Source organism: Acomys russatus, chromosome 15 (assembly GCF_903995435.1).
Source record: "Acomys russatus chromosome 15, mAcoRus1.1, whole genome shotgun sequence".
Taxonomy (NCBI): domain Eukaryota; kingdom Metazoa; phylum Chordata; class Mammalia; order Rodentia; family Muridae; genus Acomys; species Acomys russatus.
Genome location: NC_067151.1, coordinates 4,896,235 through 5,040,413, shown reverse-complemented (window position 1 = coordinate 5,040,413; position 144,179 = coordinate 4,896,235). Strand labels below are relative to the sequence as shown.

The 144,179-nt window shown below is 36.8% G+C and overlaps 1 long non-coding RNA gene across 1 annotated transcript; it reads left to right on the top strand.

Annotated features, from left to right (window-relative positions):
- Positions 1-34,702: 34,702 nt before the first annotated feature.
- Positions 34,703-133,437, top strand: LOC127199117 (uncharacterized). Its single transcript, XR_007831909.1, has 3 exons — positions 34,703-34,772; positions 96,233-96,294; positions 133,257-133,437. It is a non-coding gene; the product is annotated as an uncharacterized LOC127199117 (long non-coding RNA).
- Positions 133,438-144,179: the final 10,742 nt, after the last annotated feature.

The following is a 144,179-nucleotide window of genomic DNA, read 5'->3' as shown; positions in this document are numbered from 1 at the left end:
ATTGCCTCTTGTTAAAAGAACAGAATGTAAAAATATTTCTTTTAAGTTGTTTGTCTGCTGAGGGAAGCAGAAGCATGTGCCACATTGTAGATACGAAAGTCAGATGCCTGTCTCTCTCCTTCCACCATGTGCATCTCAAGGACTGGTTGGATCTTCATGTATGGTAAAAACTGTCTTTACCCATAGATCCATATATATGGCCCAAGAATATCTTTCCTTAGTGCCTTTGAATATGCTGGCTTATACGGTCCAAGTAACTCTATATCCTACCACAGCAAATACTTTCTCTGGAATCTTTTGTTGCTTTGGGTTTATTCTCAAAGCTAGCAGTTTTCCATTCAATCTTATTGATTTCTGAGGCAGTATTCTAAACTCAACATATGTCATTTCTCGATGCTCCAGCACACAACAAGAAAATTTGCTCAATAATGTTCATAGCAGCCTTATTCATAATAGCCAGAATATGGAAACAGCCTAAGTGTCCATCAGTAGAAGAATGGATAAAGAAACTGTAGTACATATACACTATGGAATACTACTCAGCTATTAAAAACAAGGAATTCCCGAAATTTGTGGGTAAAGGGATTGAGCTAGAAATGATCATAATGAGTGAGTTAACCCAGAAGCAGAAAGTATCAAATGGTGTATACTCACTTATATCTGCTTATATCACTTATAACCCAAGGGGCATGTCCCACGAAAGCCTTCACTTACCAGAAAACTGGGAAAGAGGGGAGGACATCCTATTGGGACTCTAGATGAGAGAAGCATGGGAGAATAGCAAAGTAGAAGGATCGAGAGGGTCCTAGAAACCTACAAGTAGAACATTATGATAGGCAGATTTGGGCCCAGGGGTCCTGCTCAAACTAAGGCACCAGCCAAGGACAATACAGGCGGTAAACTTTAAGCCCCTACAGAGATCTAGCCAATGGTCAGAACATTCTCCACAGTTGAGTGGAGAGTGGGATATGACTTTCTCACGTACTCTGGTGCCTCACATTTGACCATGTCCCCTGGAGGGGGAGACCTGGTGGCACTCAGAGGAAGGACAGCATGTTGCCAAGAAGAGACTTGATACCCTATGAGCATATACAGGGGGAGGTAATCCCCTCAGGAACAGTCATAGGGGAGGGGAATAATGGGAAAATAGGGGGGAGGGAAGAATGGGAGGATACAAGGGATGGGATAAACATTGAGATGTAACAAGAATAAATTAATTTAAAAAATTAAAATTAAAATTAAACAAAAATATTAAAAAAGAAATAAACATATGTCATTTCTAAAACACAAATAAATTTACAAGTATAGTATTTATCTTTAATAAGCAAGTGAAAGATTTGTCCAGAAGGCCCTAGATTACCAGCCACTAACAAGCTCAATGAACAGTCATATCTCTGAAACAATACGTGTATCTCCTGCCTCTTAGGCCACTGGTCCTAGCAAGGCATCCATAATATTAGTCATTTCATGCTTATCAGTTTCAATTAGCATGATGACATAAATCCAGTGAACCAGTGTATTGTATTGTGATATGCCACATGATTCAGGTCACTGTTGGGCCTAATGTGACAGTGAACATCTGGATCAGTATAGCACAGAGATAAAACATGAATATATCTTATTCTTGATTCAGTAAATCTGCAGTCTCTTTATGTGAGTGGAGAAGGACCCTTTTCATGTGGCTGAATGTACAATAACGTACTGTAGGAAGATACCATGGTTAACATGTTAGTTTGTGTGTGTGCGATACCACAGTTAACATGTCAGATTGAATGTGTGTATGTGCACATACATATGCACACACAGGTATGCACACATCATGCACAGGTAAATTATGTGTGTAACTTCTGCTGCCAGTGTGTGTAAAAATCAAAGGAAATCCTCGGGTTGGTCTTTGACTTGTACCTTGTTGGAAACAAGGACTCTGTTGATCACGGTTGGGGAAACTAATGTATCTGGCTAAAAAACTTTCAGGATGTCTTGGTAAGGCATTTTTTTCTTTCATCAACTGGACATCATCTAGAGTCATCTGGGGAGAAGGTACTCCTATGGAAAAATGCCTCCATCATATTGGTCTATAGGCAAACCTGTGAGGCATTTTCTTGATCAGTAACTGATATGAGAGGATTGGCCCCAGTGTGGGTAGTACCATGTCTACACACGTGTTCCTGGGTTGTATAAGGAAGAAGGCTGGACAAGCCAAGGAGACTCAGCTAGTGAAGCTAGCTCATGAACTAAGTACTTTACCATGGAACCAGCTCCTTAATCATGGCTACTTCTTGGTTACACTGAGCTAGTGTATGGACATCTGTCACAATCTATACGGCTTTTGTAGTCTCTAACTCATAAACTAGATGGGTATTACTGACAATCTCCTACAACCACCATGCTTCAAGTTTAAAGGACCAATATGAAGGACATCTCAACCACCAAGTAACCCTTTACAATTTGTCATCCAGAAACTGAGAAAAAATAATCACCATTTGCACTCACAGAAGCAAATATGGTCTTTAAACACACATTTTGATCCACTAATTAAGAAAACTGTGAAGAACCTCAGACTATTTTACATCAGCATCACCATCAGGTGTTTTAGCAAAAGTACTTGAAATGACCCAATTTGAATGACTGGCTGTTACAAGCATGAATGAAGATACTTATAGTGAATATAGCAAAAGTTATATTTTATTAGGTTGAGGGTCATCACGTGAAGGTCACACTCTAAGTTCCTAAGTACCCAAGGCTGCTCACCTGTGCCTCATAGCTTAACTGAAGGTCAGGTGAAGGCTTTACTAGCAGTAGTCTTTGCAGTATTCAGAGGAGAGCATTTCTCTTGGTCTCTGCTTATGTAATATCCAGTGGGTACCATGGGAGTTCCTGAATGAGCTATTTTTCACATGTCTAAAAGACATTTTTACTGTGCTCATTAAACTGGCCATTAATCACATAGAGAAACTCATGGGAATTACAACTGCATAGATTTGGCCTTTTGTATACCAGGCAGAATTTTTATGTACTAAATGTTTTTAAACAAAGAAACAAAACATCTTATATATCTTTATTGATCGTGTACAGACTTTTCTCTTGTTTTTCCTCTAAAGAATAAAGTTTAGTTATTTACAGAGTATTTACAGTGTACTGGGAATTGCAAGATCAGCTTTTGCTTTTTTCTCCTCTCATTTTCTTCTTTTTATTAAATATGTTTTATTCATTTATTCAAATTACATTTAAATTGTTATCCATCCCTTGCATCCACCCATTCCCCCTTCCCTTCCATTTCCTCTTCCTTCCCTCCCATATGACTGTGACTTAGGGTGACCTCTTTCCCCTGTATATGCTCATAGGGCATAAAGTCTCTTCTTGGTAGCATGCTATCCTACCTCTGAGTGCAGCCAGGCCTCCCCATCCAGGGGATGTGGCCAAATATGGGGCACCAGAGTTCGTGTGAAAGTCAAACCCCACTCTCCACTCAACTGGGGAGGATGTCCTGTCCATTGGCTAGATTTGGGGAGAGGTTAAAAGTGTACTGCATGTATTGTCCTAGGCTGGTGCCATAGTTTGAGCAGGACCCCTGGGTCCAGATCCTCCTGCCATAATGATCTATTTGTAGGTTTCTAGGACCCTGGGGGTCCTTCTATTTCGCCATTCTCCCTTGATTCTCTTACCTACAGCCCCAGTAGGAAGTCTTCCCTTCTGTCACAGTTTCCTGGTAAATGAAGAATTTCTTGGGACATGCGCCTTGGGCTACTTTCCAGATATAAGTGAGTATATAACATTTGAATCTTTCTGCTTCTGGGTTAACTCACTCATTATGATCATTTCTAGTTTAATCCACTTGTCCACAAATTTCGGGAATTCCTTGTTTTTAATAGCTGAGTAGTATTCCATAGTGTAAATGTACCACAATTTCTTTATCCATTCTTCTACTGAAGGACACTTAGGCTGTTTCCATGCTCTGGCTATTATGAATAAGGCTGCTATGACCACGGTTGAGCAATGTTCTTGTTGTATGCTGGAGCATCTTCTGGGTATATTCCAAGGAGTGCCATAGCTGGGTCTTGAGGAAGCCCTATTCCCAGTTTTCTGAGATAGTACCAGATAGATTTCCAAAGTGTTTGTAAATGTTTGCATTCCCACCAGCAATGAACGAGTGTTCCTCTATATATATATCCTCACCAGCGTGTGGTGTCACTTGAGTTTTTGATCTTAACCATTCTGATGGGTGTAAGATGGAATCTCAGAGTTGTTTTGATTTGCATTTCCCTGATGATTAATATTGTTGAGAATTTCTCTAAGTGTTTTTCAGCCATCTGATATTCCTCTGTTGAGAAGTCCCTGTTTAGTTCTAAGGCCCATTTCTCAATTGGGTTGTTTGGTTTGGTGGTGTTTAATTCCTTGAGTTCTTTATATAATTTTGATATTAGAACTTTGTCAGATGTAGGGTTAGTGAAGGTCTTTTCCCAGTCTGTAGGCTGTCACTTTGTTCTGTTGACAGTGTCTCCTGCCTTACAGAAGCTTCTCAGCCTCATGAGGTCACATTTATTTATTGTTGTCCTTAAGGCCAGGGCTGTTGGGGTTCTGTTCAGGAAGTTGTCTCCTGTGCCAATGTGTTCCAGGCTCTTCCCCACTTTTTCTTCTAACTGACTTAGTGTCTCTGGTTTTATGTTGAGGTCTTTAAACCACTTGGAGTTGGTTTTGTGCATGGTGACAAATATGTGTCCAATTGCATTTTTCTACATGTAGACATCCAGTTAGACCAACACCATTTGTTGAAGATGCTATCCTTTCTCCATTGAATAGGTTGGGCTTCGTTGTCAAAAATCAAGTGTCCATATGTGTGTGGATTCATTACTGGGTCTTCAATTCGATTCCATTGATCAACCAGTCTATTGCTGTGCCAGTACCATGCTGTTTTAATTACTGTGGCTCTATATTACAGCTTAAGATCGGGTATGGAAATTCCTCTGGAGGATCTTTTATTTTATAGGATTATTTTTGCTATTCTGGGTTTTTTGTTTTTCCATATGAAATTGAGAATTGATCTTTCAATGTCTTTAAAATATTGTGTAGGTACTTTGATAGGAATTGCATTGAATCTGTAAATTGGTTTTTATAAGATGGCCATTTTTATTATATTAATTCTCCCAATCCATGAACAAGGAAGATCCATACTTCTTCTGATGTCATGTTCAATCTCTTTCTTCAGAGATTTAAAGGTTTTTTTCAAACAGGTCCTTTACTTGCTTGCTTAGAGTTACTCCTAGATATTTTATATTGCTCGTGGCTATCATGAAAGGTGTAGTTTTCTTAATTTCTTCCTCTATATGTTTTTCATCTGCATATAGGAAGGCTACTGACTTTTTTGAGTTAATTTTTATCCAGCCAATTTGCTGAAGGTGTTTATCAGCTGTAGGAGTTCTCTGGTGGAATTTTGGGGGTCGCTTATGTACACTATCATATCATATGCAAATAGGGATAATTTGACTTCCTCGTTTCCCATTTGGATTTCCTTGATCTCCTTTTGATGTCTTATTGCTCTGGTTAGAACTTCAAGAACTATATTGAAGAGATATGGAAAAAGTGGGCAGCCTTGTCTGGTCCCAATTTTAGAAGAATTTCCTTGAGAATCTCTCCATTCAATTTGATGTTGGCTATTGGCTAGAATAAATATAGCCTTTATTATATTTAGGTATGTGCCTTTTATTCCTGCTCTCTCCAAAACTTTAAACATGAATGGGTGTTGGATTTTGTCAAATGCTTTTTCTGCATCTAAGGTGATGATCATGTGTTTTTTTTCTTTCAGTTTGTTTATATGGTGTATTAGATTGATGGATTTCCATATATTCAACCATCCCTGCATGCCTGGAATGAAGTCTATCTGGTCATGGTGAATGATGTCTTTGATATGTTCTTGTATTCGTTTTGCGAGTATTTTATTGAGTATTTTTGCATCAATATTCATAAGAAAAAATGGTCTGAAATTCTCTTTTATTGTTGTGTCCATGTGAGGTTTAGGTATCAACACTACTGTGGCCTCATAGAATGAATTTGGTAATGGTGCATCTGTTTCTATCTTTTGGAGTATCTTGAAGAGTATCGGTATTAGCTCTTCTTTGAAGGTCTGGTAGAATTCTGCACTGAAATCATTTGGCCCTGGGCTTTTTTTGGTTGGGATACTATCAATGATTGTTTCTAACTCTATAGGAAAAATGGGATTATTTAATCTGTTTATCAGATCTTGACTCAGTTTTGGCAAGTGGAGTCAATCAAGGATATTGTCCATTTTCCTAGATTATCAAATTTTGTGTCATATATGCCTTTAAGTAGGATCTTATAATTCTTTGTATTTCTTCCATGTCTGTTGTTATGTCTCCCTTTTTATTTCTGATTTTGTTGATTTGGATAGTATCTCTCTGGCTTTTAGTAAGTTTGGCTAATGATATTTCTATCTTGTTGATTTTCTCAAAGATCCAACTCCTGGTTTTGTTGATTCTTTCAATTGTTCTCTTTGTTTCTAATTTATTGATTTCTTCCCTGAGTTTGATTATTTCCAGACATCTACTCCTCTTGGGTGTTTCTGCTTCTTTTTTTTTTTTTTTATTTGTAGGGCTTCCAGATGTATCTTTAAGTTAGTTATATGGGATGTTTCTACTTTCTTTCTAAAGGCACTTAGTACTATGAATTTTCCTCTTAGCACTGCTTTCAATGTGTCCCACAAATTTGGGTATGTTATTCCTTCATTATCATTGAAAATCTAGAAGTCCTTAATTTCTTTCTTTATTTCTTCCCTGACCCAGGTGTCATTAAGTAGAGAGTTGTTTAGTTTCCATGTATGTGTAGGCTTTTTGTTATTTCTTTTGTTGTTGAAGTCCAGCCTAATCCATGGTGATCTGATAGAATACAAGATATTACTTCAATCTTCTTGTATCTGTTGAGGCTTGCTTTGTGACCTACTATGTGATCAGTTTTGGAGAAGGTTCCATAGGGTGCTGAGAAGAAGGCATAATCCTTTGTGTTTGGGTGAACAGTTCTATAAATATCTGTTAGATCTATTTGATTCATGGTGTTGGTTAATGATGTTATTTCTCAGCATATTTCCTGTTTCAATGACCTATCCTTCAGTGAAAGTGCGGTGTTGAAGTCTCCCAATATTAATGTGTGAGGATCAATGTGTTTTAAGCTGTTTTAATAGTTATTTACAAATATAGGTGCCCTTGTATTTGGAGCATAGATGTTCAGTATTGTTATATCATCTTGGTTGAGTTTACCTTTGATGAGTATGAAGTGTCCTTCCTCCTCCCTTTTGATTAACTTTGGTTGAAAGTCTATTTTATTAGATATTAAAATGGCTATACCAGCTTGTTTCTTCTGACCATTTGCTTGCTATATTTTTCCAGCCTTTTACTTTGAGATAATTTTTGTCCTTGTGGGCCATATGTGTTTCTTGAATGCAGAAGAATGATGGATCTTGTCTATATATCCATTCAGTTAGTCTGTGTCTTTTTATTAGATAGTTGAGACCATTGATTTTGAAAGAAATTAATGACAAGTGACTTTTAAGTCTCTTAATTTTTTATATTTGTTACACTAGAGAGTTTGTGTCACTGTGTTTTTGTGATGCTGTAGTTATTTATTTCCTGTTTAGTTTTGGTTGTGGCTTGCCCCTTTAGGGTGGAGTTTCTATCTAGTAACTTCTATAAAGCTGGATTTGTGGATAGGTACTATTTTAAGTTGTTTTTGTCATGGAATATTTTGTTCTTTCCATCAATGGTTATTGACAGTTTCTCTGGGTACAGTACTCTGCTCTGGCATCTGTGGTGTCTTAGGGTTTGCAGGACATCTGTCCAGGCCCTTTTGGCTTTTATTGTTTCTGCCGAGAAGTCGGGTATAATTCTGATAGGTTTGCTATTGTATGTTTCTTTGCCATTTTCTCTAATGTTTTTAATATTTTTTCTTTTTTCTGTATATTTTGTGCTTTTATTATTATGTGTTGGGAAGCTTTTTTTCTTGGTCTATTCTATTTGGTGTTCTGTAGGTCTCTTATATGTTTATATGCATCTCCTTTAAATTTGGGAAATTTTCTTCTATGAACTTGTTGAAAGTATTTTCTGGACCTTGGAGTCAGGCCTCTTCTCTTTCCTCGATGCCTATTATTCTCAGGTTTCCTCTTTTCATGGTGTCCTTGATTTCTTGGATATTTTGTACCAGAAAATTTTCAGATTTAGCATTGTCTTTCATGGTTGCTTTGAATTCTACAATCATATCTTCTCCTCCCGAGATTTGTTCCTCCAGTTCTTGGATTCTGTTGGAGAAGCTCAACTCTAAGTTGCTTACTTTCTTCTCTAAGGTCTCGTTCCCCTTTTTATTTTGTCTGTGCTTTTATCACTAATTCCATTTTAGTCTTCAGATCTTGGACTGTTTTATTTATTTCCTTCATCTGGTTTTTGGTATTTCCTGAATTTTTTCCAGGCCCTGTCTATATGCTTCTTCTATGACTTCCACATATTTGGCTGCATCTTCCTGCATTTGAATACGGATTTTATTGGTTTCCTCCATTATCATCTTAGTTACTAAGGAATTGAGGTAATTTTCTTGTATTTCGATTGTGTTTGAGTTCTCAGGGTTACTTTTTTTGATATAGCTGTGATCAGGGGATGATGAGTTGTTTTGGTTTTTGTCGTTTGCATTCTTATGCATTTCTTTAGTCATCTTGCTATCTCTGGTGTTGAGTGGTAGCTTCTTTTGTTATTCACTGGTCTTTGAGAGTGGGTAGTTGGTGAATGATCCCTGTGGAGATCAGGGAGTTCTTCTCTGGAACAGGCAGGTGACCTTGTTTCTGTTCCAGGAGACTATGTTCTACACTATAAGCTCCTGACTGGGTCAGCAGAGGTAGGCTTCTACCTGATTCTGTTCACAGAACTGAGAGGAATCATACTAGCTATTATTTGGGGGTCACTGTTTGATTTTCTGTCATGACCCCTCGGGGCAGTCCAGCCTCTCCCAAGCATGTAGGATACTGGGGCTTTATCTGCCCAATTGTCTAGGCCCAGGCTGCCATGGTCCACAGAGAGGTTTTTGCCAGGATCATTCTAGAAAGTGGCCCAGTGTAGATTGTGCACCCTTGGTAGCTCAGTCCCACCAAGTTGCAGTCGCAACTCAGACTCCCCTCCAGACACCAGAGCAGTCCAGTTTCTACCACAAGCATGTGAATCCCTGCAGGGCTGAGGGTCTGTGTCTTTATCTGCCCAATTGTCCAGGCCCTGACCACTGTGGCCCGCAACAGGTTCCTGTCCGTATGAGTCTAGATAGCCGACCAGCCTAGATTGCACAATTTTTGCAGCTCAGTCCCACTGAGCAGTTCCGCAATTCAGACTCCCTTCCCAACCCTCAAGGCAGTCCAGCTTCTCCCACAAGCATAGGAGACCCTGCCAGGCCATGGGGACTCTCATGGCTGGGTTTTATCAGCCCAATTTTGCAGGCTTGGCCTGTTGAGGCTGGCTGCATGGTTCCAGCAGTAACTTTCCAGACTGAGCAGGCTGCTTCTGGGCTGCCTGACTTTGGTCAGACTGCCCAGATCACACATGTTTTTCTGGGTATTGTGGGCTTCTGCATGGCCTCTGGGGCTCCCTGTGGACTGGGATGGGGCGGGTGGAGGTGTCCGAGGACAGCTTCACTTGCTCCCCTGAGACTTTCCCAGGCCAGGGGCTCTGGTGTTTCACCATCACACACACTGCACCTGGGATATATAGGCCAGCTGCAGTTTGCAGGTGGGTTCCATTCCAAAGTCTGTAGAGTACATTTAGGTCCTCTGTGTGCTGTTGTTTGGCCTGGGGCAAAGCCAGGCTGTGGTCTGCACTATGCAGGACTCTGCTCACCTAGCGTTCTGCAGTTCTTTCAGTCTATGGCTCCCAATCCAGTTCCTGGTCTCCATGCAGTAGATCACATGCAGTGTGTGATAGGTACTGCCATCTTGGAACTCTCCTCTCCTTTTCATTTGAATTCATTAAAACAATTAAATAATCATTTCTTTACTGGATTTTGTACTAGGTATATTTTAATCATCTTTGAGTTTTGGTCAATAATTTTTCATTTTTTCCCTTGTATAGCCTCTATTGTATTGCAAGATGCAAAATGTTATATCCTAGCTCCTGTTCCATCAGAGTTCTGAAGTGACTCATGTTCAAATGCGGGAAACTGTTTAAAGTTTTGGAAGGCAGAAAGGAAGCAAAAATCAATTAATTTGTCCTTAGAATCAGTGAGCACATGCAAACATGCAGCCAGCAGTGATCTTAGTAGAGACTCCCCAAATTCCTAATAAAATACGATAAACCAATTCCTCCTTGAAATAACTAGAAGTGTTTAGTGTTTTTCTGATGGAATACTTATTAGACAGCTTCCCTGAAAAGCATTCTGGTTTTCACTTTGATCCTCTGCCTACATTTCACCCTTTAATTTTCAACCTTTCTTCTCCTTCTTCTCAGTATCTATTTCTTCTCTGCAATACTAAAATACTGGTAATTGTGGTGCTTATGTGTTCTCATTCCACATTCTGTCGCCAGTCAGTCTCTATTATCCCCATCATTACACTGTATTCTACAGCTCCAGATGCATGGCAATTAGTAATGACTATTAGTCAGCCTCCCTGGGCTGAAAGATAATTCTGTTACTCTGGTACATTACAAGTGTGTCTGTCACTTATCTTTATGTCAGCTGAGAACCATGACTCAGTTGTGGATCTGGGCCTACTTCTTCATTGCACATATTATGCAGTTCTTCTTGGATGTAACAGATCAAACCCCTGTCACAGGAACAAGCAATGCAAATGGCATGGATATACTCCTTCCATAGACTTTGCCCCAACTCACTTAGAAACTATTAGTGGATATATATATATATATCCATCCTACAGAAATGAAAAAGAGAAAGTCTTACTACTAGCCTCAACAACTATAAATAGTAGTAAAAAGATCTCATTTTTTAAATCTTTGTGATATTCTTTCTCTTCTTTTTTGTTAAAGATTATTTATTTATTTATTTATTTATTTATTTATTTATTTAAATGAGTGCTTTGTATGCATGTGTGCCTGCATGTCAGATGAGGGCAACAGATACCAGTAGTTAAATGGTTTTAAGCAACCATATGGTTGCTGGAAACTGACCTCAGGACCTCTGGATGAGAAGACAGTGCTCTTAACAACTGAGACATCTATCCAGCCCTTTAGAATATTATTTCTTCTAATACATATAACAAATATGAGGAGACACAGTCACTCAACTGCTGCTTTGTTTCAGTTCAAGTCTTAAACTGCAAAACTTTAACCATTAATATGAATAATTCAGTGTTATTTATGATGCCTGAGATCCATAGCTAATAGCTACATTGTCTGTTACTATCCGTTTTCTTTTTCTCATGAAACTAGTTCTAGGAAGCCACACATTTTCCTAGTTAAAAAATTATGGGGTTGGATAGATAACTTCATCATTGTTTTGGCTGCTTTTATGTCACCTTCACACAAATTAGAGTTTTCTGAAAGGAGGGAATTTCAATTGAGAAAATGCTTCCGTACTGGCTCTAGGGTATTTTCTTAATTATTGACTGATAAGAGGAGCGAAACCCTTTCTGAGTGGTGCCAATCCTGGGCTGGCTCAGTAAGCAGCACCCTTCCATAGACTCTATATCAGCCTCCATGTTCCTACCCTGTTTAAGTTCCTGTCCTAACTTCCTTCAGTGATGAACAGTAATGTGGAAGTGTAAGTCAAATAAATCCTTTTCTTCTGCACGACCATGGAACATCTCAGTCAGGTATAGGTCCTTGGGGTCCAGAGTTCTAGAAGCATCAGTGGGCACAGATAGGCTAGGTGACAAACGGACTAACCCAGGGGAGAGTTTGAGTCTGAGTGTATTTTAGAGACAAGCAAGCCAGGTTTACATAGACATTTTAAAACTGGGGCATTCACTCATGGTTACATTATTTTCCCATACAATTTGAAAATACAAGATGCAGTGTAATTATGCTGTCATCAATCTTGAACAATCGTTCATAAGTCATTATATTGGTACCAGTGCATGTACCCCCTTTATCAAAGGTCAATGTTCTCTCATTATGCCAAACATCTGTGAGTCAAGACAGTTTGTTTTCTTAGCTCTTCTGCCACTATCTGAAGTTTGCGCAAATATATTATGTGTAAGTCATAATATGAACTATTCACTGGTGACTAACCCTTAGCCATATTTTTATAATAAGTGGAATGGAACTTAGTGGTAAACTTGGCTGAATGACCCTTAGCTGTAGTTTCAATAAAGGGTTGCCTAGAATCTGAAAAGTTCTTTGATAAGAAAAATAAAAACAAAGACAGAAAGAGAAAACAATCAGAATGTTCCCAAACAATGAGTGATGAGAGAAAAAAGAGGGGGGCTGCAATTAGCTATTCCTGGCTAGAACATCAGATCCATTTCCAGTAGGCTCTCTCTATGTGTAGGGGTCATCCCCTTAGTTCTGTGGTAACGTTTATCACACAGACTCTACTGGAAGGGTCATGAGACTGCACTTTGCTTTTGTCATGGTATTTTATGATATATAACTAAATAAGTCATTAAAGTGTTTTCAATGAAAGAATTCATATCCCCAGAATCCATGTAAATAGTGGTAAGAATGGTAGCACACATGTAATTGTAATCCTCTGAAGGTGAATAGAGATATAACAAGATTCCAGAGCAATATGCCTAACCCCATGAACTATATGAAAAATTTTATATTCAATGAGGGTCTATGCTTCAATAAAATTAGAATTTGACTCAAGAACACTCCCAACAGTTACCCCAGGGCTCTATGTGTATACACGCGCACACTTGCAAACTAATACACATGAAAAAAAAAAAAAAAGAAAAAGAAAGATTATGCCCCCCAAATATATTGCTATTTAGGAAGATCCCATCTCAAATTGTTCTGCTCAAAAGGAAACAACAACAACAACAACAACAAAGAGTACCATAAACTACTTTGAGACTCCTACTGAAGATATATTTGCATAAGTTTATTTTTTGTGTTGGTAGAAGGCAGTCATTAAAGACATTCTTGACTTGCATGTGGGTATCTAAGCCATAAATTGATCCTAAGACTACTGTAAGCCAAAGCTCTAACCTGCTTGTTCTAGAAAGTTACAAGAGCAAAGATTCAACACCTATCTTGTTCAGGATTCTTAGTTCCTTTCCTATAGTAGTCTAGCTTGCAACAGTATATTTCCAGTGGAGTGCACCAGTGTACATCTGAGATTTCCCCCTTCCCTCATTCATTCTCCCTTGATGTTTAGCATTTCTGGAAAAGACCTTGAGAGTTGAGGACTCCAAATCTCTAGTTCCTTGTGAGACTGTTGCTCAGAAATAAGTGGATACATGGGGAAAATACTGATATTCAAATGCTCATGGGTAGCCTCTAAAGTAGTTCCTAAAAACACTATCATTCCCACTGGGCAGTCTTGGCCCATACCTTTGATTCCAGTACTTGGGAGGCCTCAGAGGCAAGTGGATCTCTCTAAGTTTAAGGCCAACCAAGCCTAAAGAGCAACTTTCAGGACAGTCAAGACTACACAAGCAAACCCTGCCTCAAGAAAAAAAAGAAAGGCTCCCTTTCTCATTAATCCTGTTTGTTTTTCATATAACTACACTTATCTGATCAAAAGAATTTTACATTTAGAGTCAAACCAGACCTCAGACTGTGAAAGGATTGCTGAGATATGTGTAACCAATGATGATCTAGAATCCCAAGAGATGTGCTGCTCTGGTGACTTTATTTAGTCATTTATTTATTTATTACTCATCAGATTGGTGTGTAGTGAAATTATCAATATTTTTTTTGATAAATGATTATTGTGGGTAGGTCCAGCACATTGTGGGCAGTGCCATCTGTGGGCAACTGGTGTTGGGTTGTGTAAGAAAGCAAACTTAGCAAGCCTGTATGATGTGCCCATTCTCAGCCTCTGTTTCATTTCTTGTCTTGCTTGACATCCCTTCAGTAGTGACAATAAGTTATAAGCTGAAATAAAATATTTTCTTACTAAGTTTTTTTTTGTCACAGAAGTAGACACCAAACTAACACAGATGCATAATGTAGCTGAGCTTAAACCCAAAGCAGTACAACACAACCACAAAGATGGTCAAGATTGAAGAGAAAAGAAAGATTCTGTTGCCCAATAACAACTGGAGCTAAGAGTCCCTAATCTCAAAGTAAAGACCTCATTATCAATGTAATCATCTTGTGGAATTCCTGCTGTCTGATGACACTCAAATAAAATCCAACCTCTGAAAAAGCCTAACCCAAGTACAGAGCTCCAGTCAGCCTTGCCAATCTGAGCATGATGAATGAAGAAACACCATGGCTATGTGAAAGCATTCTGAGTTAGCTAGTGGAATTTGGATTCTAAAATGCTATTCCAGGTATAACAGGCACTGTTGACACCCGACCCACATTCCTTTGCAGACACTTACCTTACTATTTCTTTCTACAAAATCCTGCCATGTTGAGTTTTCCATGGTTATGGGTTATGGTAATTTTCTTAACTAAGGTACAGGGTATGCTACAAAAACCAGGGGGTAACGATTCAGAATGGTCTTCAACAAATTAAGAGCACTTATAGGTAGAAAGTACTGCAGCTTTCTCACCCCTGTGATAAGTGATATGTACAATCTTCAAAATTTCATAGGCATTTCCTATGGAATTGAGCTCCAATTACCCAATGAATTAACCTCACAAATGTAACTGTGTAGATGTTCTTCTATTTCCTTTCTAACTTCCCTATGCCTTACTGGTTGGAACAAATTTGGGATGCCAGGCTGTGAGGTTTTGCTACTATTTATAATTTTAAACCTTTTCCAATAATATATAAAAACCTATTAATCCAGAAATGCTTTAATCTTAATAACTCTTTTAAAATGTTGAAAAGGAAAATGAGAGTGGTATCTATGCAGTTATTTTTAGAATAATAGATAGCAAAGATTTCCCTTTTACTTGCTTGCAGAGGATGGATCCTGAGGCTCATGCTATCAGAAATTTCAGATTTCTTTTAAAGCTTCCTTCTCCTACTATCCAAAGTAAACAGGTATAAAATAAAATCGATAATGGTTGTACAATGTATTTCAGTGTTCCTAGAGCTGGACTTAAACTATATCTATAAACTTCATCCTTTGATGTCTGAAGTGCCTCTGCCTCTGCATCCATGAATGAGTTTAAGGAGATTACCAGGCCCCAGCCCCTAGGGGAATATTAATGAGGTTCTGACATCAGCATCAGTAAATATAACTAAATGAATTGAGTCATGTTGAATGGCTTTCAGGAACACAAGCATCTGCACAAAGGAGAATGTTTCGTAATGAATGACATCAATAGAAAGTAGGAGGATCTCTTGATACTCCACAACTCAAAATGTATCTAGTTCCTGAGCCTTGGTGGTGGTTGGGGCCAGGGTAGGGTCACTGGTGGTGATGTTATAGTTGCCCCCACTGAGCAATGAGAACTCAGTCTCCTACTTTAAGGATTTTGACCAGTTCTGCATCTCACTTGATTGTTCATCACTTTCAAAAGAAGCTTCTCGGAGCAAGGTTGAGAGCAGCCCAGGTGAATGGCTATAAACATAAACATTTAGAAGTCACTTTGACCAAAAAACATTAACAACACAACAAGGTCAAGTTATATCCAAGGGCCCATGACTTCCCTAGCTATGGGTTTTGACCAGTACTGAAGTACAGGTATGGAATGCAGGCATCCTGTAAAGCAAGCCTAGATACCCCAGAACAGTAATGCCCTCATTGCAGCAGCACCAGCATGTCTTATCTGTCATGGCAGTATGGCAGTATGCAGAGTCCACTACTGAGTAAGAACACTGATAATAGCTCTTCCCCAGACATGTACATAGCATCTTACTATACTGTTGAAGAAAAAGAGGGAGACAGAATGTCAGCATCAGAGAATTGGGAGTACTGCTATGAGATGTTTGTGCTAGATGTGCCATGGCTCTCAACCTAAGGATTAATAGCATCTGTGGCCAACTGCACAAAACCTGCAAAAGACCAGGCTAATGAGAACAGTCACATGGATAGGGTAAATTATAATAAGCGTTCCATATTATTAAGAAGCTATTGACAGCTGGTAATTCTATGGAAGCAGTAGTCTTTATTCTTTGAGGAAATGGCCACCAATATGATTACAGTTTTGTTATTGGTTACCCTACACCAATGCACACAAGGAGGGCAGTAAAATGACTTAGAGGATTGTTTTTTTTAAACATGAACATAAGGGAACATTCATGTTGGTGGGATATGGGAAGAGTTGCAGGGAAAAACTGGGATATATACAATTAAAATTCATACAAAATAGAAAGGGAAAATTATGGAATATGAAAAGGAAAAGGCGATATTCATCATCCTAGCCTAGTTGAATCCTCTGAAAAGGAAGAATAACAACACATTAGTAGCGTTTGTTGGCAACATAGAGATAATATTTTTCACCAATAGCAAGCCCCAAGCTAAGTCCAGAATCTGTATGACCTTGAGTGGGTTTTTTTCCTTTCCCCAGACATTTCTTCTAGTGATCTCAAATAAGACAGTTTGTTTACAATAAAGATGTGGTACCTTCTAGCATCCTTGAGATCCAATCTTTTACCTCATCAACCCTAATCCTGTCATATACTCTTTGGGCACCAATGTCGTATCTCATTACATTTCCTAGCTGCTGTTTGAAGATAATAGCTTCAAACCCATCAGAATGGTGTACGTGACTATTATAGAGACAATGAAGTGGTAATCTGTTGCTGAGCAGCCTATACCCATGTGTTGGGTTATGTCTTACTTTTTGAGTTTAGTCCTCCTCTTATTCCTTGCTTAAAATCAATATTAAAATTTATTGTAATTAGAATCTCAAATCTGGTAATTACTGAGTCACCTTCAAATTCTTTTTTCTTTACATTAACGCCTAAGCCAAACTCCCTAAAAATTCAAGAGAACGTCATAGGCTGTAGTAGACAATAAAGTGAACTGTGTCTCTTTTCCCATCCTCCCTTGATAATACCTCCAATCTGAAGTCATAAATGTTTTTTAGTTTTCATTTGATCCTGTATTTTCTGAAGATCCCGAGTACAAATGTAACAAAGATGACTTGGAGTTGCCATTTCTTGTTATGTATTTATGAAAATTAACACCACCTTTGATTGCCACGTGCATAATCAAAGCACTTTGAAGGAGGAAGATTAAGAGTTCAAAACCAGCCTCAGCTACATACTGATTTTGAGGCCATCCTTCTACTGCATGTGACCCCATAGCAAAACCAATGAACAGATAAAGAAAATATTGTGCTTTTGTTAATAATTGTTTTCTTTTAGTTGCTCTCTTTATTTTTGTGTTTTCTACATTGCATGTAAAAATACTCTCAAATATAACTGGAATGGTAAAATATAAAAAACAAGAAGTTTTGGTAAGTCAATACTTTAATTTCAAGACCTAACTTAATTGAAATATATATATATATATATATATATATATATATATATATATATATATATATATATATATATATTATATGTGAGTGTCATGACTGTGAGAGCAAGTGAATGGACACAGGAGAGGGTAGTACATCGGAGTTCCTTTTCTTGCTTTTCTTGTCTACTGTTCTTCACAGCCTCCCTAGGAGGTGAGGAAGCTTCCTTTTACCAGTGCTAAGCCTGTGGCCTGTGCAAACTCCCTCTCTTCTACCAACTGTGTAAGTATGAAGAATTCTAAGAAACATGTATTCCATGAAGAAAGTTGTAAGAAAAATTATATAATTTAACTTAGTTATTTTATCTTCACCTGTAGTTATTAAATTATTCCACTGCTCCATCAATCATCTTTTTTCCTGCTTTGTGAGTTTCTGTTCATTTTATGTCTTTATTTCTTTTAAAATATTTTTAAATTTTTTACATATACATTTATATTATTACACATATATACAATAAGCTACTTACAGCAAGAAGAACCATGACACAATCAGAAATTATATAAATGTTCCATTCTTAGCATTTTGGCTCTTTGTATTTGAGGAAAACATCTTTCTTATCTTGGTGCATTGAAAATTCTGAATGTAAATCAATATCTATCATATCTCATCATTATCAACTTAAAACATCTATCTATACCTATTATTAATTACTTGTCAATAATTTTATTTCTGTTTCAAAGTAGCCTCTAAATCATACTTTGAAATGCTTTGCTGCAGTTTAACAGCTGTAGGTATTAGAAACAAATGTCATCATAAAAATCCCATGGGCATTCTTATTAAGCTATACATCTAAGACATAGAGTGAGCTTTGACTGCACATAGCATTTTATATTTTCTTTTCCTGATTCATTTGGTATATTGACAACACAGGTAAAGAGAAAAAAAATAAATCTCCTTTCTAGCCTTGTGAGAACTTTTTTTTTTTCCTTTTTTGTGTAAAGTGTCTTCAGAAAGAAAAGTATCATATTTTTAAAACTTTGTAGTAAACATGATTAAAAAGAGTATTGGTAATCATACATTCACCTTGTTAGTAAATAAACCATTTAGAAAAAAAGTTGCATATACTGTGCCTCGCAAGAGAGAGGGAATAGAGTCAAAGAAAGCTTCAATTTTAATCTTTTGAGTAATTATACTTTTGGTGTTGTGTACGATTTTCTAATTAAAAATAAAACATAACTGAATGTTATATAGAAAGCAAAAAATACATTGAGTATTTAAGTTTTATTTTAGTTACTGTTTCCACTATAAAAATTCTAAAGTTACTTTATTACTTCAGATATGAAAAGTCATTTCTGGATGCAGACAGAAAATCAATGGATATAGCATGAACCTATATGTATTTGTTAATATTATATGTTAAAAGGAACAAGAAATACATAGTAACTTTTCCCCCAGCAGTGTCTCATGTAGTCCAGGGTGGTATTGAACTTGCTATGTAGTTAAAGATGACCTTTCTCCTCCTACAGTATTGGGAGACCCATGGCTTATGTCTCCTAATGAAAGGGCCTCGATGGTCCTTAGGCCATATAAATAAAGACAACTTTTAATATTTCAAAGCTTAGGCTTTAGCTGGGCACACTCTCAACTAGGTCATCTAAGTTACCCTGTCCATCTACTCTCATCCAGCCACATTCCTAGCTAGACTTACAGCCCTGTAGTCATTTCTGTCTCCTTTCATGTCTCTGGCCAAAAAGGCCTCCCTCTTTCTTCATAGAGTTTCTTTTTCTTCCAGGAAGTCTTACCTTCCACTTCTTTCTCTTCCCAATTATGGACTGTTAGCAATATTTATTATCCAATCAAGGACATTTGGTTGGTATGAGTCACATAATGTCATCCTGAGTACTTGAGAATCAGCCCATAGGACAACAATAATCCTGGGAGGCTTGAATAGTTAGTAGCTCCAGATGAACCCCAACACAATAGTGTTGGAATTACACCTGTACACACTACACCTAGTGTGTGTGGTGCTAAACATGGATTCTAGGATAGTATACATGATTGGCTAACAGAGCTTTGACTCCAGCCCAATAATAGTTACTTTTACTTCTAATTATTTATAGGGCATCACAATTATTAGTTTACTGATGAAGTAATTTTTCCTGCTTAAAATAGTTCCTAACAAAACTCAACGACCAATGGTTTAATACAATCAACAATTATTTCACTAACAAAAACCAAAGCAGATGTTCTACATTCAGTGGTTCTGCTCATATGGCTCCTTAAGGAGACATTTGAGGCCATAAGATCCAGTCCTTTCATCTAATGCCTGTCCGTCATATGTCTTGACCTCACAAGAATGCATATTTATTCTAAAAAGAGATTTATTCACAGTGTTTTGCTCAGATCAGTTTTCATGATCTTACAGAACACTTTTTTTCTTCATTTGAAGACTTACTCAATATTGTTTTATAGTGAAGTATTGTGGGAAAAGGCATTTACTCATCTTTCCACATATATCTTTGTTGATGGTATTGTGCCATTAATACATGTTTAAATTTAAGATTATATATTTTCAAGGTCTAGAATTTATTGTTGATAGAACCAAGAGGCAGGTGTACAATGTGTCTCTTCTTACTGTCACATTTATTTTTCCATTTAAAAACCTAGCTTTCCACAGCTGAAATGTTTGACTTTACTAATTTAGTGATATTGGTTCTTAAAGACTAAAGGAATATTTCCACTAAGGTTAAAACTTTTGAATCTAAAATGAGACAGCATCATGATCCTTGTGAACATTTCATTATTATTTCATGATATAACTATCACAGAAACTGATGCTGTTTTGATTAGAGATTAATTTAGACCATCACAGAGAAAGCAGGTGTCTGTTACATGGTGAGAACAAGTGGATCATATTTAGAACCCAGTGGAGTCTCTGAATTACCTTTTAGCATGAACATGCTATAGATTTCTATTACAGACAGAATGAATAAATCATTGATTTTCCAGAATAAATGTGTGAGACTTTCTACCTGGTGGATAAGTGTGATATTGGCCTAGGTCAAAGGAAAATTCAATGAGTAATGAGACAAGTTATAAGTAGTTTTCTTTTGAAACCATTCAGAGATAATGGCTCTAGAAACACTTTGCATACATTGTTTTTCACAATATTTGTCTATTACTTTAAACAAGGATTGGAGATGGCGGCCAAGGTTTTTACACAGTTATTCAGTTATAAATAATTAACTACAGCTATAAGGGAGCCAATAGGAACCTAATCTAACCAAGGATTTCAAAAGTTATGGTGATATTCCTCTGTTCCCTTTCCTTGTTTGGTGAGTGTATGGTGATAGCTCTATTTGAAAAAGACATCAAAGTGTGAGATTGTTGCTATAGTTCACATCCATGCAGAGGAATGTGACAGACGCTGCAACCACAGTGGTGAGGACCGTGTGTTTGCTATTTGGCCATGAACTCTGATAGAAATCTACCTTTCCAAAATAATTGTAGTTATGTTAAGCATCTGAAGCTGGATTTACAGCTGCAATACAGGTATGTATTTGAGAGATACCTTTCACTTTTTGCCAACAGTGTCACTTTAGAAGGATGCTAAACATTCTCAACAGGATTTAAGCAGTAATGATAAGATATTGACTTGTTTTCATTTCCTTGCTCTCAGAACCAGCTTTATTTCCTCTCTCAGGAGCACCAGCTACAGCCTAGTGCCTCCTACCAGGTCATATCTCTATCTGGATTCTTTCCTCACAGCTTCTGAGTTGCAAACAGACACTCCATGATGACTTCATTTCTTGATGTTTGACTTCAGAAGTTTTAGCCTTACAATTCCTTCAATTATGGATCTTCACCAAAAGGGCTGATAAGACTGTTCATGTGTCTTTGCCCTGGAAACCAGTGGAAAATACATATCCTGTAAACTGACAATCAGTAAAAAGAAAATATTCTCAAGCCTGCTTCTTACTCCCTATTAAGGCCCTTACACAAAATGGACCGGTGTGTGTCTTTTTCTGTCTATAAGTGCTTCAGCGGATGGAATATGTACATAAATTAAATTCTTCTTGCATGTGGAATGTTATTTATCCTACCTATAATTTGGAGGAAGTTTATCCCACTTTTATGAATGACTGGCCATAAAGCCCTTTCTTATATTATTGATTAATCAAAACCCACAGGGATATTCTCTGGCTTCCTAGGTTTCACTCTACTATTTCCTCCCTTCAGATTTCCTAGTGCAATTGCTATTATTGCTGCAAAATAAATTGCTCAAAGCTTGGAGTGTTAAAAATAATATTGACTATTTCATTTTTCTGATTGTCATAAATGTGACCCCCATTTAGCTTGGTGGTTTTCACTCAAGGTATCTTATGAGGTTGCATTTAAATGTTGGATGACCCTTGTCTCATTTGAAGGCCTGATACCTTCTGTCCAGAAGTATGAAAGGGAGTTAATGGTTGCTGGGGATGGAGAATCTGACCAACCAAAGTGGAGAAAGCTAAATAGATGGTTGAACTCCAGAGCAAAGGGTAAGCTGCTTAAGAGATCAGGGTTGTAGGTCTCTTTGAGCTGGTATCCATGTTGGGTGGGTTTTCTGGTGATGCAGAAGTTTCGAGTCATGCTTGCTGCTTTTCAATAACCATGCACACATAATCCTGTTGTAATCCCAATAAAATTACTCATTGGTTCACCAAACTAGACTCCAGTGCAGTTATTACTTTGATCTGTTAAACCCAATTTCTATTGTAGCTATGGAGACAAAACTAAAGTATACACAGAAGGAAGTGAAAAATAATTTAAATATTTCACTATAGTCAACCAGTCAAACACAAAATAATGTAAATAATGTAGAAAGTAAAATAAATAAATAAATAAATAAATAAAAATGTGTATCTCATTCAGAAACAAAATAGAGAACTTCATTCTTAATATTAATTAAATGTAAGCGGGTTAAATTCCATAACATATATTATCAGAATAGGCTTGCAAAGATATATTAGCTGTTAAAAGTACTGGTTTCTCTTTCAGAGAATTGAATTCTGTTCTCAGTACCCATTGAATGGCTTACAAGTACCTATAACTCTAGTTCCAGTGGTCTGATGGTATGCAAATAGTACATAAATACACATGCAGGTAAAACATCCAATATGTAGCATAAAATAAATAATACATTTTTAAGAAGTTATATATTAGCAAAATTGATAAAAATAAAATTATAAATAATCTACAAATACTCATCTTAGATACAAAGATACAAACATAATTATCTATTGGTAATGATATTTTGTGGAATTATAGATGTCATTCATGGACAATAGTGTTTCTTTAGGTTTATATCACAAAATTATGTCATAGCCCACTTCAGTTTTTATAAATCAACCCTTGATGTTTACCCTCTGTTTTCATAAAATAAATGTTTATGTAAAATAATGAAAACACACATTTAAAAATCTATATATTTGTCATTATCAGTGAATCTTTTCTTTTAAAGATAAAAGTTAGGCAGATATTTCATAACAGCAAGGATGAGTTCTTATAATAATTCCATATAAACAGACTCTAAACAATAAATCAATTAACATCCTATATTAATACGCAAGACAAAATAATAAAAAGCATATACATACATAAATATATCAACGAAAGTCTGTAAAGAATTGTGTAGGTATTTTGACAGGAATTGCATTGAATTTATAAGTTGCATTTGCTAATATACCAATTTTTAGTACATTGATCCTCCCAATCCAGGAACATGGGAGGTGCTTCCATCTTTTCATATCTTCTTCAATTTCTTTCTTTAGAGTCTTGACTTTTTTTCACACAAGTCTTTCCCTTCCTTGGAAGACCTTTTCCCAGCCATTTACCCTGAGGTAATGTCTATCTTTGTGGCTGAAATGTGTTTCTTGAATGTAGCAGAATGTAGGGTCCGGTTTATGCATGCATTATGTTAGTTCGTGTTGTTCTATTGGAAAGTTGAGACCATTGATACTGAGAGAACCTCATGGTGAGAGTTAGGTCCTTTTATTTTTATGTTCTTCCAGTGATTCCTTCATTTCCTCTCTATAGGCCTCTGTCATGGACTCTATGGTCCTCATTATGTTTGGCTGTATCTTCCTGTATTTGTTTATGGATTTTCTTTCCCCCATTATCATTTTCATTATGAAAGATTTGAGGTAATGTTCTTGTGTTTCTGTTGTGTTTGAGTTCCCAAGGCTGATTTCTTTGGGATAAATGGGTTCTGGAGATGTCATATTATTTTGACTTTTGTTGTTTGTATTTTTACTCTGGCCTTTAGTCATCTGGCTGTTTCAGGCCTTAGGTGGTAGTTTCTGGTTTTCTTCACTGGCTGTTGAGAGCAGCTTGTAGGTGAGTGGCTGTGGGTTGAGCCTACTTAGAGGAGATCAGGTAACCTTTCATGTATCAGATGGGTGACCTGGGTTCAGATACGGAACTCTCCGTAGGTTGGTGGGGTAATCTGAGTTCAAATCCACCCATGTTCCACACTGTGGAGTCTCCTCTGGGCTAGAAGGTCCAGACACTGGTGCCTTGCAGCCGACTGCTTGGTCAGAGACAGAGACAGGCCTTGTGGGCCTGCAGGTATGCGGCTAAGATTTGGGGACAGCTTCTGCACCTGCACCTGTGCCTGCTTGGAACTTGGAACTCTCTGTCGATTGGCCTGGTGACTTGAGGTCAGATACACCCTGTTCCACACCTTGGGATATCCCCTGGCCTAGTAGAATCAGACATTGATGCCCTGCAGCCCAAAGTTCAGTCAGAGACAGAGTGGTGGTGCAGCACTCTGGACTAAGTATAGCTGGCTTTGAAGACTGTGTCCTTGCCCACCTAGGCCCAGAAAACTTATGTGGATTGGCTGAGTGAACTGATGTCAGATCTTCCCATGATCCACACCTTGGCTCTGTTCTAAGCAAGAAAATCCAGACGCTGTTACCCTGAAGGCCATAGTTCAGGCCCAGACATGTAGTCTGAGAAGTATAGTGCAGATGCAGTTTTCAGGCAGGTATCTAGACTCTGGGGCCTGAGCATATGCCCACAGGGATACAGGGACTTCTCCACAGACCAGCTGGATGGCCTGAGACCACACCCACCCATGTGGACCCCTCTCACCCAGGGCGCTCGAGCTCTGGTGCTCTGTGGCTACCAACATGGTTTCTCTGCTCTGTCTTGCTGATCAGAGACAGTGCATGATTGGTGCCACCAGTTCGGATTCCCCGATGAAGTAGATTTCAAACAATTAGTCAGAATAGCGAAAAAAGCTAATGCATAATATGAGAACAATTCATCAAGAAGTAGAGTTAAACATTTTTGGAACAAACTCTGCTTCTCACAGCTTCATAAACAATAATGCCCATAGAGGGTGACAGGAATCCCAAAAGAATAAAAGTACATGACTTTAATCTTCTACTCATTTTTTATATATGCCATCTAAGCTAAAATCAATAACAAAGCACACTTCGCAAGTCAAGTAGTTATGGAATGGGCCATCCAAAAGGAAAGAGTACATGTTTTTAATTGTTGTATGTGTATGGGTATTTTTTTTGTATGCATGTTTCTGCACAATCATGTGCTTGGTATCCATGGAAGCCAGAAGAAGGAATCAGATCCCCCAGAATTCAATTTACAGAGCTGCCATGTCAGTGCTGGAATTGAACCCAGGTCCTATGGTAGTACAGACAATGCACTTAACCACTGAGTCGTCTCTCCAGCCCCAGAGAATACATTATTCTTAGCAGCTTATGGAACCTTCTATAAAAGAGATCATATTCCATGTCATAACACAAATATTAACAAAGTATGATAAAAATAATTGATTATATTTTTAGAACACAATGGATTAAAGCTAGAAATCAATACTTCTACAGAGAAACCTAGAAGCTGCACAAATATATTTAAAAAATACTTTTGAGTGATTCATGAATTGCCAAAATCAAATGAAGACAAAAATATAACTGTATTTCAACCGTATTTGTAAACTTCTCCAGTTGCTGGCACTTTGAGGATGGTTATGAATCCCTCAGCAGCTATGACTTTCAGGGAGGAAGCACATGAATAGGGGTAGGCTTTGAAAACCTATAGCCCCTTTCCACTTCTGTATCCCTGTCCATGCCTCCTTTGTGTGGAGGAGAATCTGATCAGTCAGCTTCCTGCTCTGGCATCCTCTGCTACTCCTCTCCTATCTTTGTGGACCCTCTCTGCAACCAAAAGACAAAGTAATATCTTCCTCTTATAAGTTGCTTTTGTGCATATTTTATTACAGAAAAAGAAAAATAAATGCAACATACCAGAAATGTTGGGATACAGATAAGCCAGTTTTATGAAAAAGAATACTCCTGTCTATTATCCCCATATAAATAAATGACAACAGAGAAATATCAGATAAGTAAGCCAGTAATACATCTTAAGTTTTTACAAACAAAAAAACAATAACCCAAACAAAAATAGTAGATGATGAAAAAGTAAGTACCGGGATTGAAATTAATGGAATTGAGACTAAAATAACAGTATATAGACTACTAGTTGACTCATTGGGTTAAAAAGCCATAGACAAATCTATTGACAAGGCAACTAAAAGAGACGACCTGAATTCTAAAAATATTAGTGTGAAAATGAACATAATCACAGATTATATTTAAAACCATTGGATCATTAATGAATTATTTGAGCATATGTATTTTAAAGCTAGGAAACTTGTAATAATTGAGTAAATTCCTAGATCCATATGGCGTCCCAACAATTAAGGAGATAAGAAAAAAAAAAAAAGCATGCCCATAGAGATGGACACAGGAGTGATGAGGCTACTGGCAAATACAAGCTCAGGATAGGTTAACTGATGGTCTTGCTAAACCTGTCCAATCAGATAAACAAGTACTCCTCAGTACGCTTTGTACAATAGCAAGAGAAGGGAGACCTCTAAAATATTTATACAAAGCCACCATCACCCTATAGCAAAATGTACAGTGGTTTCTTTGATGAATACCAACACAAAAACTCTCCATAAAATTCCTACAAACTGAAGTAAACAATATATACACTGTATTTAAGATCTTACACCATGAAAAGTTGGTTTTGCTCCCAGATACTAAGATTATTCAATATGTACAACTTAACAAATGTAATGTAGTAGACAAATTAGGAGAAACCACATGATTATCTCAACAGATCTAGAAGATGCTTCTCATGAAGTACAACATGCCTTTAAATGAAAGTTTCTAAGATACAAGTAATAAAAACAATGTACCTCATCATAATAAAGTTATATCAAATAATATATACTACTAATAGATTATCAATAATTATTATTATACCAATACTAATTGAGGACTTAGTACATTATTACTTTTTTTTTACATTTTTTAATTAATTTATTCATATTACATCTTGATTGTTAGCCCTTCCCCTGTTTCCTCCCATTCTTCCCTCCCTCCCATTTCTCCCCTTCTCCCCTCCCCTATGTCCGTGACCGAGGGAGACCTCCTCCCCCTATATATGCTCTCAGAATATCAAGTCTCTTCTTGGTAACTTGCTGTCCTTCCTCTGAGTGCCACCAGGTCTCCCCATCTGGCGGACATGGTCAGAAAAGGGGCACCAGAGTTCGTGTGAGAGTCAGATCTCACTCTCTACTCAATGGTGGAGAATATCATGTTCGTCGGCTAGGTCTTGGTAGGGGTTCGAAGCTTACTGCCTATATTCTCCTTGGCTGGTGCCTTAGTTTGAGGAGGACTCCAGGATCCAGATCTGCCTGTCATAAAGTTCTTCTTGTAGGTTTCCAGGATCCTGTGGGTCCTACTATTTCCTCTTCCTTCCATGCTACTCTTGCCTAAGAGGACTTAGTACATTATTAATAGATGAAGATACAAAGCAGTTCCTCAAACATCAGTAACTGACAAAGTATTCCTGTTATTTTATCAGTTTCTATGTAATTGTAAACATTTTAACTAGAGCATTAAGACAAAGGAAAATCATAACAGTGTTATAAATAAGAAACAAACAAGTCATATTATCACTATTTCAGTTGTGGTTCTATACTAAACCCACAAGAAAAGTCTGAGAAACACTTTAGCAGTGTAACAAGAAACAAAACACACAAACATAAATAATTAACCTTTTAAAAAAGCAATAGTGAACAACTGAGAACAAAATTAGAAAATAAGTCCCATTTTTAAAAACTGAAAACCAAAAAACAAACAACAAACTAGGAATGAACCTAAGAAAGGAAGTGAAAGTAGAGAAATAATGATGAAAAATATAAAACACTGAAGAAAAAAATCAAAGAAGACATTAGAAAATGGAGAGATCTCTTATAAGATTGGAAACACAGAAATAATACCATGAAAATGAACACATCTCTGAAAGGTGTCCACACAATATCCACCACAGTCCTAGTGACATTTTTTCAGAGAATTAGAAAAATAATCACAAAACCCACAGGGAAACACAGGGCCCAGATTAACAAAATCAATTTAAATAAGAAAAACAATTCTGGAGGTACTAGGATACCTGATCTGAAACTATCAATATATTTAGCCATTATGAAAGCTACTTTGTGATTTCATACCATCACAGTCAGAACTGACAAGAAAGCAGGTGTAAAGAGCAGTGAGCGTGAGGGCAAAGAGGAAATTTTATCCACTACTGATGGAACAGTCAACCGCTCTACCAAGGTGTAATTCAGCATGATGGTTTCTAAAAAGATTAAAAGCATATACAGTTGTACCATTCATGAATGCCACAATTTCAAATACCCAATTTTGAAGGACCAGCAGCCTGTCCCATATGTTAGCTTATTTCTGCAACTGTTTACAGATATTTCAAGATTAGGGCTCAATCCCATGTGATTTTCTCTGATTTCAAATGGCCGTATGACACCCATCTTCTGCCCACTCAAGTATGAATTGAGGAATCTCACCACACCTTTTTTTTTTTTTATTAGTTCAATAATGTCCTTATTTCTGTTTAGGCAAACAGAATTCTGCCTAAAAAAAAATGCCAAGCTTGGATGCAGACAGAGTAAACGGCCAAACTCTGCCAAGACAGGGGAAGCAAGTCTTCAATAGTTTTGCCTCACAAATGTCTGTCAGATATATTGGTCCAGAAGGCTGAGGATGATGTTCAGCATTATAGAGAGTTTTGGGTGACTGCTCAGGTATCAAACTGTCTCTGTCATCTTCTCACTTGCAAAGCTGCTAACCTGCACTCCCAGTACGCTCAGGTAATCAATTTTATTCCTTCTCAGGTTTCTGGTGGCATTGAAGACCAGATAGTTTAGTTTTACTATTAGGCCTAGTTGTTTATGGGTTAAGTTGTTTTTAGGTCTAGATAGATGTTTTAAGTTGATAATGATGAGATATGATAGATATTGATTTACATTCAGAGTTTTAGCTGTACCAAGATAGGGAAGATGTTTTCTTCAAGGCTGACAAATACAAATAACCAAACACTAAGAATAAGAATGTAACATTTATATAATTCCTGATTGTGTCATGGTAGTTTTGTGTGTGTGTGTGTGTGTGTGTGTGTGTGTGATAATATAAAGTATATGTACATTTTTAATTAATAAAAATATTTATAAAATAAAAAACAAAATAAATGAAAAATTAATGAGCATGTAAAGGTGGGACAGATAAGACAGATATATTTCTAGTGAGGGTGTAAACTAAAATAGCCATAATGGAAGTCATTGAAATCACTGAAAATATAACTGCCCTGTGGTCCAACCTTTTCAATTCTAGAATATCCTGAAGTTGTTGCAAAAGTCCACATATCATAGAGACACCTGCTAATGAATGTTCACCAAGTAATTATTCAGAATATTCAAGATATGAAAGCAGACAGCATTCCTGTCAATAGATGAGTAAATAAAGGAAAATAGCTCTAAAAAAAAAAGAATGACTGATAGGATTCTCAAAATATAGTTGTATATTGGCATTCATAACTATATTATGCACAAAAGCTTAAACACACAAGAGAAGTATTCACTAATAGAGAAATGGATAAGCAAAAGGTGATTACAAATGTACAATAAATAGAAATTTATTCAGCTTTAAAATGAAGGAAAGTTTGACAATGTTATAACACAGATAAACTTTGAGCTCCTTATACTAAGTACAAAAAATTTAGCAAAATATACTCTGAAAATGTTATAAAATGGATAAACTTTGAGCTCTTTATACTAAGTTCAATAAACTTGTTAGCAAAATATACTAAGTACAATAAAATCGATAGCAAACCTGACTAATATGTGAAGTAGAGTGCTTAGAAATTGTAGAAATAGAGGACAGCAGGTTGATTATCCCTGGGGTGGGTAATAGAAAAGAAAGAACTGTTTTAGGTTGTGGAATTTCAGCTCATATGATATATGAAGTGTGGATATAGAGAATAACAACTTGAATCTTTAAGACTGTCTTACTGGGGCTCACAGAGATGGCACTAGCTGTTCTCCCATAGAACCCAGGTCCAGTTCTCAGCTCTCACATGACAGCCACCTATAATGGAAAGGCCACTCTAGGGGATGTTATGTCATCTTCTGACCCTGAGGCACCATACATACACACATACATGGCACTACATCAAAACACCCATGCATAAACACACATACACACACACACATACACACACACACACACACACACACACACACACACACAGAGAGAGAGAGACAGACAGACAGACAGACAGACAGACAGACAGACAGAAATGGAGAGAGATCTGCTGTTTCTTGACAAGCATGGAATTTCAGACTACAGCATTTCAAGTTAGGCCAACATTTGGTACCACAGCCACACGTGAACTTTGTTGCAGATCTTACCAACATTCCTAAAGTTAGGTTACAAAAGATTACATTTGCTGAGTCTGCTTTGTTGTTTAACTATTGCTTCTGTAGAGATTAGGCAACTAGGAACTTTGTAACAAAATGTTCTGTGAAAGAAATCTTGACTGTTCACATTAGAAAGACAACAAAGACTTTGAACTTCAAAGAAATAAGTTTTTCTTTTTTCTTCATTAATTAATTTATTTAATCACTATAGATCCTGACTCCAAGCCCTCCCTTCTCTCCTCTCAGTCCAAACCTCACATTCTTCACCCACCATCCCCCTCCCCTCCTCATTACAGAAGGGTACTAACCCTCCCTGGCACTTCAAGTTACAACAGGACTAAGTGCATCCTCTCACACTAAGGCCACATAAGGCAGGCCAGCTATGAGAAGTGGAGCCAAAGGTAGGCAACAGAGTCAGAGAGAGACAACACTTCTCCAACTGTTAGGAGACCCACATGGAGAACAAGTTCACACCTGCTACATATGTGTAGGGAGCCTATGTCAGCCCACATATGCTTTTTTGTTGGTGGTTTAGTCTCTATGAGACCCATGAGCATAGGTTAGTTTCCTCTGTAACATAACTCTTCAGAGAGGTGTCATATGGTAGCTGATGGAAACAGGTGCAGAGAGACTCACAGCCAGTTAGGTGGAGCACAGGGAGTCTTGTGAAAGAGGAGGAAGAAGAATTGAGAGAGCCGGTCTAATCAAGGACTCCGCTACAACTAACTTTTTCTAGTGTAATATTCTAGGAAATGATGAAAAGAAGCCCATATCAGCATGAAAAAGTTAAATTCAGCTCTACCGTAAACTTCAAAATCACATTTAATTGCAGTTTGATAGAGACATTCCATCTCTATCAAAGCTGATCACTTTATGCTTTGCTTGTTTGACTATGTATGATGTGTGCATATGCTGAGCGCATGCATGTGAGTGTGAATACTTTTGTGAGATAATGTGAGTTGATGTCAGAGGGAGAGGAGGTGAGTGAGGGTCCTTGCCTCCCATGTTGGAGACAGGTTTTCTTGTCACCACTCCATGAAAGGAAGAGTACTGGCTTCAGGACATTCCCAAACCAAGATCTCAGCACAAAGATTTATTTGCCCTAGAGACACAGAAAGCAGGAAATAAGAGACAAAATAGAGGATGAGGGAGGAGGGGAAGGGAACAAGGGAGAAAAGGCAAAGGTATTTGTCGTGCAGCAGGAGTGGGCAACAAAGGACTGCCTCTGGATAAAGAGGAGACAGATGTGTGGCACATAGAAAAATGGCAGTTTGTAAAGGTATAAGGAGAAAGTACATTTTAGGATAAGGTGTTTAATTTTAATTGGGCATGCTAATTAGGTGAGCCAAAGGAACTGTTTTAATGCTGGACTTCCATAGTTTGATAGCTGGAACTTGGTAGTCAGTCTCAGGAGGAGGCAGTGGCCAAATTAATGAATAGATATTGGTGGCTAGCTTTAGGAGTGAGATCTAAAGGTTTGTAGCAAGGCAGAGAGAATGGGGAGAAAGACAAAGCCTGCAGAAGAGCTTTGCTTGCCACAGTCTGCGTTCCTCCACTGTATCCCTGAGGCTACATGCATGTGAGCTTCTGGGGATTCCACTCTCTTCTTGGGAATGTCATCTCACTTTAGTAGCACTGAGATTACTGGTGCATGTTACAGTGTTCAACTTAATGTGGGTTCTGGGACCCGAACTCAGGTCCTAAAATTATATACTAAGTGCCTTTCCCATTGAACTGTGGCCCCACTATAAATCTTTAATGCTGTTTAAAAACTGGTTTCAGAGTTTTAAAACAAGCAACTATCAGTAAAAATGCTCTTTTGAATAAACTTATAATATGCTCTCACACCTACAAGTCAAGGTTGCAGACTGCTACTGTCAAACCAGAAAGTCCTCCAGGATTCAGGCATTTAATGAGTATACAAAATCAGGAATTTTCTTAGCTTAAGAAGAGTAGAAATTTCTTCCCCAATGAAGGGTTTTGGGTTATGGCAAATTTTTTATCTGTTCTGAGAAAACACTTTTGTCCTTAGATTGATTTCATGTTGCTTATTTCTTGAAAGTAAATGACATATGCTCTTTCTACAGCCTTTCAGGAACACTCCTCAGCCTTATTTTTGGAAAGAGAGCTCTTTAGCCTGCTAAGTGTAAAGAGCTTCCCACTCTTAAGATTTTATCTCCTTGTTTCACAGTAATAAAATCTTAATAACCTTGAAGGGTTAGCAAAACTGAAAAAGCATGGGGTTCTCGCAACAAGAAAATTGCTCTATGCCTTTTCCCCTGCAGGAGACACCTGAGACAAACAGGGATGTTTTAGACAGAAGTCCTTTCTCTTTTACTTCTACTTCCCTCTGTGTGAAGGGCTGAGTGCTGGCAGAAGGCATCTATTTTTCCCTATATCATAGAAAACACTTCTAGTTTTTAATTCTTCGAGTAATCAGGACGATTTCCACTCTATCCAAGTTTGCCTCACTTGCCAGTTTTATTATTATTCCCTTACATGAAAACACATATTTTCTGAGGCTGTATCTGGTGACTCACTTTCACTCTCATTAAAACTTCCAAACAATCATTTTGTTCAGACAGTTCCATCCTGCTTAGAGAGGCCCAGCTAAAATTCTTTCCATTCCTTCATATTAATTAAAACCACCTTTTCCCTAAGCAGTTCTACTGTTAAAAAAAAAAAAAAAAAATATATATATATATATATATATATATATATATATATATATATATATATATATATATATATATATATATATATAAAAGTTGGTAAAACCAAACTCAGAGAAGACAGAAACAAAGAAGAAAACAAACTGGAGACGTCACGTGTCTGGAGTCTTACTGTCAGCTAGCTCATGGTGGGTAGATACACTAGTGTTAAGTACGGAGCTCTGCTTTTATTTCCACATTCAGTGCTCAGATTTGTATGTATATTCCTTTCTTCTAAAACTGACAGAAGCACAGAAGGGAACATCACACCGTTATTAAAATCAACCAGAATGCTCCATCTGTCATGCCTTTCAGGAATCCAGCCCACTAAGTTTTGATGACTCAACCCCTCAAGATGCAGGAAGAATATCCTCATTTTGCAGACCTGCCAGAGCTCATTCATTAGAGCAAAGGTTCTGCACATGGGACTCATTTGCAGGCAATTGTTTATCTATTTACGTACTTAAACAATCTCCCTCGGTGGACAAAGTTTGTCCGAATTTCTAAATAGCAAGTAAATTCATTGCTTTCCTCTGTGTTCACTTCTCTATTCTGCTTCTCACTGGCTACTCTTAAGCTTTCCATTCCTCAGTTCATCCTGCCCTCCCTAATTTAATTCAATTCCTTCTCTTGGTGTCATTTTTCACTTGATGTCCCCAGATTCTCTTCTTCCACTGTGACGTTTATGTAATTTTTCATATTTGTAGAAAAAAATCATTTCTTCGTTTTTAAAAAAATCTCCTCTTTAAAATGGCAACTTGTGTGTGTCTTCATTATCTCTTATTTATTTTGAGAGAGGTTTCCTGAATCTCAGGCTGCTTCGGGATCCCCAGGTGACCAGTGGATGACCTTGGCACCTTCCTGTCCTTCTCCCTCTACCTTCCCTACAGAATGCGGGACGTGCTAGTTTCTGCCACTCTAGCATTGAACCCAGAACCATATTCTAGGATAGCCTAACAGCTTCCAAGTCGATATCCTCTATTTAAAAAGCCCAGCACAGAACCTCTGACAGGCACTCTGGTGCCTGTGATTTTGTCATTGCCCCTTGGCAAGATGGGCTAGCGGGTACACAGAGGAAGAGGATAGGGGATGCAGGCTACCCTGATAAGATCTAATAGGCCAGACAGTTGGGGTAGTAGCCTCACCCCCAACTCCCTACTCAGAGTCCTGGGGGAGGGGAATAGGCAGAAGAGGGAGGGAGGGTGGGAATGGGAAGATAAAAGGGAGGGGATAACAATTGAGATGTAATGTGAATACATTATAATAAATAAAATATACATTAAAAATAAAAAATAAAATGAAAAGCACAGCACTAATTGAGAAACCGAGGCACAGACTTGAATTTTCTTATGTGGTCTGGAAAACCATGCTCATTTTATCCTTTAAAGGTTTCATGGATCCAAACAATAGTCAGAGGATGAGACCGCACAAAAAGCGCCTACTTCTGGGAGTGGGGGCGGCGGGGGGGTCGCCATGGGGCCAAGTGTCCACTTCAGAGGCATCCCCGAAAGCCCTCCTCCCGCGTTCGGGCCGCTCGATCACCCTCCCGCGGCCTTAAGGGAGCTTTGGCAGCTCAGCTCCGGTGACTCAGCCGCCCGCCGGCCCAGCGCTGGCCCTGGCTGACGCCCGCAGGGAGGTGACACTCGGCCGGAGGCACCCGCCAGGGTGACGGTCGCCACTCGCCCGCGCTATTACGGCTGCAGAAAACTGGGCCCGCCGGCCGGCGTCCTGCAGAACCGAGGCGCCGCTCAGGTAAAGCGAGTACCGGGCCTCTTTCCTCCGGGAGCCCGTGGGGCGCCGGGGCGAGGCCGGGCGCGCTTCCGCTCATCGGTGGCCTCCGTGGTTCCGCGGCCCCGGTGGCCGGTGCAAACTCTAGGCCGTCGCCTCCGGCGCCCGGCAAGTGAGCCGAGCCCACGACGCCCTCGCGTGGGGATGCTGGCAGCAGAAGCCTCTGCACAAGCCCTTGGGCTGAGGTCCCCTCCAGCCCCACATTCCCCGCGGTCCGTGGCTCTGCCGTCGCCGAGTGGCTGTCGGGTCTCAAACATCCCCAGTGCTCGGGCTTGATTTACCAGAACCCCGCAAAAGCCGTGACTAAGTTAATGGGTAGGCTTTAGTCCTGTAGAACTGGGAAGAAACTTAGCTAACATCACTTCTGGCGACCAGGCACTCTCAGTGTTTGCTCCGCCAGGAGCCAGATTCCTTGCTAACCAGTGACAGAGGAGTAAGACGCAAAGTTATTCCTTTAGCTCTAGATGCTCTTTGTCCAGAAGGGAACATCTGTGAGTCCCAGGATGGCTGACCCTGGTGCAGTGATGGTAACCAGAAAGGTTGGGTTTTAAACTAATAGTTAAGAAAGGATTTCCTCATTTCTTTTTATCCCTCAGAAATTCTGCATGGGAAGAGACTTCTGGGGATTTTTCCCTTCCCCTTTATAATCAGCACTTATCTCTGATCTCAGACTTTCTCAGAAGTACAATTTCTTTCTGAAATGGATGCTCTAACTCATTCTGATACCATATAAAGGGTATTCCAAGCATTTTATTAGCATTTCAGCAAGAGTGAATTATGTAATTTATTAGTTGCATAAAGCATCACTCGGTCACATGGAGGGCTTGTTTCTTGCTTATACATATAGTTACCACATTGCATACTTCCTACCTCACACTACCTTTGGCATTAGAATAAAGCAGAAATCCTTGGTTTCTTGGATTATCTTTTCTTGTGGGAAGCATATACACAGCAAGAAAAATGAAAGAGATAAAGATAAGGTTTGTGGGCTTAGCCAATTAAAATGGCGTATAAAGGAAATCTTCAAGAGAAAGCAGCATATTTCAACAAACTTGAGCAAGTGAGGAAGCAAACCATAGGCTGTCAGGGTCCTGAGCTTTCCAGGCACAGAATAGCAAGTCTACAGAGGCCATGTCTTTTGCTATGTTCAAGGGTAAGGAAAGACGTTTGTGTGGCTGGAGTAGTGTATATGGCTTTAATATTTTTCATAGGGCCTAGATAGAATGGTATACTTAGCTATGGAAATATATCTTAAAGTAATATGGAAGGCCTTTGAAGCATTTTGACAAAAGGAATGAAATGACAATCCAATACAAATATTTAAAAACATCACTCTGGTTACTGTACGAAAGCATGGGTATAATGCAGGAACATTATAAAACAGAATTTCCACTTAGGGAGCTGAAGAAGATTGCGGGGGTGGGTGTGCTCATTGGATTAGGACACTAACGCATTTCAATGTCCAAGTTCTGCCAAGCAGGCAGTTAGTTGGAATTCATACGCTACAGAGTTTCAAAGGCAGGCAAAACAGTAGTACATTGTTATGCCAATAGGAAAGAGTGAGTACAATCAAAGCATCCTTTATGCTGTACAAAGGAATGCAATGTTTTGAGTCAGGAGAGAAAATATATTTGTAGCACAAGAGAGGTTATCTTTTGCTAGGATCGTGGAATGTATATCTACAGTAATAAAAATGTGTGGCCACAGATGTAGGTACAGCAAATTCATGGGCTCCCTAAATTGCTTCTCTTGACATCTGTACAGGACAGTTGTGACCCAAAGAAATTTGTAACAATTTCTCTTTCCTATTTGTTAGAATACTTATTGAAAGAATGCTTTCAAATTCCAAGAATTACTGCTAGCAAAGAACTTTACATTTTACTTTAGAAAGAAAAGGACAGATTCTAATGTCCTTTTTTCTGTTTTTAGTTTTTATCCCTTTTTTTCTGTTTGTTTTGATAATTTCACTCACATATATTATGATTATATTCTTACATTTACCCCATGACCATTTTTCCTCCTTCTTCCTTTCTTTCTGGAGTCCACGTAGAGTTTACTTAGGGCTGCTGATATAAGCTTTGGTAGGAATTTACTCAAGTATGGTTACACCACTGAAGAAAATGAAATGACTTCACCCTCCTATAGCAGCCACCAACTGCCAGTAGCTCATCATTACAGAGTAAGGAACTCACGATGGGCTGCTAAAGCATTCAATCTTCTGGCGGTCTTAAGCTGTGTATGCATGTCCTATCTCTTTCCTATTCTCAGCTCTCCCAGGTTTTGCCCCCTCTTACTTGGTGTTCCCTGGACCTTGGAATTTATTATATAGATATTCTGTCACTTATTCTCAGGATTTTGACCAGTTAGGAGTCTCTAAATTAACTTTCACCACCACCATGACCACCACCACCACCACCACCATCACCACTACCACCTTCACCACCACCATTACCACCACCAAAGGTTTTGCCTAATATAGGGAGCAGCACTTTTCTGGGAATATGAACATAAATATAAGAAGGCAGATTCACCCTATGTCTCTTTACCAAGAACAGTAGTAGGTTACCTCTTAGAGTTCAGTACCCTCCCAATTCATGGACTGGGACTCCAGTCAGAAAATGCTCTTGTTGCACTGTTAATAGTACTCAAGTTCCAGAGCTTGGTCCACTGTTGATAACCATTAGTGCCTATTAACATATGCTGGTAGGAAGTAAGCTTCAAGCTCAACTGGATGTTGATTTCTTTGTGTTTAACCAAAATCTGTGGTGTGTTCAGCCAGATTATGGCAGACAACCAAGGACTATGGCGAAGGTATTCATTGGGGACTTCTGGGAGCTTTTTGGCAAGCAATTTAGAGGTTTATTTTTGTTTAAGACACCATGGTGCCTGGCCACAGCACTATTCACCACACAGAGCACCTGTGTTCAAACTCATATTAAAAATTATATATTTTAGGTATTTTATAAAGGATAGTGTGGGAAAGACTAAGCTTTGTCACAGGTGGAAGCAATCTTGGTGGGCTTTACCCTTGGGGCACCCCATGAATACCTTGTGACAGACTGAGTGGAGCCATCCTGAGCCTGGAATTCAGGAAGCAGACCTGGGAACCACTCCTGGGCTATTGTTTTTCTAATGGACCCTCAACTGGAGAAGGAGCAGGTGGGGAGGAGAGAACAACAAGTTCAGCTGGGGCTTGAGTGCATGGGGAGCAGTGAAGAGGCTGGACCAGCCCACGGGCCAGAGAGACACCTAAGGACCCGTCCCGTGGAAAGGATACCGGAAGGTTCACTCTTTTGTCCCTTTAACCTTTTTTCCTTCTTGTGTAAGCTAGCTGGGTTGTATAAAAAAGTTTAATTGGTAAGAAACAGCCAATAGGATAGGTCTCTGTATGGCTTTCTCATGCATCTTTAGTTTTTGGTTATACTTTCCTTCCCCGACGGCTTTCTCATTGACTTCCACCATCGCTGTTTTGACCATTTTATGTCTAGTGTTTCCCTCCTACCTAGATTTCCATATCACATGTGATTTCCTTTTCATTTCCTATGAAGATCCCATTCATTTGGTGACTCCTTCCTTGCTTTTTCACCTCCACAGATATTCCAATCAAACAGTGAAATACAAAATTCATAGCTCAGGTAGATATATGAGAGAGACTATGGCCTCTCTCTTTCTTGGCTGGATTACTCATGCAATATACTTTTTCAGCTCCATTTTTTCCTTTTGGTGATGAATGGAATTATATTGTTTCTACGTACCACATTTTCAGTATTTGTTAGTTGACAGGCATCTAGGTTGATTTCACTGCCTAGCAACTGTGAACAGACCAGCATTTAACACGAATATTATTCTCTAATAGGACATGGAGTCCTGACGTATGGGACAGGGACTGTGTAGCTGAGTTTGAGGAAACTTTAAACTGAGTCTCATAGTAATGCAGTAGTTTACAATCTCATAAACAGTGTACAGAGATACCCCCTTTCCCCACATCCTCATCAGCATTTGTTCTAATTTTTTTCCCTTGATAATACCTATTTTGATGGGAGAGTGATGGAATGTCGTTTTAATGTGTGTTTCTCTGATGGCTAATAATGTTGAACATCTTTAAAAGTGTTTATTATTATATTTTTTTCTTAGGAAAAACCTGTTAATTTCTAAAATTCCCCTTCCCCTAGCCTTTATTGGGTTTTCAGGAGTCTAGCACCTTGGTCCATGCCTAGCCTGTGCTCTGCTGCTCACATGCATAGCCTTCTGAATGCACAGTTTGATAAGATGAAGAGAACTCTAGGATCTGCTAGTAGATTGAATTATCGAGAGTTGGCCTTGATTTGGGGAAGTGTGATAGCTGAGATTAGTTTCAAACTTTTAATAATTGACTGGATAGAAAGGGAACATTTTGAGAACACCTCCTGGATGGTGTGTCAAGATGGAGAGAATGGTTGTAGTAGGCAAAAGTGCCTGTTGAAGATTATTTTCTTTGTTTATATGGACTATTTTTTGAATTCTTAGAATAGAACAGGGTATGCTATAAAGTCTTAGGCAGCAGGTATAATAACTAGTATGTAAACGACACTGTCAGCCTTCATGTTATTCTTCCTAGTAGAAAAGGAAGGGCATATGTGAACATGCCAGTGTAATTAACAATGCCACATGACAAGCACTGAGTATTTTGAGTCGTAAAACTTAACATGAAAATTATCAGTTTGTGTTAAGAACCCCAGAGTACGCATCAGCCTCCAGAATTCATTAGTTTTCTGCATATTGTGTGTTGTGGGGAGGTTTAGAAAAAGGGATTGCATTTGTTAGTGGAACAGAGTGGGAGTGTATTACAGACATTCTCTCTAGAGATGTGGATAGATGTTTGCGCTGGTTCTGTATCTGACTGTGGTGAGCTTAGTAGCTTTGCTCTTCTCATATCAACTCTGACTGCCTGAAGAGTATGGAGATTATTCTATTGCAGGGGTCTGCAACTGTATCACACAAATTCCAACCCATTATTCAGGTCTATAAATACAGCTTTATCAGGACCAAACCATATCCATCCGTTTCTACTCTCTGCTTGCATGTGCCACACACTAAAGAACTGAACAGTTATAGTTGTCTGACCTTTATAAATATTGATGAACATTTATTCTTTTTGTTATTTAGATAGCTTCGGCATCAATATACTAGCTTACTGAGAATTGGTAACATTAGCTATCATCATTTTTGAGTATTTACTAAGAACATTTTTTTTTACTTTATATGCAATCATTTATCTAATCCCCATCAAAAATTATCAGATAGTTTATGTTGTTTTACAAGTGAATAAAGTAATGTATGAGGTGAATGTTAGGGGGAACTTTCAGGGGAAAATTGCATGGGGCCTCAAGCCTAGAGAAGAGCTACAGACAACTAACAATACTGAGAGTGTGGCAAGTGGTCAGTCCCAATACCATATACATACAAGTAACATTACATAGATTGAACATACACACACACACATACAATATATATATATAGACTGTATAGGAGAAATATCCTGGTAAGATAAAAGTTGAAGTCTTATCCCTGCTGTGTATACAAACACATATATACATACATAGAAATATTTATTTGATATTCTTTCAACATCAGTGTGACTCACTTTTTATTTGCAATTTATTAGACTCTGTAGTTATATTTAATTTATAGCTAATTAAACACCTGTCACTATTTTCTTTTCTCTTTTCCTTTTTTTGTCTTTGTATGAGAATTGGATAATTGTTCTCCCCTGAGTTTGTGTGGAAAGTGAGTCTTGATGAATTCCTTGACCTCTGTGATCTGCCAGCTTGTCTCATGTTTTCTTTAGCAAAATTTGTTTCATCGCTCAATTTGTCTGCTACTTAGAAGCAAACAGTATGCCTGAAATCAGTATGTCTGTTTCCCACTGTTGCATGGACTATTGAAGCTGACAAAGGTTGTAACTTAATTGTTTTGACATTTTGATCTGAAGAGTGCAGATACAAAAGGGGATTCATCCTGCACAGAAAGAAAACTGCTATCTTCAGCTCCACATGATCTCCCTTAGGACCTTGCTTATAAATGTTGTATCATTCTTTAAAAAGTTGAGATTTAATTATAATAGGATTTCATCTCAGTTTTAATTACAAATTATGATTTGGTAACAATATAGATTTTTAGATCTTTAAATCTTAGAGGGGATGTGAATGTTTTAAAAATAGATAATAAAAAAATTCATACTTGGTGAGGGGCGTGATCCCTTATCCACCTCTTCCTACTCAGCCTGGGGATATGAGCAAGGCTTTGGGCCTGCCATCAGAGTCCCCAGGAGCCTTGTGTGCCTCAGTCTTGTTGTAGCTGGCAGGCACTGTTTTCTGGGAGCCTTCCATCACCTTTGTCCCTTAGGATCCTTCTGCCTCTTTTCGCACAGAGATGATTTCTGAACTTTGAGGAGAGATGCTTCATAAAGACATCTTATTCCAGAGTAAATGCTCTAACATCTCCACTGCTTGTTTATTGTCCACTGTGGGTCTCTGTGTAAACTCTTGTCTACTGCAAATTAGAGATGATATCATTGTTGAGAGTCAAATAACTCATCCTAATCAGTTCTTTTCTTGAACGCTGAAAGTGACTCGACATCATTATTGACTGGTGCATTTGTGTGAAAAGGGGCTGCTATTTTCTTTTTCCCAGTGTCAAATACAAAATTTAATTTTGTGACTTTTTATGTCATACGTGTATTGTAATATAGACATTTTTACATGCTTACAATTTGAACTCATCTAAGCTTCTTCTTTTTTTTTTTTAAATGACAAAAGTCCCTTTGTGTTTGGAACAAAAGAGCTACAAAACATGTAAACTAGTGTTTGATTAAAATTGGCTTTGCTGTTGCACTTTTTGACATTTTTCTTTTCACTTACCTCTTTATGTATTGTTAATAATAGTATATGATTGAAGATGGCATTTGGAAAACTCTCTGACATCTGTGTGTGCCGAGTTGGTCAGATATGGCTTTAAATCCTGGCTTTCCATTTCAGTGTTTTATTTTGTGCTTCGTGACTTGATTGACATACACTTTAGTCTCTACAACAAGACTTATCTTTTCTACTTTCAGGGTTGCTGTAGAGTAAAACTGGCTTTTAATATATGCAAAGAATTCAGCTCTAATACTTAAAAAAAAAACTTTCCTCTTTCCCTGTCCCTTTTAGGTGTCTGTCATTCATTATCATGGAGAAAAACTTGGTAAGATCATATGTGGGTTAGCGTTAAAATCCTTTTTGTTCTCTGTTCTTCTCCAAGCCCTAAGGAATGCTAGGGGGTTGTTCAAGTTCATGAGCATGCTTCACCGTGGATGAAAGATTAGAGAGACTTTGTATGTTGTGAGACAAGTAACCATATAGTACTGTCGCATGGCCGTGTTTTAATACTTTGTAGTGGCTGCTCATTGTCTTGCACAACTTCTCACCCACCAAGGGAGGCTCATTATAACATGGCTAGTGTTGTCTACTCTTGATCACTTTCTTTTCAAAATCCGGGCTGCACTTCTTAAAAAATAATTTTACGTTTCATTGAAAATATATTTTTCACATGATATATGCTGATCACTGTTTTCCCTCTCACCTCCTTCCAGATTCTCTCAAATTCTTTTTCTCTCATTAAAAAAGAAATGGGTTGGGGGATAAAAGAAATAAGGCAAAAGAAACACACACAAAAATTAGCTAAGGACTACTTTATATATGATTTCACATTTCTAACTCCAAACAAAATTGTTTGGTTTTTACATACTTACATACTGCTCCTTTGCATCTCTCTCTTTAAACGACAGAAACCTACATATCTAGTTAAAATGTGTTTTTGTGTTTGTTTATGTGCCTCTGTCCTCCATAGATGGTCACACTGCCTCTGACATCCCTCTGCTGTGCCTTGTCTTTCTACATGTCTGCCTGTCTTTACTGGGGCAGTTTTCAATGTACACTGTTCCCAGTTCCTGCTCCATGTCTCATTTGCTATGGTGATGTTTAATCCTTCCTATTTATTCATCTCCTACTTAAAGAACGGGATATGTGTATCACGTAATGTATAATATATGTTAATAGAAAGTGGGAGATTCCTTCACTTGACTGTATTTTAGAGTGGCTGGTAGGCCTATACTCTGACTGGTGATAGGATTACAAGTCTACAGTCTTGAGTTCAATCTCATCTGTGAACCAATTCCATTCATTAGAAGAACCCACAAGGTCCCAGCACTAACTCATTGCCATTAGCAGCTGATGGATGCTAAGGAGAGAGTCAGTTTGTTTCAGGGATGTGGCCTCTCCTAGGTTGCCCGTTATCCTATGGATGGACCCGTGTCCATGCACATACGGGTCTAGCCAGACTCACTCCTTGCAGAAAAGAAAGGACAAGAAGAGACTATGATGTAGGGAGGGTTACATGGGCAGGGCTCTGAGAGGAGCTGAAAACAGGAGGGGAGGATGGATGATGATGAGGATTACTATTATTATTTTTTCATATTAATATCATAGAGTTAATGAACCACTCATTATAGCTTTCAAAATCAGTTAATATTTCTTTAAGCCATGCTTGCTGGAGCTAAACATATGATCAAAATGGCCAACTTTCTGTCTTTCAGGATAGGAGAGGAGTGGGGTGGGGGGGCTGGTGGGAAGTGGAGAAGAGGGACTGGCTAGTTTGGTGAGAAGGCATGGCTCAGAAGGCTGGGTTGCAAGTTTTTTAGGTAGTTTCTTTTGGTCATTGACAAAAGAAGAAAAAAGGATTATGCTTTTCTATGCTGTCATTGTATCTATTCTTTCCCTTTACTTTAACTGACAGACGCTCGCTCTGTAAGCCCTGCTTCTTCTCCTATCCCTACCCTCTCCTTGTCTAGTTTGTAACTTTATATGGGGCCATACAATTCAAATTTCTTCTCGCTCCTCAACTTCAGTGCTCTAAAGAGAGGAAAACACAATAAAACAACAACCAGACAAAGCAGAGGAAGCCTATTCCTAGAGGACTGGGCGATATTAGGAAAATAACCCATGGTGAGATATACTGAGAGGAGGGGTTTCAATTGTAGGAAAATGAAAATGAAGACCTTTGGTGTTCTTTTCCCAGTTGTCTGCAGTTTGCATTTGAACAGCAACTGTGGCTCAGAGAAATGCTTGTTAGAAATTCTAGTAACCTTCATAGGATTCTTTCTGCCTCTTTATAGAGTATTAGTCTTGCTGAATGCTTCACCCTTAAAGTGAAAACTGCAAATGCTGCTGGGTTTTAGGATCTTCCCTGAAGAGTACTGTCGAAAAATTCAAAGATAGCATCTTTACTTGGGGACAGTGTTTGAAATAGTATTCAACTGAAGCTTTACAAAGTAGAATTAGAATGTCTAGTGACACAGATCTTGTATTTAAAACTACATGCATACTGTAATGTGTACATCTGTAGTTACAAAGTGCTAAGAAAAAAAAATCAGTTTTTGCAAAGTTGCCTTAACATGTTGATAGGATCCTGACAATAGTGCTAAGATTTAATGTGAAACCAGCTTTATTGTCTCTCTGACCTTATAAATGTACAGATATATTTTGTTAAAACAAAAAGCCAAATGAAAGTAAAAACAGTCCTTTCTCTCAGTAAAGCTCATAAATTATTTTTACAAAAGAAGAGTTATGACATCAAGAATCTAATATGGAGACCAAAAAACATTGTAGGAATAAGTCAGCACTGGGCCCTAGTGGATGGTATGCTCCAAATGTATTTCACTCTTTGATTAGAGGCCAGAGATAAAAAAACATCAGTTTTAAGTTGCTGTTACTGTTTATATACAATGGTATTGCAACATTAAAATGTTTTAACAGAAAGCTCTACATGACATACATATTCTGATAGAATAGTATGCCTTTTTAAAAAGAAGTTTACTTAAAATTGATTTCAGGGAACATTTTATTTGAAAGGAAAACATTGTATGCTTATAATTTCTTTATATTAAACTGCAATTATTGCTGAACATTCAGAAAGCTGTAAGTATACTTAAAAAGAGATTTTCAAAATATGTTTTCATTTGTAAAATATTTATATTTATTTATTTGTGCATGCTTGTGTGTGTGTGTGTGTGTGTGTGTGTGTGTGTGTGTGTGTGTGGGCACACATAGAGGCTAGAAAAGGGCTATATTTACAGGGCATTGTGAGCCACCCCATCTGGGTGTTGGGAGTCTACCTTGGGTTTTCTGCAAGAACAACAGGTTCTCTTAAGTGCAGAGCCATTTCAACCCAACCAACACTTGTACTTTAGGAAACAGTGACACCCCATATATTCTGAGCATCTTTTTAATCATTTCATTTTTGCATTTTCTTCTTATAATTTCAAAATTAGACTATTATTTGACATTTTATGACTAACCATAGTACATAGGTAATATCTTAAACATTTAAACTTTTAATGTCTGGTGATGACATCAGTCATTATTCAGCTTGAGCATACTAATCTGTTGTTCTGTTTTTAGCTATTTAAGATGTTTTCACAAATTTTACATTCTTAAATTAGTGCAAGTTTATTTTCCTGGAAATTTCTACAAATGGGTAAGGTTATTGAAAATATTTTTTTTCAGAAAATTACTATTTTCTCCTTCCCTCCTTCTTTCCCTCCCACTCTCCATCCTGTTCTGCCTTTCTTCTATTCCTCCATTACATGTTAGCTAATTCATGCAATGTTCTCTCCTTACTCTCTCTACTCCACAAATCTCCTTATTCTATATTGTCCTGTGACAGCTTGAGCATAGCTGGGGTGAGCGAAGCTGTATGAAGATAGAGAGGATACGGCTCCTTTTATCAAGTTACCTTAAAACTCAACAGGAGGTGTGTGTCCATCTTTAGAGCCATAGATACACATTGGAGCAATCTTTGCAATGATTCAAACAAAAACTGTAGAATGAAGAAATGCTTGTTTACTCTTCAGGTTTTTTTTTCTAATATCACACATTTTTATCATAGTTGTATGCAAAACTAATATTCCGTCAATGTTGGTAAGGCTCTCTGGATTTAGTACTGATTTTTATGAATAATTTACTTCATATTGATCTCATACATATAGTATATTTTAAACATCATATTGGATGTCAAGCCGTATCTGAATTTAAAAATTATTTTCATTCACTCTATAGCCAAATATAAAGACCATTGTGGGCTCTACTGTGGAGAGGGGAAGAAAAGGCCCATATAGCCTGGCAGATCTGGACCCAGGTGGTCAGCTCAAACTACTGTACCAACCAAGGACAATCCATAAAGTAAACCTAGAACCTCTATCCAGATCTAGCCAATGGGCTGTACCTCCTCCACAGTTGTGTGGAGAGCAGGAACTGACTCAGACATGAACTCTGGTGCCCCCTATTTGACCACTTCCCCTTAGTGGGGAGGCCTGGTGACACTCAGAGGAGGAGTAAGGAGGCTACCAGGAAAAGATCTGATAGGCTGGGATCTTATAGTGGGGGATGAGGTCCCCTTCTGTCACAGACCTAGGGGAGGGGAAAAGGATGAAACAGGGAGGGAGGGGGATTGGGAATTTACACGTGAGGAGATAACAAATGAGATGTAATCTGTATAAGTTAGTTAAATAAAAATTCAAAAAAAGAAATAAAGAAAAGGCCCTTAGCATCTCTGTGGGGTGTGTGGATTTTCTCCTAGCTTCAGAAGTTCTTACTTGTATTTAAAAAATTTTATAAGTGTGGGTGGACTAGATTCCTAATCAAAATATATATTTCCTTGGAATGCATTTTTTCTCAACTTTTAAAAATTTGACATCATTGTAGTTTATTTTTGAAATATATGTGGAAAATATCTTACTGAAGTGTTGAAATGATTTCTGGGAAGATATAATGTTCAGTAATTAATTAAGGTCTATACTTATTAAAATATTTTTAGAATAGCATTTGAATTTCTATATGATAGTTCTTTTCTGCACCCTAAATAACTTGGAAGACAACAGTACTGTACAATCTGTCACTTAGGTCCCTGTATGAGTGCCTGTGTGTGAGGAAATAATTGCTCTTTGAGTATCTAAGATGAAAACAATGCATTAGTGTCTGTCATATCTCATTGAATGAATCATTTATGGTAGAATTAATGCATTTTGTATTTTTATTGTTATATTATGTCTTTAAAGTTTTTCATGTAAAATATATTTTTAAAGATTTTAATGTAACAGTGTTTGGGTTTGCATTACATAGTAATTTAATGCCATAGTTTTGTTGAGAATAATAAGAAAATATAAAAAAAGATTGAATTTTGTTTTTCAATTTTTCATCAAGAATATTTTCTTATATATGATTTCTTGCTGTTATAAGGGCTTTTGTCCCTTGGTTGTTGAAAAATCCTATAGGACTCAACATAAAGACTCAGTGTTTTCCTCAGCAAGATGATCCAGCCACCATTTCCAATAGGAAATCAAGTCAGAATTGGGAACATTTTTCACAAACACACTCATATCAGAAGAGACATTTTCATCTCTGTTGTAAGTTTGATCAACTTGCAAAACATTTACCAAATGGGAAAAATGTATTGATCTTAGACGAGAGTGACAATAATGTGAAAGTTCTTTGAGAAGCACGTTGAAGATGCTAAATTGGTGCAGCAGTAATGGTAGTATTATAAGTATCACAATAACATGGCTCATTCCGAAAAATAAAAGTAGATCTCAATTCAAGATTGTGAAGAAAAAAGTTAGAGAATTACGTCTGTTGGCAGAGGGATGTCAGAGTGTGTGCACCTGGGATAATTGCTGTCAAAACACTCTCTTGAATGGAAACAGGAAAAGGTGAAAGGACCCATGTGAATAATTACAAGAACACAACAAATCTAGCAGAGATATGCCAGTTCATACTGTATATAGAAAAGGATCTGGCAAAATTTATGTTTTGTTTCTTTTTAAAAATTGATTTATTGACTACAAAACAGAGATGCTAGTATACTTGCTTTCACCAAGAGGCAAATCCGTAATTCTTCTGCTCTATTGTCGATGCTCTGCCGTGCTGTTATAAGCTAGTTATGAGCTGACATGCATCTCTGGGCTTTAATTAGCCATAGAAACATGCAAAATTTCAATGGAACAGTAGCTGCTTAGAGTCTAAAACTTCTGTACAATACATCAACTGCTTTGGAAGAATGCAACTTAAAGCAAACGACAGTATAGAGGTAAGAACACACAGGTTAGTTGATGGGTCAGAGAGAGGAATGGGGGAGGCAGGATCTTACAAATCATCTCCTAAGGAAAGAACAAGCAGGCCTATGTCTAGCTCTGGCTTTCTCTGCTCAGTATGCTTTTGACCTGTTGTTCAGAATGCCTCATCTTTTGGAAACTGTACCAGTGTGAGAGCATTGAGGGAGAACAATCAAAGAATAATGAGAAATACCATCTACAGGACAAGGTCATTTATAGCATCACTTAATGGAAAAACTGGGAGTCAATTTCAATGCTCTTTCTCAAGAAATCCAAGACCCAGATATTCTACTCATGGGCAAATACTTGGAAGATACTCTACCACACAACAAGGACATTTGCTCAGCTATGTTCATAGCAGCCTTATTCATAATAACCAGAATCTGAAAACAACCTAGTTGTCCCTCAGTTGAACAATGCATAAAAAAAACTGTGGTACATTTACAAAATGCAATACTACTCAGGTATGAAAAACAATGAAATTTTGAAAATTGCAGGCAAATGGATAGAATTATAAATGATCAATCTGACTGAGAGACTTAAGATCCTGAAAGACATGCATGGTATATACTCACTTTTAAGCAGATATTAGCCCAACATGTATGTCCTCTGAGTCTCCATTCAGTGGAGGCTCAAGACAGATGCTGGGATCCATTACTGGACTCCAGGTGAAACTGATATGGAAGAATTTGGAGACAGAAGGACACAGAGGGTCCAGGAACCACACAAGAAAACCATCAAGGCTAGCAGATCTAGACCCAGAGTGAGCCTGCACAAACTGTTGCACCAACTAAGGACAATGCATGCAGTAAACCTAGATCCCCTGTTCTGATATAGTCAATGGACAGCTCATTCTCTGTGGTTGTGGGACAAAGAGGGACTGCCTCTGACATAAACTCTGGTGTCCCCAATTTGACCACTTCCCCTTGGTGGTGAGGCCCGGCAGAACTCAGAAGAAGGGGAATCAGGCTATCTGGATGAGACCTTTTAATCTGTGATCATATGGTGGGGGAGGAGGTCACCTTCTCTCAGAGGTCTAAGGAAGGGGAATAGGACAAAGTCAGGGGAAGATACAAGTTAAGGGATAAAAATCAGGATGTAATCTGAATAAATTATTAAAATTAGTGAAAAGAAATAGATATTAAAGGAGAGACAGATCAGTGCCTAAGTGCACCTGCTTTTCTTCCAGACTGTCTATTCTCAGTTCTTAGCACCCACATGGTGGTCACAACCTTTGCAACTACAGTTCAGTGAGTCTGACACCTTCTTTTGACTTCTATGGGCATTGCATATCCATATATATATATATGCACAGGTACAACATTCATACATGTAAGTTTAAATTGTTCTAAAAAAAGAAATAGCTATAAAATTGGAGTTGAAGAGAGTCACTATGTTGAGGTAACTGTATCAAGTTCATTTGTGAAAGTACCACATGCAAATTAAATTATATACTTAATTATAAAGACAGAATTCATTTCAGGAGCCATATCATGTAGTCTGAGGTGTAATATTTCTTGGTATTGTTCTTTATTGTCTGTTTCCTAGAATGCACAGTCTTCAATTTAGAGGCTGAATCCACAAACTAGGTTAAATTAAAGTGCTTTATATTCATAAGAATAATGCACTTTCTTTAATGAAGAATTAACGACATGGTCCAATGGATAAAGACTCCTGATACACCTGATCACTGGAACCTTATGCCTGGAACTCATATGGTTAAAGGAGAGAATGGGTTGTCCCCGCACCTCCATGCACATGCCATTGCACATGCTAAATTAAAAACAAATGACGCATATGTGACTTTGGTTTCCTAACTTGATTACAATTTATATGCGTGCGTTCTTTGTTTGTTTTAAGAAGTAAAGTATTTTACAGTTCAAAAATTAACACTGGGGTAAACTAAAAAATTATTATTTTATAGTTCATTATTATATTATTTAGTTATTGTTCAGTTTCATTGTAGTTAATTTTCTTCTGTACTCCACCCTACCTCTGGTATATTCTCCTACTCTCTGCATCAGAGAAAGACAAGCATCTACCACTGAGCCACATGCCAGGTCCCTGTTTTTTTCATGTTTATAATTTCTGTCACATAGTAACTCTTCGGAAAAGATGTTTGGGTGAAGTGTCTTATAATGAAGCAATTTACATTAACTAGAGCAAGTTACTTCTCTCTCACGTAAAATTGGTAGAGTAGTTCTTTGATAAGTTTAAAGCTTTAAGCAGCAATTAAGATGAAAAAAAAATTTGAGTATCAGGGATTCAACCTAGGGTCTCATGCATGTAGTGGGCAAGCACTGAGCAACTAACCTATATGCCTAATTTGTGATGTAATTCACTTAAAGTTTATCAGACTTAAACATTTTCAAATATAGCTGTTAATTATATTTGAATTGTTATGCTGTTCTCTTGTGAATACCAATCTTTTGAATAAGGAAGAAATATCTTAACATCAGTGATATACTAGTCTACTGTTTCTGCAGTGTTAAATCTATATAAACAGCTCTCTAATATTCTCTATTTATTGATTTTCTTTCTTGCAGTCTTATGCATGATGCCTAAATATACAAATATTCACATTTAAAGTTTTTACTTTTTACACCTATTTTCCTAGTCTTTATGTGTAGCTGTCTAGTTTATTACTGTATAGTTCCGTGTGCATGTGTGTGTGTTTGTATTTGCAGACAAAAAGTTACTGTGTATAATAAAGATACTTGGTATAGACATTGATTTAAAGAAGATAGGTGATGATTTCTTCTTCCACTGCGTTGCATTATAGTCTAGCATGTCCAAGAAGTAAGTGTCACTAAGTTACCAATCTCGTTTTCTAGTGCTCTGCAGTCTTGGATCTCAAGTGTTAGTGCTCTGCACAAGGATCCATTTGGGTCACTGCTGTACTTGCATTCCAATGAAGAAAGTACATAGGTAAAAGGAAGTAATTTCATTTTTAAAAGATGATCAGAAATTTGCACATACTGTTGGCTAGAATCTTCTCACGTGATAATAACGTCTGTGGAGAATAGTGGGAAACTTCGTTTCTTTGAATTCCTAATGCTGCATACTTGATAAAACTGCTACTATGAAACAAATGAAAATGGAGTTTAGGTGACTTCCAGTAGGTACCACAGGACATTTAATTTGTACCATGCTGTTTGGTAGTTTTATCTGATTTGTTCTATGTGGCAATTAACGAGAGGATCAAGAGAAGGAGCTAGCATCCATTCCTGTTTTTCCAGCCTGTGCCTGCTGTGATCCAATGGCATGTTATGACAGTGGTAATCAGTAGGACTCCCTCCCAATAAAAAGCTTTGATTCTTAGGAAGCAAGGTTGTACTTACGGCCCACATAAGTCTCCCCATGTAGAAACATTTCCCTTTATTATTGGTCGTGAGAGAATTTGGCTTTCAGAAGTTTCATCAAGGGAGCTTGGATTTCATGCACAGGACATTTTACACATGCAAAATTTTTATATCTGTATATACAAGGATTTACAGATTAAAAGGTTATGGAACTGAAGCTGAAGTAATTTGAGGATTCTCATCCATTGCTATTGATGGCAAAGCACCAATTATCTGTAAATTTTTAATATTTCTGAAAATCTATGGAAAACATACACTTTAGGACAGATATTGTTGCACATGCAAAATGAAATAGTTATGAGACTTTTGTATTTTCAAAGACTGGATATAGCCTACATAGCTGTCAGTTACTGAATGGTTAAATCAGCAATGAATTTCCATACATTACAATACTGTGTAAGACGATAATAAAGTGATGTAAACAGTGAAATGTAAACTTTAATATTAGTACATGAAAAATAGCATGACAAAATATTATATAGTAAATAAATATGTTCAATATATATTGTATATACACATATAAACTGTATATATATATATATATATATATATATATATATATATATATATAAAACCTCAGAGTTAAAAGTAATATTTAGGAATTATACTATAATATTATACTATAATTCTCTCTAGAGTACCCATTTTTTTCTTTCCGTGATAATGTATTCTTTGTTGTAGCAAAGGAGATATTTTTGGTTAAGAAAAACCATGGAGTATTTATTTTAGAAAAACAGTGTTAACTGGTTAGTCCCACTAATTCTGAGGCATGGGCTCACTTCCACAGAATTCTTGCTAGGTGGATGTCTTGAAATCCATTCACTCACATAAACACTCAGTTAGCTTCATGAGTAATCAGAAGCTATTCGTCCTTTATTTAACTATAGTAAGTAAATCCAAAGAAATTATCTCCTGAGAAGGGCCGAGGCCTGGACCTGGTGTAGTAGGATCCATGGTTCCTCCTTGAAGCAGTGTGTTCCATTGCTGAATAAATACTAAATGAAACCTCTGCTTTGGCGACAGGCTACTCAGACTGACCTCTGAATAACCTGCATAAATTGCCTTCTTATCCCGTGACCGTCATTTGAATACACGGCGTTCTTTGAATCTCTGTTCGATTCTACATTTCTACATGTGAGTGCTTCTCCTCTGGATGGTCTTCATTGGAGACAGCTTACCGTGAAGTAAGCAAAACACATAAGGCAGTCCTCATCTGCCTTGCTTTGAACGTTACATGTTTACACACAGACACACACACACACACACACACATGCACGCACGCAGACACACACACATGCACAGACGCATGCGTGCACACATGCATGCACGCAGGCAAACATACATGCACACACGCACACACGCACTAGTTATTTTGGCACCTAGCATCGCTTATTTTAATTTGGACTTGAAATCTATTAAGATTGTCTACATTATCCCACACAAAGAACTACTAAGTTTTCACTCGAACTGTTGCCACTACAACAGCCATCTCTGTAGTACTTTGTGAAAGTTATTTTTATAACATTGTGTTTGTTTCCTCTTAGTTTCTCTCTTATCCAGGCTATCATACAAATAATTAAGATTCTTTTATATTATTTTAATAAGCTTCACATCACAAGAACTGAGGAGTTATTACTCTATTCTTAATGCTTTAAGCTGACCTGCTTTCCTCCCAGAGTACATCCCAGAGAGACTGAGACTTGTAGCTTTCCTGCTCCAAATCCTCTCTCCTGATGCCACCTGGACATTTCCTGTGGCTGAAGCCTCTACTTCCTCTTCTAATCCCTCCTTTCCTTTCTTGCAGGAAGTCCAGCCCTATTCTCTCACCTACTCACAGATTGGCTATAAACTGCTTTATTGGCATGACAAGGGACAATTACGGAGCAGTGTTCACATAACATTGAGATAGTAGTTTTTTAGAACAAGGATTGCCATCAGGTATCGAGGGTGGTATAGAAATCAGCACTTGTATTCCACCATAAATTTATGCCTAAGTTACTTTAAAATTTTTATACATAATTGCTTATATATTTATTTATTCATCGTGGAAAATATGAAAAGTAGGAGAGAAAAGAAAAACTGTCAATATATATTCAATTATATGATACTACTTTATTGTACATTTTCCATGTATTACTTAAATCAGTTTTTTTTCAGCTTTCAGTATGCTACTCATTGGTGAGCTACAGTGATAGCTTAATGAAATACAGATAGCAGTTTTAAAATGAAAAATGGAATAGTATAAAGGAGAAACATGTTAACACTGCATATATCAAGCAGCATTTTATGAAAATATTTAAGTAACGAAAATTTTTATATATCCATATCTGTAGTAGACTAGTAAATAAATGCTAACTATAAAGGTACCACAGAAAAATGAATTATTTTTCATGCATATACATTTTTGTAAATCTTTGTTTCATTGTGTCTTTCTTCTTTTTAATCCTCTGTTTTTATTTTCTGTTAACAAAAATGGAATCCTGCTGTGCATGGTGTTAATAAATTCCCCTCTTTAACTCTGTTGCGAACATACTTCTGTCTCCAGGGGCATCTGAAGAAGAAGCCTCACTTCTGATTGCACATGTAATTTGTTCTAACACTAACATTATATTGGACCTTTGCTTATTTCTGATTTGGGCTATTCTAAGTAAATCAGTGGCTTTAAAAATAATCTACAGTCACCAGTTTTTATGTGAACTCCTCCTACACAGAAAATTGGTGGATGAGAGGATCAACATCTCTTTAAATGTTTTCATAAGACGTTCCTGGCTTTCATTCAGCAGTGCTTCCGTCTGTGTGTCCTTCCTCCAGTGTCAGGGCTCATACGTAGCAAGATAATTGTTTGTCATTTATATTTTTTAGGATGGATTTTTTTTTGTAAGGTAACATTTCAATATATAAATACATTCTCTCCATTAAAACTCTTGTGTCATTCTGAAGCACACCTCTGTCTTCTGAAAGCTAAATTCTACCTTCAACTTTATACAACTTACATTGTTATTCATAACACTACATCCTATTTTCACAGTTTATTATGACAGAATCATATGTGGATGTGAGGCCTTGATCCCTCTTCCACTCAGCTTTGTAATGTTTTTTTTTTTTTTTTTCTGTGTTTTATGGCTGAGGATTGTTAAGTTTTGAAAGCCTCTCTCTTTTTTTAATTGAAATCTCTCACACAATATATTCTGAACACATTTTTCCTGTCCCTACCTTGTCCCAGATCCTCCCCATATCCTTCCCTTCCTCACTCCGTGCCTATTTCTTTCTCTATCTTCAAACAAACATGGATACAACCAAAAACTAAGCCAAGAAACACACACACAAATAACCCTCTCAAATCTGCAAACAAAAGACCAATAGGATGAAAACTGCCCAAACAAAATAATATGAGACAAAAAGTCCCCAAAAGGGCCATCGAATTCATTTTGTGTTGACTCTCAGGCATGGGGCTGGTTAACATATCCATTGAATTTTCCTTGGAGAAAATGGATTTTTCCTTTACAATTGCAGATAGCTTCTTGGATAGGGGTGAAGATCTGTGTCTACTTCCTGCCTTAGTGCTTGGGATCCTGCCTACCTTGGATTGGTGTATATTCTGTGCGTGCTGCCATAGTCTCTGTGAGTTCTTATGTGTTTCAATTCTGTTGTATCTGGAAAGCACTGTTTCCTTGGTGTTTTTAGTTTCTACTGCTGGTTCCACTCTATCTGTTTCTTCTTTAGCATACTTTCCTGAGCTCTAAGGAGAGGAGCTTGGTAAAGACATCCCATTTAGGATTTAGTGCTCCAAGGCCTCTCTGTGCACAGCGTTTTAAATGTTGGGCCTCCGTTTCAGTTCCCAAATACTGCAAAAAGAAACTTCTATGATGATGGCTGAGAAAAGCACTGATTTATAGGTATAGTAGCATGTTGTTAGGAACCATTTTATTGTTATCTCTCTTTAGCATAACAATAGTATTTGGTTTTTCCCAAGGCTCATGGCCTATCTAGTCTCATGTTATTAGCCACCCCAACTAGTGTTAGGCATGGCTTCCATCTCATGGAGTAGGCCTTAAATTCAGTGAAAGAGTGGTTGGTTCTTCCCACAATGTTTGTGGCACTAGTGTACCAGAATATCATGCAAATTGGCCATCATTCTAGGTCACAAAGGTGTTTTCTTTACTGAGTCAAGAGACATTTTTTCCTGATTTTGCATTCTGGAGTATTAGTGCAACTTGATGTGTTGGGGTGGGTTGGTAAGAGCTTCCCTTTTCAGAGGAGAAGAGGGGGGCATAAGGGAAAGAGGGTTGGAGGAAGAACCTTGAGGAGAGAAAGGAGGGGACTTTGATAAGGATGTAAAATGAAAATATATATATATATGATGGAAAAGAAGATCTATTGTCACTTAATCTCGGCTCCTCTCCTTGTAAAGTGCCTCCACTTTCAATGAAATTTGCTGTCAATTTTGGGATACCTGAGTACTTACCTACATTAGTGTTTACAGGAATGACAGGTTATGTACCTAATGTATTTGTAGCCTTAGACGTTATATGCACAGCCAGGAGATAGATTATCTAAACTGATGAGAATATATAAGTCCACAGGGATTTTATTTACTCATTTTCCAGGAGCAGATGAAGAGAAAAGACATAATAATACCAACTAAGACTAAGAAAGATCAAATGTGTCCATTTGGAATTGACTAATTAGATATCATTTAGCACATAGAGTCTTTTCTTAATATGTTTGTATTTTGAGGCAAATATGAAATAGCATCTCATGCTCACATCACAATTTCATGAAAGTTACATAATCTGTAAATAATATTTAACTGAATGTAACTTTTCTTGTGAAAAATTTCTTCTAGTTATTGTCTCATAAATTTTAATTAACAAAAATGAAGATTTGTTTAAAATCACTGAATGCAGTTATAAGTTATAAGTGATCAAATGTTTCCATACCAGTGATATTTTAAGTCATACCAGAAACAAGACTCTGAATAATTAGTGTGTGATATCATGGAATAAGGATTAAAGTGCATTTTGTCAGAAAATTTTTGATATATTTAACATTTTCAGCCTACCTCCCCTAGCCCTAAAAGGAGCTACTTGAAAGCCATTATTTTCATAGTAGTTGGTGTGAGTCGTGTTGTGCTTCTTACAAAGCTCTACTGTGGCCCCAGCTTTCATTACTCAGCAGGGGCCCTATTATATTCTTTATTTAAACAGTCTTCCTTCACAAGAGGTGCTTGGTCTCATGATGTTTGAGTCTGATAGGCACTAAGCTAAGACTATCACATGAAAAACTAAGCTGCCTTGCTCTCAGGGGACTTCTGTATCTGCTTTTCCAGTGTGAGGTCTCAAGCCAGGGGGAAGCAACAGAGAATATTACCATTAGGGATTATTTATTAAGGACCCAGCATCCCAAAACACTGACACAGGCTTGTTTCCTCCATTGTCATTTTCGGTCTGTTAAAAACATTGCAAATATGAATAAAATTTGTCTGCAGAAAATACATAGTAAAGGAGACAACTTAGGTTTTTAAGAAGAGGAATATTATTTCATAATGTTGAACTTTCATAGGTCAGGTGAAATATTTAGATTCTTACCTATTAGCATAGTGTAAAACAAATTTCAAGTATAATAACATTTGATAATGGGTAATAGTACATTTTAAAAATAAACCAAGCAAGTGATAAATTAGAAAAGGGCAGGACATTTCAGTGACTGACTCCCAGCAGGTGTTTATGTTTTCTCTAGGGCTACTTGAGAATGGACCCTTTAATATTCAGACTTGGATAAAGGAGGGGTTAGGAGTCCAACTCCTTCAGTGCTGCACTGTTTCCTACTGATGTATTTATTGTCGATTGGGACAAGGTCTGCAAAGAGCTTATATCAAGAACCTAAATCTATGAAAAAAGAACAAAATGAAGAAAAATCATGCACACTTGTTAGCTTGGCTTCAAGAAGCAGACATTCTTGAATCTGCATAATAATCTTTCTTGTGTACATTCCATAGTGTAACTGAAGCTTGGGCCAACTATTTATTTCTTCAGGGTAGAATCTCATTCTTAAGATTCTTTCAATGTATCCCACAAATTTGGGTATGTTGTTCCTTGATACCCTATGAGCATATACAGGGGGAGGAAATCCTCCTCAGGAACAGTCATAGGGAAGGGGAATAAGAGGAAAATGGGAGAGAGGGAAGAATGGGAGGATACAAGGGATGGGATAACCACTGAGATGTAACAAAAATAAATTAATAAAAAAAAGATTCGTAGCTCTCTGCTTTATCTATACATTTTCCAATTATGTTTTATGGTACTGAAAATAACGAAGCCAATTGAAATAAACTACAAGATGGATAGAGATTTAAAATAAAACAAAAAACACATGTGTCCCAGTAGAATGCTTGTATAGAATCTTTGAGTCACTTTGAATGACTTGCTGTGAAGCTCTTAAACACCGACATCTCAGAATCACAATACATCATGTTGGGTGACTGGCTTGCCCAGCCTAAATTGGTTAGTTGGCTTTATGTGTAACTGCTTAGTTTAGTTTATTTTTGGAATAATAGCAGTTGCACCACTAAGCATACATGCTTCCAAGTAGGCATTTGCTTGCTGTAGCTTAGCTGGTGTGCACTTATTATCAGAGGTAAACCCAGGCAAGGGCCCTGGGGCAGAAACCACTCACAGGAATTTAAAAGTCTTGCATTTTTATCTTCCCACCCACTAAGTGCACATCTGTATGGAGGGACTGTGTAAGTATTGCTCTCACTGGTGTCCATGAGTATTTCTAGGGGGAAACTGTCAAGGAGCTATTAAGTCCATGAGATGTGAAAATGGAAAGATGTTTACAGAGTTCATTGGAAGAAAGTTATTGGCTGTATGTGTACAAGAAGAGGAAGGAAGGGAATTGAGATCACATTTATCTGTGAAGAAAATACCCACATGCCTAAATTTGTCTGTGCTTGAAGTCTAATTTGATTTGGTATTGCATAGTTAATCTACTTATGTTAAAAAAAAAAAAAAAAAAAAAAAAAAAAAGCCCCGACAGGCTCTGTTTCAGAAACTTGTTTAGAAGGAGGACTATTTGTCTTTTTCTTATGCTGTATCTTTCATGCAGTTTAGTATAGAGATACCTGTGGCTGTGAGGTTTATGGTAATTTCTGTTTAGCCTCTGGATAAGGATCCTCCCCCCTAGTGACAGCTTTTAACAATGTTTCTGAAAATCTAAGCATTAACAAACAATGTAATCTTCTGTGTTTGACACATGCGGGAATGCCAAGGGATGATTAAGGTTGAAATGTAAACACCCCATGGTATATTAGAAAGAATAATGTTTGTGATATTATTTCTTCAAACTGTGGTAAAAATAAATCAGTAAAAATCAGATGAAGCTTGGGAGAGTTCATTTCTCCTCTCTCTAAAATACTGTGCTCTTTGATAGCATCAGTATAGGAGAGTAACACATTGGTAGATTTATCAGTTGAAATTTTTAGTAGAAGTTTTATTTGGCAATTGTAACGAATGGATATTATATTCGATTTTATAATTCATTGTTTTCACATACATTTATTTGTCACGCCTCAATATCATTTTTAAAATATTTTTTTAAAGTGTAACCTAAATTGTTTTCTGAAAGATAGAATTTTCACATCTTTTTATTATAGCTATTTGCCTCTGAATAAAGTAAATTATTTTACATAGACAAGTAGGTTTAACCCTTACTTCCACCATGCTTTAATGTCTCTCTCTACTTCTTAGCAGCATGTATGAATGTTTCATGCCCTGAACTCTTATTAGTCACACTACAGTTTATTACATACTATTTTTTGGTGTGATTTTATGGCTTTATTTGAAATATATGAGGAATGACTGAGTCTGAGTCTTATGTAGGCATTTAAACTTGGAAGCTTATCTTGCATCTTCCATCCTTATTCACACCTTTCCACAGTCTTCTAGGCTTCGCTGTGTACATGTTCTGCACACATACACTGTGGGGATAGAATTTGATGATAGAATTTAAAAATGAAACATTAATAGAATGGTATTTGACATAGTATTTAGGATTCAAAAATAAAATTCCTCACACTAATTTTTGCAACATATACTATAAAATCCTTTAAGAACAAATTAAACCTAAGTAGAAAAATATGTTTCTTTACTTTTGTAGTTTTTGGGTTTACTATTTCTCGCTTTTAAAAAATGATTTATTAATTTATTTTCTTCCATGTATAACTATATGAGAGAGCCAGGCCCATTGGAACTGGAGTTACAAATAGTTGGGAGCTGCCATGTGAGTTCTGCTAATTGAACCCAGCACCTCTGAAAGAGCAACCAGTGCCCTTAATCGATGAACTATCACTCTAGCCCTTATTGTTGTGTTTCCTACTACTTAGCAAGAAGCAAATATAGGAGGGAAATTATGGTCCAAATAAAGGAGAAACAGTAACCAAACAGAGCAATTGCCACTGGAACCACATTCGTGAATGTGAGCAAAACCAAGTGATATTGTAGGAAGCTCCTTGTAGGGCTGGAGGTAAAAATGCTGCGGAGCTGTCTTTGATGGGAATGCTTTTCAGCAATTCTTGCGGGGCTTACCATGAATTGGGAATTTGTAGACATGTATCTAGCTACAGGAGAGCCAAGAAGCCATAATTAAAGAAGTTGTCTGTTACTCAAGTAATGCAGTTATTAAGGTAAGAACTCCAATGGCATAAATGTGTTAGGAAGAAGCTGGGTCTGGCATGGGCAGGAGAAGAGAAGAATAGCTATTAATTAGTCATCAACAATAAGGAAATAGAGAATGACCTTAGGTCTTCCTTATTCTCTGATCCAGAAGGCTGAAGTGAAATAATTATATACAACTAGTTTCAGAGAGTCTAATAGAATAAATTTGTTCAAATCACACCAAGTCAAGTAACTGTATTTGTGTACAGGTTTTAATGTGTCTAATGGAAGCAGACTCTTTTCTCTGCCTGTCTGCCTTCTTGGCATCCTTTTACTCTTGCCCTTAGGTGGTCACTGATGTTTACAATGTTCCTGTAGTTTTGTCTTTTTCAGAATGTTACATTAAGTACAGCCATTCCAGGTTTGTGTATTATACTCACTGCTTCTTAGGTACTGTTTCTTGTCTTTGTTTGTTTGTTTGTTTGTTTTTGTTTTAAGACAAGGTTTCTCTGTGTAGCTTTGGCTGACCTGAATTCACTTTGTAGCTAAGGCTGGCCTTGAACTCAGAGATCTGCCTACCTCTGCTTCTCTAAGTGCTGGGACTACAGTGGTGCCACCTCACCCAGCCCATGTATTTTCTTTGATAGCCCGTTTGCTTTTAGTACTGACTGATAATCCATTGCCTGGATTTCCTGTCCTATTTCATCTACTTGCTGAAGGATATCTCAGTTTCTTGCTCGTGTACCACTGTGATTCTGGCTGCTACACATATCCTGTTTATGCCAAGGTTTAAGCTTGCAGTTCCTTTCCATAAATACCAAGGAATGTGATTCTTGGATGCTATAGTTCTCATTTTGTAAGAACTCTCTATAAACTGTTGCCTAAAGCTCCTATCCCATTTTGAGTTCTCATCAGCAACGATTAAAAGTTCTTAACTTCTCTACATTGGTAAAGTATTTGTGGATAAAACATTTGGATTTCAACCATCAGAGCAAATGCATTATGCTATTTTTTTTGTTTCAATTTCTATTTTATTCTATGATTTGGAAGATCATTTTTAGCATGTCTTGCTTAGGAAGATTCCTGTAAGATAGCTTTGGATGTCAGGGAAAGAGCTCGAGGCCTGAACTTGGAGGCAGGAACTGATGCAGAGGCTGTGGGGGTGGGTGGGAGTGTTTATCAGCTTCATCTTCTTGTTTGCTTAGCTACTTTTCTTACACAAGCCAGGACCACCTGCCCAGAAACGGCACCCACGCTGGTCCTGGTATTTCCACACTGGTAAGTGATTAAAAAAATGACTCCAGAGAATGGCTTATAGGCCAATCTGATGGAGGCAATTTTATAATTGATGTTCCCTCCTTTGAGATAACTCTACCTGGTTTCAAATTGACAAAAATACAAAACAAATAAACAAAAGCTAACTAACCAGCACATCTACAACTACTCTCTTGTCACCCCCACCATGACCTCTCATGTTCATGTATTCTTCATACACACACACACACACACACACACACACACACACACACACACACGGGGAGAGAGAGAGAGAGAGACAGAGAGAGAGAGAGAGACAGAGACAGAGAGAGACAGAGACAGAGAGACAGAGAGACAGAGAGACAGAGAGACAGAGAGAGAGTCTTACGGAATCTTATATTGGCTTATGCCTGAAAAAAGCACATTTCCTCCCCTATCTGATATTGACTGCCTATAGAATCTCAGAGGTAGAGTTTTGTGACACATTCTCCAACATCCTGGCATATTCACTGGTATGGTCTTTTGTATGTCTTATGTAGGCAACCACAGTTATAGAGTATTCTAGGATGTACATCCCCTGTGATGTCCAGAAGTTTTTTATGGTACCACTTCAGGTCTACTTACAACCTATCCTCCTCACCTCCTTTTCTGTGATGTTCCCTGAGCTTTGGGTGGAAGGAGGGTCTTATAGATGTTCTATTTGGGGATGGGCTTTCAACTGTCACTCGTTTTCTATGACTTGAGCAGTTGTGATCCTCTGTAATAAACCCTATCTGCTGAGAAAACAAAAATTCTTCTTTGACATGGGCTGAGACCTATGCTAAGCTGTAAGCTAAGGCGTATAGTTTTTGAGCTACTTTACCTCCTTCGTCTCTTCATATACATTTTGAATCACATTCTTGGCATCTCCAAAATGAAATTTTGACTTTTCTCTGAAGTTTTTTAGAGCCTATAAATCAACTTGAAAAGAGCTGGCATGTCAAAATTATTGAGTTTTCTTCTCTATAAGTGTGCATTGCTCCTTTGTTTATTTATTTCTTCTTGCTTTCTTCCTCTAGACGGTTTTAGTATTTCTCAGATAGGTGCATTACAGGTTTTTAACTTAAATTATTCTTTGTTTTTAATCAGCTAAAATTTTAAATTTTATTTAATGTTTTATTTTTACATTTTACTTGTTCACTGATGATATATATGTGTATATATATATAATATATGAAGTTAATTCAGTTGTGTAAATATTATATTTTGCCACATTGCTATAATAATTTCTTAATTATGATGGTTAATTTTGATTTTAAACATAACGAGTTTTAGAGTCACCCTGGAAATAACTTCTGGGTATTTGAGAAAAATTCTGAGTATTTAGATTGAGTCATCAAAGGTAGGAGTCCATAGTCAGGAGGCAGAGAGATAAAAGCTGGTGCCAAGTTCACTTTCTTGTTTTCATTTAAGCTAGAGTGCATTCCTTACAATGAATCATCACATTTAGGGTTGGTACCCTAATCACTTTTACATGAGCACTCACCATCCTAATCTCCATATCTCTTCTCTCCTTTGGTAGTCATCTTAACCTTTATCAACTAACACATTCTCATTTTGTAATACACAATATATTTCACTCAAACTTACATACAATGCAGAATGCCTAAATTAAGATACTTAGAACAGTATTGCCTTATATGGCTATGATATTTTTGTGGAATGTAGAGGAATTTTAGCCCAGCAGTATAGCTGCTGTGTCAAGGGATCACATCTAAAGACTTTCTAGGTCTATGTAATCTGGCTGGAGTGCAGACATACCCTTAGTATACACTTTTAATTACAAACAATGAAACTAAAATTATGAAGAAGTCATGTTTGAAACTAAGATCTATTTGAGTGGCAGACAAAGTGATGAATAAAGGAAAGATTTGACAGAATGTGTCAGAGATAGGATATACCCAGCTATCACCGGAACAGAACAGGAAAGAGAGGCTACATGAGATCAGCAGAGTGAGGAAAGAATAGTGACAGTAATGGCAGTAGTTGTGTAGTGTGGATGTGTGTGTGTGTATGGCAGTTTTACTAGGATAGTTTTATAGTGACAGGTTGTAGAAAGAATGAGTGAGGCTATGATGAGGAGCCAGAAGATTATATTTCCAGAGTTAGTTTGAGGCCAAGCAGAAGCGTACAATCAGAAGCCAAGAGAGAATCTAGATTGAACCAATCAGCTTGGAGACAAGTTTGGGCCAGAACAGCTAAGATGAACCAGACATCGAGAGTTCAGAAAGAGCTAGAAAGGGTGACTCTTTCAGCAGTAACTCTCATACACTGAAACATTTGAGGCCTAGATAAACAGAAAGAGGTTGGAAACTGAAGCCCTCAAGGTTTGGTTTTTCAGGAGGTTTAGAATGTACGGTGGCTAGAAGTTTCCAGGCTGAAGCCTAGGGATTGCTAAAACAGAGAAAAAAGACTCTGGGTTCCGCCCTAGCCATATGTTTGAACAGTGTGTATATAGCTCTAATCCCCTCAACTGAGAAAATAGAAACAGCATTTCTAGTGAACTATAAACTTTATATTTTTCTTTGCCACTTTCAGGAATACTGTAATGTTTTTATAACTGTCTTTTTTAAAATGTACAATATATCTCTTCAGTTCACTCTTCTTAACTAATTGAAAAATTGGACCCTTTTCCCAACAACTTTCTGAATCTTTGTAGTCTCATTCAATAGTCATTGTAGTTCAAAATTATATGACTTAATCTTGTTAAGCCATGTATCATAAAGACTATTTGGCATTTGCCTTTTTGTATTGTTGTTTTGCTTTGGTTTTCACTTAACATCTGCCTTAGAGGTTCTTTCATATAGTAATGAACAGAATTCCTACTTATTTATTCTATAGAGTATTGCATTATATATGTTTATTTTTTATCCTTTCTTTCACTGGTGGATACATTAGACTGAGTCTCTGTCTTTATTATTGTGAGTTGTGTTCAAACACACAAAAAAGCATAGTGTCTTGCTTTACTTCTGGTTCCTTTCCTTTGGATGTGTACCTAAGAGTAGAGTCGATATGTCACACTACAGTCCAACTTTAGTTGAGGAGGAGGGTGATTAACTTGAGAGCATTCTTAAGAAGTAGTCAAAATTAGGAACTTTTCCACCTTTAGCCTTTGATGTTTTTAGGTCTTGATAGGTGTTTTAATTTGATAATGACAATATATGATGGAGATTGATTTACATTCAGAATAATAGATATACCAAGATAGGAAAGATGTTTTCTTCAAAACTGTCAAATAAAAATAGTATTCAATTTTTTAAATGTACCACATTTTCTCTATCCATTCATTGGTTGAGGTACATATGGGTTGTTTTCAGTCACTGTTTATTAGGAATAACACTGCTATGGACATATTTGAGCAAGTGTCCTTGTGGTATGGTGGAGCATCTTATGGGTATATGCCCAGGAATGGTATAGCTGGGTCTTGAGGTAGAGTTATTCCCAATTTTCTGAGAAACAACCAGGTTGATTGCTACAGTAGTTAGACAAGTTTGCACTACCCCCAGAAATGGAGGAGCATAGGCTTATATTTTTCAAAACCTACTTTATGTAGGGTTCTTAAACACTTCAATCTCACTTATAACCCACAAACCAGAGGAGGCGGAAAAGGAATGTTAATAGGAAAAGAGATTGTGGACTTGTTTAGATGTAGTTCTTTGGGCCCATTCCACTCTGTGTTGTCAGGATACCGCAGTCAAGTTCAACAGCGAACACCAAAGAGCACATGAATCCAAAGAGGTGGTAAGATCAGCAGGAACCACAAGGCTCTGCTGAATCAGCATGAGTCCATGGAAGGGGCCAAAATCAGCTGGAGTGCCACCAGAAGTTCTCTGGAACATTCCTCTCTGTGAAGGGAAGACCAACAAAGACCAGCAAAAACCAGCAAAGACCAGAGAAGTGTTGCATGGTATAGAAATGCCAAAAGCCCCATCCAACTGTCCATAGTTATTTTTATACTCCTTCTAACCATCATGGACCCTCTTACATGTCTGCTTCAAGTAAAACATCACATGCCCTCTAAAAAGACATCTTCCAGAAAATCATCATATGCCCTGTCACAAGATAGCTTTCAGCCAAACACTATGTGACACAACTGAGTCTTCAAAGAGACCATATGCTTTGACTTCAAAGGAGTGTTTCCCTTTCTCAACAATCTCCCCAGCATGTGCTGAAGCTTTATTTCATGATTCACACTGTTTTTCACAGCATCACAGCCCTCTACTCACCGAGCTAACTTATTACATGTCACGACATCCTATTATTTCCTGACATTCATACCTACAGACACCCACCTCACTCATGGCAACTGTCTTTCAGATATTTTCAAACCTGATGGGTTGCCTAAAGTCTTTCCACAGCCACTTCTTGGGCCTCTTACCACTTCCACAGGAAAACGCATCATGCTACTGCCTACTGCTGTACTTTTGGGTTTTCATTTTATGCATATGGGTGATTTGAACTAAGGTGCTTTAGGTCATAGGTCATCTAGATATTGTATTGTTAAATTCATATTGGTGTTGAGCTGATTTCAATAAGGGCGTCAAAACAATTAAATGTGAAAGAATAGTCTTTTAAACAATGGATGCTAAACTAATTAAATATCCACACACTGGGAATGAAGTTGTATTATTCCCATACACACAGATTAATTAAATAAATGACATGATAAAATATAAGAACAAAAACTAAAACCAAAATAAATCTTACGCAGTTTATGAGTAAAGTTTTATATCTTCGGATCTGTAATTCTTGCTTAGATTTTTAAACTACAAGCACAAACTATGAAAAAATGTCATGAATCTAAATAAATACTTTGCTGCAAAGAATGCCAAAAAAACTTGTACATAGCCTGGATATGGTGGCGAACACCTTTAATCTCAGTACTGAGGAGGTAGAGGCTGATAGAGTTCTGAGCATGATGCTCAACCTGGCCTACATAGTCAGTTCTCAACCTGGCCTACATAGTGAGTTACCAGGAGAGCCAGGACAGTGTAGTGACACTTTGTATCCAAAAAAAAAAAAAAAAAAAAAAAAAAAAAAAGCAAAAAGCAAAAACAAACAAATATGGCATAGCACAAGAAAAAAACCAGGTTTAGAAATCCCAGATATTACAGTGCCCTATTAGTACTAAGATGAAAACATACATAAAAATAACATTATACAGACTATCACCTGATATATTTAGAAATATATACATACACACACACACACATATATATGTGTATGTATATATATACATGCAATAACAATTAGTGATAACAGAGGCCATGAATTTGAAGGAGAGCAGGAAAGGGGTATATGGTAGTTTTTGGAAGGGATAAGTGTAATTCCATTATATTGTCAAATTTTTTTTCAAAATGAAAAAACAACCGGAAGTGACTTTTAGGTACAGGAAAAGATACTCATCAGTGTTTTTCAGGAAGCTGAAATTCAAAACCCCAAGAGCTACAGTAGCAGCAGATAAGGAAACAAAATTGTTGGTGAAGATTTACAGAACTTAAAGCCATCAGAGCTAGATATCGGCAAATTGTTACAGTTCATTAAGTCCATACACCTAGATAAAATATATACAAGTTACATTCTCAGTGCTAAGTATGTATATAAAATGAAGAAAACAAATACCCCTACAAAAATTTGTGTTTGTTTATGAAAGGGTTATTCACAATGGCCTAAAAGTTAAAACAACTTAATTTCCTTTCAATTGTTAGTCAGCTTCAATGTATAGCTGTATATTTGAATATTAGTTTGAAATAAAAGGTATTGATTCATATTTGAACAGAGATGAAAATTGAAATTATGGGAGGAGACAGAAAGAGGTCAGACATTAAGATATTGTGTGATTATACTAAGATAGATGTCCAAGGTTGGCAAATTTCCACTACAGAAAATACAATGTTCTTTGTCTAGACTTGGGAGGAATTGAGAACCACTGTTTTAAGTATAGAATTTCTCCTTTGAAGGTGAAAGTGTTCTAAAGTTGTGATAACATTTGCAATGTTTTATGTATAATAAAATAGGTTAGATTATACTACAAATGGGTGAATTTTAGTTTATATGATTTAAATTTTTATTAAGATAAACTGAAGCTCAAGATCCCATGGTCTTAAGTTTGAAAGAAAATGATAGTCTGTAACTTGTGGGCAGGTAAGAGAGAAATTTTATATGAATTGAAATTAGAGGAGTTATTTTACATCCATCACAATGGTTAAGATCGAAAACTCGAGCGACACCACATGCCAATGAGGATGTAGAGAAGGAGGAACACTCCTTCATTGCTGGTGGGAAAGCAAACTAGTACAACCACTTTGGAAATCTATCGGGCACTATTTCAGAAAACTGGGAATAAGGCTTCCTCAAGACCCAGCTATTCCATTCCTTGGAATATACCCAGAAGATGCTCCAGCACACAACAGGAAGATTTACTCAACCATGTTCATAGCAGCCTTATTCATAATAGCCAGAACATGGAAACAGCCTAAGTGTCCCTCAGTAGAAGAATGAATAAAAAAACTGTGTTACATTTACACTATGGAATACTACTCAGGTATTAAAAACAGGGAATTACTGAAATTTCTGGACAAATGGACTGAACTAGTAATGATCATAATGAGTGAGTTAACCCAGAAGCAGAAAGAGTCAAATGGTATATACTCACTTATATCTGGACACTAGCCGCAGGGATTTGTCCTATGAAAGTCTTCACTTACAAGGAAAACGGGACAGAGGCGAGGACATTCTATTGGGACTCTAGATGAGAGAAGCATGGGAGAATGGGGAAAGAGAAGGATCCAGAGGGTCCTAGAGATTTACAAGAATAACATTATGATGGGTAGATCTGGGCCCAGGGGTTCTGCTCAAACTATTGCACCAGCCAAGGACAATATGTGCAGTAAACCTCAAACCCCTACACAGATCTAGTCAATGGACAGAACATTCTCCACAGTTGAGTGGAGAGTGAAGTATGACTTTCACATGAACTCTGGTGCCTCATATTTGACCATGTCCCCTGGATGGGGAGGCCTGGTGGCACTCAGAGGAAGGATAGCAGGTTACCAAGAAGAGACTTGATACCCTATGAGCATATACAGGGGGAGGGGGTCCCTCTCAGTCACAGTCATAGGGGAAGGGAGTAAGGGAAAAATGGGAGAGAGGGAGCAATGGGAGGATACAAGGAATGGGATAACAATTGAGATGTAATATGGATAAATTAATAAAATATATTAAAAAAGAAGGCAAACCACAACATCACAAAAAGAAGAAATTAGAGGAGTGAAATAATTAAGTAAGGATAATTTTCGTACCTCCAATTTTAGCCTTTCTATTCAAAAGGAACTCTTTTAAAGGCTTCTTTTAAGGCTTGAATATCTCATGTTAAAGAAAAATCCATTGATTTTTTTCACAACTGGAAGGATAAGATGTTTATACAATATCTTCATACTTAAAACCTACACTTTTGATATTTTTAGTACCATCTCCACTCTCAAGTTAAGTTAGCGGTAAAGCCTATAGGAGGGAAGGATGGCACGAAAATGGGGGTATTTCATAAATATGTACATTTTATATATCACCCTGAGCCTTTTAAGTAAGAAAGAATCAGTGGCTCCAGGGAAGTATGGAGTCATAAGAGTGCAACCAGTGTATGTTAAATGCTGGGACACTGTCCTGCTAGAAAACACTTGCAGAATGGGTGGTTAATTAAATAGTTTGGGTTTTAATTTTACTTTCTGAATGTACTGTAAACCTTGCTTTATCATGTTCTCTATTCTACCGTGTATAGGTTTTCACACTGTTTTGAATTACCAAACATTGTAAGTGCAGGCCTTGAATTCCATAATAATCTTTTCCATGTTTCAAAAATATGGTTTCTTTTTTTAGATTATGAGATAATTATATCATTTCCATTTTCACTTTCCTCCCACCGAACTCTCCCATATACCCCCTCCTTGTTCTCTTTCAAGTTCATGGTTTCTTTTTTCATTAACTGGTATTATATGCATATATGTATATAGAGAAACATTCTTAAATGCAACCAGCTCAGTCTAGAATGTTAATCCTATGTATATTTTCAGGGTCAACTATTCAGTGTTAGATAACCAACTGGTGGTGTGCTCTTCATTGGAGAGACTATTTCTCCTACTCCCTATATTTCTTATTTTCCTAATATCTTGGTGTAGGCTTGAGGCCTTATAGGCTTTTGCCATACACACTTAAGAAAGAAAATTCCAGTGCGTGACCCACTGACACTATTGCTTTGGTATCTGTGATGAGGTAGCAAATCTTGACATTAAATGCAGGACAAAGCAAAACTACTCATCACTAGGTGGGCTCTGGGAGAGGAGGGAGGGGTGAGGTGGGGGAGCAGGAACAGGACAAGGATAAAGAGGAGAGGCAGGAAGAGCTGTATCAAGGGCACTATCACTGGCAGTTACCTTGGTCTTGAGCCCTCTAGAACTAATAAAAGTTTCCGTTGCTACAATACATGTCATGATTGTGTTTTGTTGTGCTCATAGCTGAGTAATGTATTCCGTTTTAATTCACTACACTAAGGTACGTATGAGAAGGTCCACTCTGAAAAGTCTAGCAAAAAGTGAAAAATTTAAAAAAATCAGAATTAAGCCAATTATGAACTTTTAGAAGGAACCTAATCCCTCCACAGTTTTTATTCATTCAAATATCCCCTCAATATTTTTTTACTCGGGTGTTAATAACTTCCTCAGATGTTATGAGTTCAACAAAATATATTTTATGACTTTGAAAAGATCATAGTCTAATGATAACTTAAATAAATGAAAATATTTTAAAATGACATTGATGAATTATAACCAAGATGGCAGCAGATGGGATTGCTCACGTGCTCTTGAAGGCAGGGTACCTAAGGAGGCTCTGAGGATGGAAATGACAGCCAGAGATTTGTGTTTTGAGCGAAAATCGTGGGTGTACTTGAGTATTGTAGGAGAACATTGTTAGGTTTTAATTAGAATTAATAACAAAGTTGCCTTTTAGAACACTAATGTTGATAGGTAGGCAGTGAAGTCTGCATGCTCTAGAAGAGCCAATGCTTTATGAGAGTTTTGTTTTGGAGGACGGGATAAGGATACTATGAAGCCCAGCTGACATCACAGGAAAAAAAAAAGTGGATTTTGTGGTGGAAACTCTCCAATTAGATTTAAACATGATTAGTTTGAGATAGCTGGAGAATTTTCCTATGAAAAACTTCAGTGGTACATATCATATTCAGTCCAATGGCAGCTTGCCCAAGTCAGAAATATGTTCTTATATCCCAAAGAGCACTGTTAAACCACCTGTAATTGAATCTAATGGTGTTATTAATTTGGTGAGAGAGATTTTTATTCATTAACTAAAACATCATACTGGGGAGATACTAATTTCATTATAGTAACATTGAGACAAGTCTGGAATTAATTTATCGAGCCTGTAAATAACTTGGCAACTGTCAGTAAATTGAGGGCTATTTTGGAATAACTTGAAGATTAATCTGTGTAACTGGACCTCTATAAGGAAAACTGATTTAGAAGAACATTCTTTCTGTAGCCACAGGAAGAGGGCAACTCCTGGGCAAACACACTTCCTTGTTGAAAATATTGTGTTACATATGTCAGCGTTCCACTACCAATTGAAGTACACCAACTGTGTAGTTATCACAACTACATAGCTTGATCTTGTAACAGTTAAATCCCAAAACTTTTATATTGTCCAATTTCATCATTGAGTACAGTGGTAGAGTACTTTTGGTTTCTGAGATACCTCTATGAACAAGCTACTTATATCCAATATTGTTTTAATTGCAATGACTGAAAATTTTTTCTCATATTGCTTTGACATTCTGACAAAGAAGTGTAAAAGAACTCATAGAGATCTTATTGAGTAACTGCACAAGGAATACAGAGGTTTATTTTGAGAATAAACAATTACAGACTCCAGCTGTATAGCTTTTCTGCTGCAGGTAATATTTCTAGAACTTAAGAGGAGACTGCCTACTGTGACAGCAAAGAGACCAAACACTGGGACTACCCAGTTCCTGAGTAGTACCTGTGAGCAATGATTAAATTGCGACGAACATTAAGTGTACATTAAGAGAACATCTCTGTACATTAAATGATGGATTGAACTGGATTAGTGTTTCTCCTGGGTGTTTACCCAAAGGATTCAAAGCCAATATATCACAGACACTTGAACAACAATGTTTATTCTAGTTATGAAACAAACCCAGAAGGATGGACAAAGAAAAAGTGTGTGTGTGTCTGTGTGTGTGTCTCTGTGTGTGTGTGTTTAAAGTGGAACTTTCCTATCACAAAGAAGAATTCAGTTATGTTGCTTCTTCCAGGGTAGTAGATATGGGTATAGATAATCATATTAATAGAATTAAGCCAGTTTCAGAAAGATAACTTCATACACATTTCTCTCATTTGCTCTTTGTTAATTTTATACAGATACATAGCATCCTTTATGTTTATGTTTGTAGGATAGTAAATTGAAGCAAATCTTTAGAAGAATAAAGAGGACTAATGGGGAGAGAGGGAGAAAAGAAGGTAAGGTAGCTTGCAAGGATATATTCAATATCCAAGATATACTTTTGTATAAAAGGAAAATAGGCTTACCAAATCCAGTGATGAAATAACTTGAAGTGGAGATATGCTTGACTTCATTTTTTTTCTATAAAATGATTGAATATGATTTCTGTAAGTTCATACAGCTTCTGAAACAGTAAACTCAGGCTTTGTATACTGAGCTACATGGCCCTTGGGAGCCTTGCCAATTCTAATATATTCCGATTGTCTGTTTATGATCCTGGATTCCAGAGATTCTTTGGCTTGGCAGCTGTCCTGGCTGGGACACCTCTGGTTCTTCTGGGGTGGCTAATGAGCAGTCAGCAAGCCAGCTGTGTTGATTTGTTCCATGACCTCATTAGGCAGCCTTGGTCTTTCTCAGCTCAGTCTATGCATATATTCTCCCTACTACCCTAAAGCTTTTCTGTTTGATGTACTATGAAAAAGCTGGATACATCTCAAAGTCATGGGTATGCCAATAGGAAATGTAACTTCCATTAGTGCTTTGGCTCTGTCTGTGTTGACATTAGTTATCAATAAGAATTTTTGGCTCAGTGCTCATATATTTTTTAATTGATTTTATTTATCATAATTTTTACTTTAGATTTGACATTATAATATAATGGCATTACTTCATTCTGTTTTCTTCCTCCAAAACCTCCAATATAGCTTTCCCTGCTCTCCTTCAAATTCATGGTCATTTTAACTAATTCTTACTGTATCATGCATAATTGTATTCACATACATATTCCTAAATATGTTCTGTTTATATAGTGTTACTTGTATGTATGTGCTCAGAGATGGGTGCTTGGCACTGAAAACCAACTGATGTTCCTGTTCCAGGAAAGCCCATTTCTCCACTGCCAGGTTAAACTGGAAAGCCAGCTACTATTACTGCTAGAGAAGCCTTGTTACTGGAGGAGAATGGGCAACTAGTAATTCACCACATCAGCAATAAAAATTACAAGTGTTGTCTTCAGCTTTCATCAAGGTGACTTCTCCACACTGCACAAAATATCAGGTATTTTTCCATAACTGTAAGGTTGATTATTGCATAAGTTATAGGATAATGAGTTATTTCTAAGTGATAAAGATTATATATATATATATATATATTCATTGATGTCAGCTTGTGGTGTATCTCTCTCTCTCTCTCTCTCTCTCTCTCTCTCTCTCTCTCTATATATATATATATATATATATATATATATATATATATATATATATATATTCATTGATGTCAGCTTGTGGTGTATGCATCTCTCTCTCTCTCTCTCCTCTCCTCTCCTCGCTCTCTCCTCTCATCTCCCTCTCCTCTCTCTCTCCTCATCTCTCCTCATCTCCTCTCTCATCTCTCTCTCGCTTCTCTCTCTCTCCTCTCTCTCCTCTCTCCCTCTCTCGTCTCTCTCTCTCTCTACTCCTCTCTATTCATCCTCTCTCTCTCTCTCTCTCCATCTCTATCTCGCTCTCGCCTCCCTCTCTCATCTCTCTCTCTCTCTCTCTCTCTCTCTCTCTCCTCTCTCTCTCTCTCTCTCTCTATATATATATATATATAATGTATATATATATATATATATATAATATATAATATTTCCAAGAAAAAGATAGCTATCTATCTATGTTAAGGTCTATTTAAATGTAAAGTTTGGTATTGTTAATCTTTTATGTATGCTGTGTTAAAATGATATTAAACTAAGTTTTACCTTCTTCATTGCTGCCAATTACTCCTTTTTTCACTTCTGAAATAAAAGGTATACTTTGCTTGTACATCCACATCCTAGTTCTGCCATGGAAGGAAGCCGAGGAAGGGACTCGGCAGGAACTGATAGAGAGCCTAGAGGAACACTGTTTACTAGCTTGCTCCCTGTGCTTTGCTCACTCAACTTTCTTTTTTTTTAAGATGCACATTTTTTTCTAAAGAGTTTACTTTATTTTTTGGCATATACATTTATATTATTACACATAAATAAAAACAAAAAACCATGTAGTTCAAGAAGAACAACTAAACAACATGCAATATATAAATGTTACATTTCTGGTGTTTGGCTAATTGTATTTGGCAACCTTGCAGAAAACATCTTTCCTATCTTGATGAATTTAAAATTCTGAATGTAAATCAATATCTATCATATCTCATCTCTGTCCATTTAAAACATCTGTCTAAACCTAAAAACATCTTAGCCCCTAAACAACTAAGCTTAATAGTAAGACTAAACTATCTGGCCTTCAACCTCATCAGAGACTTGAGAAAGAATAAAATTAATTACCTGAGTATACAGGGCATGCAGGTTAGCAGCTTCCAAAATGAGAAGATTGCAAAGACAGTTTGCTACCTGAATAGTCACCCAAAACTCTCTATAATGTTGGAGCATCATCTTCAGCCTTCTGGGCCAATATATCTGACAGACATATTTGTGAGGCAGGAACTATTCAGGGCTTGCTTACCCTGTCTTGGCAGAGTTTGGCTCTTGACTCTGCCTGTATCCAAGCTTTCCCATTTTCAGGTAGAATTCTATCTGTGGCAGAAATGAGGGTATTTTGCCCAGTGGCTGGTTTGCTGAATTTGACACCATCTCCATAAGGAGGTTCTTTGATGCTCATCATCTTCTTTAAGGTAGGCTGGGAGGTGCATGTCTTGTTGTCAAAGAATCTTTAAAATATTAAAAGCACCTTTAAATGCCATATTCTGTAAGTCTCTGTGGCATTCATTCTTTTATTCCTTTGTAGCTTGCTTTAAAACAGGGTCTATATAGCCACATTGCCTAGGCTTGCCTAAAACTTGCAGAATTCTATCTCAAGCCTCACCACAATATAGCAAAGTTTATTGCTATTCTAGACCTTACTATAACCATTCACAGTTGTATTATTTTAACAATACTGAAATAATATAATAAATGAATAACACCCAACCCAAATTTTGTTAGAATGTTTTCATGGCCATTACTGTTTGCTTCTTAACTTCCCAATTCCTGTAAGACTCCTTAAATCCCTAAAATGAAATATTTTCATCAGTAAATTCTATACTAAGTGTATTCACTACTGTAATAATTAATTTATCCTAAGTGCTGATTGTTTGCTTGTCCCATTTTTGTTTGTTCCTCTGTAGAAAGAGAACTTATTTATTTAAGCAAAATTACATACAAACAACTTCACATTTAGATTTTTTTAGATTATTTTAATATTTACCAATTACCTTATTAAAAAGATTTCAATATCTTAAAAATATAAATGATAGCTGGAGTGATGGCACAGCAGTTAACATGGCTCGTTTTCCTCAGTTTGTTTTGTTATATTATATTTTTCTTTGTATATTTATTCTTTAGATGGCTGTCTGCTTTATTATGAGGGAAAAGTGGGGATTTGGCTGGATGGGGAGGGAGAAAATATCTGAGAGTTGAAATCATAATCAGCATATATTATATAAAAATTTTATTTTCAATTAAAAAATAGAAAAAAAGTAGAAATAGTAGCAAGACCTTTAAAAGTACCCCATATTTTTAAGAAATTTGTCACTTTAATCGTTTTAATAACATAGATTCTAAATGTTAGCTTTAGTGTTTTTTATTAAAAAAAAAAAAAGAACACATATTGTTCTTCCAGAATATCTGAGTTCGATCTCCAGCACTTATATCATGCACCTTAAAACAGCCTATCACTCTAGCTGTAGAGTTCTAAGGCATCTGAGCCTCCTCTGACCTCCTAACACACACACACACACACACACATACACACACACACAGAACAGCCATGTTTTCTTTTGTTATGGGGGGGTCTCATTATCTTACACTAATTTTAATGGTCACATTCAAAGCAGACTGAAACTGTGCATGGGGTTTTTCAGGAATTCATGGCTTATTGCTATGGAGTTATCTTGCAATTGTGATGTGACTGTTACCAAGTTTCTCCTACAGCTTCCCTCTTCCAAAGAATTTATCTCCCTTTTTGTTATACCTGTTTCTTTTTTTTTTATTATTAATTTATTCTTGTTACATCTCAATGTTTATCCCATCCCTTGTATCCTCCCATTCCTCCCCCCCCCCCATTTTCCCATTATTCCCCTCCCCTATGACTGTTCCTGAGGGGGATTACCTCCCCCTATATATTCTCATAGGGTATCAAGTCTCTTCTTGGCTACCTGCTGTCCTTCCTCTGAGTGCCACCAGGTCTCCCCCTCCAGGGGACATGGTCAAATGTGAGGCACCATAGTACGTGAGAAAGTCATATCCCACTCTCCACTCAACTGTGGAGAATATTCTGACCATTGGCTAGATCTGGGAAGGGGTTTAAAGTTTACCTCCTGTATTGTCCTTGGCTGGTGCCTTAGTTTGAGCGGGACCCCTGGGCCCAAATCTGCCTATCATATTGTTCTACTTCTAGATTTCTAGGACCCTCTGTATCCTTTTATTTTGCTATTCTCCCATGTGTCTCTCAATTTAGAGTCCCAATAGGATGCCTTCCCCTCTGTCTCAGTTTTCTGGTAAGTGAAGGCTTTCGTGGGACATGCCCCGTGGGCTAGTATGCAGATATAAGTGAGTATATACCATTTGATTCTTTCTGCTTCTGGGTTAACTCACTCATTATGATCATTTCTAGCTCAATCCATTTATCCACAAATTTCGGGAATTCCTTGTTTTTAGTAGCTGAGTAGTATTCCATAGTGTATCTGGTGCTATCTCAGAAAAATGGGAATAGGGCTTCCTCAAGACCCAGCTATTCCACTCCTTGGAATATACCCAGAAGATGCTCCAGCACACAACAAGGAAATTTGCTCAACCATGTTCATAGCAGCCTTATTCATAATAGCCAGAACATGGAAACAGCCTAAGTGTCCCTCAGTAGAAGAGTGGATAAAGAAACTGTGGTACATATACACTATACCTGTTTCTTATCTTCCATTCTGTGCAAACTTCTGCTCCTTGACATTTGCCTTGGCCTTGTGGTTACTAATTTCTATTAATGGAGTTTAACCTTATTAATCTTGTTTTTTTCCTTAAGTTTTAGTTATCTTTTTATTTTCTGTTCTTGCCTTCTTTTTCTTTCTTTCTTTGTTTCTTTCTTTCTTTCTTTCTGTTTTTCTTTTGAGACAAGCTTTCTCTGTGCAACAGCTCTGGCTGTTCTGGAACTTGCTCTATAGATCAGGCTGACTTTGAACTCACAAAGATTGCTTTTATCTGTTTCCTTAGTGCTAAGACCGGCCTCTGTCTAAAGTGTGGAGATTAAAGGCATGTGCTACTACTGCCCAGCCATTATTTACCATTTTTATTCTTTGAAAAATGAATGCATTTTAACACTCAAGAAATTTGTTTGCAAGGGGAGGCCTCCTCCCCTAACATCTGAACTCAGCCTATCAAGTCTCATGTGTACTACATGTGTGCTCTTCATCTGTGGCTTGGCAAGACCACCCTGCCAGGGGGAAGTGATCAACACTGGGGAGCCAGAGTCCATGTCATAAGTAGTCACTACTACCCATATTGGGACCCACAGGGAGACTGTGCTGCCTATGTACTATATCTGAGCAGAGCTTCTAGGTCCACATCATACATGGTCCATGGTTGGTGCATCAGTCTCTGTACTGTAGTGTGGTTATACTGTATGGTGTGGCTAATAATTACTTGTGAGTGAGTATATACCATACGTATCTTTCTAGATATGGGTTACTTTACTCAGGATCATCTTCTCTAGTTCCATCCTTTTACCTTCAAATTTCAAGATTTCCTTGTTCTTAGTATCTGATTTGTATTCCATTGTGTAAATGCACCACAATTTCTTTATCCATTCTTCCATTGAGGGACATCTAGTCTATTTTTATCACCAGAGTATACATCCTAGGTGTAACTATTTTACATTATCTTTCTATAAAATCATGTCTAAGGTCTTCAAAAACCTCAGAGACATACAGGTTATTGCATTTAACGATATTTTTATTATTTTAAATATTCATTGACAATGAGACAGGTTAATTCCTGACAACACCCAGCCTAGCACAAAGAAGGTGATAAGCATCAAAGAACTTCCTTATGGAGATGGCTGCAAACTCGGCAAGCCAGACACTGGGCAAAATGCCCTTGTTTCTTCCACAGACCAAATTCTGCCTAAAAGTGTGCATACATGAATGCAAGCAGATTCGAAGGCCAAAATCTGCCAAGACAAGGCAAGCAAGTCCTCAATTGTTTCTGCCTCACAAATATGTCTGTCAGATATATTAGCCCAGAAGGCTGAAGATAATGCTCCAATTTATAGATAGTTTTTGGTGACTTTTCAGGCAGCAAACTGTCTCTCTCATCTCATTTGGGAAGCTGCTAATCTGTACTCTCTGTATACTGATGTAATTAATTTTATTCTTTCTCAAGGCTCTGATGGGGTTCAAAGCCAGATAGTTTAGTCTTACAATTAAGCTTAGTTGTTTAGGGGTTAAGATGTTTTTAGGGCTATTTAGATGTTTTAAATAGATAGAGTTGAGATATGGTAGATATTGATTTACATTCAGAATTTCAGACTCACAAAGATAGGAAGGATGTTTTATTCAAGGCTGTCAAATACAAATAGAAAAACAAAACAAACAAACAAACGAACAAACAAAAAACCAAAAAAAGAACAACCCACTAAGAATATAACATTTATGTAATTAATGATTATTTCATGGTTCTTCTTGCTGTAAGAGGTTTATTGTATAAATGTGCAATAATATAAATGTATATGTAAAAAATAAAAAAATTAAATTAAAAAGAAGAAATTTGTTTGATAAATGAACAGCAGTTTCATTCTCTATTATTTGCTTATGATGATGATTTTGAACTAGAGACCTAAAATACGTACTGAAGTATTTTGATTTTTGTTTCACTATTATTTTAAATGATCTCATTCTAAGACTAGGCTGTGTTCGAATTCATTTTGTAGAACTGGTTAACCTAGGACGTGGAATGATTCAGCTGCTTCTTTCTCTGTAATGCTGTCCTATAGGCATGAGCCACCACGGCTATGAGTTCAGGTTTGAGAGTTTGCAGTGCTATGTTGTAGCACTGGTGTGGAGGTTGGAAGACAACCTTGGGGGTCAGTCCTTACCTTTTCTCCTATTTGAGGGCAAGGTTGATGACTTGCTTTTAGAAACTATGTAACCAGGAAACTTGGCTCATAAACATACAGCAAAGTTCTTGTGTTTGTCTCCCATATTGTTGCGGAGGTCCAGGATTACAGATAGGTACTTGATGCTCACTTTACATGGCTTATACTCTCAAGCTTTCATAACAAGTGTGTTACTCACTGAGCCATCTTTCCAGACCCTCAACTGGTTTTCTTTTGAGCTTGTACTTGAACTTTAAGTTACACCAGAATCTATGGTTGAAAAGTCTTTCTCTCTCAAATTACCTATTTCCTTTGTAAAAATCAGCAATTGCATAGACCTCTCTGGGTCACCTTATTCCATTGATGTATTTGGCTGCCTCTGGCTAGTGGCTGTAATGTCTTGATTATTATAGTCTCATAATAGTTCTTTATAGCAGATACATGTCCCTCTCACTTTGCTGATATGTTTTAAAGCTGTTTTGGAAATTTTTCTTTGTTTCTACTTGAACTTGCTTGCATGCTTGCTTGCTCATTTTATTTATTTATGTGAAGGAAGTAAATGTGTTTCTGCTCACATCTACATGAGTCATGTTTCAAATTCCTATGAAAATTCTTCTGGGAATTTGTTTGGCATTCTGTTGAGTCTTTACAGCAGTTTGAAAACTGACATCACTTTTGAATCACTTTTGACCTATGGACAGAATATGCCTCGGAGCTCTCTGTTGACTCATGACCACATTAGTGCTTTTGCTTTTTCTTTTTTTTCTCTTGGAAGTTTTGCAAGTCTCTTTTTATATAGTCATGGTAGCAGAATAATGAAGGAATTATAAAATTAATTGGAAATATTCTCTCTTAGTTTTTCTGAAAGACTTTATTTTATACATTTACTTTATTTTGGTATATTCAACTTGGAACTTTATGTATACCAGACAAGTGTTCTATGTTGGTGTTATATCATTAGCCATGGAAAAATTTTGAAATGTAAAGCTTTTTTTAAAAATCACTTTATTTATTTGTTATTTATTTATTTCTGTGTGTGTGTGTGTGTGTGTGTGTGTGTGTGTGTGTGTGTGTGTGTGTGTTCTCTCTCTGGGTATACAGGGCATGGTTCACATGTAGATATCGGAGAACTTCTTTGGGGAGTCAATAATCTTTCCAGCATATGGATCTCAGGGATTGAACTCAGATCATCATGATTGGCAACAAGTTCCTTTACACTCTGATCCATCTCAGCAGTCTGATTTTTTATATTTGGGATTATATTTTCCTTAAGTGTTTAGAGGTAATTCCCAGCAAAGTAAACTCGTTTGAATTTCTTTTGTATATTTAAGAATGATGTTCTCAAAAAATTAAATAGGGGAACATGTAGCTATTTCTTTTAACGAATATCAGCAGTTGAAGTTTTTGCTATTTCATTTGTGCTTTGAAATTTATTGGCAGACATGTTTTCATATAACTGTCTCCCTTGAAGCACTCACTTCTTTAGTTCTCCCAATATAGGATGTATGTTTCCTTTCCCATCTCTCTCTGTCTCTCTCTACTCTAATCATTCTGGTTATATCTTCCCCCTAATCTTTTCAGTAAATCATTTTTTAAAATATCATTGGATTTTCTTTTCTTTTCTTTCTCACTTTCTTTTATATTCCCATTTAATTGCTTTTTATTGTTTCTCATTTCTTTCATTTAATTTAGTTTTTATTTGCTGCTCTTCTGTTTCTCTTTTTAAAATTTTGTGTTGGTAGTATTTTTAAACAGAATGTTGCTTATGTAATTATTTTGTTGCAATTGAGTTTAAACAGTTACTTGTGATAAATTTTCATATTCTTCATTATAAAGAGACAAATCTAGAAGCACAGCATACATTATTTAATTTAAGTTTTTTAAATTTTGTATTAATTTATTCTTGTTACATCTCAATGGTTATCACATTCCTTGTGTCCTCCCATTCTTCCCTCCCTCCTATTTTCCCCTTATTCCCCTCCCCTATGACTGTGCCTGAGGGGAATTTCCTCCCCCTGTATATGCTCATAGGGTATCAAGTCTCTTAATTTAGTATTTAGGGAACATTTAGTAATGTCTATATACAACTAAAATAACTGCCTGAGATCTCTGATTGTTTCACTTAAATTAAAAAGGATATTTGAAAAAGAATGCAACTTAGACTGAATTAACTTATTCTATCTCATTGGTTTCTAACATTAGCCTGAAGCAAAAATAGTTTATCAAAATCAACAGAAAATGTAAAAAATCTTTTTTTAACTCCAACTTTTAGGCAAGAAATGAATTTCTTTATTTTGGCTGAGAATGTTAATTTTGATAGAATATGTTAAACTTGTTATCATAAAAAGTTTCCTTCTTTACTTCTTATAAAAATACACAAATAATACAGGGGACAACCAATTCTCAACACTGAAGTCACTGAAAATAGAGTGCTTCTAATCAAGGGTTTCTAGTGACTAGACAAATGAAAATCTCTTAAGAGTCCCATATAGGTCACATTTTTATTATGCAATATTCACAAGAGACAATTCCCTTTTCTATAGGGACAGAAATACTTTAATTTATAACTTGATCACCTATGCACCACAGGATAGTATATGGGCTCTTTCCATTGTGGTTCCTTTCAATGTATTATGTCTCTATTACTGTGTTTTATTTGACGTTCCTGTCTTACTCTTCTTAAAAGAGTGAATTTACAGGTAATGACTGTTATAAGCTGGTCACTACATATTTCCTAAAAGAAAATTTGAGAAAATGGTATAGATGACTGTTTTCAAATTAGACTACAAACATTGGCACTATTCTTGTAGGGGTCAGAAGCATGGACCCACTGAAAACATTTACTGACTTCTTACAAGTTGCTCTTCATCAATAGAAGTGCAAATTTATTTGACACCTGTAGCTCCAAATGTCCCTATGCACAAAAGTGTTTTCTGTCTTCATAAACATGTCTCTAATACCAGAAAACTACCACAAGGAGGAATGACGTTTTCAAAAAAGAGAATCAATTCAAACCATTTCCAACATGGAGCTGTTTCCCAGCACAGAAATCAGCCATAACATTGACTCTCTATCTAGCAGGCAGCAGTTTACACAAACATAAAATGTCGTTGGGTCATTGCTGTTATCTTAGCAGGCTGCATACGTATCTTCAACTGATAAGCTGTCTCAAATAGAGATCCATTTTGTATACTAATGTCATGGAGTGAGGGGGAAATCCATTTGTAAAAATCCCCTACCACTCACTATCTCTATAATCTGTACCTCGTCGAGTTTCATCCAAGTGCGAAAATGAAAAATTATAACCTGCCAAGCGTCAGTGGCAAAGTGAAATGAAAAAATTGCAAGTTAATAATAGTGATGCCTCAAAAAAATTTCCTGGCCAATTTAACATTGCTTCATCCAAGGTCACTTCTCTGAGCTGATTATTCTTAGTAATTTGCAGATGAGGCCATTCTACCTTGGTCATGGTTAGTGAAGATGGAGAAAATACCACAGGAGGTTTAAGATTCAAGGTTATCAGTCTCTCTCAGATGAAACAAAAAGCACAGTCTCACTTGCTATTTCTAAGACCTAGCACAGCAATAATGCTCAAAGAAATGAAACTTAAAGTCTCCGCTATCTTTTATTTGCAATATAAAGTCACCATAACGTGAAACATTGGGGTAAGGACAAAGGAAAGGGCATTGTGTAGCTTTTAGGTAGCATGTTGTGTGGGATCTTTCAGAAAATATTCTTAGTATTTTATTCTCATGTTTTAAGAAACTACTGTGTATTTTATTCTATGGAAGTATTTACCAGTTATAGCTGACATTTTTGGTTCCAGAAAACACCTCAATACACTATCTCTTGCTCAACACACAAATATATTGTAAACAGGCTTTCATAAATCATTTATCTTACATATAAAGAGTTTGTAAATTATAGACAAATACAAAGAAGGAAATAAACTCTTCAGAGGGATGCCATATACTGCTGCTTACTGTATCCTTTCCAAACTGGTGTACAATGTATATGTGCAAGCATGTATGTTTTCAGAGATGAGAGGAAACAGAAAGAATGTATTAATTATATTTATATTTTCTTTTAAAAATTATTGGGAGGGAGGGAAGAATGGGAGGATACAAGGGATGGGATAACCATTGAGATGTAACAAGAATAAATAAAAAATAAATAAAAATTATTTAAATATTGCATAATTCTTCATTTCCCTCCTTACTCCAATCTTTCTTATGTAACTTCCTGCTGTCTCAAATATGACTTCTTTTTAAAAAGTATTATTCTTAAATACATATTTATATAAGTATATGTGTGTGTATGTGTGATAAAAGTATAAATACAACCTGATGAGCCTGTTTAGTGTTGTTTGTATGAATATATTTTTATGCTTGACCTACATTTATGAAATCTCAACACTATGGCTCCACTAAAGAATTCTTGAACCATTCTAACGCCAATTGGCAACTCAAAGTAAATATGGGGGAATTCACAAGGCCCTATACCTGAATGAAGGGCTTAAACGATGAACAACTGAAAGGGGATGAGCTCCCTAATTGGTTATACAACAACAATATCTTTTAAATTTTGTTTTTATTATTATTAGTGTGTGCTTAGGTCTTGCATTGCATGTATGCAGCGGTTAGAGGACAGCTTTATATAGAGCTACTTCCATATTATGTGTGTTCTGGCCATCACATGATTTGCCAGCCTTGTAAGGCAAGGCCCAGAAGGCAATAGTTTATACTAGAGAGCTGGTCATATCTGTCATTTGAGGTCAACTTTTACTATATTGCAAGTTCAAGGCCAGGCTGAGCTACACACTAATACCGTATCTCAAAAATAAATAATCAAAGTAGCATTACCATCAACAAAAAGAATTAAAACAAAACAAAAAACACTTGTGTTGTATTGTGTGTACAAGGCCCAGGCTTGAATCCCCACTGCTACACTAGAAGTCTAGTCACGGATGGACAGCTGCCTGCCATGGGCTTTGCTGTTTCAGTTCCTTTCACATCTTCAGTTTTGGAGGCTTCACCATGCATCTGATGTATCTGAAACTGATGGGCATCACACATATTTCCAACATCACCACTTTACCAATTCTGAAATGTTTGTTGCTTTCAATTTACAGAGTAAAGGTTACAAGTAAAAATAATGAAAGTTTACTTTGCAGCTTCATCTAAGTTTATACTTCCCCATCAGCCAAGTTTGAAAGCACAGTGGTACCACGTTCTTTTAAAAACAGACTCTGTAGTTCTGTGGATTGGCAGCACTGACTGCACTGTCACATGTTTCACTCTTTGTGAATGTCCTGTCCATATTTTTACCTCCTCCCTTTTTTCTTCTACAAGCTTTTTTTTTTTTTTTTTTTTTTTTGTTAAACTCTTTCATTAGAATTCTTTGTCATTGTCTTATTTTTTATTTTGTTTATATTTCCTTCCAATGTCTATTAATGTTCTCTTCGTTTCTACCTTCTCATGGTGAATTTTGCTCCCCATCACATGCACTACACAAATTTTCATAATTAAGTACTAAAATTTTTTCCTCACCTAATTTTGATGTTAAAAATTTCAATGCACAGAGAATTTATTCTTATGCATGAGTTAAGGCAAAAGATTAATTTAAGTCCAATAATTACACAGTTTATTGTGGGTTGGTGTTTCATATTTCCTGTATAATAGTAGATAATCAGAGTGAATTCTGGAGAGGTTTAGCCACCCCAGATACGTCTTCATTGCGTATTCAAAAACGGAAAAACTAATAAGCAAGATTTTCTTTTTAGTATCCTTACATCTCCACAGAAATACTTGTTATTTCTTCTAATTTATTTTTTCATATTTTGATATTACTTTCTAAAAATCCAAGTAGCTTTATGGAAATGCAGCTTATATACGGTTACATGGTCACTACAGCATTCAAAATAAATGACGTCATACTTCCCATGCCGTGGCAGTCACTCTTCTTCCACTGCTAGCCTCTGGCATGCATCGACTTGCTTTTTATGCTACAGAGTCTTTAGGAGTTTGTATGGAAGAGAATGTGGCAGGCAGTCCTCTCTTCCTGACTCTGTTCACCCACCATAGTGTTTTTAAAGCTTTCCTTTGTCTGTTTCTTCTCACTGCAAACTGATATTCAGTTATGTAACTTTAGCATTCACTCTTTCATTTTCATGCATAATGAATGTAATATTAATTTGGTTGACACTCTCCCTATTTTGAATACAGCTGCTAAGAACATAAACTTGCAGTGTGTGTACTTTTACTAAATAATTTGCAGAAATTGTCATTTCTGTTTTGAAAAATAAATACATTAGTTTGAGAATACTCAAAATTATACCAGTATTGAGCCCTTTAGCTTACAAACATAGTATTTTTTAAATTTACATACATTATTTTAAGTCTGATAATGCACTTTTGACAATCACAAGTTGTGTGTATGCTAAAAATATTTAAGGATAGGGCAGTGGCTGAGAAAGTTTATTCTTTGCCTTGCAAGCATGAAGACCCGAGTTTGGTTTCCTCGATTTCATGAATAAAGCCAGGCCTGGTTGTGTATGCTTATGATCACAGCCCTGGGGGATGGAGAGACAAAAGCATCTCTGCAATTCTGCTAGTCAGCTCTCCTAGCCTTTTTGGGAATCTAACCCACTATGCTTACAGTTTCAGAGGCTTAGTCCATTATTATTGCAGGTAGAATGGTGACAGGCAGGCATGGCGCTGGACCTGTAGCTGAGAGCTTCCACAGGCTGAAAGGAGGGCAGGGAGGGAGGGGAAGAAGGAGAAGGAGGAGGACAGAGAGGAGAAAAGGAGAGAGGAGAGGAGAGGAGACTAGGCTTGGCATAGGCTTGTGAAACATCCAAGCCCACTCACAGGGATGCACTCTCCAAGAAGACCACACTTCCTAATCTTTTTAATCCTATCAAATAGCTTCACCTTTGGTGACAAAGCATTCCAACACATGAGTCTACGGGCCCATACCTATTTAAACCACCACAGTTAAGTTTCCTTTTGCTAACAGCCCTTTATAAATATATTTATTCAAGGTCCTCTTTTTCACACTGAAAATATAGAGGATAAATGAGCCATGCAAAGGTTAGGCCTATTTGAATTGCACCAGACATCAAGTTCTCCCAGTTGCTTTGCCAAAGGTCAGCAGACTGTCCAACACTATTTTTCACAGCAGGAATTATTGTGGTATTTTGAACACAGGACCTTGAAAATGCCAGGTCTCTGTTTTTTGTCCTCTTTCTCCACCAGGAAAGGTGGGTTCAGCAATTTGGACTATTCAGAATAGAAATTTTCCCTTCATGTTGTGAAGTGAGAAAAGTGTCTCACTGTTTTTCTTTTAGTATGTGTGTCTGTCTTTCAGACACTGAGTGTAAGAAGATACACACACACACACACACACACACACACACACACACACACACACGCGACTATGTATGGGAACTTTTTTTGCTTTATATATAATTTCTCTTCCCTTTGCTCCCTCTAAATAATCCAGTGTACTTCTTGCTTTTTTTAAGTTCAAATATCTCATTTCTCTCTCTCTCTCTCTCTGTCTCTCTCTCTCTCTCTCTCTCTCTCTCTCTCTCTGTCTCTCTGTCTCTCTCTCTCTGTCTCTCTCTCGCTCTCTCTCTTGATGAAATGCGCCATGTAGGATAGTTTATTTTAATGTCTCTTGTCTATACCATTGCCTTTTTCTTATTCAGTATAGGTTAAAACCAGCCTTGTATATTATCATCCTATATGTTCCACAAAGTATAATGAAAAAAATAACAATTAAGCACATAGTCTCATTAAGTTACAACATTGAATTGCTGTGTGTAGTGAACTGAATGGTCCTCTAAAATCCACATTCTTCCAATCCTCACACTCAAGTCAGTCGTTACATAACACAACCTTGGAAGAGGATTACATCATACATAACAGGTTCACGATTGGGACTCCTGTCTGTGTAACGAAACCCCCAAGTGACTCTGTCACCCTTACCACGTCAGCATAGAGTGAGTAGTCATGCTTTGAGTACAAGAGAGGCTTCCCAGGAATCAGGAAGTCCGACTCCATGCCCTTAGAGTTCCCCATCTCCTCTTGTTTATCAGTCCTCCAACTGCTGGGCGTATTGCTAGAACATCCTAAACCTAGCAGGACTGTGACCTTGCTAGTCATAGCACAGTGCTCCCTGACTGGAGTACGGCAAGACTATTAGTGTTTTAGATCACTAACAAACTCTCTTGTTTTTACTACATATTTACAGTAGTAATACCCTTAGAATCATTGGAGGTTCTTCTATAACACCACCTAGGTACATAAATTCTGTGTATATACTTAGTACTGCCAAATTTTTGTATTCATACTTATTTTCAAAATTCCAAATATTTCTGGCACTATGGATAACATCCACAGAAGCAGAGATCAATTCTAATAGAAACCATTATCTACCTCTCTTATATATTGTATTTGTTTAATCTTTTCTATAACAAAAGTATATGATAAATTTAGCCAGATTTGAGAACGGAACCTAGAGCAGCAGAGCAGGATGGCATTTAGGGTGGCAGCAGTACATGCTGAAAATGGAGAGCCTGGGCCAGTCTTGTGTGATTCCCTGTCAAAAAGAATCTGCAAAGTGCCATTCACCTACCTGATATTTAGAGTGCTTATTTATATTACTTGTGGAACAACGTCTACTTCATTATTTACGACATTCATTCTTGAACAGTGAATTACCAACTTGTGTTTTTACATAGGATTATAATTATATTTTACTGCTCTAGTCACCAACAATAAGTATTTTCATATGGTTCCATGACATTACATCCTTAGACTATGAAGTCCCATTATGTTCCTATTATTGTAGAACTATTCTTGTGGAATAAAAAAACATCACAAACATGGACAATAGGACAGATAGCTTACAATATCAAGTAAAACAAATTATGCATCTCTTGTGTGATTGTGCTACTTTGTGAATGTGAAAAACTGTTGAAATTTATTATGCATGGACTTATTTGGGTTATGTTGTTTGTGAAAAAAAACTATGGCATTAAAATTTCCAAGGAGTAAAATATGAGAAATGTTTCATAGGACCATCAAGACTGCTCAGCAAGAGTCCAGAATCTCAGACGTCATGACTGGACTTAAAGCTCTAAAACCTATATGGTGGATGTAAAGAACCAACTCCAGTGAGTTCTCCTCTGACCTCCAACACATCTGCACCACACACAAATATATGTAGAAAAGTAATTAAAAGTACACCATATGAAATAATGTTATCTAGTTTGTTCTCATTGATGTCTTTAAAAGAAACCTGCCAACTGCTATTATAGTCTGTTTGGTCTTTGAATACATGTTGTGTGAGTCTCAGTAGTCTTTATTATCCTTAAGCTTGCATTTTCTTGTGAAATTTCTATTTTAACTCTAACAAGCATAGTCATTGCTTTCAAGACATTCTTAAGTTTTCATTTTATTCCTTTAGTTTGTGTGTGTGTGCATGTGTGTATGCGTGTGTGCATGTGTGTGTGTCTCTCTGTGTGTGTGTGTGTGTGTGTGTGTGAGAGAGAGAGAGAGAGAGAGAGAGAGAGAGAGAGAGAGAGAGAGAGAGAGAGAGAGAGAGAAATTAGAGTCCACAGTTAGTTGAGGAGAGCAGTGAAACCAATATCTCTAGTTCCAAAGTGACAGTGGACTTACCTTTCATTCCTGTGGTCTTGTGAAGAGAAACCATGGGTTATCATTATCACCAAAATGAAAACTGTGACAAGGCCACCTCCAAATGCCTGTTTTCTCTTTATTAGTGCATGTGCATGTTTATTTCTGTTTACACCCGCATATGCAGGTTTTCATTCAGATTTGAGCATATGAAGGTCACAGGACTTTGGCTATCTTTTATTATTCATTCTTCACCTCAGTTTTCAGATAGGAACTTTTTCTGGTCTGAAACTTATCAAGTAGACAGGAAAAACAGGCAAAGGTGCCCCAGATATCTATCTGTCTCTGTCTCCCTATCACTGGGGTTGCAAACAAATGCCGCCTCATCAAACTTTTTCTGTGTGTGGATTCAGAGTCTAGAACTCAGTTTCTCATGCTTTCAAGGCAAGTACTTTACCAAGTGAGCTATCTCACTTAAAAAGTAAATTTGAATGAACATTGAGCACAACATATTCTAGAAATGAGATTTCTGGAGTTGAGTTCTTTATAAGGATTTCTGAATTGCCTGCAGTTGCGTTGCATGTAAGTAAAGGTTTTCTTGTGCTGGGGAGCTCAGCCACAAAAAGAGAAACCTCAGTAAAAGTGGATTGATTTACTTTGGTAAACTTGATTCTGTTTTGTAACCTTTGTAACATGGCCTTTATGAGTGATGCCATTAGAATCTACACTCCCTTTTGAGTGTGCTGTTAATCATTACTGCTCCCTGTGGCCTCTGGCTTACCTGTCTACACTGCAATGCAGGATTCTTTATTTTTCACAATTGGAAAGCCAATGTTTCTTAATATATATATATATATATATATATATATATATATATATATATATATATATATATATCGTTCTTTGAATGAAATGTGATTCACAAGAAATAAAGTTCTGCCTTCAGAAAAACATTTCAGGACACTAACTCTCTCCTTTCAAACATATAGAAAATTTAAATCAGTCTTTTATACTTTTTAATAAAATATTTTGCTCTAATGGTTACATTTTATTCTCCAAATGATAGGTATATCATATAATGGTAGTTCAAGTATAAATAGATCAAGCACTATGTCTTCACTTACAATGCAGTTCAATGGCCTATAGACATTCATTAAATCTAGACTTCATGAAAGTCCACCTCGACCTTGCAGCAGTGGGCAATGCATCAAGGAGAGCTGATGTCAGGCCCTTCTCTCTGTGTGAGGAGAATTGAAATCAGACATGAACACTTTTTAAAGTGTGCATATCTTCTTCTATTATATATTAAGGTCTTTTTTTTTCATAGTAGAAAATAGACCATAAAGACCATAAAGAAACTGAGAATATCACATGACGTTCGGGACATCATACTGCAGTTTTGAGGAAGCTTTCTTCATCGTCTCATGAAAACTAATCATTGGTGGAGTCTGTGTTATGATTAAGGATGAAAGTGGGATGCTAGCCAGACCCTATACATCGGAGTTTCAGTAGCACACAAGTACATGCCAGACCAAACTCAAAATATAAAACTTTATCATTACTGAGAATTCAGGCTTAAAATATTTGAGTAGATCAGAAATGAGGTATGGAGTGAACCTAACTTTAGGTGTAGGAGAGGAAAGACCGTGTTTAGGGGCATTCTTCTCCTGGGAAAAATCAGTCATCTTTTGAATTTTGTTATCATTCAATATTAAAGACCCACTATTGTCCACTGATGCTTATAGAAAAATAGCAAGTAAAATTAAAAAGTGCATAAATATTTCTCAAATTACTCAGAGGAGGCACAATTGAGCCTTTATCCATAGTCCACTCTGTAGGGAACACACAGTCACTGGAGGTCTCTGCTTACTTCCCACAAAAACTGTATTATTTTATTTTTGTACCTTCTTACACTTTGCCTTTCCATGTTTACCCTGTCCTTTGACAAACTGTGGTCCCATTGACTTTCTGAAGAAACTCATAATATTAAATATGCCATGGCAGAAATAAATTAATAAATTAATTGAATATTTGATGGACCGTGGAGAAAATGATCACACCAGTTCCCATTTCCCTGTGTCTGATCATCTCTAGTGGCACCACGAAACCATTCATCCTATTACATGTTCTATTTAACAACCATTCCATCTCCAAAACATTTTCCACCAAGTTCTGGAAAAATAGTACCTTCTTTTATATGTCAAATAATACATGGATGGCTGGGAGACAGTGAGAGGGAACACAAGGTAATTTACTGTTTGAGAGTGTCATATGTGAGTTTTAAATGGAAGAATAATGAGTATGAGTGAGCAGCTACTCTTTTTAAAATATATTTTATTAATTTATTCTTATTACATCTAAATGGTTATCCCATCCCTTGTATCCACCCATTCCCCTCTCCCTCCCATTTTTCCTTTACTCCCCTCCCCTATGACTGTTCCTGAGGGGGACCGCCTCCCCTGTATATGCTCATAGGGTATCAAGTCTCTTCTTGGTAACTTGCTATCCTTCCTCTGAGTGCCACCAGGCCTCCCCATCCAAGGGACGTATTCAAATATGGGGCACCAGAGTTCATGTGAAAGTCAGATTCCACTCTCCACTCAGTTGTGGAGAATGTCCTGTCCATTTGATTGAACTAGAAATAATCATAATGAGTGAGTCAACCCAGAAGCAGAAAGAGTCAAATGGTGTATATACTCACTTATATCCGGACACTAGCCCAAGGGATATGTCCCATGAAAGTCTTCACTTACCAGGAAAGTAGGACAGAGGGGAGGACATCCTATTGGGAGTCTAGGTGAGAGAAGCATGGAAGAATGGGGAAATAGAAGGATCCAGAGGGTCCTAGAAACCTACATGAAGAACATTATGATGAACAGATCTGGGCCCAGGGGTCCTGCTCAAACTATGTCACCAGCCAAGGATAATACATGCAGTAAACTTCAAACCCCTACACAGACCTAGCCAAAGGACAGAAGCAGCTACTCTTTAAACCTCTATAGTAGATCTTAGAAGAGACTTTAGGTAATTTAAGTTGAGTGCTTTTGGTAAAAATTAAGGCATCTTTTCAAAGTAGCCTGGGTGTCTTCCCAGTCCAAAAAGTTTTGCTTAAAATAAAGAGCAAATTTTGTGAACTAGGATTGCAGTCTGGGTGTTTAAGGAAATGGTGTACTCCACAGAAGAAATGCAAACAATATATGGCATCAATTAAAAGTGCACTTTTAGGAAACCAGGTTATTTTTTTTGGATATTAAAATATTTTTCTTTACATTAAACACCATGTACCTGGCAGCAAATTTTTGATTAAATTTGTTTGTTCACTATTTCATATATCTAAATAATAATTCTAATTACCCTCACCCCCATCCTGTTATCTTACTCTTGTCAATTCCATCTCTGTCATACCAATCTCTTTCTGACATTGATGTCCTTTATTTTTGTGAGAAGAGGTTAGCCAGGATTGTCTTTTGGACCTTGAACAATGTGGCCAGCATTGCCTCTTGGTGGGCACCATTGGGTACACACCTGAAGACAATGAATCCCACTCTCCATGAATCTGTCAACAGTCAATGGTTTATACGGGAGGTTTGTGCCCCTAAGCTCCTCTTCCATTTATAACTGATTGCTGGCTGGTCTTGCCTTATACAAGCCTAATTCCTGCTATGAAACAACACATGGAATGTCTACACTGTGCCAAGAGGATAATGTTGTTAAGTCCTTTCCCCCAATATCCCTTCTCCTGCAATAGTCCCTGAGCCTTAAAGGGAGTTTTGTAAATGTCCTGTTTACAAGTGAACACTCAACTGTTTCTCACTCTCTCTCTCTCTCTCTCTTTTTTTAATTACAATGATATTTTTATTATATCTACCTAAACAAAGACTTTTAGCTGGGCGTGGTGGCGCACACCTTTAAGTCCAGTACTCAGGAGGCAGAGGCAGGTGGATCGCTGTGAGTTCGAGGCCAGCCTGGTCTACAAAATGAGTCCAGGACAGCCAGGGCTACACAGAGAAACCCTGTCTCGAAAAACCAAAAAAAAAAAAAAAAAAAAAAAAAAAAAAAAAAAAGAAAGAAAGAAAAAAAGAAAATAAATGCTTTATAAACCAATAATGGATATCAAAACTATAAATAATTTCTCACGAAATAGTTTTTGAGTTGAAACTTCAAATATCTACCGACATGTATTATTCTCAGTGGGAGTAGTTATAACAATATCACCTAACATATTTCCCCCATACAACAAGGAGTATACACTATTTTCACAATTATCATATTAATAATCCACATTTGTTATTAAAATGTGTTTCTAGAACCACACCTATATAAAATCCTGGTCAATTCTCCTTAAAGTGACATAAAGCCATTTTCAAATTTTATCTTTTATACTTATTTTAACAAAGTCATTATTTTTTCTTTTTTTTATTAATTTATTCTTGTTACATCTCAATGGTTATTCCATCCCTTGTATCCTCCCATTCTTCCTTCCCTCCCATTTGCCCCTTATTCCCCTTTCCTATGACTGTTCCTGAGGGGGATTACCTCCCCCTGTATATGGTCATAAGGTATCAAGTCTCTTCTTGGTAACCTGCTGTCCTTCCTCTGAGTGCCACCAGGTCTCCTCCTCCAGGGGACATGGTCAAATGTGAGGCACCAAGTTCTCATGTTTTTTTCTCAACATGTATACTAGTTGTTAGTCCCTGTGCTCATAACTGTTTATTGAATGACAAACCTGTAGCCTTAGAGTTTCACAACCTACTTTACTTACAGTTCTTAAACACTTCATTCTCACTTCTAACCCATCAACCAGTGGAAAGGAATAAAAAATGTTAATAGGAAAAGAGGTTGTGGATCTGTTAGACACAATTCCTTTGGCCAGTTCCACTCTGATTGTCAGGATGCCAGCACTCCAGTCCAGTAGCCAACACCAAACAACCACATGACTCCGTAGTGGTGGCTCAATCCACAGGGCCAGCAAGGCTCTGGTGAATCAGCATGAGTCTGTGGAAGGATCCAGAAACAGCTGGAGTACCACCAAAAGTTCTCTGGGAGATTTCTCTCTGAGAAGGAAAGACAACTAAGATTAGCAAAGACCATGGGAGTCCAGCAAAGACCAGCGAAGTTGCTGTACGGTGTAGAAATGCCGAAAAGCATCATGCCATTGTCAGTGACTTTTTTTTTAATACTCCTTTCCACTGTCACATATAGTCTCATGTGCCTGCTCCCAGCAAATCAACACATGCCCTCTCACAAGACAGCTTTCAACAAACCTCCACATGACACAACTGAGTCTTCAAAGAAACCAGAAAACTCCACTTCAGAAGCTTCTTCTACTAAAGCTTTGTTTAGTGTATTTCTGTTTTTTATGTAAATATTTAGAATACATTTTTACTGCTAGGCCATTTTAATTAAACAACAGTAATATGTTTCTTCTAGGGCCTCTAACTTTCATGTGTTGTTGAACTATATGTTAGTGCCAGGCATGGATTCCTTCCTGTATATTGAGTCTTAAATAAAGTCATAAAGTTGTTGATTCCCCCTGTAACAAAGCTTGGAGAGGACTGACTTTCACTCAAACTCTGGTGCCCCATATTTGGCCATGTCCCTTTGGTGCGGAGGCCCGATGGCACTCGGAGGAAGAATAGCAGACTACCAAGAAGAGACTTGATACCCTAGCATCATATTGAAGTTGAACAAGGCAGGTAAAAAAAAAGGAAAAGAGCCCAAGAAAAGACACAAGAACCTGAGACTGGCTCATTCACATGCTCAGGAGTGCCATGCTACACATGACCTACATTCTTACGTTGTTCACTCCATTGGCCGTGAGATTGTCGGGGAGGGCACAGCTCATCAGAGTTGACCTGAATCTGTGGATAACGTGCTTTTCTACAGAGCTGCTTTGTAACAAATACATTAGAAAAGAATCACAGCTCAGTTGATACAAGGGAAAGTTAGTAAAGTGGGAAGCAGATGGTATTTGTTGTAGGAATGAGAGTGTCAGACTACAGGCCAGTGACTATGAGATAAAGCTTTGCATTGGAACCTTCCTGGGAGCTTCTGAAAATGCAAATTGACTTAATTGGTTTGAAGTTACATATAGATATCTCCATTTAAAATAAATTCCATGCTAATTTTGATATAAAGCTAAATTTGAGAGCTACTATTTTAAAGAAACTGAAGAGAGAAATCTGAGCCCACTCACAGGGAAGTTTTCAGACAGTGTTGCATATGAACTCTGTTGAAGCACCATTTTGTGCTTAGGGAGCTGAGTGCAAAGACCTGTTAGCTGAATAGGTAAAACAAAAGGTTCTGACAGTGTCCTAACAGGAAAGATTTTGCATTTCACTCTTTGCTATGTTCTCTCTGTTTTGAGAAAGATGTTACTTAATTCATGAGGGTGAAGCTACATCAATTTGATACCTATCTCTTTTTTTGTTTTGTTTTGTTTTGTTTTGTTTTGTTTTGTTTTGTTTTGTTTTGTTTTGTTTGAGACAAGGTTTCTCCATGTAGCCTTGGCTGTCCTAGACTCGCTTTGTAGACCAGGCTGGCCTCGAACTCACAGTGATCTACCTGCCTCTGCCTCCCAAGTGCCACCGTGCCCAGCTATGATACCTATCTTTTACTACAGTTTACAATGTCCCTGGTGCTTAAACTTCTTCAACAAGTCTGTAGAGTAAATAGAAAGTATTTATTGAGAAGGAAGTTGCAACCCAGAGTTTTGTTATTTCTTTAAGCAATCAATGATTTTATTCTTCTAGATTGTGATTGTTTAACTACAATGCCATGGGTTTCCTTGTCATACATAGTATGCTGAGTTTACCAGGTCAACAGATAACTTTAGGTTAACTGTCAATGGTAGCTGCTAGGATGGGATTTTGATAAGGCATCAGTTTGGCTGTACATATCAGTTTATGTTATATTGAGCAGCGAATCTCATGATTTGCTTTACAGCTCCACCAGGCACTTAGCATATGGACCAGGAACAAGCAAACAAATAATGGACGTGGACTCTTCAGATTAATTTAATTTAAAGCTTATCTAATGACAAAGACTAATGGATAATTAGTCTTTACAAATAATTTCTATCAATACTTTCTTTTTCCATAGGAATATAAAATGCCAAAATTGAAATGGCAAGGAGTGGAGCTTAAATAATTTATTCTTCTATCTTCAAACAGATATTTTAATTAGTGGAGGTTAATATATTTTTGTTTAGTCACAAAGTAGGCTATAGTTGTCCTTTAATGAGAAGAAGTGATTGGTTTGTGTGGTTGGTCATCACTAGGCGTTCATTTGTAATATGTTCTTCTAATGGAGATATAGGAAAATGAACCAGGCAACAGCTGCTAACAACTAGATGGTTTGGGTTTTCATGCAGATAACACTGTATTCTGAGCTATTATATTGAAAATTAAGGACAAGCTCCTTTTCTGGGGGAAAGTGCTAGAATAGCCCAAATTCAGAGCCCATTAAAGCAGCTGTCAGGGTCCCTCTTTTTTACCACAACCCCCATCCCATTCTGGAAGAAGCAACTGTCCTTTTGAGTGAGTGTCCTGCCAAAGAGGCATTTACAAATAAATGAAAAATGTCACAATCGATTTCACTTCTCCAAGAATACTGTGTCTGTGGTGCCACAAATTCTCTTTGTTACTCTGTTTTAGATCTCTGGCTGGATATCAGAAATAGCTTTTGATGGCATGTGGCTTTCTTCTTGAGACCCCAGGTAAGCCCTCTATTGGTGACCTTTTGTAAATATTTGTAAAGCCAATAATGGAACAGTTTGAGAAAATGGAAGCAACATACTGTCCCACTTTTGTAACTGCTGTTTTTGTCAACAAGCATGCAGATGACAAATGTTAAGTCACATATTTACTCATTTGAGATAGTCATCTCATATTTGAAGACACTGTAGAAGTATATAATTATATCCCATATTCTTTGCCTATCTCAAGTTGTTGTTACAATTAATCTAGTAAATGCAACAAGAAATGGTACTTGTAAAGAAGATAGGTGGCTATGCTTGTCCTGTCTTTTGAAAGTACTCGCTTGATCAATTTTTCTTTAATATTTGCCATTTTTATAATTTGGAAGAAACATCACCAATAGAATATTACTGCTGTAATTATAAGCCATCCCACCAGTGCAAGCATTATCAGGGCATGCCAACATTATCGACTTTGCTCTGAGCCATATTTTGTAGTAAGCAATCATGTGAATTAACGTATGTAAATGTTTTACAGTGGTGCTTAGATTTTAAGTTAATATGGATTTGGAATAAAGATAACTAATTAGTAATTGCTAGCAATTCTTATGGATATTAAAATTAAAGGAAAATAAATCTTCATATAATTACACTTAAAGAGATGTTAATCACTATAATTAGTTATAGACTGTGCTGTCATTTGAGATCATTTAGATTACTACTGTTGATGCAAAAGATCATGAAATGGAACAATTAGCAGTATTTTGGTTTCTCTTAAATAAATAAAACTTTCAACAATTTACTCACTCATTTACCCTATACTCATAGCACATTGTTAACTGCTAGATTCCTTAACTTGAGGGTATTATGGTTAAGAGTGCATAGCTGCTTCTCAAAGCCTTATAGTCCTGAGGGGATGAGCCGAGAAAGCAGAGAAGTAGAATAAAGCATGATGAGAATACCAGTATGTTAGTGTGGGTGTGCTGTCAGATGTTACATGGGCACCTCAGCCAGTGTAGGTCCTGCTGCCTACATGGCAGATGTGGAGTAAAAGGTGGGGGCTGTTATGGTTTTATTATAAAGAACTTCATTATTTCTGAAACAATCACTATGACAAGGAATTCTAGTATCTAGAGATTTAAGGAGAAGGCACATACTAATGAGTCCCATTTAGCAACTCAGATACAATTGAGAAAACAGTAATGAAAGATCCAAGAAATCAAGGTAGGCTGGTGAAATCCACACAGCCCACTGAACATAGTAAGAAGGAAAAGCACACCGTTCGTATCTCACATCCAAATAAATACAGAGTGTTTTACAGAATGCAAGGTCTTGATGTAAAGAGATGTGGTTTAACACACACTGATGTCTTAATATCTGCTACAGTATTTTGCCCATAACAGGCTCTCAGTGTGTCTAGCATGTAATCCTAAAATTTCAGAGGAAACTCTATAACATGGAGAGTTTACTCAAGAAAGGCTTACTAATAGAGGGAGGATAGAACAAAAGGGAGATTATTGAATCTACTCCTCATCTCAAGGCCCCACCTGTTATTCACAAATAAGGTTTTCTTAAATTCAATGTTACTGAATTTTGTATATTGATGCAAATCATGCTCATGTCAAAAACTTTTACTTTTATCACAAGAATATATATTCTAGGTCTAATAGTTGGATATGACTCTATAGATATATAAGGTAAAATAGTTAAATAAGGTCTTCAAAAACCTCAGAGACCTGCAGAATATGGCATTTAAAGATGTTTTTATTATTCTAAATTTTCTTTTACAACAAGATAAGTTAAGTCCTGTCAACACCTAGCCTGCCTCAGAAAAGAAGATGAGCGTCAAAGAACGTCCTTACAGAGATGGCTTCAAATGTGGCAAACCAGCCAATGGGCAAAATGTCTTCATTTCTGCCATAGACAGAATTCTGCCTAAAAATGGCCAAGTTTAGATGCAGGCAGAGTCAATGGCCAAACGCTGCCAAGACAGGGTAAGCAAGTCCTTAATAGTTCTGCCTTGCAAATATATCTGTCAGATATATTGGGCCAGCAGGCTGAAGATGATGCTCCAATGTTATAGAGAGTGTTGGGTGACTGTTCAGGCAGTGAACTGCCTCAGTCATTTTTTTCATTTTGGAAGACGCTAACCTGCACTCCGGGATCACTTGGGTGTTTGACTTTTATCCTTTCTCAACTCGCCAAGGAGGGGGTGGGGGTTGAAGACCAGGTAGTCTAGTCTTTTAATTAAGCTTAGTAGGTTAAGGTTAAGATGTTTTTAGATCAAGATAGATGTTTTAAGTTAATAGAGATGAGATATGGTAGATACTAACCTCCATTCAGCAATTTAGACTCAACAAGATAGGAAAGATGTTTACTTCAAGTTAGCCAAATACAAATAGTCAAATCACTATGATTGTAACATTTATGTAATTTCTGATTGTCTCGTAGTTCTTTCTGCTGTATGTGGTTTATTTTACTCATGTGTAATAATATAAATGTATATGTTAAAAAAGAAACATAGTAAAATATTTTTAAAAAGAGTGGCTTATTCAAAGCTTTACTATCTGTGACAATATTTTGTTTTGTTTGTTTTTAGTTCTCAGTTTACAGTGAAGACTCCCATTAAAGAAAATCACTGTGAAATGCAATGTTCAAAATTTCTAATTCAGCAGACTGGAAATTATTTTGGATAAAATAAGTGAAGAAAAATTTTCTAATATAAAAGTAATGAGTATCTCTAGTTTTATTTGGGGAACTCTAGAAAAAACATATAAAATACATTATGGAAGACTCCATCTACATGGAAAAGATAAAATAATAACTGTCATTAGTTAGACACTGTAAGATAAGGAATGTCCTAAAAAGAGATTGTTTTAAGTCACAAGGGAAGGAGTTTCTCAGCACATAACCAGCTCTTACAGTCTCTAGTCCCTCTTCCCCTGGGTTTCTTGAGCCTTGGGTGCAGGAGTCGATTTGTACCTAAGTTCATTGAGATTAGACTTCTCAGTTCAGCATTTTGATTGGTTGTGTTTGGTAGTGGTCTCTATCTTCATCAAGAAGAAGTTTCCTTAATGTGGTGATTAGGGGTGAGGAGTACATTTATCTGTGAATGTAACGATAAATATTTAGTGTGTAGTCAAGGACTGTGCTCGTGTTGTAAGGCCATGTCCATAATCCATGATTTCATTAGCACAGGTCATGGCTAGGTGTTCAGTACTAGGCATATCAGAAGCTATATACATAAATTCACCAACATGACTGGCTAATCGTGAGCTCAATAAGAATAACAATAGTAGACACACTAACATTAACAGGGAAAATCTCACAAGGCATCATCTCTACAAAAAGAACCACAGGTAACTAAGTAATTCTGAGAGGGGGAGAAGTAATCTGTAAGAAAAGGCACACCAACTAGTTGTTCAATATCAAATGGACAGCTGTGTAAACATACATACATTATACAGACTGATAGGGTGTATTTATGTATTGAGAAAAACATACATATATATATGCATATATGTGTATTATATAATAACAATTGGTGTAAAAGTTGCCATGAACTTGACAGAAAAAGAATATTTATATGGGACGTTTGGAGGGATTAAAGGGAAGGAAAATGGCATAATTATATTATAATCTCAAAAATTAGAAGATATAGTTAAAATATGTAAGCATAATTCACAAATAATATTATTTAAAGAGTATCTATTACTAAGTATACCAGACTAGATAGTGTTTGTTTATATAAACTAAAATTGGATTCCAATTTCTTATTGTTTTACATTTTTTATTGTATAGGGTTTTGTAAAATATACTCCTTGAGTTTATTTCTTTAAAAGGTGTTATTTTGTAATTTAGTGTCAGGCTGTATTTGGTAGCCTTAGAGCATTTTTAAGTATTTGTATGTTTGTGTGTGTTTATAAGTGTTTGTGTATGTGTGAGTCTGTATGTTTTAATGTCTGTGCTCTCTGTGTATGTAGGGGGAGAAGATTTGTGTTTGTGTATGGATGTGTAGTGTATATGTATGTTTGCTGTATTTATATTTGGGTTTGGGTTTACATACATGTTTTGTACGTAAAATTTGTATTGTTTGTGTACATGCGTATGAGTATTTGTTTCTGTGTGTGTGCGTGTGTGTTTCATGTTATAGTTGATGTGTGTATGAGTCTGTTTGTTTATGAGTACTTGTGTGCATGTATATGGCATGTGTATGTATGTGTGTATGTGTGTATGTGCCTTCACCATATCTGGAAGTTGTGTGAATCTTTATCTGGGACTTCACAGAACAGAATATCAGCTTTCATTTTCTAAATACACTAGGGGAAAAGAGTAACAAACTGCTAGTTTTTAGAAGCCCAATGATTTTCCAATGGCATTTAAAATATTTTTCCCAATTAAATATAATTCTAAAAGATATTTGCAATTGATATCTGCTAAAAATTGGAAAATGAGTTTTCTCCAATGCCATCCTAATAGGTAAACTAACCACACTCTCAGGCAGGGCCTATGCCCAGAAGTAGTTGACCAAGACAGAATGAGCTTCGAGTTATTTGCTGTGCACTCGTTGTTTATTCATTTTTTGGACTTGTTGATTTTCTTTCCCACTTCCTATTGTATTTGTCATTTTTGATATTAGATTTTAGGTTTTCCTTTTTTCAGCTGCTTTTTGTTTTTGACAGAGTAGAAGAGCATGAACTTCATGGATAGTGAGGTGGGAGGATATTGCAGGAGCTAGGACAGGGAAATAATATGATCAAATATACTGTATATGAATCTTTATATAAAAATAATTCAAGGGTTGATCAGCACTTAGAAAAACATAATTTCTGAAGTTACATATTGTTTGACGTATAGACTTTCCGAGCAATAAGAACTATGAGCCAGGAGATATCAGAATATGGAGAGTCACTTACTGTCCACAGGGTGCTGCTACTCTTTTGCCATTTGAGAAAGAACAGTCTAGAAGAAGTGATCTTTGAGAATAATAAACATTTATTTAGCTTGTTATCATTCAAACATAAAATTTAGGTTTGGCTACTTTTCTTTTTTTTTTTTAATTTTTTATTAATTTATTCTTGTTACATCTCAATGGTTATCCCATCCCTTGTATCCTCCCATTCTTCCCTCCCTCCCATTTTCCCCTTATTCGCCTCCCCTATGACTGTTACTGAGGGGGACTTCCTCCCCCTGTATATGCTCATAGGGTATCAAGTCTCTTCTTGGTAACCTGCTATCCTTCCTCTGAGTGCCACCAAGTCTCCCCCTCCAGGGGATATGGTCAAATATGAGGCACCAGAGTACGTATGAAAGTCATACCCCACTCTCCACTCAACTGTGGAGAATGTTCTGACCATTTTCAACATCCCATAAAATTGTGCTGTTAGCAAGAGCATAACATTGCTTTAACAAACATGTGAAATTGTGATAAGTGAAGTCGAATTATATATCTTTTACTGTAAATGAACCAAACAACCCTCCATTAATTTATAATGTCTTAGCAGAGATATACTGTCCTTAATGGTAAATAGAAATTCAATAAATAAGATACTTTTAAAATTTGCTATAAGAGAGAAAATTCAATTAAATCAGTAAGAAGCACAACATTTTTAAAATATATATTTGGTTTAGAGAATTCCACACAACATTCACATAGGAAGTTTACTCTTTATGAGAAAGAGAGAGAGAGAGAGAGAGAGAGAGAGAGAGAGAGAGAGAGAGAGAGAAAGGAAAGGGAAGTTGAAAAGGAAGGAAGGAAACAAAGACAGAAGCAGGAGAAAGAAGAAAGAAGTGGCAGTAGATAGTCTGGCTAGGGTGACAGGATGTGCAAGCCCCTCTGTGCTGGGCTCCTGCTGGGCCCCAGCTGGGCTCCTGGTCAAAGCTGGCTTCTACAGGGCAGGTGGTGATGACAGTGTGAGGGCCAGCTTCCTGTTGGGGGTCATTTCTGAAGCAGTCTGTCTATTTTCTCCTTTCAGCTCCCACATCCTGGCTCACAGCACCTGTTCTATAGCATTTTCTTGGCAGGATGCCTTAACGTAAATTCCAACAAATTTTCAGTGCCAATTTTTCTCCTTAAGTTACTGAAGGTAATTGTTTAAAAGTGTACAGAGGCAAGTGGGGCAGAATGAAACTGCTTTCTGGAAGACTCAATGGGGAAGCACCCTACAGGCAGGGGGACCCTTGAGTCATACAGCTTCAGAAGCTGGCTTGTTGACAAGGAAAACTTGTGGTTGTTTGTAATTGTCTCGAAAAGGCTATAAATCTTCACTACATTCATGCTAACATGTTTAATTTGGTTTCTGCTTCCCTTTATGCAGCTATTGAAATGTACAGGAATGGAGACAAAAGCAGTTCTTTGGTTTAGTACAAAGCACTTTCCTGTCAGACAGTGTGGTCTGACCACCTGCTGACTGGGAACTGTGCAGTTTTCATGCGGGTTTTAGAAATGAGAGTTGTTTGTAATTTATCTAAAACAGGCTCATCCATGCATCCTGCTCCATATGGAGACAGAAAGGAAGAAATTAAACAAAAGTGGAACAGCGTTTTTATTTGGGTGCCTGTATGTTCTGCTGGAAGGGGGGCTTCACACTGAGCTGAACCACTCCGTCATCTTCCATCTATCCATCAGACTCTAAGCTCTTACCGAGTATTTATTACTCGGTAATAGAAGTCTTTTCCAGGCCCCTTCCTATCGGTATCTGCTGAATACCCTTTCGGATTCCATTTACTTTTAATTGAGATGGAAGCAATAGAGATTATGAACATCTGGGTATGGTGGCACATGCCTTTAATCTCAGAGCTTGGGGAGCAGAAGGAGCCCAGTATCTGTGATTAAAGGTCAGTCTGGCCTACATACTGAGTTCTAGGAAAGGCAGAGTTACACATAGTAAGATTCTTAATCTAACCCCACTTTCACTTTCAGATAAATATATGGGGGTGTTGATGGGTGTGCATGTGTCTGTCTTTCTATATGTGTATATTGCACATATATGTATACATTTATATATAAATAAAACATAATGACAAAGTCTGTGTTTTGATTTTCACATATCTGAATGATCTTCAAAAATTTTTATATTGATTAAATTTCTTATAAAATACAGAACTGGAATGTAGGATAATGTAGCTGGCTATGTGGCCAAGCACAGCTTTCTGTCAGAATGATGAAAAATGATTGTTAAGTCACATGAAGGTTAACAGTCAAGGAATTTGACAGCTTTATAAGTACATTGTACTTTAAAGTGGATTAATCAATCCTTCATTCATTCAACATATTTGGATGAGTGTCATGTACACTGTAATGCACAGTATTCCATGGACATGTTTGAAACCACTAATTGAAATGCATTAACTATGTCTAGTGATGTAGCTCTGTATTATAGCACTTTCCCATTATGCACAAGACCTTGAGTTCAATGACACACACACACATGCACACAGAAATATGCACACACACACAAACCAACATAGCTCTAATTATAATATTCATACTTATGAAATGTAGTGGATTACAAAATGTTTCTTGATGCACACTATTTTAGGGGGAAAAAGCAGTGAAAGAAAGAGGCCAGCTTTCCACAAGATGGCCAATGGCTATGCAGAGATGGCCCTATACCTCACTGGCTGCAGCACTTGGAGGAGTGAGCCCAGTGCTTCACTTGGACAGCACAGTAAAGCTAGTTCTGATGGTGAAGGCAGAGGTGATGGCTGCAGCCGTGGGCAGGGGGCGAGGAGAGGGATTGTCCTGGAGGCTTAAGAGCCGACCCTTGCTGGCTGCTTGGATATACAAGGAGAGCTTGCCCTGGTGGTACAGATGCAAGAGAGCTGGCCGGTTGACCAACTTAGCTACCACCTAGACCCAGATCCAAGACTTTAGGTTAACCCACCCCAATACCTTCCTCACCTATGAACTGCTAGAGCCTGTGGAAGGGACAGTCCTGCAGACCCAAAGCTTCAGGCTCTCCATGACACAGGAAAACAACGGGATAACCAAGTGGAGTTCTGGTGAAGATCAAGTATTGATAGCGTAGCAGAAGTCATAAGCTTGGAACCAAACTCATTGCAATGAACATTTGCCAGTAAAGCTGTGAGGACAAAAGGGTATACTGTGGGATACACTCTGACACACGACAGATTTCAGGAAGAGATGATTTTTTTATCCTTGGTTTTATTTATTATATTTTTCATTTTATTTTTTTTTCTATTTGAGAACGAGGTTGTATGTATTGGGGCACATGATGTGTACTCACAAGGAATCAATAAGAAAGTTTTCTTCTGGTCAGAATATTCTCCACAGTTGAGTGGAGAGTGTGATATGACTTTCTCACATACTCTGGTGCCTCACATTTGACCATGTCCCCTGGAGGGGGAGACCTGGTGGCACTCAGAAGAAGGACAGCAAGTAGCCAAGAAGAGATTTGATACCCTATGAGAATATATAGGGGGACGTAATCCCCCTCAGGAACAGTCATAGGGGAGGGGAATAATGGGAAAATGGGGGGGGGGGAGTAATGGGAGGATACAAGGGATGGGATAAACATTGAGATGTAACAAGAATAAATTAAAAAAAAAAAAGAAAGTTTTCTAATAGTAAAATGAATACTAATTTAGGGGATTAAATTTAAATAGATGTTGCACGTGTGGGAGAGATGGAGTTCTGAGTCTTGGAGAAGAGTTAAGTGTGACTGCTCTCTTATTTACATGTATATCTCTATCCCTGAGTAAAACAAGCATTACCTACTCCACAGCAGCCATGGCTGCTTGTAAGAATCCTAAGATCAGGCTAGGGGACTGTCAAAGGATGTTGATGGCTGTTTCTTATTTTGGAGTTCTGTCATGTGTGCAAACATGTTAAATATATAAATATAGACTGTAGGGCTTGACTCAGGTGTTTCTGGATGTTAATGTCTGTTTCTTATGTTGTAATTTTGTCATGTGTGCAAACTTGTTAAATATATAATTATACATATAGCATCTAAAAAAAGTTCTCTTATAGAAGGAGAGGTGGGGAGTGTCACTGGACCCCCACCTGATACCCCAGAAGCTCCTTCCTCTACTTCCTAGACAATTTTCTGTAATTCAGCCCTAGTTTAACATGGCTTCATGGTCTTAGGAGAAGATAGGGAGTAGAGAAAGTGGGAGATGAACGGAAGGTAGAGATTCCATCTAAGCAGCGATTTGGAAATCCAGAAGCTGTGTTGGGTCACCTACGCTCCTGTAAGTAACCCTCAGCATTCTCGATAAGTGATCTCAGTTACCCTGCGGTTCTGCAACTTGGATGTGGTTAAAATAGTACTTTGTCATTATCCCTGTAAGAAGGGAATAGGCATTTGTTATGTCTGCCCAGTAACCCGAGCCCCAAAATAGTACCCTATAATCTACAGAGGACACTTTGAGCTAGACTTCGTCAGATGAACATTACTTAGGTAAAATGAAGAGGAGAACAGCTTGTCAGATCAACAAGCAGCCTCAGGTCAGAGGGAGCCATGCAATGGGCTATGTCCTGGAAAATGGCAATACATGGAGGAGACAGAGGGGATACAAGGAAACCCGGTAGTCAGGCCTGAAAGCAGGAATGAGCTTTAGAGCTTTACAAGAGCTCCAGTTGGAAGTGTGGTATTTTTGCGGAAGTCAGCCTGAGTTGGGCTGATAGGCAAGATGCGAGGAGTGAGTGTGGACATTATGCAGGAGATGAAGTGGACCGAATGAGGGTGGTAACAGAAGTGAATGAAGAAATATAATCTAAGCAATTAAGCTTTATTTTACTGATACTTATTTCTTATTTACAAATATAGTACAACAATTAACTCATTCCAGAGACAGTAATTAGCAATCAGGTTAAATTACTTTGATTACCTCTTTTACATTTAATTAAGAACATTTTCAGAAGGCTGCTTTCTAAGATGTTTTATGGACTCTACATAATTTCTCCTTTCCTTCAGCTCCTTTTCATGGGTCTTCTCTGTGCTTTTTATTTTTCCCGTTTTCCATTCTGCCTCATGAAATAACAAACATTTAGAGGAGAGTTTACTAAGTTTTACAAGGTCATATCTTTTATTTTATAGCTTTGATAACCTATGAGCATATACAGGGGGAGGGAATCCCCCTCAGGAACAGTCATAGGGGAGGGGAATAATGGGAAAATGGGAGGGAGGGAAGAATGGGAGGATACAAGGGATGGAATAACCATTGGGATGTAACAAGAATAAATTAATAAAAAATTAAAAAAATATATATCGGCTTAAAAGCCAAAAGATTTTTTTCTCCATCCTTATGGAGACCTGTCATTATAAAGTGTTGTAGGATCTTCATCTGGCAGCTCTGAGTGGATGCAGTTACTCCTGATAGTTAACCTATTGTATCTATTACTAAAATGTGCTAGTTGGAAATTTGTTACTGTTAGCAGTCCCAAATATTTTTCATGTTAATTGCAATAATTAAAAGTTGCTTATTAAATGAGTGTTTTTTGACAATGACAGGGCTTTTTATTATGTTATGGTTTTATGAAGTCCTGTAACCAACACCACTTCATTTTCAGTATATCTACTGATGTTTCTTACCACTGGCTCAGCTTTGATCCATTTAGTTAGTACATTTGTCTAGGCATACACTAAAGTCCTTGGTTGGATCTAGCAATATTCCTGTGTGCTCTCATTATTCTGCTCCAGTTCTAATCCTGGCTTCTAGGCCAAATAACTGTCTTTCTGGAATTTTCCTATCTTAATCATTAAAATTCTGTGTGACATTTCAGACAGTTGCTATCTTGGAAAGGGGCTTAGGAAAGGTTTTTTCTTTCTTCCTTTTTCTTCTTCTTCTTTTTTTTTTTTTCTTTATTCTTTGTAGGCCTAAAATGTCTTTATTCTACCCTCATGCCTGATTGATGCCTTGGTTGGACACAGCTGTGGCTATTTCTCAGAATTCTGAAACCTCTGTTATTCCTGCAGTATTTCTGTTAAAGCCAAAGGCTGTTCTGATAGCTTATATTTCTTTCAAACTGATCTTATAAAGTTTGATCATTTTATGTTGTTACAAGTATGGTTATTATTTTGTTTTTGCTTTTCTGTTTCCTTTATTGCTGAAAGGCTTATTTGGAAAATTCTGGCCATCCTGAATAAATTCTGCTGATTTCTCTTCTTTTTATTTCATGTTATTTTCCATTTCCTTTTGTATTTAGTGAGTTGGTTGATTTTATCTTTACTATAATATTTGTAGTTCATAGGCATTTTATTCTGTGACATTCTATGTTATTTATCACTTTCTTATTTTTATAGTGCACTGTATATTTTTCTGAAATTATTTCTCCTGCTCTTTTATTTGATGGAAACATTTTTCACATATCTAAATTTAATCTTTAAACATACACTTGAATAATAAAACACTTAAAAACTGAGGTTAGATGTTTTTTATGGCAGGCTTTATGACAGATCCTACATTTACTTCCTTTTATGTCTCTTGCCTGGCGTCTTCTCCCTCTTGTTGGAGGAAGGTCCAACTATATTTTCAGTGCCATGAGATTTCAGTGCCATGAGATCTGGTTACCACTCTGCCAGGGCCATTGTTATAAATGGTGAATCTGAAGGGGTTTGTGATTCCCCTGACCATAAGACTAGCTGCAAAAACATGGTGAGTTGGAGAGGCAGAACGAGGAGACCAGCAGTCCTCTAGACCACATTAGGAAATGGAGTTCAACATGTAGATTAAAAGTAGAAGCTGCTATGGTCTCTCTTGGACTAAAGTCTAAAGGCACAGCCACATGGTTGAAAGCACGCTTTAAAAAAATATAAGCCAAGAGCTACAATTAAAATAGAAATCACCATGGCAGAGAGCACTTGGAGCTCTTGTAGCTTGGTTTTGGTTGCTGTTGTCATGGAGCTGGTTATAATATGTTCAAAGGTGGTCACGGTTTTCTTTCCCCTCTATACGAATATTTATGGAGGAAGTGGAGAGAAAGCAGAGGGCTAGAATGCCTAGTTACTGACAATAGAAATTGAGGACGGAAAGGGACACTTGCAGATGAAAAATAGGAAGTTGATGACAGCTGGAGCTCAGAGCTCTTCGGCTGCAAGATGATTGTCAGCTATTTCTGGAAAGGGCCCTTTGATACATTTTGGAAAAACTAAGCTCCAAGGAATGATGGACAAGCTTACATTGTTGCAGCCTAAGATGGTACAACTGATCCAAAACTTAAAATTCTTTTTATTTTGCTTGATTTTTGTTTGAATGTTTTGTTTTTCCCTATAGTAGAGAACATAAAGGATAATTTTATTGTTTGGCATTGCTAAACCAGGGTAGATTTTTGAAGATTTTGACTAGATTCAGACTGTCACTATAGTTAAAGTTTGTTGCATTCTAAAACCAAGCATTACAATCATATGGATTGGAGATGAAATATTTGAACAGGGTAGTGGTGGCCAAAACCCTTAATCCCAACACAAAGGAGACAGAGATAGGCAGATCTCTGTAAACTCTAGACCAGCTTTGCTTACACAGTAATGTCAGGGCCTGACTCCTTGCTGATAAGCCGTTTACAAAGACAATATAGTATTCAAACTGACAGTCTTTTTTCCTTAACGTTACTATGTTTTTCTTAATAATGGAAAATAATGTCCTTACTGATCTACAGCATGGATACACATCAATCTTAGGTTATTATAAGGAGAGGATGATGTCACACTACCCTAAAAGGCCAGCCAGTCTACTTAGAAAGTGAGGCTTTCATGGGAAAACTGGTGCCAATGGACATTTTGTCATAAAAGGGAAATTTTGTTAATCAATGTAAGAACTCAAAGTTAGTCTGGGATATGAGCATACAAGTTGCGTGTCTCCCACACCCAAAAATTACTGAATGCTGACTGAAGTATAGTGTCCCATTGCTCTAGGCAGCTAGATTATCCCTTTAGACATGAGGTGCTCTTGTCCGGGTGGGGCAGGTGGCTGACATATCTGGTGCAAAGAGACAGGGGACTATCCAGGAAGCAAAGGACTGACCAGTCTAACGTAGGTCCCAAAACACAAAGGATTTAAAGGTAAAGATAGCCAAAGCAAATGTAGAAACCCAGATTCAAGATGCACAGGGTGCACTTGAGCACTAAACTAGAAAGGAATTTATATAAAGATTGGCCACATATAGGCAAAACTGCTTATTCCATATGGAAGAAAGGGCAGGGCAAAGATAGTACAGCAAGTGTAGAAACTGAGGTACAAGATGCCTAATATTTGCTTAAACACTGAAGGGTGAAAGGACTTTACATAAAGTTGATTTTAAAAGGCTCTGGGCAACTGGCTTATCCCTTTTGACATGAGGCACTGTCGCAGGGGACAGGTGGCTGCTTGGCAACATGTGGCCAGGGTTCCAAAGGAGGACATTTGGATCTGTACAGTCTTGTTTTGATTTCAACACATTAATGGTTGCATACTCAATGGTAAGGTAATATTATACCTCCTCTTTGAGAGAGATCAAAATTGAACAGTCCTAAGTAAAACAGAGACTGTTAAAGTAAATCAGTCTATACTTATATGACTTTAGAACAAGTTGGTAACTTATATTGCTCGTCCTACTTCATGGAAATAGCTCTGAGACTGGCTGAGACATGAATGTGTACGCATAGCCAATAATTCTGGCTACAGTCATTAGGGTATGATTATAACTTATTAACGGTCTTATTCAGAAAGAAAAACTAGCCATAAAAACTTAGACTCTGGGATTTCCATTTTTTTTTCTTTTTCTTTTCTCTCTTCTTTTTTCCTTAGGTAAAGAGAAAAGACTTGAAATATAGAAATTCTTATAGCAATAATAAGAAAAAAGGTAGATTATTATATCTATTCTTTAAATTAGATATATAGTTATATTTAAATAAGGTTATTGTGACACATGAGTATAAATTTTGGTATATTGGTACAAATTCAAGATTACTTTGTTACACACACATATAAACATATAAAGAAAATATATATGTATATTTTTCTTATATAAAATTTGCCTATAAAGGCAAAACCTCCAACTCCATATGGAAGGAAAGGCAGAGAGGTATTATACCCATTCAACTCATTTATAATCCAAGGTTTACTTCCAGTAGTTTTAAAGCTGCTATTGCAAACTGTTTAGATAATTAAATAGTGCAAGTTCATTGTTTGACAATCAACTCATGGTCATGTCAGACACTTGTCTAATTTATAACAAGAATATACATTCTCAGTTTAACAAATAATATCATCCTATAGATAGATAATGTAAAAATGAATAGATAGGTCTTCAAAAACCTCAGAGACCCACAGAATATGGCATTTAAAGATGCTTTTATTATTTTAAGGTTTCTTTGCCAGCAAGATGGGTCAACTCCTGGCAGCACCCAGCCTATCTCAAAGATGATGAGCATCTGGAAATATCCACTAGGAGTTGCTTCTACGTGGCAATCCAGCCACCTGGGCAAAGAAATGTCCTCATTTATACCACAGACACAATTCCACCTAAAATGGGCAGGATTTGAAGCCGACTGAGCCAATTGCCTGGTTCTGCCAAGACAGGGTAACCAAGTCCTTAATAGTTCCTGTTTCACAGATACACATATAAAATATATGGTTCTAGAAGGCTAAAGTCATTCCACAAATGAGATTTCAGTGACTATCCAGGCAGCAAAATGTCTCTGTCATATTTATTTTTTTATTTTGGAAGCTGGTAGAATGCACTTCCTGTTTACTTTGGTAAGTGATTGTACTGCTTCTCAGGTCTCTAATGGGGTTGAATATCAAATAATTAGAGTTTTACCATTAGGTCTATTTGCTTGGAAGGTAAAAGACATTTCGAGGTCTAGATAGATGTTAAGCTGTTGGATACAACATATGATAGAAAATAGTTTAGGTACAAAACTTTAGACTCAGGGCTGGAGAGATGGCTCAGAGGTTAAGATCTCTGTCTGTTATCCCAAAAGTCCTGAGTTCAGTTCCCAGCAACCACATCATGGCTAACAACCACTTATAATGAGATGTGGTACCCTCTTCTGGCAAGCAAAATACTGTATAAATAATAAATAAATAAATTTTTAAAAAATGAAACTTTAGCCTCACCAAGATAGGATAAAAATATTTTCTTCAAGGTTGGAAAATACCTTTTGACTTGATAATATATCTATTTTACCTTTTGATTTTTATGATAGTTTCATAATTATTCTTACTATATATAGTTTAAAATTTACCTTTTTAATTAGACAGAAAGGGGAAGATGTTGGAGGAAAATCCAACTGTGTTTACAAATGCTTAGTTCAGTACCTTGAGATCTGGGTACCACCCTGAAATGGCATTGTTGTGAATGATCTCCTGTAAATATCTGATGATAAGGAATATTTCCCAATTATCCCTGATTGGCTAAATAAAAATTCTGAAGCCTACCTGACTGGGCAGAAGAGAGGGAGGTAGCGTTTTAGGAGCCTGGGCTTGTAGTAGAGAAAGTAACGGGACAAGGATGATGGTGATGATGGTGGTTGTTGTGGTGGTGATGGTGGTAGTAATGGTAGTGGAAGTGGTAGTGGTGGTGGTTGTCGTGGTAATAGTGGTGGTGGTGGTAATGATAGTTGTGGTGTTATTGAGGGTAGTGGTAGTGATGCTGTCTAAAAGTCTCCATGTAACTCATGTCGACTTGAATTCACTGTCATTCTTCTACAGCTTCTCAAGGCTAGGAATAAATGCATATTTGATTATTCCTAGCTTTCTGTTTATATAACATCTGGTACTTCAGGCTGAACCTTTCAAGAGTTCTGTAGTTAAAAAATGGTCTGTATATTTTTTATGTTGTCATTTGAATACATAAAATATGACCCATTATCTGCTATTTGATTTATAGTATTCTGTTTTTTTCTTGTTATGTAACATATTTTTAATTTTTGTATTTCTTGGTGTGTCTGTCTAATAATAATAATAATAATCCTATAGTCTCTGACTTTACCTTTTTCTTGTGAAAATTGGTTTTTCAGTATCATGTGGTATGCGTTTACATTTTCTTTGTGAATAAAATTGTGTTCTTTGGTAAACTGGTCTTTATGCACTTTGAGTTTGCAGTCCATTCCCATTATCTCCTTATGTTGGTATTGAACCCAGAACATTGGACATGCTAAGCATGTGCTTTGATGTTGGTATTAGCTCCTTCCCAGTGTACAGTCAGTGGGATCATTTATTTTTTCTATGAGGACTTTGTCCTGTGGGGGTACAATTTCAAGGTTTTTTGCATTAGGTAAACTTTAGATAAAACACTAGTAGCTCTTTAAATTACAAATTAAGGCTCATAACTACATGTTACCACAAAAGCTCATTTAGCACAAAAGCATGAAAATTTTTATTCTGACACTTAAACTAAATGCTAAAATATTACATTGTTTACATAAAAGTTAAAATTATTTTGTCTGTATTTTACAGCTGTAGTCACATTGAAGTGTAAAGCTGGAGATGCAGAGAAACTCTCCCCATAAATTACCAACCAATCATGGATACGCACATTGTTTGGGTAAATTGTATCAGTTATGTCTAAAGACTTAAAATGGTTGATGATCCATGGCCTATCCATCTAATTTAGAAGCCTCTTCTGAAGAAGGATGCTTGAGATTTAGATAAACTACAAATATCCATGTTGACATTATTTATTAAACATGCACACATAAACCTAGCACCATTATTAAATGGAAGAGTTCCTGAGTGTATTGTAAGGAATCCATAGAGTAGAATTTTAACTCTTAGGAATGATGCTTTTTGGAGTGTCTGGAAAATACTTTGCAGAACTCTGGGGCCATGGCTCCATTGCAGAGAGCACTGGTATTGGCTGAACATCCAACTCTCCATTACTCCAGTTTTAGGGGATCCCAATCCTTGAACCTCTGCAAGTACCAGATGTGTATGCAGTGTGCCCACATGCAACAAAAACACTCACAAATGAAATTTCTTGATACTACAAGTATAAAAGTGAGATGTTCACTAGTAAGAACTATTTTTTAGATATTTTGTAAAACTATATTAAACTATTATTTGTGACAGTTTTTATATATGAACAATTTTAGAGGTACATAACTTATTTTGTTAATAATAAAAATAATGGTAAATAAATCTGAATTCCTACAATTAGTATTAATTCATATTTTTTGGAAACTTTTCTATGTAAACAGTCATTTTGTACAATTTAATTACTAATTATAGAAACTAAACCCCTGAGTTACCACTTTACCAATTATGAAACAAAAATTGATGAATACATGATAATGAAATGGAATGAGGTGGGTAGATATATATATTCACATATAGGTCTGTGAACTGCACACATATAAATGCTTCCAGAACTAAAGTTATGTGAGCTGCATTGGCAGCTTTATAAATATAATTTTAATGTGAGAATATTTTTGAATGAACATTAAAATATACACACATCAAAATTCAAAGCATATGTAATTTGAACAAATTAAATATTTAAATTGTATAAGGAGGCAGTAGATACTACGCTCATTAATGTTTAAAACTATGCACTTCTTTTTTCTGTAATCACTGTGCAAACAATTTTTAAAGACCTAGAATCCAAAGCCTTCCTAAGTCTATTAAAAATGGAATTAGAAAACACATTGCCTGATATTTTCATGATTATAGTGAAATTTTGGAAAATCGCTACCATTCAGATGAATTGCTAATATATTATGTAAGTGTAGAGGTAAAGACTGCCTTCTGTGGATTTCTTTACATGATATGGTAATAAAAGGAATAGATCTTAATCCTTAGTAGATTAAAATACACGCTCCATCTAACTGAGTCCATAATTGCTATGAATGTTTGTTTATAATTTTTGAATGGAGCATTACACTTACTATTTTGTAGTTGACTTAAATACCTTTGTATTCTCATGAACTTAAATAGTGTCAGAGAGATGATCTGACTGCTACAAAAGGCAACTTTTGGACCTCTTTAAAACTACCAAATGCTTGATTTTTTAAAAAAATACATTTCTTTATAAGGTATATCCTAATCAAGACTTTCCCTCCCCCATTTCCTCCCAGATCCTCCTCACCTCACTTCCCTTCCAACTCCAAGTCTTCTTTTGTCTCTCTTTGGAAAGCAATCAGGCAAATAAAAACACAATAAAACAAAACAAACAGAAGACACAACAATGCAGCATGAGAAACACACACATATATCAACTTATACACATGCACAAACACAAAAGACAAAATTGTATACCGTAATAAATTAGTAAAGGCCCATAAGGTAAAAAATATGCCCACAGACACACACACACAAACACACACACACACACACACACACATACACACACAAACACACACAGGCATGCATGCACACACGCACACACACAAAAAAAGAAAAGAGAAAAGGCCTAAGAACCATACACACCAAGAAACGCACATGAGCAAAACTCAAAAACATAAAACTGGAAATCATAATAGATCAGCAAGTAATTGATTAAAAAATGAGTGAGATAACAAGTAAGGTAAAATGTGCCAAATAAAGCGTCATGAGACAAATGTCTCTAGAAATTCTAGTGAGTTCCTTTTGTGTGGACCATCTGCTACTGGGCATGGGGACTGCCCTTAAGTACAGTTTGTACACCCAGCAAATGTCCATTGGAGAAAACTGATTTTACCTTTGTGAGCATTTGGCTGTCAGCCGTAGATACCTTTTAGTGATGGAAGCTCTCGTCTGCTTCACCTCTTAGTGCTGGAGCCCCATATGACCAGAAGGTGTGCAGACCATGTGCCTGCTGCCACAGTCTCTGGGAGTTATATGTGTGTCAGTCCTTTGTGTTTGGAAGGCACTATTTCCTTGGCGTCTTATCTCTAGCGGCTCTTACAATATTTCTGCCTCCCCTTCAACATGATTCCTTAATCCCTGAGGGGAGGAGCTTGGTGAAAGCATCCTGTTTAGGACTGAGTGTTTCAAGGTCTCTCACTCTCTGTACATTGTCCAGTTGTGGGTCACTGCACTAGCTCCCTTCCCTTAGATTCACTGTTTCTCTAATCTTAGGTTATGACTACCTGAGCAATGTCAGGTGTGGTCCATGTCATAGAGTAAATATTAAACTAATCAGGTATTGGCTAGTTACTCCCCCGATGTTTGTGCCATTCTTTTTCTTGTGTATCATGCAGATAGGTCACCCTTGAAGAGTGGTTTGTAGCTGGCTTTGTGTCTATTTTTCCCCTCTAGTAAAGTCGGTACTGGTGAAGGCTCTAGTTAGGCAGCAGCTCACCTTTTCTACTTTCATTTCTTTTGACATCAAGTCCAATATATGACTCTGTTTTCCTATTTGTTGATCTCAAATCTTAGAATCAGAGAGGAGGTTTGGTTTGGGTCAATATTAAAGGAAAATTTTAAATGGTTTTTCAATAGTCTTCTCCTGTTATGCAGTTAAAATAAAGGATTAGAACAAAGCCTTTGACTTTTTTTTTCTGGATAAAATACTTTTCTCTCATATCTTAAGTAAATTACTTCCTATCCCTATTCTCCCTTCCCTCTTCTACATATATAGCAAGAAAAGTATAATTATGTGAACTGTGGTTTAAGTAAAATGGGCAATTAAGCATATCATAAATACTGTCTTTAAACCATTGCTCTTTGTTATCTTAGATCAAGGCCATGGCTCTCTAAATCTTTAATTATAATGAGACATGGGATTTGCAAAATATGCTTACCATGTGTCCAACTGATGTTCTATTTCAAGAAAGAAAGTTTACTGTTTTATTTAGTTTTCTATAGCATTTTGCTAATTTAACTTATTTTCCTTAAAATAATCAGAAAATTTAACTCAAATGGCACAGAACTTTGAATACTCACAAATATGTATGATGAAAGGAATAGCATACATTCTCAGTATTTTGTCTGAATTACTTCTCAAGCCATGGCTTTAATATATTCCATATGGTGGTCTGTGTTTTAAATTAAAATAAGTTTTTTTCACTAAAAAAAAGTAATGTAAAGATTTTTAGACTTCCTTTGATTAAAAGTTAACATCAGTACATATAGTTTTCTGTTTCATCTTTAATGACACTGGTTTTATGCTGCTGTGTGCTGGACAAGGCACCCCTCTCAACTGTCCCCCAGGTTAATGTGTGCATTCACTTAGGGATGGCTAGAATATTACAGATTTTTTTACTGTCTTAATTTTAATGAAGGTTTTCAATGAATTAGGGAACTTTTATTCAAGCTGAACATACTTTTTTTTTTTTTTTTTTTTTATGACTAGTGGCAATAGGGAAGTAGTCAGGCTCAGGTTAGTCTCTCCTGAGGGTTTTCCATTACACACTTGCACAAGTGCTTTTATCTGAACCTAAGATGTTGTTGCTATTGCTTCTAACACATCAGCTGGGTATCAGGAAGTTGCATTTTAAGAACTTTCTATCCTACCAGGACAATTTGCCTCTCATGAATTTAAAGTACTTTTGAAATCTTTTGCATATTGGCATTAATGTGTAACACATACCTATTTTTACATTTAGTGAAACAGGAGATGGAGAACAAGTTCATTTTCTGATGTCTGATTTTAGGAGTTTTCTTACAGACATGCAGGGGGAAATGCCTGCACTCTCTTTATTAAATCTGATGTGATTCAAAAACAGGATCTGGTATGCTTGGTTCTTAATTTATATTCTGGTTTGATAATTTTATGTACAGTTGAAAGCATTTCTTGTATATTTGAGCTTGAGTATTAGCCTGTGTTAGATGAGAAAAATAATATTCACCCTTTACAGTTGTTTATAAATTTATAAAAATGTACATTAACCATTATACTACCTTTTACACACTAGCTAGCATTAGTGAAGGTCATTGTGATTCCTGATAGTCTTTGATAATTAATAATGTACAAGTTAGAAAGTTTTCACTGTTTTCTAATTGATGAAGACTTTTCGTTACTTTATTTACATATTTATTTTGGGGGCACAATTTAAAAAACAACATATTTAATTTCCTCCTCCAAGGTGTGAGATATGTTACATTATTATTCTTTGGACACTTTATGATAAGAGGGATATTCCCTGACATGACTGATAAATTTATTTATTTATCTTATTGGCACACAAATAGCACCTCCAGAACCTTGCCAGAAGAGAGATTTGGTCGGTTAAAAATAATGAAATAATTTAAATTTCACCAAAATGCAAGATTAGAACTGCAGTTAGCTTCCTGAGGAGATTTTTGATTCAACACTAGTTCCTTGGTTAGGCAACATTTTTTTTTCTTTCGTTGTAATTTCCTCCAGCTGATTTCTGTTCTCTCTAAGTCTCTCCCCCAGCAACCCCATCCCCTGCTCTCCTCACACCTGATCCCCAACCCGTTACCATCCCCATTTCCTCTTCCACCCAGGGACCTCCCTCCGTCTACCTCAGATGTCTATTTTGTTTCCTCTTTTGAGTAAGATTTAAGAGAATTCTCAGAAAATTGGGAATAGTTCTACCTCAATACTTAGCTATACTACTCTGGGCATATACCCAAAAGATGCTTCACCATACCACAAGGACACCTGCTCAACTATGTTCATAGCAGCTTTATTCATGATAACCAGAATATGGAAACAACACAAATGCCCCTCAGTAGAAGAGTGGATACAGAAATTGTGGTACATTTTATAATATTACTCATCTGTTAAAAAAAAGACATGACTGGTAAACCTTGATCGTAGAGACTTACTCATTGTGTAATGGCGTGCTGGTTTCTCAATGATATTTAGCAATTTCACATTCCTGTTGACAATTTGTGTACTTGTCTTCTAAGTTTTGTTTAAATTGCCATTAGAACTAAGTGTTAGTTTCACTTTTACTGAATATCGGTAATTTAGGGAAACTTTTGTTTGTGGTTCCATATGCTTCAATTTAGTTGAAGTGCTAGCTGGGGAAGGGTGTGCAGCTGCCAGCATGTGCTAAGAGTGAAGAACCTGGAATCTAGAAAGTACTAATGGCCATTTACATCTCCAAGGAAGTAGTGTGGCTTCCACAGTAGGTTTTTACATGACTGAAATAAACATTTTTGTTTATCAGTAAATGTTTGAGATGTACAGATCAAGATGACAAATTCTTTGCTCTCAGAGACACTTCACTGCGATGATCAGGGGTAAAAATTCATTTAAGGGACCACTATAGAGGTACAAAAATGATTTTTCAAACTTCATTAGAACCCATGTGTCCTGGGACTTAGTATCAAGCCCAACACAACCATTTAGATTGTGATACGTGAAGGAAAAGTAAAAATGGCCTAGATTGTGTCAATGAAACTCATTAAAGGGCTTAAAGATGTATGAGGGACACCTGAAAGTGACTGTAGTTTTTTATACTCCAAATTATAAAACAAGGCCTTTTGTTCTTGAAGTGACATAGGCTTTCTTTCCTTTTTTTAGAAATGTATTTATCTATTCATTTTTTTACATCCCAAATGTATACCTTTGGCCCTTTTCTCCTCCCAGCACCATTCTCCCACCCTCATGTCCATTCTTTCCCTCCCTTTCTTCTCAGAAGCGCACCACACCCCCTTACAAACGCTCCCTGGCACATCCAGAAAGATCAGACCTAAGCCTATTCTCTTTCACTGAGGCCCAGCAAGGCACCCCAGCTAGGAGCAAGTGATCTAAAAGCAGGCAATGGGTATATGTCAGAGGCAGACTCTGTTCCATTACTAGGGACCTATATGAAGACCAAGCTGCTCATTAGTTACATTTATGTCAGGAGCCTTGCTTTAGTCAATGCCTGCGCTTTGGTTGGTGCTGCAGTCCCTGTAAGCCCCATAGGCATGGGATAGTTGACTCTCTTGGTCTTCTTATGTAGTTTTTGTCCTTTCCACGTCCTTCTATTCTTACCCCAACTCTTTCAGAAGACTTGCCAAACTCTGCCTAATGTTTGGCTCTGGGTCTCACTGCAGGTTACAGCCTCTCAGAGGACAGTAATGCTAGGCTCCTCCCTGCAAGCTTAGCAGAATATCATTAATGTGTCAGAGGTCAGCTCTGTCCTATGACTTGGGTCTTAGGTTGGGACTGTCCTTGGTTGGCCATTCCCTCAATCTCTGTTCCATCTTTATCCTTCCATTTCTTGTACGCAGGGTAAATTTTGTGGGTAGGTTGATATCCTTCTCCCTCCCCTGAAAATCCTGTCTAGCTATGACTAGCCACTTCAGTCTCCGTGTCCCCTGCTTCTAAGATTCTTAGCTAGTGAGGCACCATATCCTCCCAGGGGTCTATCTTGTCACAGGTCTGCAGCTTGTCCCAGAGTTCCCCCCTTAAAGCTTCTTTTCTCTCTCCCATCCCTCACACCTTGCGTCCCTGCTCTCTGCACATCTGATCCCCATTCTCATTCCCCTCCCAGTACCCTCTCCCATCCAGTTCCCACACTTCATCCACTTCCAATCTCTATTCTATTTTTCCTTCTGAGTAGGATTCACTGCATTCTTCCTTAGGCCATCTTGTTTTATTTAGGTTCTTTGGGTCTGTGAATTGTAGTATAATTACTCTGTACTATGCAGTTAGCAACCACTTATAAGTGAGTACATACCAAGTATGACTTTCTGGGTCTGGGTTACTTTACTCAGGATGATATTTTCTAGTTCTATTCATTTGCCCACAAATTTAATGATTTCCTTGGTTTTAATAGCTGAGTAGTGTGTAAATGTACACTGTGAAAATGTACCACAGTTTCTTTATCCATTCTTCAGTTGAGGGATATCTGTTTCTTTTCCAGTTTCTGGCTATTATGAATATACCTGCTATAAACATAGTTGAACAAATGTCCTTGTGGTATGATGGAGCATCTTTGTGGTATATGTCCATGAGTTACCTTTCACCCATCAGAACGGCTAAGATCAAACACTCAAATGACAGCACATGCTGGCAGTGATGTGGAGCAAGAGGAAAACGCCTTCATTCTGATGGGAGTGCAAACTTTTATAGCGACTTTTGAAATCAATTTTCTCATTTATGAGAAAATTGGGACTAGTTCTACTTCATGGATATGGACTTCAATAAGTACATTTTACAATACTCTAAACATTATAATGGAAAAATAGTTAGGCAATATAATATAATTTAAAGTTATTTTTAATGGACATGTTTATGTATTCAATAAGTTTATAAAATTAGAAAATTTGGTTTTGGGTCTAAACTTGTTCCACTTATATTTATGTGTGAATTCAGTTTGATGAATTGTAACAGTATTCCTTAGCATTTGATGAAGTATCTTAATCTTAGTTCCATACTATGTCAAGTAGCGCATTTAGAAAATTCCTTCTCTTGCTCCCATCTGAGCCAGATGTGTTTTTTTCTATAATTAATGCAGAAATAAGTGGTCTTTGATTTTATGTACATTCTTTTCTGCAATGGGATTCCTCCCCAATTTAAAATGTGTGATCTTATATGTTAGGCAACTATCTGTCTTTAAAGGTAATCAGTATTATTTGCCAAATTTAATTGCTCTATTTGCTAATAACTTTCTCAATAGTGATACAGTTCATGTCTTGTATATATGAAGAGATGGCTTCTAAACCATAGCATTGCAGGGCTCATAACTGAGACCCCCACAATAAAAGGCATATTATTAACATAAAATATATCAAATTTGTTCAGTATAAGTTTTATATGACACAGGAACCTTAAAAAATGAAGACACCAAGACCTGGGACACCAGATCCATGGGAAGTCATGCAGAAATAGAATCAGAGAAAAGATTAACTTTTGATGTTAAGAAGGTGTGGTTCTTCAGCAAAGCCTTCTGTCCAGATCTCTCTTTGTTTTTCTTTTTGTTTTGTTTTGTTTTTCTTATGAAACATTCATTCCATTCAGGTAGGAAACTGTTGCAACCAGAGTGTGGGATCTACTTTCAGATTGGGTAAGTCAGAACATTCTGTTTTGGCACATCCTGTGATGGAGAAAGGTAGAAAGTCAGAGACAGAGTTTCCATATTCTACAGTAGTTTTTTTGCACCCCATCTGTGATGATTTTCTTTGAGTATCATGCTTAGAAATGCATTGTTCTGTTTGGCCTTTGTAAATGAGACACAGGCAACAATCATTTGGAAAGAGAACCTCAAGTCAGAAGTCTCTTCACCAGACTGGCCTGTGGGGAAGAACGTAGGGCATTTTCTTACTTCATGATTGATGTGGATGGAACCAGCCTATTGTATAAAAGGCAGACTGAAAAAGCCGTGAGGTGCAAACCAGTAAGCAATGTTCTTTCATGGACTCCTCTTTCTGCCTCCAAGTTCCTGCCTTGTCTTCCTGCCCTGACTTTGTTTATTGATGCATTGTGACCTGATATTTATAAGGTGACATAAAGCCTCTCTTCCCAAAGTTGCCTTGGCTTATGGTGTTCTAACACAGAAAAAGAAACACCAAGATGAGCATCATCGACCCAAAATATATAAGCATGTTTTCTTGTAGTACTGCAGTTGTTTGATTTAACATATAAATAAAACCTGTTGTAGAAGACAATGTTATAGATTTGGGAGAAACTATACTTCATATTTTGAATTTCAATTTCAGTTATGCTTTGTATGATAATTTCATGTGGTGCTGGCTGGATAGCAACAATGAGTGACAATTCTCAATTAGTCACATGATCACTAGATTACATAACCCATACTGAGAAGGTATGTCTGCCTATGGGAACCTAGACCAAAGGGAGCTATGAATGTGGTCTGACACAAAATCATAGTTAGCTAAAATATTATGAGATTTTTTTTATTAATTTATTCTTGTTACATCTCAATGTTTATCCCATCTCTTGTATCCTCCCATTCCTCCCCCCCGCCATTTTCCCATTATTCCCCTCCCCTATGACTGTTCCTGAGGGGGATTACGTCCCCCTATATATTCTCATAGGGTATCAAGTCTCTTCTTGGCTACTTGCTGTCCTTCCTCTGAGTGCCACCAGGTCTACCCCTCCAGGGGACATGGTCAAATGTGAGGCACCAGAGTACGTGAGAAAGTCGTATCACACTCTCCACTCAACTGTGGAGAATATTCTGACCATTGGCTAGATCTGGGAAGGGGTTTAAAGTTTACTTCCTATATTGTCCTTGGCTGGTGCCTTAGTTTGAGCGGGACCCCTGGGCCCAAATCTGCCTATCATATTGTTCTACTTGTAGATTTCTAGGACCCTCTGTATCCTTTTATTTTGCTGTTCTCCCATCCTATTGGGACTCTAAATGAGAGACGCATGGGAGAGATTTTTGTATTGTGATTTATTTTTAAGACTTGATTTAGTGGTTCTTGACTATGAACTTTGTAGCTAACATTACTTCACAGTGTCAAAAGGTTAGACACAACTGGAAGGTGCTATGCTGCTCTTTGGTTAGGTTCATACATTATACTAAATACACTTTTATGTTTAATAATTAAAATTCCCATGAATTCATCAGGGTGTGATCCAACTCTCTCTCTCTCTCTCTCTCTCTCTCTCTCTCTCTCTCTCTCTCTCTCTCTCTCTCTCTGTCTCCCTCTCTGTCTTTCTTTCTCTGTCTCTGTCTGCCTGTCTCTTTGTCTCTGTTTCTGTCTCTGTCTCTCTCTCTCTCTCTCTCTCTCTCTCTCTCTCTCTCTCTCTCTCTCTCTCTCTCTCTCTCTGTATATGTGTGTATGTGTTTATAAAACCCTTTGATTCAAATAGAATTTAACCTGGGATAGCTTTTATTACTATAATCACTGATGCTATGATAACATTCTCAAGTAATGGTAAAAGCAGGCTATAGGTAATAAGTGTAAGACTTATCTTATTTAAACATCAAGTATGATATGCAACTTCAAATCATTATCTTAATTTACAGACACAGAAGCCGACTTAGAGGTTTTGATGCTAGGTTTCTATGGCTTCAGCACCTTTGTCTAAGACATTATGGTTGTGATGTGATTGATTACTATAATTATTTAGGCTGACTAGATCCCTTGCAGGAGCGAATGACTGTGATGATTGATGGAGAGAATATAGACGCAAAACAAAACCAGAAAGAATTCCTGCTCTATGTCATTTAAGACAAATCCATTCAGATCCTGACGCAGATCATATAACTTTAATTTCCTACCTTCATTCAATTAGGTAACAGTATTTACATATGATTCTAGTCTTTATAAAGCAGGATGACATATTATTTTTTATCATACTTGGAATCAGTAATAGGTTTTCTTTTTCAGATAGGAAAAGGAAACTACAGCAACAGAGGTTAAGAGTCCAAGGAGACAGAATGTTCCACCACTGAAAATGAGTATTGTATTTACTCTCATTTTTTATCTTTATATGTTACTATAGGATTCTATAGTGAACTAGCAAAGATTGGGTGATTTATAAACAACTGGTGTTTTTTTACAGTTCTGATATGGGCTTTCTCTGTGTGGTAGACTGCTCTTTACCCGTGTCCTTGTATGAATGATGGAAAGAAAATGAGAGAGCTGCAGTCTCTTCAGAGGCCACTGATTCCATAAAGGGGGATTCAACCTGTATCTGAATTAACTCTCAGTGATGTCACCTCACAATACTGTCACACTAGAGATGAGCATTTCAACCTACAAGTTTTTAAGGGAACATAAACATGCCATCCATTACACTAAACTATAATATTTTGTACACTGAATCAACTGTAAGTCAACATTCCTGACATTGAATCTTTCACTTGCAGTTTCAATCCAACTTTTACAATTTGAATATTTTCCTCACAAAATTTTAAATAACAAGACATGTTCAATAATTTCAGGAGTAACCTCTAAACATCTTTCGCCCAAGTCTAATTTTAATATAGATTTATCTTCTAGTGTATGTGGATTTATGTTTTTATTTTTTAAACCAATCCCTTCTTTAGATCTCAATTGTGATTTGTGATGAATGAGTAGAGATTTCTGTTTCTGTTTTTACTGTTTTGATTCTGCACACATTTATAATTTTTCCATGCAAGGATAAAATTATGGTTTACACTAAGAATACAGAAAGGAATTAAGTCACATACTGCCCACCCTTGCTAAATGGTAGACACAAAGGCGACAGGGCTGCTGTCTCCCAGTCTCTATTTTATACATGACCACATAGACATTTAGAATGATGAATCTGCAAATGATACATGGCAAATGCAACATAAGCCCATGTGGAGCTTAGTTCTCACACATAACCTTATTGATGGCAGCTGCTGCTCTTTTTCATGTGTGTCCTCAGTGAGTGCAACATAGGACAAGATCAGTAAATATTCATTATACAAAAGTTGCTTTCAGTTCTTTATTTTATCTTTCTGCTATTAGATTTCAATTCATAGTCCAGACTAGATTGCAGAGGATCACCATTTCCAGTTTTATATATAAAATTTGAGCAGCTCCCTCACTCTTTCAACAAACTCCTTTTTAATCCCAGAATACTGTGAATCCCACAGTATTCTACTGTGTTTTGATGGATGGCTTTGTAGTAGCCTTTAGGGTTTCCCCTTCACCCTGCCCTAGGCCTTGGCTGTTGCCAGCTTTAACTGCTCTCTTCAGAACTTTAGTTTCTGCCTTTTTCTTACAATTTCTATCCTCTGTACCTATTAAATTATTTTTATTTAGTCTACCCATCTGCTCTCAGATGCCATTCTAGTCTAGAACACAGAAATCTCTTTGTTGCTGTTCAGCCATCACTGAGGAAAAAAAGCTGTCAAATAGCACCATTTCGAAGAAAATTGTATGATGGACTATGATTAAGTAATTTTCCATTCTCAAAGAGATCATTTGCCACTCTGCTGGAAAGTGTGCTCAACTGTTCTAATAAATTAAGGAGGATTATGATGGTATTGTATAAGTTCTTACAATACTTTGTATATCTTCAGCTAATTTTCTCAGGTTTGACTGAAAATATACCTCCTCAAATATATTTTATTTTTCAATTTTAAAAATAAACTAAATTTTTAACCCATTTTAAAATATTTTCTAAAACTATAAGGTAAGTAACTGAATTGTTGATACATATAATTCCCTATTAAATGTTTCAAAAGATATGTCTACTGTATATAAAAATTTCCAGACTTAAAATGTCTGCTGTAAGACTATCATTTGGACATACATCTTAGGAGGTTTGGTGACATGGTTATGATTTTCTTTATTTCTTGTAATTGGTCATAAGAAATAATATTGGTAAATATAAGATAGTTTAGAACTGTATGAGTAAGATCATTCATACAAATTTGATATTTTAAGACTATGAACAAAAATGTTTGTTTTAATTTCTTAGACTTTTGAAGTCCTAAGTTAAAATAAGAGAGGCTGAAAGATGATTGTGTATAAGATAAAAGAAATATTTTCTGTGGAGCTTTATTCATAACATAGTAGTGATGTACAGTACATAACTCTAGAAAGCACGATTTTAATTTGCTAATGTAATCCTTATACATGCACCAATAATGTGTTCAAACTGATAATACAGTAGCATAGATTTTGCAAAGTGTCTGTTAGTGGGACCCCAACATTTCATACATCGTTGGACCCCATTTTCTCTCCACCCTTGGTCCCATGTCTCTTCCTTTTCATTCTTTCCATCCCCCCTACTCCAGTCATCTTACTGCAGTCAGAATGGCCACCAACAATAAAGAAGACTGCAATAGAATGTAAAGAAAGGGGATTCACTATTCATAGAAGAGCATACTAGTACAAACATTATAGAGATCAACATGGAAGATTTAAGAATATTTTTAATTTCAATTTTTAATTTTTTACATATACATTTGTTTATACATATACATTTATAAATAAACATTATACATATATGCAATAAGCTACCTACAGTAAGAAGAACCACAAAACAATCATTAATTATATAAATTTTACATTTGTACCATTTTGGTTATTCTTATTTGGCAACCTTGAACAAAACATCTTTCTTATCTTGGTGCATTTAAAATTCAGAATGTAAGCAAATATTTATCATATCTCATCATTTTCAACTTAAAGCATCTATCTAGACCTAAAAACATCTTAACCCTTAAACAACTAAGCTTAATTGTAAAACTAATCTATCTGTTCTTCAACCCCATCAAAGATTGGGAAGGAAGAAAATTAATTACCTGAGTATGCAGGGAGTACAGATTAGCAGCTCCCAAAATGAGTAGATGGCAGAGACAGTTTTCTGCCTCAATAGTCACCCAAAACTCTCCATAATGGTAGATCGTCATCTTCAGCATTCTTGCCTAATATGTATGACAGACATATTTGTGAGGCGGGAAGTATTGGGGACTTGCTTAGTCTGTCTTGGCAGAGTTTAGCCATCGACCCTGCCTTCATCCAAGCTCGTTCCTTTTAGACAGAATTCTGTCTGTGGTAGAAACAAGGACATGTTGCCCAGTGGCATGTTTGCCACATTTGAAGCCATCTCCACGAGGAGGTTCTTTGACGGCCATCATCTTTGATGTAGCCTGGGCGTTGCCAGGAGTTATCCTGTCTCATTGCCAATGAATCTCTAAAATAATAAAAACATCTTTAGATGCCACATTCTATAGATCTCTGAGGCTTTTTGAAAACCTTCTCTAACTATTTTGCCTTATCTTTCTGTAGATTCACATCTATCTGTTACACTTAGGACGTATATTCTTGTGATAAAAATAGACCAGTAATTGATATGACCATTACTTGATCAACTAACAATTAACTTGTATAACTTTTTTGTCCTAAACAGCTTGCAATAGCACTTTCAAAGTATTGGAAGTAAACCTGTGTTATAATTGAATTTATGGATACAATACCTGATATTAGAGTAGGAGTGTGTATATATATATTATATATTATATATTATATATATATATTACATATATATAATGCATGTGAAGAAAAATCTTAAATTTGAATTCTGTACTAAAACATAAAAAATTAAACTTATTTTCAATCTATATACAAAATTATATGCCAGTGAATTAAAAATAAGCTTGTGAGTTACAATTAAGACCTTAAATTGAGGTGTAGATTCACTAATCCACTTTTTGTCCTATCTTCCCTATATATTTTTATATTTCCCCCTTCTTTCTTTTCAACCCCTATCTCCAAACCTAGGAATGAAAGATAAAGGAAAAGAGAGACATGTCTGAGTCCAACCTTTTTTTCTCTCTAAATAAGACCAATACTAACTTATAACCAACTCCCAATGAAAATAAACACCTACCTATAGCCCAAGAAAGCAATTTTAAAAACATACCACATCCCCCTTAAGGGAAATGGGGTGTCATTTTCTTAAGGTTTCTTCTGGCTGATTTAGGATGAATAATACCTTTGTAGGGGCCCAAATAAAATTGGGAAAAATGGTTAAATAAATTAGGACCATTTGGGATTGGAAGCTTTCTTTGAAGGCGCCCTGTTCTGAGGAGGAATAGCATCTGCAACACTTGGTGCTCAAGCACAAAGGATACAGGATGTCAATGTCCAGCATGCTGAGTGGAATGAATTCTGTCAGATTTAATGCAGTGTCAGTGTCTGGTTCTTTTGTTCTGAAAACATACAATTTCTCATAAGCATTATACAGTCCTAAAATTATAAACGTATGAGGTGTGTAGGGTGCACAGAACAATTAAGGCTGGTTCTCTGCTCTTTGTAGGAGCAGAAAAAGACATCTGTAAATCTTCATTCATGCCATATGAAGAATGGTATCTAATAATAAGTCATAGGAAATCTGTAGCCAACAAGAAGCATTGTCTGTGCATAAACATTCATGTCTCAGCCAGCCTCAGAGCTATTCCAATGCAGTTGCATTAGCAATATAAGTTACCTGCTTGTTCTGCAGTTTGAATTCTTTACAACCTGATTGTAGCCCCCTCCCTCATCACTTCCCTTCCTCACTCCTTCTCCCTCCCAGCATGAAGGCTTTTAAAAACATATGTAAGAACGAATTCTTCATAATCCAGTGGTAAACTCCCTTGGGAATATACTTAACTAGCTCTATGTCCTACCATAGAGATATTTATATATGCATGTTTATTACTTCATAATTACAATAATAAGGAAAGGAGAAAGGAAATTATGAGGTTGTGAGGAAAAGCACAATGAAGGTTAGAGAAGAGGGGACAGAAAATCAACAAAAACAAATTTTGTTTGAATAATGCTACAATGAAGGCTAATACTGGGAATTCTAGGGGAAAAATAAGTAATGAAAAAATTATTTCTATTGGAACAAAAGTTTCTAATGCATAATTAATAACCTACAGTAGTTTCTTTGGTGGTGCCCAATAAAGAAATGTTTGGTATACATATTGTTACATATATATATATATATATATATATATATATATATATATATATATGTTGTTTGGTGGAATATAATATTTAAAAAAATTCAGTAGTGATGTTCAGGATATGTTTGTAGAATATTTAAGGATAGATTGAAATTGAATTTATATAGTTTTTAGTGTTCCATAGCTTTGTTGGCTTCCTTTTGTTTACTGATTCGCAGTTAGACAGAGAGATCTGATCACCTTTATTACTTGATGTGTTTAGTTTTCTTTTTCATCTTCTTATAAAATAAACCCATTTCTTTAAAAATTGTTATATGCAAATATTTAGAAAATGTAAGTTACAGTCAAGATAGATGGTCAGTGTATTGCAACAAAACTATTAGAATACTCATTTATTATGGACTTCAACACTTGTATTCCATCATCTACTGCATACTATTATTTAGTTCTGAACTACTCTGTTACCTATGAGGATTTAATGGATCTTGCCCTTTTATAGCTGCTTTTGACATTCTCCCTTTTCCTGTTAGTCTTTAGATTTGCCAAGAGTTTTTGTGTTTACTACAAACAGATTATTTTTTTATTCTTTCAATTGTAAGTTTTCTCTATCTGCATTTCTCCTAGTTCTTCATTTAAATTTATCATAAATTTTCTCAATGCATCTTTCATTATTCTCTTTCTTGTTTATTGTCTCTTTAATTTAAAATACTATGGACAGGAATTTATTTTTTTTTAATGGAGCTTTATTAGCTGATAGTTCTGGAAATTTGAAAGCCCAAGGCTGCACAGACATGTACTATGGAGCTCTTTGCATTAGCATGACATGAAGGAAGACATGCCAAGCTTGACTTCTCGTGCTGCTGAAGCAGTCAGGAGGATCCCCATTGGGGCCACATAGCTCCATTATGCTCTAAGGCCATTTCTAAATACATTAACAGGTGAATGCAGACTCTTTTTTCCAACAGCTGATGTTGGAGGCTACACATTCCTATCATAACATTCTCTGAGTCAGCCATTAATTATTGTACATCTGTTCTCCTTTTCACTTATTTATTGTTCAGTTCTGTTTAATATGTAACTTAACACTTCTTTAATTTTCCATAATTTTTTCTAAAAGTTGTATTTTCTTTTTCAATTTTTAGAATTCTTACAATATTTGCCATTTTTATTGGATTTTTTTTAAAAAGAAAAAAACAACAGGTCTGTTGTATACTGAGGGTGCATTTCTTTATGCCTAAGTCACAGTTAGGTACACACAAACTTGGCACCACTGATGCAGTCACTTTCTACAGTCCCCAGTGCACCAACGTTTTGAAAACTAAGCATATGATATTCATATATACAGTCATTACTTAACATTATCCCAGATGTGAGAGAGACATAGCAGAAATGTACATGTAGGATAGCATATACTTTAAATATTTCACTAATTTTTCCAAAGATTCAGATATGATAAGGACTATTTAAATTTTATATTAACAAAAAAGTTTTTGTTGCTAAGGTTTTGATAAAGTAATATTATATAATAGTTTTATAATTTTAAATGTGAATTGCTTGATTTTAAGCTATTAGTTGACAATAATTAATCAGCATTTCTACACTTGCTTATGATAGCTGTCTATTTTTTATCAGTCCCTGGACATCTTATTAGAGGTTTGTTATTACTAGTCCTGCCTGTGCAAACTGATTTACAACTTTTACTCAACATTTTATTTATTATATAATTGAAAAGTTGTTATACCTGTATACATTTTGAGACCATTGCTTATATGTATAATGGTGCCTTCATGTTTGAAAAAAATGTCAAAATGTAATCTGTTTTAGTCAACTGACTCCTACAATGCCAGGATGTTGTCAGTATTACTATTGTCACTTTAATTTGGTCTTTTGAGTTAGACTTGTACCTTGTGCATGCTAGGTGTCCTCTCTGCTCCAGAGTTTGTCTTCTGTTCCAGAATCCGAGTTTAAATTCTATTCTTTAAAACTAAGTAGATAAACCTATATGACCATATGATTTATTTTTTGATTGGAGAATTTTTAAGCTTATGAGATAAGGATGAATATACTACCTTAATATAAATACTAAATAAAAAAAATAAAGATTCTTCATGAGGTGTGGTGGTGAATGTCTTTAATCCTAGCACTTGGGAGACAGAGAGAGGCAGACCTCTGTGTATTTGAGTCCAGCCTGGTCTACAAAGTGAAATCCAAGACACCCATGGCTACCCAGAGAATCCCTGTCTCTAAGCCACCCTCTACAAAGGGAAAACATGTTTTAAACCTGAGTGTGGTAGTGCACACCTTTAATCCTAGCACTCGGGGAGACGATCACTGTGAGTTCAATGTCAGCCTGGTTTACAAAGCAAGTCCAGGACAGCCAAGGCTACACACAGAAACTATGTCTAGAAAACCAATAAATAAATAAATAACTCTTACCTTGTAACTAGTACTCAATATTCTCCCAAGAGATAGAATTGTGACAGTACTCTATTGTTTTATTAATAGATATTAGATATTTACCAGAGTTTCGCATCTTAAGAGTATTTCCTTTTTATTGTAACAGAAAGTATGTGTCATAAGGTAAAACATTAAGAAATAAATGAGTAAGTATTCCACGTGTCAGTGGATGCAGTTTATGATTAAAAATGTTAGTTAGCATGTTTGAGGTCTTGGATTTTATGCTTGGCCCGGAATGCTACTACAATTACTTTCTATTTCATGAAAGTCTTGTGTGATGCAGCTGAACATTAATAATTGCATTGCAAGTAAAGATTCATGATGTTCCAATTATGGCATAGACTATGTCTGTCCACCTGTGGAAATGTTTTAAGTGTTTATATCATAAAAACGAACAGTCCTGAAGGAAGAGAAGAAGCTCCTGCATGTGGAACACATTCACGTGTAATAAGTGATTTCCTAACAGTTTAAAGGCATGGAAAAGAATAGAGACAAGGTCATAACCTGACAAGTTGTGACTCATTTGCATGTGGGCCACACTAACGTTATGATCTTTAAGTACTCAAAGAGGGTGTCACATCTCATGTGGTCCTGGTCCCATCTGTGTAAATACATACTCATGTGTAGATACATATGTGTATATTCAGTGTATACACAGAATAGGTATGTCTCCTTTTGCAGAGTGTTATCTTCTTACTGAGAACATAAGGTCATGCAGGTAAAGACAGTCATTTTTATTTTTCTGAATATGTGTAAGATACAACTTCCGCATTCATTATCACCATTTATATAACACAGAATATTTTCTGGGTTTATTTGTATTGGTTTGGAAACAGGATTTTAAAAATTACACTAAATTAAGTCTATAGTAAAGAGTTTCAAAGTGTATCACCTCAGAACTGCACAAAAAACATTAGTCATTTAATACATGGTGAACCTTCTCAGTTATAAATGGTATTAGATTGTATTTCTAGTATCTTTTGATGAATTTACCCATCCAGATGTGTTATCATTGCTGAATTATACTATAGCCTTCATAACTCGTGTGAATTCTATTATAATGGAACTGTTACAAGAATTACATGATTAGCTTAGAAAAACCACTCTCGACAGAAGCTTATTGTTCCAAGTATACTCCTTAAATATATTAAATATTCTAAGTCCATTATAGAACCAAAGGTATCTATCATTCTGACTTGTCACAGTGGCAATAGAATATACCCCTAGAATTTGGTAGGCTGGACCAGGAGGTTCCAAGCTTGAGAACAGAGCAAAATCTTATCTACCATATGAATATATAATGTTTCATTTCTAAACAAGCATCTATCCATTCTAAGTGTTCATTTGACCAAATCAGACACATGGGACCATTTTAACCACCATCCTGTTGACAAGTATGTTTACTAGTCCCTTTGCACTATTCTGTTGTCCTTGTCCAGCACAGGTATATTTCTGTTGTCTCATTTACCCACATCTTCATTTTTGTCATCATTTTGGTGGCAGTGTGTGTGGATGCTACATTGCTGAGAGTCTGAGATTTGTTTCAGTAACTGTTGGATTCATGATGAGCTATGGTGAAAAGCTTCAAAGCTGAATTGAAATAGGCAATACTAGTCCAGCTGCTGTTTAGCTGAAAGCCTTATTTCATGGTGTTTGCTAAGTCAGCACCATGAACTGTTCAGCTTTCACATCATCTTCTTTGTTTTTCCTAAGCCTCCAGGGATTTCAACCTCTGTGTGAACTGGTTATTTTTGCACCATTTCTCTATATAGCTTCATCAATTCTCTACACTGCCCTACAATTTTCAATGATCAAACTTTCTGAGCATTGAGCTCTGTTTCTTCCATTCTCTGATACTTCTTGCTTGCTCTGTGCCTGGAAAGTGCTGTGGGCAGAACGGTGGTCTATTATAAGATCACATTTTTTATTTGTGGGAATCATAGTTCCACACTGGCCATTGTTGATATCAGAAAACAATTCCTTTTAAATACTTTCCCCACTGTGCACTATTTTCTTCTCTTTTCTTTGTTTAAACCCAAGTGGTGAGACTATGTCTGAGTCTGGCTATATGTATTTAGTCATGGGTTGCAGCAGGTGCTCCACTTTTGTTTTTTGTTGTTTGTTGGTTGGTTGGTTGTAAAACATGTTTAAAATATTTAAATATTAAATATTTAAAATAATAAATGTAGAATTGAAGATTATGTTATTTGAGACTACAATAAAAGAAAAATTACTTTGGATTTGATGAAGTGTTTAATGTTTTGTATGAATCCTTATTTAGTGTGTTTTATTTTAAAACTCTTTATAATGTGTTGATCAACTTAGTCTTGAGATTTTTACAGATGTCTGCCTAATCTCTTGGAGTGTAAGCATGTCTGCAGTGGAAGACACAGCACACCAGGAGATTGAACCGTAAAGTAGCTTCTTGTTAAATGAATAGCTGAGGCACACAATTCTCTCAGACCCTAGGAACTCTAACTCCATGGTGAGTTTTAAGGGTTCTTTTATATTTTATTTCCCACTGGGCATGATATGTCTCTTCAACTCTGATAAAAAGACCTCTTCAAAGCTCTAATTCTAAAAATGTATATTTTCATCTTCATTATATCAGCACTGTGATTTTAATATGTGTCTTTTATAAAAGGCATTCTGAAAGATTTCTCCTCCTCTGTTAGGAGGCTCTGTAGAGCAACCCAGTAAACAAAATTGTTTAAATCTGTTATTCTGCTTATATTTGACCATGAATTCCTATTGCATCCATGCTTATTTATACAACAGTTGAATATGGTGATCTGTAATGGTGTTTGTCTAAGATTAATTATCATATAAAATTATTGATTCTTTTATTAAATGTAATTTCTAACTTATTAGGCATATCATATGACCTAAGATTTTGCCATTATAGGAAGTGTAACTGTGTCCCTGCTTTACATAATTCTTCTTGAGTAAGAATAAGAATCAAAGTAATAGTATTTTAAAAAATATTTTATTAATTTACTCATATTACATCTCAATTATTATTCCATCCATTGTGTGCTCCCATTCCTCCCTCCCTCCTGCTTTCCCCATACTCCCCTCCCCTCTGACTGTGACTGAGGGGGACCTCATCCTCCTGTATATGCTCATAAAGTATCAAATCTCTTCTTGGGAGCCTGCTATCCTTCCTCTGATTACCATCAAGCTTCTGCATCCAGGGGACGTAATTCTCAACAGAGGTAATAATATTTTGAGGCCCTATCTTCCTTCCTTCCTTCATTTCTTTCTTTCCTCTTCACTTTACATCTGAGTTGTGGCCCCTCCCTCCTCTTCTCCCAGTCTCACCCTCTCATATTCCATGCAAAAGGGAATCCCCCTGCAACTCAACTCAACAAATTGCATCAAGACTGAGTTTGTCCTATTTTCCTGTGAACTAGCAAGGCAGACCACCATGTGGAAGTGATCAAAAAGCAGGCAACAGAGTCCATGTCAGAAACAGCCTCTGCTCCCCTTACTACTAATGGACCCACATGAAGTTTGAACAGTCCATCAGCTACATCTATGTAGAGAACCTAGGTCCACTCCATGGGTCCTCCCGCCAGTCCTTGATTGTTGTTTAAAAGTCCACAGGCTCCTCTGGGACCTGATTAGTTGGCTCTTTTGGTCTTCTGGTAGAACTCTTGTCACCTCAATTTCCTTTTATCCTTCCTCCCACTTTTCCATCCAATGTTTGGCTATGAATCTAGCCACTTCTGGGTGGAGCCTCTCAATGAACAACTCTGTTAGGCTTCTCTCTGCAAGCATAGTAGAATATTGTTAATAGTGTCAGAGGTTGGCTCTCTTTCATGGTATGGGTCTTGGGTTGGGAAAGGCGATGGTTGGACATTCCCTTAATATCTGTTTTATCTTTATCCCTGCATATTGTCTAGGGAGAGTGAGTTTTGTTCCTTCTCTTAAACCATTACCTCTGTCTATTTCATTTCCTCTTCTGATTGAGATTTAAGCATCCTCCTATGGGTCCTCCTTTTATTTAAGTTCTTTGAGTTTGTTCATTGTAGTATGTTTATCCTGTACTATATGGCTAAAATCCACTTATAAGTAAGTACATATCAGGTCAGTACCTGGTGGTCTACATGATGAAAAGAGCAAATAAAACCATATTTATCCCCCTCCACAACACACAAATCCAAGTAGATCAAAGACCTCAACATAAACCCAGATACACTAAATCTATTAGAAGAGAAAATGGTGGAAAGCTTTGAACTCATTAGCACAGGAGACAACTTCCTGAAGAGAATACCAACAGCTCAGGCCCTAAGATCAATAATTAACAAATTGGAGTTTTGAAACTGAAAAGTTTCTGTAAGGCAAATGACACTGTCAGTAGAATGAAACAGCAGTCTACAAATTATCAAATGGTCTTCACCAATCATACATCTGGCAAAGGACTAATATCCAAAATATATAAAGAACTCAAAAAATTAAAAAACAGCAAACAATTGAAAAATGAGGCACAGAGCTAAACAGAGAATTATCAATTGGTTAAGAATTACTTAAAGAAATGCCTAGTGCCCTTAGTAATCAGGTAAATGTATATCAAAATACTCAGAGATTCTGTCTTACACCTCTCAGAATGGTTAAGGTAAAAAACTCAAGTGACAGCAGATGCTAGTAAAGTTTTTTGAGAAAGGGGAAGACTCCACCATTGCTGGTGGGAGTGTGGACTGGTACACGACTTTGGAAATAAATCTGGTGCTTTCTCAAAAAACTTGGAATAGCTTTACCTCAAGATTCAGCTATACCACTCCTGAGCATATATCCAAAAAGATGCTTCATCGTACAGGAATTACATTTGTTCATCTATTTTCATAGCAGCTTTGTTTGTAATAGCCAATATCTGGAAACAACTTAGATGTCTGTCAACCAAAGACTGGATAAAGAAACTGTGGTACATTTACAGAATGGAATACCACTAAGTCTTTAAACACCAAATCATGAAAATTTCAGGCAGATGTATGGAACTAGATAAGACCATCCTGAGTGAGGTAACTTAGATCTAGAAAGACATACATGGTATGAATTCACTTACGTAATACTCTTTGAAATAATCTAGTTATTGTAGGTTATATGCAATATCCTTGGGAAATATGTTTATAAAAGATATTCCAAGTTGAAAATTCTAAAGGAAAAGAACCAAGAAGACAAGTTTGCTTGTCTTACTAATAAGACTATTGTACACTTAACAACAAAGATGGGCAAGGATAGTAGATTAAAGAGCTTAGGCCAAGTTTACCAATGAATGTAGATTAAGTTTGCATTGTGCTTCTTTTCAGTATGTATCAGGTAAATTAATCTTTTCTGGAAGAAACAGATGAGTAGAAAAGGTTGGTTATGAGCCTTTCTGAGGCCATAGCTATTTTTCAGCTGAACAGTTAAGCATGGCTCTATTTGTTTAGCTATGAAGCAGCAAAGAAAATCACACATGGTTATAAATAAAACCCTTATGTGAAAGGATGATGGGTTGGCAAGGATGACTGAAAAAATACATATATATTGATGCTTCTACACAGAAACATTAATTTCAAGGAATTATTTATACAGTTGTATAGTGCATAAACTGCTACTACTTTCATGAGTTAATTTCAACATACTTTCTAATGCTACTTTCAAGAAAATATAACTACTGTGCTACCTGTTTACCTTCTGGAAAGAAAAGCATTTAAAATGTTGTTTTATTATTTATATTACTGCTTTTAATGAATATGGAGAGATTTATTGTAGAAGTGAGGGAGAGAAAAAAGTGTGGGAGGGAGGAATGCCCAAATGGAACAGAGAGAGAGAGAGACAGGCAGAGAGAGAGAGAGACAGGGAGAGAGAGAGAGAGAGAGAGAGAGAGAGAGAGAGAGAGAGAGAGAGAGAGAGAGAGAGAGAGAACACAAGAGAGAACTGCATGGCATGATTTTCCTTTTACCCTGGGCTCCTGATGCACACCTAGCAGTGGTCAGGTGATGATGTTTGAGGTTGCTAAGCAACCTAGGGTCAGGATGCTTAAATGCAAACAGTCTGGCCTTTTACAGTTTTAATAGTTATGTCTAGGAGATATGATGGAGTAACTTTAATACATGCTTTAATAAAAATCACAGATATTTCCATATTTGCTAATTGTTCTCAGTAATGACTGACAAGCAGAAATAGCATAAACTTAATAGCAGGATTTAATTAAATTATATTAAATAATTCTATTGAAGCCTAACAATGAGTGGTTAATATTACTTTAACAAATATATTCAGTATTTTACCATTTATAACTTAAAAATAATGATATATAATTTCCAAAATAACATATTAAAATAAGAAAAACTATAATTTGATAGGATTAGATAGCACGACATCATAGAAACTCTTAAGAGATTCTGATAAATGTTACTTGCTCTATTTTACAAAGAATAATTTTGCAAACTCATACCATAAACATATTTCTCAGGGACATTTCTTTTAATGTCAGAAACAAGATTGAAACACTGTCATTATTTTTCCAAGATAAGTCAACAGACAAAACAAGATATATACCATTAACAAGAGTCAGCATTGTCTGCCAGTCATTGCACTGGTCAGTGGACTGGGAATCATGAGTTTCCAACAACTTTGGCTGTACAATATGGTCATATCTTCAAAAACTGATCTGGAAAAACTTAAAAATTCTTATCCAATATGATGGAGCAATTGATTATATACCTACCAAATATTCCCTACCCATAAAGTGTCCTTTCTATTGAAAGAGCTCAAAAGTATTTAAAAATAAAAACCAATACACAAATATCTGAGTTTTATTATTACTAAATTACATACCAAACAATTAGAAACTGTCATTTTAGTACTTTATTTTGAAGTAATCATTCATTTCTTGGCTATAGGAGTAAATCTATGATGGTGCCTGCTCTCAAGATACAAATATTAGCAATTGTTAAAAAATTGGGAGTCCAAAAATTATTTTAAATTATGTGTTACCAAATTTAAGTCTTTTAAATACTCTAAGGGATAAGTAATACTATAATTATGATTTTCAGCATAAGAAAGAGAGGAACAGAAAAGTTAAATAACTTTATGGACTGACTACATTCCTACTAGGAGCTAGAGGTTGGATTATGCTCTATTATTATATAGTCTATTTGAACAAAAAGCATACTACACAGTATTGCTCCATCTCTAAATTGCAGTATTTACACATAGCTTCTAGAGATACTGTACTTTATTATTTGAATTTATTTTATTTTAACTTTTTGACCCTTCTTCAAATCTAAGGATTATATAATGAACAAATCAATATAATTTAACATGAAATTTGATCAATATTACTGCTATATTATTGAAGAGATTATTACCATATACTGTATTGTCATATACATTACATCTTTGAGATCATATATATAGCTCTTGATAACTTTCATTTGAATTGATGATTAGGTTGTTATAATTCTTTTTGCATTTTAATGTTTCTTAGTATATAGGCTTAATAGTGTTATACTTGACATTTATACATTTTGAATAAAAAATAGATTCTTTCACACATTACATCAAATCACAGCTTTCACTTGCACCACTTAACCAGCTTCTCCCCACCTCCCCTTACCTTAGATCCATTCTGCCTCCATTTTCCTTCAAAATAGAGAAGATCTCCAAGAGACAAAAATGAAACAGACAAAACAAAATATGATAAGACAAGGCAAAATACCTCAGTAGTTTTGCTTCTTAAAGAAAACTGAGTAAAAACTGTAAAACTAAGCTACTTTGTCTTTAACTTAATCAGAGACTTGAGAAGGTATAAACTTGATTACCTGAGTATGTTAGGAGTACAGGTTAGTAGCTTTCCAAATGAGAAGACGACAGAGACAGTTTTCTACATGAATAGTCACCCAAAACTCTCTATTATGTTAGAGCATCTTCTTTAGCCTTCTAACCAATATATCTGATAGACATATTTGTGAGGCAGGAACTGTTGAGGATTTGCTTACTCTGTCTTGGCAGAGTCTGGCAATTTGATTCTGCCTGCATCCAAGTTTGCCCCCTTTTTTAGGCAGAAGTCTGTCTGTGCTAGAATGAGGATATTTTGCCTATTGGCTTCGTTATTTACTTTTCATCATTTATTTATTTTGGTTTTTAAAGACAGTGTTTCTCTGTGTAGTCTTGGCTGCTGGACTCATTTTACAGACCAGGCTGGCCACAAACTCACAGAGATCTGACTGGTCTGCCTCCCTGAGTGCTAGGATTATAGGTGTGCACCATTGAACCTGACAATAAGTTTTCTTTGTACTCCTGAAGTAAGAATGTATATCTTAACTTTATATTTTAGGCATAATGTTAATATTTCTGAATATAAAATAGTGATCATATGCTATGCATATGTGTGCATGACATTTCTTTTTTTATCATGTATTTTTTAACTAATTCATTCATATTACATCTCAATTGTTAGCCCATCCCTTGTATACTCCCATTCTTCCCTCCCTCCTGCTTTCCCCATACTCCCCTCCCCTCTGACTGTGACAAAGATGGATCTCCTCCCCCTGTATATGCTAATAAGGTATCAAGTCTCTTCTGGGTAGCCTTCTTTTCTTCCCCTGAGTGCCACCAGGCCTCCCAATCAAGGGGACATGGTTAAATATGGGGCACCAGAGTTCATATGAAAGTCAGTGTCCACTCTCCACTCAACTGTGGAGAATGTCCTGTCCATTGGCTAGATCTGGGTAGGGGTTCAATATTTACTGCGTCTATAATCTTTGGATATTGTCTTGTTTGAGCAGAACCCCTGGGCCCAGATGTGCTCATCATAATATTCTTGTAGGTTTCTAGGACCTTCTGGATCCTTCTATTTCCACATTCTCCCATACTTCTCTCATCTAGAGTCCCAAGAGGATGTCCTCCCCTCTATCTCACTTTCCTGATAACTGAAGACTTTCATCAGACATGTCCCTTGGACTAGTGTCCAGATATAAGTGAGTATATACCATTTGAGTCTTTTTGCTTCTGGATCATTTCTAGTTCAATTCATTTGTCCACAAATTTTGGGAATTTCTTGTTTTTAATAGCTGAGCAGTATTCCATAGTGTAAATGTACCACAGTTTCTTTATCAAATCTTTTACAGAGGGACTTAGGCTGTGTCCATGTTCTGGCTATTATGAATAAGGCTGCTATGGACATGGTTGAGCATACGTACCTGTTGTGTACTGGAGCTTCTCCTGGGTATATTCCAAGGAGTGGAATAGCTGTGTCTTGTGAAAGACTTATTCCAAGTTTTCTGAGAGAGTGCCAGATAGATTTCCAAGGTGGTTTTACAAGTTTGCATTCCCAATAGCAATGAAGGAGTGTTCCTCTTTCTCTACATCCTTGCCAGTATGGGATGCCACTTAAATTTTTTATCTTGGCTATTCTGATGGGTGTAAGATGGAATCTTAGAGTCATTTTGATTTGCATTTCTCTGATGACTAAAGATGTTGAGCATTTCTTTACATGTTTCTCAGCCATTCGATATTCCTGTTGAGAGTTCTCTGTTTAGTTCTGATCCCCATTTCTCAATTGGGTTATTTGTTTTGGTGGTGTTTAATTTATTGACTTCTTTATATATTTTGGATAATAGACCTTTGTCAGATGTAGGGTTCGTGAAGATGTTTTCCCAGTCTGTAAGCTGTCACTTTGTTTTGTTAACAGCGTCTCCCGCCTTACAGAAGCCTCATGAAGACCCATTTATTAATTGTTGATCTTAAGGCCTGGAATGTTGGTGTAATGTTCAGTAAGTTGTCTTCTGTGCCAGTGTGCTCCAGGCTTTTCCCCACTTTTTCTTCTAACTTAGTGTCTCTGGTTTTATGTTAAGGTCTTTAATTCACTTGGACTTGAGTTTTGTGCATGGTGACAAATAAAAGTCCAATTTCATTTTTCTACATGTAGACATCCAGTTAGACCAGCACCATTGGTTGAATATGCTATTCTTTTTCCATTGTATATATTTGGATTCTTTGTCAAAACTCAAGTGACCATGTGTGTGGATTCATTTCTAGGTCTTCAATTTGATTCCATTGATTAACCAGCCTATTGCTGTGCCAATATAATGCTGTTTTAATTACTGTTGCTCTGTAGTACAGTTTGAGATCAGGTATGGAAATTCCTTTAGATGAATTTTTATTGTATAGGACTGTTTTTTGCTATTCTGGGTTTTTTGTTTTTCCGTATGAAGATGAGAGTTGATCTTTCATTGTCTTTAAAATATTGTTAGGTATTTTGATAGGGATTGCATTGAATCTGTGAATTGCTTTTGGTAAGATGGCTAGTTTTACTATATTAATTCTCCCAATCCATGAACAAGGGAGATCCGTCCATCTTCTGATGTCATGTTCAAGCTCTTTATGCAGAGATTTAAAGTTTTTTTTTTTTTTTTCAAACAAGTCCTTCCCTTGTATGGTTAGAGTTACTCCTAGATATTTTATATTGCTCATGGTTATCGTGAGGGGTGTAGTTTTCCTAATTTCTTCCTCTGCATGTTTGTCTTTTGTGTATCGAAAAGCTACTGACTTTTTAGAGTTAATATTGTATCCAGCCAATTTGCTGAAGGAATTTGTCAGCTGTAGGAGTTCTCTAGTAGAATTTTGGGGTCACTTATGTACACTATCATGTCATCTGCAAATAGGGATAATTTTCCTACCTCCTTTCACATTTGGATCCCCTTGATCTCCTTTTGATATCTCATTGCTCTGGCTAGAACTTCAAGAACTACATTGAAGAGATTCAGAGAAAATGGCCATCCTTGTCTGGTCCCCAATTTTTGAGGAATTTCCTTGAGTATCTCTCCATTTAATTTGGTAATGGCTATTCATTTGCTGTATATAGCCTTTATTATGTTTAGGTATGTTTGTAATCCTGATCTCCCCATAACTTTAAAGATGAATGGGTGTTGGATTTTGTGAAATGCTGCTATGCATCTATGGAGATGATCATGTGGTTTTTTTCTTTCAGTTTGTTTATATGGTGGATTACATTGATGGATTTCTCTGTATTAAACCATTCCTGCATGCCTGGAATGAAGCCTACCTCATCATGTTGAATGATATCTTTGATATGTTCTTGTATTTGTTTTACAAGTATTTTATTGAGTATTTTTGCAACAATGTTCATAACAGAAATTGTCTGTAATTCTCTTTTTTTGTTGGGTCTTTGTGGGGTTTAGGTATCAACATGACTGTGGCCTCATAGAATGAATTTGGTAATATTCCATCTGTTTCTATCTTTTGGAGTAGCTTGAAGAGTATCGGTATTAGCTCTTCTTTGAAGGTCTGGTAAATTTTTTCCCTAAAACCATTTGGCCCTGGGCTTTTATTGGTTGGGAGACTATCAAAGATTGCTTTTATTTCTATAGGAAAAATAGGCCTATTTATTGGTTTATCAGATCTTGATTCAATTTTGGCATGTGGAATCGATTAAGAAAATTGTTCATTTCCCTAAGAATTTCAAATTTTGTGGCGCATGTGCCTTTAAAGTAGGATGGTATGATTCTTTCTATTTCTTGAGTGTTGGTTGTTATATCTCCCTTTTCGTTTCTGATTATGTTGATTTGGATAGTATCTCTCTGCTTTTTTGTTAGTTTGGCTAACAGTTTGTCTATCTTGTTGATTCTCTCAAAGAACCAACTCCTGGTTTTGTTGACTCTTTGAATTGTTCTCTTTGTTTCTAATTTATTGATTTCACCACTGAGTTTGATTATTTCCAGACTTCTACTCCTCTTGGGTGTTTCTGCTTCTTTTTTTCCTAGTGCTTCCAGCTGTGTCTGTGTCATTAGGTTACTTATGTGGGATGTTTCCAATTTCTTTCTAAAGGTACTTAGTGCTATGAATTTCCCCCTTAGCACCACTTTCATTGTATCCCATAAATTTGGTTATGTTGTTCCTTCATTATCAGTGAATTTCAAGAAGTCCTTTATTCCTTTCTTTATTTCTTCCCTGATCTAGGTGTCATTAAGTAGAGAGTTGTTTAGTTTCCATTTGTTTGAAGGCTTTTTGTTATTTCTGTTGTTGTTCAAGTCCAACCTTAGACCATGGTGATCTGATAGGATACGAGGTATTATTTCAATCTTCTTGTATATGTTGAGGCTTGCTTTGTGACCTACTATGTGATCAGTTTTGGAGAAGTTCCATGGGGTGCTGAGAATAATGTGTAATCCTTTGTGTTTGAGTGAAAAGTTCTATAAATATTTGCTAGAGCCATTTGATTCATGGTGTTGGTTAATGATCATATTTCTCAGCATATTTTCTGTTCCAATGACCTATCCTTCAGTGTAAGTGGGGTATTGAAGTCTCCCAATATTAATGTGTGGGGATTGATGTGTGGTTTAAACTTTTCTAATAGTTCTTTTACACAAGTGGGTAACCTTGTATTTGTAGCATAGATGTTCAGAATTGTGATGTCCTCTTTGTTGATTTTACTTTTGATGAGTATGAAGTGCCCTTCTTCATCCTTTTAGACTATTTTTGGTTGAAAGTTTATTTTATTAGATAGTAAAATGGCTTCACCAGCTTGCTTCTTGTGACCATTTACTTGGTATATTTTTCCAGCCTTTTACTTTGAAATAATGTCTGTCCTTGTGGGTGAGATATGTTTTTTGAATGCAGAAGAAAGTTTACTTTTGTTTATGTATCCATTCAGTCTGTGTCTTTTTATTGGAGAGTTGAGACCATTGATGTTGAGAGATATTAATGACAAGTGACTGTTAAGTCTCTTAATTTTTGATGTTTGTTACAGTAGACAGTTTGTGGGTTTGTGTTTTTGTGATGGTGTAGTTATCTATTTCCTGTGTAGTTTTAGTTGTGGCTTGTCCCTTTAGGGTGGAGTTTGCCATCTAGTAACTTCTGTAAAGCTGGACTTGTGGATAGGTACTGTTTGAACTTGTTTTTGTCATGGAATATTTTGTTTTCTCCATCAATGGTTATTGATAGTTTCACTGGGTAAAGAGTCTGGCCTGGCATCTGTGGTATCTTAGGATTTGCAGGACCTCTGTCCAGGTTCTTTTGGCTTTTATGGTCTCTGCTGAGAAATTGAGTGTAATCCTGAAACGTTTGCCATTGTATGTTACTTGGCCCTTTTCCCTTGCTGCTTTTAATATTTTTTCTTTGTTCTCTATATTTTGTGTTTTTATTTTTATGTGTCAGGAAGATTTTCTTCTCTGGTCTATTCTATTTTGTGTTCTGTAGACCTCTTGTATGTTTATATGCATCTCCTTTAAATTGGGGAAATTTCCTTCTATGATTTTATGGAAGATATTTTCTGGG